The sequence below is a fragment of the Myxocyprinus asiaticus genome, chromosome 14 (genome assembly GCF_019703515.2).
Source record: "Myxocyprinus asiaticus isolate MX2 ecotype Aquarium Trade chromosome 14, UBuf_Myxa_2, whole genome shotgun sequence".
NCBI classification, from domain to species: Eukaryota; Metazoa; Chordata; class Actinopteri; order Cypriniformes; family Catostomidae; genus Myxocyprinus; species Myxocyprinus asiaticus.
The window spans coordinates 30,720,173-30,864,351 of NC_059357.1; the positions used below are offsets into that span (position 1 = coordinate 30,720,173).

The 144,179-nt window shown below is 38.3% G+C and overlaps 2 protein-coding genes and 1 pseudogene across 3 annotated transcripts; 1 reads left to right on the forward strand and 2 right to left on the reverse strand.

Annotated features, from left to right (window-relative positions):
* Positions 1–6,598: 6,598 nt before the first annotated feature.
* Positions 6,599–85,042, reverse strand: LOC127452342 (protein tweety homolog 3-like). The gene is made up of 14 exons (XM_051717758.1): positions 84,152–85,042; positions 67,820–67,989; positions 52,141–52,252; positions 51,212–51,432; positions 48,617–48,712; positions 46,734–46,806; positions 45,568–45,643; positions 39,504–39,559; positions 32,156–32,248; positions 31,507–31,599; positions 27,738–27,874; positions 20,323–20,496; positions 17,204–17,279; positions 6,599–12,795 (listed from the first exon to the last, which is right to left on the reverse strand). The coding sequence occupies exons 1-14, from the start codon at positions 84,275–84,277 to the stop codon at positions 12,721–12,723; spliced, it is 1,578 nt and encodes a 525-aa protein (XP_051573718.1). The 5' UTR covers positions 84,278–85,042; the 3' UTR covers positions 6,599–12,720.
* Positions 85,043–107,405: 22,363 nt separating this feature from the next.
* LOC127452343 (sorting nexin-8-like) lies at positions 107,406–125,673 on the forward strand. 2 transcript variants are annotated; one of them, XM_051717759.1, is made up of 13 exons: positions 107,406–107,525; positions 109,923–110,050; positions 110,263–110,392; positions 111,903–112,093; positions 114,300–114,420; positions 114,743–114,879; positions 115,552–115,632; positions 115,839–115,999; positions 116,348–116,477; positions 116,556–116,624; positions 118,547–118,696; positions 120,701–120,850; positions 121,466–125,673. In XM_051717759.1, exons 1-13 carry the CDS (start codon positions 107,504–107,506, stop codon positions 121,556–121,558), a joined length of 1,563 nt encoding a protein of 520 aa, XP_051573719.1. In that variant the 5' UTR covers positions 107,406–107,503; the 3' UTR covers positions 121,559–125,673. The 2 variants fall into 2 exon arrangements, with proteins under 2 accessions (XP_051573719.1, XP_051573720.1); XM_051717760.1 differs by lacking the exon at positions 115,552–115,632.
* Positions 123,525–129,020, reverse strand: LOC127452349 (oxidized purine nucleoside triphosphate hydrolase-like; annotated as a pseudogene).
* Between the last annotated feature and the right edge of the window lie 15,159 nt (positions 129,021–144,179).

A 144,179-nucleotide genomic window follows, 5' to 3' on the forward strand; every position in this document is an offset into this window, starting at 1 on the left:
ATTTCAAATAACTGTTTTACATAAGAAATAAAATCCAGGGGCAATCATGTTCTGTTGATAGTGAGGATAAGCTTTATGTGTCATTATGTCATTTTCCAGCAGTATTTCCTTGCTAAATATAAGCAGTTCTTTCCGACTGCTTGTTCTGGAAAGTATGCTCATTCTTTGGGCCTTTTAAAGTACTTTCATCAATGCCTGGAATATGTCTGCATAAATTCACATTTTAACTGCTGTTAGATTGTAATGCATTTGAAGGATCACATGTGATGTTAAGGGTTTCAACCTTTTATGTTCTGTGTACACATTAGAATCCAAAAACAAATGTTGGGATTTACCTTTCATTTAAATATTTGCACATAATGTTCCGAGAGAGTTTCCTTTTGTTAGCTCTGGATCATTATAGTGTTGATGGTTTTGCTGAACGGTGGATCCACACTTCATTACTGGCAAAGCTTGAACTAAATGAAAATGAATTTTGATATTTTAATTTTGAACATTATTCTTTTAAAGATAAACAAAAAAGAAATGTGGATTAGCAACATAAATCTGATAATGCTGGAACTATTGTTGCATTTTTACCCAATCATTTCTTTATTTAAATAATATACAGTATGGCAATACAAACTTCTAAACAACAGGTTTAGACTCATCGAATTATTTTTTACCAAAATCATGTCAGTTGTCTAATGGCATGAAGTGTATGGTTGTGACTGGAAAATCTGGCTCTCCTGAGGCTGGGTTGACTTTGCATGTATGAATCAGTCCTAAGGGAAAGTGATCTGTTGGTGATTCCCTTCAATGCGAAGCAGGATGCAAATAAGAAGTAAATCAGTTAAACTTACAGATTACTCTCAGGGATCAGACAGTCATGGGGCCACCCTGACCTAATACATGTCTGTTCACATTTACTAGACTAACGGCACTCTGAATTTTGTTTTTATTTGGCCCTTATTACATTGTATGTTTCCAAATGTTTCTATTTATTTTAATTATGTTTTTCATTTTACTCAACAATAATAATATGTTGTTTTTAAATGTTTTATCCAAGTTTTGAACAGACTTATTTGAATTATTTAAAGTTATTTAAAAATATATATATAGTTTTAGCTGGATAGTTTCAGCTGAGCTGTGTTTGGGGGAGTGGCCATAGGCTCTTGCACCTGAATTTTGTTAGCTTGGGTAAGGTATGGGGACTTATGTGGAGCGTAACTAGTTGGTGGTAATTAATAAGAGTTGTATTTGTGTTTACAGTTCTGTTTAGTGTTACCCATGCTGTTTTTAGTTCAATTATAGTGAATTATTTGAAGTCACTATCATGGAGATTAGTGTTCATTTTAACTAAGGTAAACTTTGTACTCACTTGTAGTGTATGTAGAAGATCAGATACTATAGCTCCTACTAATTATTCTTCATGTTTAGTTACAGCTGGACTTTACACTAATGATGAAGAAAACTGGTTTAAACTGAAAATATAGAATGAAGCCTCATGGACATATTAAGTAGAATAAACATTATTAGATTTAGTTGGATTTACTCAATATAATTGAGCTGATATAACTACAAAAGAATGAGTATTTTAAACTCATAATAAATATCTTAAATGTTGATAAATACATTTCATGCAAATTAAATTAAATTCAAAAGCCTTTTTTCAGTGCATATATACTGTAGAAATAATTTTAATGGAAAAAGAATTTAAAAATTGTATATTAAAAGCCTGTACATTCATTAACTGTATATTCATTTATGTGATGTGATTGAAAATGAAATTAGACTTCATAAGACAATACATGTATTTTTTTTTGGAAGTATGAAATTACCTTATATTATAACAAGACATACATGCACTTTTCCAGTTAATTATTGTTCAAATTATGTTGTTATACAAGTACAAAAGTAACTTTATAAATTACCACAGTTGCATTTTTTTATTTTTTATTTCTTTTACAATAAATTCAATAGGATTATTTCTAACAGTTTATTTGCCAGTTTCTTGTCCACCAATACTCTAAAATCTTCTGCTGAGCAATTCAGTCACCTCATGCAAATACTCACTATTAACAGCCAACTGTAAAATAACAACTTAACTGCTTCTCTCCCCAAAGTTTCAGTTTACACATTTCATTTTCAATGAGCACAAATAGACTGAGCCTCCTTTTAAGGATATTACTCATTTTAACTTTGAACCCAACCGTCTTGCCCTTTAGCACAATGCTGTTTTCATGTAGAGGTGGTTTTCTTGCTGTTATTTTTTTCTTGAGGAATTCTGGAGTATTAAGGGGCAGTGTAGTGTACTAATGTGGGCTTACACCTTGTTAACTCTCCATTGTCTCTGTGCTGTGGTGGGAAAGAGGACTGAGGTATATAAATAGCAACAATGGGGGAGAAAAAACCTGACAAAATGGGTAAGAAAAGGGCGTAAGGCTCAGAATAAGCAGCTTTCGATGTTTTTGAAAGGTGGGGGCATTAGAGAAGAGCAGAGGGTGGAGTTTAAGAAGTTAACTACCAGTCAAAGACAGCAGTGGAGGAATGGCCGGTTCTCCACAGTGCTCTTCAATAAAGGGTTGGGGACAACAGGATTGAGCCATTCAAAAGTTGCCTGCTCCATCCTGCTGGTGGAGAATTGGGTTAAAAAGAGCCACAGGGGTGTAAGGAATGGGTATACAGCTGCCTCTGTGAATGGCTCTTAGCAGCTTGCCCTGTCACCATGACTCAAAATCTTGCCCATGAGGATAGTGTTAATGTGCTTACACACTTAAGGAAAAAGCTCTGAAGAAGCATTTGAGGGGTAGGAATGTTTAAGACATGTTTTGAGGGTGTGGAAAGAACTGAATTGGATTTTTCAAAAGCACAACTGGAACTGCCTCTCTGAAATTCTCATTGCTCAACGGATGCCAACATTAGAGTGCATTGCAGCTAAAATTTGGTCAGCTTCTGGATGCAAGTGTCGCTTTTGTAAACTCTTGCATTTTTCCTCAATGTCCTTCCTCCCTTCCTTAATGGATTTGCAGTGTTCTCTGATGCAATATAACCTCAACTCAATAAATAATAGTGTATAGGGGCGCTTATTAGACCTGAAACATACTCTATCCAAGTGCGTGACCACAGATAATTCTGGTTTGATTTCAATGTTGTTATTTTCAGAAATGTGTCACAGTGCATTGCATTTTCTGCTTTACCACAAGGGGCTCTTTTCTCTTTCAGTTTAAATACTATCATAGAAGAGAAACTAAAAGGATGGCATGAAGAGAATCTTGCTAAGCTAGCTACCTGAACTAACAGTAAATGCCAAAACATACTCTACACAAGTACTTGATTGCATATACTTCTAGCTATACAAACTTGATTTTGTGCAGCTGTTTTTTTTTTTTTTTTTTTTGAAAATGTGTCAGACCACAATGCAAGTACGTATTGCTTTCTCAACATGCCAACAAAGGTCGCAATAGTGAACATTTATGTGTACTGTCCACTCTTAAAGTGAGTTTTCACTTTCAAGCCAACTACTTGTCATGGCAGAGCAACAGATTAAAGAGAATATTTCTGCCAAATTGGCCCAGTTGCTAGGGAGGGTAGAGGCACATGGGGTGACCTCCTCATGGTTGTGATTAGTGGTTCTCGCTCTCAATGGGGCGCGTGGTAAGCTGTGCATGGATCGCGGAGAGTAGCATGAGCCTCCACATGCGGAGCCTCCGCAGAGTCATGCACAACGAGCCACGTGATAAGATGCGCAGATTTACTGTCTCAGAAGCGGAGGCAACTGAGACTTGTCCTCCGCCACCCAGATTGAGGTGAGTAACTGCACCACAATTAGGACCTACTAGGTAGTGGGAATTGGGCATTCCAAATGTGTAATTCCAAAAATTATATGTAAAAAAAAAAAGAATATTTCTGAGCAAGTAAGGTAAAGTCAATATCTTTATAGCAACTTAATAATATCCAGTTTAATGGCACAAATTCTTTGAAGGTACCTCTATAGCCCCCTTGGGTACTGAGGTTTATTACTGCCACAGTAACGCAAGAACATGTTCAACTGGACTGGCCAAGTTCTCGTATCTTGCGTAAAGTATGTTTCTGGCCCAACGCAAGAACGTGCATTATGTGTTTACAATGTGTTGCTGTCTGTGTACTTGTGTTGAGTATGTTTCTTGCCTAGTTCTGACTGAGCTGAGGGGAGTCTCCCTGTTTACTCAAAGGTAGACAGCACCACAGCAGTGACATCTGCTGAAAATGCACCCAAAAGTTTCATTTGTTACGCACATCATTTTTACGCAGATGGTTGCTAATAAAAACAGTAAGGAAATCTCACCTACGCCTATGATAAAAAAATAAATAAAAAAAACGTTGATATTTCCCTAAATAAGAAGTCATTTTAAGATGGCCCTGATAGCAGAAAAGGTTCAACCACAAAGCGAGAGAAAGACCAGCTAAATTAGCTGGCATCAAGCTTGGTCTGATAAAAGAAAATCTACTGGAGGTCACTGGAGCCTTCCATTCACTTAACCATTTTACTGCATTCACAAGGCATTCCTGCAGTCCAATTTCCAAGAACATTAGGATGAACCGAATTTCATCAGCGATCCCTATTATGGAATAAGCCTGTGCCATTTTCTTTTAGAGGGTAAATGAGTCTTGTAACAAATGCACACAGACTTTTCATTTGTGGATATCTAAGCTAATTTGCTAGTTTGATGTGTGTTCTCATTTTTGAGCGTTTGACTGTATACTTCTCAAAACAATAATTGCTTTACATTTCCATGGACAATTGAACAAGACAAGCAGGGTGTGCTCTGTGTAGAGATCCCTCCATTTGTGCTTGTGGGATGTGCTTGTTGCTCGCTTTGTTTTCCCAGAAGCCCACTCTCTTCCCCTATACACAAACAAACACACCCACATACAGAACGCAGGCCTCAGTAAAGCGGCAGCTGCCTGGCGGCTGACAGGAAACGCAGTATGGTGGGTCTCTGTCCTGTTTGTGACACTGACCCCTGACTGCTGTCACACACTGAGGTCACAAATACAACAGTGATTTCTATTTTTCTGTCTCTCTCTCTCTGTCACAGTTCCCAGACAGTGTTCAGTGCATCTGACTGAATACAAAAATTATAAATTAAACAATTAATTGTATGCAGAGTTTTCAAAGAACAACTATTACATTAGCGATTTTGATAAGTATGGGTGAAAAACAGATCAATATTTAAGTTGTTTACTATAAATCTCCACATTTCACATTCTTTCACATATTGAAAGTGAAAGTGGAGATTTATAGTAAAAAAGTAATTCAATATTGATATGTTTCTAACCCATACTTATCACATTGCTTCAGAAGACATGGATTAAACCAATGTAGTATGGATTACTTTTATGCTATCTAAATATGACTTCACTTGACTTGACTTGAACTGCAGGGGGTTTCTGATATAGAAAATGCAATATGAAATTAAATAAAAAAAATATGTATTTATACAAATAAAATGTTTACAGTTAGAATGATCACTCTATAAAACATTATTCTGATTATCTAAGCTGGGTATCGATACAGATTTCCTATTGTGATTTGACTAGAATTTAATTCATTTGGGCATATTTTACATAATGTTGATCAAGGGCGGATTTAGGCATGGGCGACATGGGCAGCATCTTTCCGAGGGCGCACGGGGTGCCTGCACACCCCCCTCGCTATATACAATATATACAGTGATGAGACAAAACATTATGACCACTCACAGGTGACATGTGGAAGTCAATTTGACACGTGCCACCTACCAGCTACCTAAACATAGTTGAAGACCAGGTACACCCCTTCATGGCAATGGTATTCCCTGATGGCAGTGGCCTCTTTCAGCAGCATAATGTGCCCTGACACACACTGTTTGAGGAACATGATGAAGAGTTCAAAGTGTTGCCCTGGCCTCCAAATTCCCCAGATCTCAATCCGATTGAGCATCTGTGGGATGTGCTGGACCAACAAGTCTGATCCCCGGCGGCTCCACCTCGAACTTACAGGACTTGAAGGATCTGCTGCTAATGTCTCGGTGCCAGATACCACAGGACACCTTTAGGGGTCTTGTAGAGTCCATGCCTCGGCAGGTCGGTGCTGTTTTGGCAGCAAACGGAGGACCAACAGCATATTAGGCCATATGCTAATTAGGTCATAATGTTTTGGCTCATCGGTGTATATATATAAATTATTTAGAAAAGTAAATAATGAATGTCAAGAGTTCAGCTGACAAAACAGTTTAGCAACCTCTGGTCTGAGTGTTTTTCTGTTTTATAACTTCTCTTGAATTACACAATGGTGCCCTCTAGTGTCTATGCACTGGAAATTATGAAAGAGCCATTAGGAGAGTAAATTAATGTACAGTAACCTAAACATTTTTTGCTACCAAAGTTATTTACCTTACATAATGTACTGCCACAAACAGATTTCATATTCTTATCTGCTTTGACTAAATGCTGTATATGTAACAATTACAGCTTTAAAATAAGTGAATAACCACAAAAAATGGTGTTCAAACAGAAAATCAGAATGACAGATAATAATATTATATGAACAATCATATATCTGTGAGACAGTTCTGCAAACAGAGGACTAAGATAATTAAGCACAAATTGCACATTTATCAGTTAATGTTAAATTTAATCTGAAAACACTGAGTTCAAGCTCAATAAAACCACAGGTTTTACATATACAATATTTTAGTAATTTCAAAAAAAGAAAGAATAAAAAAAGATCATCCTACACTGAAGTCATATCAAAACATCTTGATAAAAGACCAAAATCATGTATTCACATGAAAGAGACAAAATGTTTTTGTGCTTGCTAAAAATGACTAAAAATATGCCACATGGACTATGAAATCCAAGTAAAAATTAAGTTAAAAATGAAAAACTGACTTGTGCTATGATATTACAAATCCATGTCCTCGACACAGGCCATTTTCTTGCAAACATTTGTTTTATATAGCCTACTGTTTCTACATCAGTGTAGCAGTATGGCATTACCCAAGAGTGAATGTCCACATAAAAACAGAGACTGCATCGTCACCAACGTGATCATTTACATGGAAAATAACAATGACACCCACAACATCAGGCTCATGTTCACAGGTATCTAATCTGGTTGCTCATGCCACACAGAGCTCATGAGGAAAAATGTCCACATTTTGAAGGTTGTGAAACATTTAGAGGATACAAGGAAGGTACAAAGTTTTTGGTTATTGGCACAGTTGAGGAAGCAGACCTCATTATTACCCACAAAAGCATCAATCAAGAAACCAATGCAAGCATCAGTAGCACACAATATGGCTTGACTCAACATTGAATGGATGACCATGCTTTGAGAAGCAAACTGAAAAAAGAAAAAAGCTCACACTTTCAAATAAGTGACAGATTTTTCAGGTATGAGCTAAATCACACACAATCCAAGGCTCTTTTTGCTTATAGCTGCAATACATCCCTTTATGTCCCTAGTGGCTGCTTGTTTTCATAAAAGTCTTACAGTCTTTGAGACTTTGGCCCTGTCACAAATGTTGCTAGTGCGCAACTGTGATTGGAGAGTGTCATATTTGTCAGTTATTATGATTCCGAAGGGCGCTCACAAAGTCTAGGTGGCATTACGTCACCAAAGTTTGGACTCGGCGAACAGCCCTAAGGGATTATGGCGGCACTTAGGAAAGGGCCATAAATGTCACATTGGAAATGTATTATTAGTCTGTCTGCATTTACACAACAGCATCCATTCCACCTTGTAAACTGAATGATTTAGATCATATAGCTTTTTTGAGATGGAAAATGTTGTGGTAAGGACATGAGCCGTGCTAGGTGTCCTCAAATTGAGACATTACCAGTAAGATGGAGCATGTCATAACAACCCCTGAGGTGTTGAGGAAGGTTATTATCACACTGCCTATAACAAGCTCATACTAGATTTAATTTGTAATGTCTGAGAGAGGTCTTTTGAGGAGATGTGTAGGAGAAAAAACTCCTTATTCCAGTTGCAACCCTGATCAGATGCCAGTTGTTGGCCTGGTCTCTAACAAACCTGTGCTGTCATCAATGGAAAAATATTCAGTGTTACAGCACATCATATTTTCAGTCTTCTTCAAAGATGGTAAGTTCTCCCTAACTTTGAGAATAAAGCAATTTGTGGCAGAGAAGCAAGGAGTCCAGGAAATTGTGGGCTTTTGAAAGTCACACTGAATTGCAGCATGAGTTACTGAGGTTTTAACTGCAGCCTCTCTTTTGTTTGATGAGGAGAAAACAAGATGCCACTAATGACTTCATTTCCTGGGTCTCCCCTCGGAGAAGTCAACTAAGCGGCAAACTTAATGTCCACATGTCCAGTTTACATTTTGTACAGTACAATGAACTCTTCAGGAAATCTTCATATTTCATTTAGCACGAGAGTGGCAAGAGAGCTCTATGGTAGCTCAGCAGTCATATGGTATGCATGGAAGATTAATGGAAAAGATAAGTTTTGACAAATTGTCAGAGCTGGTCCCTGTGGCTCCATTTTTGGACATTATTAAGACAAATGTAAAGTTCGAATAAGGTCTCAGCATAAGACAAAGTGATCTCTGATGGTTCAGTTTGATTGGAGAGTTCAGAATAATGAAGAGGAAAAATAGGTTGAAGTCAATTTGAAGCCAATCCCTGTTAAAGGTTGTGAAGAAAATTGGGATTTGGTCAAAACTAGTTGCAATGAAAGTCCAGATGTTGATTACTTGACCCCTTTTTGTGTTAGGCTGGTTTATCCAGCCCTGTATCTTCAAGTTTTCCAATATTGGCAGTGGATATAGCCCGGTTAAATGTGAGGCATACTGTGGTCTTTGAGTGGTTTGTTTAATGCAGTCCATGTGTATTATATACAGGAAAGAGGATTGCAATAGCTACACAGCAATTATCAACCATTACTTCCCATTCCTAAAATGCAATCCTGTAAATGAGATGATAGAATTCAGACCATTCGTGTCCTTAAAACCAGCTTATACTACAGTTTTACACCCAAAATATTCACTACACAAATATGTGAATGCAAATGCGTCTAGCGTCGCAAGCTTGATTTCATGTGTCATTCTGGAATGTGTCAGACCATAATTCACAATTTAAGTATGCATTGCATTCTCACCGCTGCCACAAGGGGTGTTATAACAGGTATTAACATAAACTGCCTGCTTCTATACAGGTGCATCTCAATAAATTAGAATGTCGTGGAAAAGTTCATTTATTTCAGTAATTCAACTCAAATTGTGAAACTCGTGTATTAAATAAATTCAATGCACACAGACTGAAGTAGTTTAAGTCTTTGGTTCTTTTAACTGTGATGATTTTGGCTCACATTTAACAAAAACCCACCAATTCACTATCTCAAAAAATTAGAATATGGTGACATGCCAATCAGCTAATCAACTCAAAACACCTGCAAAGGTTTCCTGAGCCTTCAAAATGGTCTCTCAGTTTGGTTCACTAGGCTACACAATCATGGGGAAGACTGCTGATCTGACAGTTGTCCAGAAGACAATCATTGACACCCTTCACAAGGAGGGTAAGCCACAGACATTCATTGCCAAAGAAGCTGGCTGTTCACAGAGTGCTGTATCCAAGCATGTTAACAGAAAGTTGAGTGGAAGGAAAAAGTGTGGAAGAAAAAGATGCACAACCAACCGAGAGAACCGCAGCCTTATGATTGTCAAGCAAAATCGATCAAGAATTTGGGTGAACTTCACAAGGAATGGACTGAGGCTGGGGTCAAGGCATCAAGAGCCACCACACACAGATGTGTCAAGGAATTTGGCTACAGTTGTCGTATTCCTCTTGTTAAGCCACTCCTGAGCCAGAGACAACATCAGAGGCGTCTTACCTGGGCTAAGGAGAAGAAGAACTGGACTGTTGCCCAGTGGTCCAAAGTCCTCTTTTCAGATGAGAGCAAGTTTTGTATTTCATTTGGAAACCAAGGTCCTAGAGTCTGGAGGAAGGGTGAAGAAGCTCATAGCCCAAGTTGCTTGAAGTCCAGTATTAAGTTTCCACAGTCTGTGATGATTTGGGGTGCAATGTCATCTGCTGGTGTTGGTCCATTATGTTTTTTGAAAACCAAAGTCACTGCACCCGTTTACCAAGAAATTTTGGAGCACTTCATGCTTCCTTCTGCTGACCAGCTTTTTAAAGATGCTGATTTCATTTTCCAGCAGGATTTGGCACCTGCCAACACTGCCAAAAGCACCAAAAGTTGGTTAAATGACCATGGTGTTGGTGTGCTTGACTGACCAGCAAACTCACCAGATCTGAACCCCATAGAGAATCTATGGGGTATTGTCAAGAGGAAAATAAGAAACAAGAGACCAAAAAATGCAGATGAGCTTAAGGCCACTGTCAAAGAAACCTGGGCTTCCATACCACCTCAGCAGTGCCACAAACTGATCACCTCCATGCCACGCCGAATTGAGGCAGTAATTAAAGCAAAAGGAGCCCCTGCCAAGTATTGAGTACATATACAGTAAATGAACATACTTTCCAGAAGGCCAACAATTCACTAAAAATGTTTTTTTTATTGGTCTTATGATGTATTCTAATTTTTTGAGATAGTGAATTGGTGGGTTTTTGTTAAATGTGAGCCAAAATCATCACAATTAAAAGAACCAAAGACTTAAACTACTTCAGTCTGTGTGCACTGAATTTATTTAATACACGAGTTTCACAATTTGAGTTGAATTACTGAATTAAATGAACTTTTCCACGACATTCTAATTTATTGAGATGCACCTGTAGTTTTGTGCATTGTCTTTATCAGGTCAACATTTTGAAGAGCATCAGCAAGTTACTAAATGTAATTGTTCTTCCAAAAATGAACATTCGATCATTTAGTCACTCTCATGTAATCAAAAACGCATATGACTTTCTTCTGTGGAAGACAAAAGTAGTATTTATGAATATTGTAATTGCTGAATTCCATGCAATAGCAGTTGATAATGAGTGCATTTACATGCACGTTCTTATACTGATTATGCTTAATAAGATGACATGTGTGGTCTTGTAAACACATTAAATGTCTTTCCTTTATCAGTGTAAGGTCATAAACGGCTTAAGAATAAACCTATCGACACAGGTAGATTTTTTGCTCATTACCCCAATATCGTGTTGCATGTTCTTATCAGCTTATCCAATGTGCACATGGCTCTTCACATATTGACATCAAAAGCAGATAACATTATTATTTTAAATCTCATGTAAAAACGTGTTCTTTTCTTTGTCAGATTTCTTTAAACAAGCTGATTTTTTTGGGAGCGCATTGGTGTGCATGTAAATGGCTCAATGACTCACTTTAAAGCTTAAAAGAGCACTCAAACATTTCATAAATGTTGTCCAGTGACTCATTCTTGTGTCATGATATCAGGATGTTTGGTTATGAGATGCATTAAACCAATATTGTTACTGACGTGTCACCATATTTGATTTAGGTTGTTTACATGAATTGAAAAATTATTTGATTTGAGAGTCAATAACAACTTCAATTTCCATCTGTTCATCATATAAAGTGATTGTATACCCTTGGAAGACTTGGAATATGATGTAAGAGTCGCATGGACTACTTTTATGACACGGTTGTTTGCTTTTTGTGCTTTGAATTGAATCACTATCAACTGCTATATGCAAATCATCAATTGCAACATTCTTTAAAATATCTCCTTTTGTGTTATGATGAACAATAAAGGCATATGGGTTCGGAATGACAGAATTTTCATTTTTGGGTGAACTATTCCTTTAAAGTTGACATGTTTAAAGCTAGCTACCTGAATAATAACCCATTTGGTTTAACGGCAAATTTGAAGGTAACTCTATCGCCCCCTTGGGTACTGAAGTTTGTTATAATCAAAGGAAGAAAGCAAGTTAAGTATGTACAAATCCTGTGTATCTGCAATGCATTGGCCAAAGTATTCGCATCTGCGTTTTGCGTAAATATGTTTCTGGCCTTAAACTCACACAACATTGGTCCATCTCACACCAATGGTGGCAGTTATATCTTTAGAATAGCTACTTCCAAACATCAATGCTTTTAAATTCATACCTTCAACACAAACCAGAGGAACCCAATTTTTTTTCATTCTGTGGAAAGCATTGCTGAGGTTTGCATGCTATTCAAATTAGATAGATTTTTCTATGGTGTTCAGTCATATTACAGTAGATGCCACAGATGTAAAGTCTCCCAATGATAGGCCTGGTGTGGCAGTAAATCACTACAGCACAGAGTTCATGCAGGAATGTAGAGTTGAGGGCATCAAACCCCTTCCAGTTCTTTAATTCTGGACCTTTTGAACCTCTGGCAAGAGCACCACAAAAAAGCAAGGGCAACACACACACATCACTCAGCATCTCTCTAAGATATGGGAGTTCATACTCATTAAAGATACTCATACGCGAACACACAAAGCTATAAGTGAACTATCTTCTGCCGCCCTGCTGAACTTGTGGCCTAAACTCTGTCCAAAACCAGCCATCTGGAACTTTCCGGTGACAGCAGTATTTACATGATGCAAGGACGTCCTTTATCAGCTGGGTTAGAGAGTGCACATCAAAGATCAACATGGCTCTTTGTTTGAAATGGCTGGATGGGTGGGCCTGGGGTGAAACTTGTCTGAGGCTGTGGGAAAAGGCAAAAGTATGTATGTGTGTGAGTGCGTGAACTGTAGACTGGACTGGGCTGAAGGAAGGGGATACAGCGTCCATTTAGTTTGCCGAGGAGCTGGAGTTAGGGTCAGGCCGGGCGTTGGCGAGGTATTTGGCCCTCATGCTGGATGTGTACTGTAGGGAGACAAACATTGAGAAAAATACTTGTAATGACAAAATAATTGAGACATTAGTTTTAATTTGGCTTTGACTCAAATGTAATAATGAACTATATTAGATATGCAAGAGAGTGTGACATGAATTGTACTGCTTACAACAATGACATGGCACTAAAAGTCTTATTTACACCTGAAATTAACATCCGTTTTGGGGGATCTAATCACAAGTGTCAGCCGAGTTGGAGTGCCATAAACACCTGCTAATAACACCTGTATTTTATTAAAGGGTCTCTAATTTCGCGACAACAAACATTACCGTGTGTCACTGTATGTTGATGTCAAGCATGCTTCCACATATATAAACATGGGCTTTTCCCAAATTTTTTTATCAGTCATTTCCTTTTAAAGCCGCACATAATTAGTAAAGTTAAAAACCTTTGTTTTTACGCTAATTATGTGTTATGTAAATAGGCGGTCTTTCAATGACGTTGGGGATGCGTCCAGGATGCATCAGCACGCATTTCTGTTAAAGCCATTACAAAAAATCCAATGTGCAAACATGCATCCCTGACCACCTGTGAATGTGATTTGACTGACTGGATCACAAGACACATTGAACCATGTTTATAGCACAGTCAACTTCGGATTGGATTGCCTGAGATGGATGTTAATAGCAGGTGCATTGTAGGTGAAAAGATAATAGATCGTATAATCAAATTGACTCTGGCTTAGCACATCTAGAATCATTTAGACAGCCTTGAAGATGCAATATAATGGTTTTATTCACAGTGCACCAGTCCAGTTAGTTCACAGAACATTTTTGTTGTAGATCACAAAAACTTTTGCCAGAATTCTATAATTACAGAGGCGGGAGCAGATTTGAACTTTAACTGTCTGTTCAAACAACCAGTGGGCAGCACAGAACTGCACTACTTATATTCTACATTTATTAAACACAACATACCACTAATGTAACTTGAAATTAAAAAGTTTTAAGGGACACGTAGTGTTACACTTTCACTTAGTCCTAAACTGACCCACTACTGAAGTAAAAGCATACCAGGACACAAGGGGCTAGTTTGGTTATAGGAACATTCTATAACTATATTATAGATTGTTGTTATAAGTTACTTAATATTTAGGGACAGATTGTCTTTAATCTGTATATTCAAAGCCAGTGTACACTAAACATCATCAACCATGTTCGATAAGCACATACAGCACATGTCGTGAACGAGAGTTGATATCTCATAGTTTCCCACACACACTGTCCTGAAATGTAGATAACATGTGGATCATCATAACTGCTCAACATACAAGAACAGGCCTGTATTATGATGATGTAATCATTGTTGGTTAGATTTAGAATCCTGAAAAAATTATAACGTTTATAAAAACCAAAAACTTATAAATTAAACTTTATAAACTAGTATGTAAAAGCTGAATTAATACTGAATACTTAAGTATGAACTAAAACAAAATACTCAAAACACTATATGCATATTCTTGGAATCTAACTACGGGAAGTTGCTTTCTTTCACAAGACTTAGGATGCTAATCATAAGATAAACTAAATTTAAAGGAATTAAACATTAGTTAACATGAATTAACAATGAACAATCCTTTTACAGCATTTATTAATCTTGGTTAAATGTTAATTTCAACATAGTAATACATTTTTAAAATCAAAAGTGGCATATGTTAACATTAGATAATGCACTATGAACTAACATGAACAAACAACGAACAATTGTATTTTTATTAACTAACATTAACAAAGAATAATTAATGATGTAAAAAAGATATTGTTCATTGTTAGGATACCTAATGCATATACTAATGTTAAAGAATGGAACCTTATTGTAAAGCTATGCTCAATTGACAGCATTTATGGCATTATGTTGATTACCATGAAAAAAAATAAAAATAATAATAATAATAATAATTTATATATATATATATATATATATATATATATATATATATATATATATATATATATTTTTATATTTTTTATATATATTTAAAAAAATAAATAAATAAATAAATAAATAAAAAATAAAAAAAGAACTGGTTACAGTAAGGCCATTACAACTCAAGTGAATGGGGCAAGTCCATAAACATTAAAATACACGTTAACATGATTTTAGTATGATAAAAATCGCTTACTAACATTATCTGTGTAAAGTTTTGTAATATACAATATTACAACTCATGACAATGTAATGCCTGTAAGCCCTGTAATCTGCTGGTAAATCACTCATTTTATCATGTTAACAAAAAATTTTTACATCTTGTGTCTACACCTTTAAAACTGTGTGTATTTTAAAGTTAATGGATCAGCCCCATTCTCTCCATTATGTCATAAATGCTGTCAATTGAGCTTAACCAGACACCGTTTAGCTGAGACTTACCACTTGTATTAAAATGAGCAGGAGAAATTGGAATGCCCAATATGGCGGGTGTAGAAAAGAAAGTCTCGCCCTACAGGTAAAAGTGCCAAACACCTTTTAGATAGATATATCGCCTGTCAGTTAACTTGAGAATGCACATGGTCAAGACTACGATTTGATTTCAAATAAGCTAATGTTTTGAAGATTTTGGTCTTTCCCCATTCAAGTAGATAGGAGCTGTACTTGTATGCTGGCTGTATCCAGAAAGTAGCTACCCGGGAGCATTCCCAAGATAGACTGACTTTGGCTTAATTTATATTAAACCTGGAACATTCCTTCAAAAGTAGTTCTCTCCCTCAATATCTATCTTTATTAATGTATTTATTCCTCTCTCTGTTTGGTTAAAGGTTTTTGAAATATGGATTCTGGGTCAGATTTGTGAAGACTCAGGGCTGGTGGAAGAAGAGCATGCTGCCTACAATTAACAAGACCAGGGAACCACACAGAGAACCACCAGGGACAAGGGCAGCTTGCCTGGGTCAGAGTGAGGGTGATTTGGGTCATAGTGAGGTTCTTCACTGTATAGGGAGGGGCGGACTAATAACTGGGAGTTGGGCATTGGAGTACCTGTTGAAATGGCAGAGGCTGTTACCAAAACGAACGGGAACTCTCCGATGGCTTTAACTGCCAGCTGTGATGGCTGTTACTGTCCATGGATGTCAAATACAACTGTGTGGGTTTGCAGAAAAGAAAACGACAAGAAAGTGTAGAGCAGACAGACACCACTGGCTCCATCTTCAGCTAACAAATACACATGGACACATGCATCAAACCAACACAGGAGGTCTAGAGGAAACAATACGACAGGTGAAAGTGTGTGTGTGTGGGGGGGGGGGGGGGGGGGTTGCCACACAACTCTGCAATCACAGTGTGAGTGGGGTCCACTTACATCAGCAAACCCGTTTAATCTTTACCTTATTAAACCACCTCAATTTCTCTCTGATTCTAATTCCACATCAACCTATGTCTTTAAATCAGCTGAATTGTCTGTCAGTAAAGTTTAAGGAAACAAGCCCTTCCTACTTAGACACTTAGTGGTTTAATACTCTCTTTGCTTATCACAGCTTGAGCTTAAAACAATCTACAGTCTCAATTACATAACCATTCACATAGATACTCAACTGAACAAAGCACAGAGCTCTTTACAATGACTTGCTGTGTACAGTGATCAATACGGTGGGGAGAGACCAATTATTTACACAAGCAAACTAAAATGACGTGCTACTTGAGGTGAATCTTTCATTCAGGCTGTAAAAATGACTCTGACTTATGTGTTAGCATGTTTGTGATGATTGTGCACAAAAGTGAGTGTATATGTGTATGTGTTGTCATTCATTGAGGAGGTACATTTAAGTGCATAAGTTTGCATTCCCCTTGCAGAATCTGCAAGTTGTTTGTCATATATATATATATATATATATATATATATATATATATATATATATATATATATATATATAAAGAGAAAATTGCATTTTCTTTTTTATTTAGTACTGCCCTACCCTGAGTCCCTGCTTTGTCCTGAGCAGTGAAGCTGCCCACTGTTAAGAAAAATCCTCCAGGTACTGCACGTTCTTTGGTTTCCAGCATCTTTTACACATTTGACTCATTCCCAACAGTGACTATATGATGTTGAGAGATCCAGCTATTTACACTTGGGACAATTAAGGGACTCATACACAACTACTGCAAAAGGTGCAAACATTCATTGATGCTTAAGGCAATAAACTATATTCAGATCCAAGGGGATGTAAACTTTTGAACAGAATGATTTGTGTAATTATTTATTTTATTTTTTGTCTTGTGGGATATATGTAAATACTTATGTAGCTTCTGAAGGGCAGTACTAAAGTACTAAAAAAAATCAGATCTTTTAACTCTTCTATTCGTATAAATTCCGAAAGGGGTGTGTAAACTTAGGAGACAAAAGGGGGATGCAAATTATGCACTCAACAGTATATAAATACTTACGGAGGGGGGAGGAGATTCTCTGCCAATGAGAGGAGTGTTCTCACAGCGAGGATTCTGAAAGTTTGCATTCTGAGTCCTGTAAATGACACGGGCACCCCAAACACAGATATAAACACTTAACAAATATGCAAAATCCTGCAGCATTAATGTTATTAATCTATTTAAAATGTATTGCCCTTTGTTGTTTATTTGTCATTATCAGTGTTGTGGAATGTTACTTTTGATAGTAAATTGCTACATTATTGCACTACTAAAAAGTAACTAATTGCATCTCATGCCTTGGCTTGCAGGGGGGTTTTATATTCTAAGTGTTTGCCCTCCTGACATAACATAGGTTTTTAATTTGTCAGTAAATAAACAGAGAAGTAATTATTACTTATCAAAAGTAACTCAGGTATTATGGTGTAAATTCCCATCATGTTTGACCAATGAATTCCCATGCCGTTTCAATGACTTTTCCCTTTTTTTGTGACTACTGGATATGGAATTGTATAAATAGTTTGTAAACTGTTTTGACCAATTCACTGAAAAGAACCAAACTATTCGCTCACAAACTGGACATCACTATGGCTTGCAAGCAAGTTTTACTCTACACAAGCTGTACACAAGAACATTAAGTGATGAAATATTTTAGAGCACAACAAAACTAGAAATATATATTCACTATAGACATTTCCCTGACTTTTCCCGATTTTAACATTTCCAGATATATCCAGGTTTTCCATGGGGTTTACAGTGGGAACCCTGATATAACTTTTTATCTTATTACATAATGTATGATGCCTTTCCCACAACACTGGTCATTATTACCACTGTGCCCAAACTATAATAATGCCAATACGCCATTAATACTATGTATAAACTGGATCACATATCATAATGTTTTTACTCCTGTAACTGCAACCTAATTTACTAATGTGGCCATTTACACATACAGTATTAAGGAAGCTTAAAATACTGTGGGAAGTAATATTTTCAGAATATTATTCTAATATTCTGAACATTTCCCAATTCCTTCTAAACATGCTTGCGACACATGATTCCTCCATCACTACGTCTCTCAGCAGGCTGTTTCCTGTGTGCACTCCGAACAGTCTCCCAGAGAGCCACAGCTGGAGAGAAGCAGCTGTTTTACTCCAGAAGGGTTTGACTCCTCTCAGGAGTCCTCCTCCATCATACACAATGCACATATGGTGCAGTCTATGTTAGAGCCCAGGGGCCGGTTGCACCAGCTGTGCGCAAGTTCAAACTTAGCCTAGTTGTGGTGTAAATGGGCACTAAGTCACAATTTATGCACTACTAAATATTTGAGCGTAGTACCATTAAACTTAGGTAGGAACGTAACCCTACGTATAAACTAAATATTTACGGAAGCCTCCGACCAGGAGTAACAGATGGACTAATAAGCAGACTGATATTTTATGACATCAATGAGCTCATGTTTTGCATGACAGGCATCAATCATTTCAACATACATTATGATACTGACATTTACGAGAGAGAGAAAAAAAAAACGTAATTTTAAGCAGCTCTTCAGCATGAAACTGATCTAACGGTGCAGTTTTCAGGGTGTCACCTGGTGTCAGGTTTCAACACATTCAAAATATATATAGGATATTAAATGAATAAATATCAATTTTTCCATCCTGTTGTATTAGTATTTATTTATCACCCCTTAATTATTTTAGATACAGTTCCTATAATATTGTTATTTACACAGGGCAAATATACTATTTATCAAATCTACTTTTATTACGTATCGTATTTTAATGGGGATATAATTTATTATAGCTGACAGTTATGTGAGCAAACAAGGTTTGAACATCAACCGTAACAAGATCAAACTGAAATTGATGGCTTTTTAACACTCCTGTGTATAAATTTGAAGGCTGCTTATTGGACAAATACAGGTAAACGTCATAATATGCGACTACGCATTACTTTACGGAGAGCTTACAACCTACTAGTTAAGTCTTGCCTTAAGAACAGGTGGTGCAACCAAATTAAGCACTGACTTAGTTACAAACTAACTAGTAGTTACTAAGCCCTTAGTGTGAACTTTACATCCTAACTTATGTGAAAACTTATGCACAGCTGGTGCAACCCTACCCAGCTGCTGAAAACATCCACCAGACCTCTAACACACTGACAATATTCAGTGCAGCTCATGTTCAGCAGATGTGGTGTGAGAGAGAGACAGGCAGGAAAGTGATCAGCTTGTGTGGGGAGGTTTTAAGTTAAAAAATACTAAAGATCAACTGAACTCATTTTTCACAACCAATAAAGGTGACAATATTTGTCAATATAGTTCACCCAAAAATTAAATTCTCTCATCATTTACTCACCCTCATGCCATCCAAGATGTGCAAGACTCTTTCTTCTGCAGAACACAAAGTAAGATTTTTAGAAGAATATCTCAGCTCTGTAGGGCCATACAATACAAGTGAATGGTGGCCAGAGCTTTGAAGGTCCAAAAAGCATTTAAAGGCAGCATAAAAGTAATCCACAAGACTCCAGTGGTTAAATCTGTGTCTTCAGAAGCGATATAATAGCTGTGGGTGAGAAAAAGATTTTAAGATATTTAAGTCCTTTTTTTTTCACAATAAATTCTCCTCCCTGCCCACAAGGCGGTGACATGCACAGAGAATAGGCATCGCCAAAAATAAAAGAATGTGAAAGTGAAAGTGGAGACTTACAGTAAAAAAAGACTTAAATATTGATCTGTTTCTCACCCACACCTATCATATCACTTCTGAACACTTTGATTAACAGACAGGAGTCATATGCATTACTTTCATGCTGCCTTGATCAGCTTTTTGGACCTTCCGGTCACCATTCACTTGCATTGTATGGCCCTACAGAGCTGAGATATCTAAAAATCTTTGTTTATGTTCAGCAGAAGAAAGTAAGTCATACACATCTGGGATGGCATTAGGGTGTGTAAAATCATTTTTGGGTGAACTATCCCTTTAAGTAGAAAAGTGTGAATATCGGTAAAGATATTGGTCAAATCGATTATTGTCTATCTCTACGAAATACAACATGGATCATCCTGCATAGATGCTGTGGATACTAACTTGTGTATTGGTTGTTGATGGTGTGGTGAGTGTAGAACTCACATGTACTCAGTAACTGGAGCGTTGCTGACAGTGTGTGCTCCCGCAGGGATGCTGGTCTCACTGCCGTAGCTGCTGCCACAGCTGTAGAGACTGGGCATGTGCACTCGGTACAGGTTATCATGATTCTGTCTTCCTCCATGAGCCAGAGACTCTTCCTCACTGTCCTCTTCAGGCCTGCAGGACACACACACACAAAACAACGACACATTGTACATAAAGGTCCGTTCACACCGTGAGTGACTAAACAGCTGGAGGTCGCCAGTCGCTGTACTGTTCACATATTCACCTTTAAGAGCACCTATTATGGTTTTTCAAATATTACCTTTCATGTAGTGTGTTATATAGCTGTTTGTGAATGTAAAAAAGTCTGCAGAGTGCACGACAAATGGAGTTATTGACTCCCAAATGAAAGACCCGATTCTGAATACCTGAAACGAGTCGTTAGTAATTCCAGACTTACTTCCTGTACTAACCTACGTAATTTGGTAACAAAAAAACCTGCCTCTGGTCTTCATTGGCTGCTCGCGAACAGCTTTGACCCGCCCTAAGCGGTAGACCAATCACAACAGACTGGGACATCTGACCAATCAGAGCAGAGTAGGCTCTCTGAAAGGAGGAGTTTAGAATGAATCCTTTAGAACGGATCATTTAACGGAGTCGTTTTTGACACTGGGAAAAAAAGGCAATGCTGCAATTTAAATTATAAGCAAATTAGTGTTTTTTGACCTTGGATGCATGTAAATCTATTGTATGAGACCTTTAAAACAAAATTAGGCACGTTTAAAAACCATAATAGGTGCCCTTTAACTGATGATTTTATCCTAAAGCAACATATGGTAAACATATTACAGGGACACTGAAGTCCCATTGAATAAAAATAAGTTGAAGTTAATTGCTGAAGGGCACAACGGTGAGAGTTCATGGACGGATCTGAACCTACCTAATTTCCTACATAGGTTGTAAAATGCTGGGAATATCCCAGGCATTTAATTTTTCAGACATCGCAATGCCATGCAACTTGTGAATTGCTGTGGAATCGCCTCACTGAATGTGTGAATTGTGATCCCTGTGGGAATTGATGTGCAAGTGTGAACTGGAGCAAAACTGCCAGTTAGCAATGTTAGAACACCACCATAAATAGCTAACAAGAAATATCCAAACTCAGAGGGGACCAAACAAGTGATTAGAGAAAGATATCAACCTTTTGTAACACTTGGTGCAGACAAAATACCCAGTTTGACAAATGTTGAGTCAAGATAAAACAGAGAAGGGAATACTTTCTGAGAATTGACCTTCAATGACTTTGTTGCTGTGAATCACTGTCAGTATAAACACCCCTTCAATTATTTAAAAGGAATGGAACCTGAACCCCAAAGTGTAGTTATAGTGTAGGTATAAAACCTTTTAAGTGTCTGGATTCAGTCAGATTTACTGAATAGAAAGTGCTGTTTGTGTGTATATCACTACATGTGGAACTTGCATCAAGCCTGAAAGACGTCTGTTTTAAATGGGTGAGTAGCCTATTTTGCAAAAGATCATGTAAATTAATAGGTTTACAGTGTATAACAGTATTTTTGACTTCTCACGGCAAAATATGTTCGGGGTTCTTATGCACACCACATGAATGCTGTAACCCAGTGTTTCCCAACCTTTTTTCTGCCACGGCACACTTTTTATGAATAAAAAATACCATGGCACACCACTATCAAGTCAAGCATTCTGTGCAAGGAGGTCACAGGTGCAAGAGCGCTAATTTAATGAAAAAACAACAAATTTCATTCTTTTCTAATTTGTAGATTTGTTCTTGAACATTAATTCTTGCAATGCCACAGCAAATTACAGGAATGCACACTCTTGAGGGGCGAAAAAGGTGAGAGAATCACTGGTCCACCAAAAATGTTTCCGGGGATTTTTTTTTTTTTTTAAGAATAAGCTAAAAGCACCAATTCCAGCGATTTTAATGATTCAAATATAGTAAATTAACTGCATAATTGTGCAGAATTAGTTGCAAAAATAGAGAGTATTTTGGTGTGGCTTGCTTCTGTTTCACACATTTGTTCAATTTTATTAACTGATTAGTTCAGTGACCCCTTCTGGAAATGTCACTAGGTGGCGAAAAATGAGCGTCTTATGTGCTATGAGTGAGTCATTGAATCATTTTGAGTCGTTCATGACTAAAATCTACCAAGAGACTTTATAGTGTTTAAGCATTAAAAGAACAAAGCAGATCTACAGTCTTCCTTCAGTCTGAGCATTATTTTTCATCCAAAAAGACAACAATAATAGTCTAATAATAGGGAGTTTCAATAATGTCCTTACCTTCTCCTTTATTAAAACTTGAATGGCTACAAATCTACTGACTTCAGTATAAGAATTATAAACACAAAGCAGATCTACGGTATCATTTTCCTACAGTAACCTATTTAAACTACTGAGCATGGCTTTTATCAGAAAAGACCACAATAATAGACAAATAATAATAATTTTGAGTTTCAATAATGTTCTTTCGTCATTGTAAAGCGCATTTCACATGAGTTGAGTCGAGGCGTCAACGCTCCGTTCAACGCCAGCGTCAAGCGCCACATTGCCCTCCACATGACAAGAGTTACAGAAAGCGTCACGGAGGGGTGATTTTATGATTTGCCATGCAAAAAAGTGGGAGATGTGAACAATAAACATTGAAAACATGTATTTGCAAGAGAGAGAAAAAACTGGCAGCTGCTTTGATAGCAGAAAGTAATCAAATGACTTGTTTATGTTTAGGTCTAAGCGTTTTCTTAGTGAATTTAAATTAGTTCAGTAACTGGGTTCACTGATACTCTAAAACGATATGGTAATATTTATTTAAAAATAAATTATGAGACATTCATTATCTCTTCACAAATTTGGCCAGTTTTTAAATATTTCTTGTTGCTTTGTATTCTCAAAGACATCATTTGCGAAGCAAAAACGTGTGTGAAAAACACTTTGGTGTAAAGTGCCGTCACTTCATAGAAGTCAATGTATTTGGCAGCGCTGACACGAGTCATTTGAACGTTTATAAACATCACTCACTTTTACAAATTAATCATAGGTCTTCTGCCCTTTCATCTCCTTGATGAACAAAGACGAAAGATGCCGAAGTGAACGAACATCATGCTCCTCTCATTCAGACGGTCGGAACATGTACCGGGTCATTCAGCTTGCTTACAAATGAGAAGTTTCACGAGTGCCTCTTCTTCAGAGTTAAAGCTCTATTCCTGTCAGACACAGATTCACTGTGCACTCACTCCTGTAGCCAAGCGCGCAATTGACTACCGCTGTAATCAAGCGGAAGTCCGACCCACGATTTTTTTATTTTTTATTTGATCATTTTCCAAGGCACACCTGACAATATTTCACGGCCAACTAGTGGCTGGGAAACACTGCTGTAACCTGTAAATATGGGAAACCAAAATAAATATGCCAGTTATGAGCATCAGAGGACGTTCTCTGCTATGTTACTGATGAGAACCAGGCAAACACATTAGGTCACATGGAGGCACGTGTTTGCCATTCTTCCCAAGTTGTTTCAGCCACAGGAGCAGAGAGAGCAGTTTATTCTGCGTTTACTCCATCTCCTCTTTAGAAGCAGGAAATATTACCATTTGAGGGGAGCTTGGAACCAAACAAAGGCTTGCATCAGTGACTGTGCTATTGATATAGCATTTGAACAGACCACTAAAACCATACATCCAGCTGCGATGGCATACTGATCTATGATTAAGCAAGAAATGTATGCAGATGGGGAAAAAATAGGCTATATGTGAAGAGCTTTAGCTTTTAAGGGTATGAATGAAAAGCTAGCAGAAACCGGGAGATGCAGAAATAAACACACTTCTCATCAAGGCTGTGAGAGAGTGTGGGGCTATATTTACTGATCTGAGTTGCACCCTGCTGCTCACTGATGGCACATTTGAAGTGTTGAGCTTCATGAACTCTTTGTAAACAATCCTAATTCATGGATAAAAGGGACTCTATTTTGGCACTATTTAGTGTAGTCATCTGTTAGGGGAGTGATTAGTGGAATTCAACAATGACAAATGTTGCAAAAACATGTGGTCACGTTATGGGCAACACAACATAAATGACCAAAAATAATCCAGTCACCAACATACAGACCGAAAGACCTGATCATCCCAAATCCACATTTTCAGTACTAAGTTTTGCATGACCAAATACTTATAGAAACATCTCTATGAACACTTTCACATTGAGTACAAAATATCAAACTAGAATATTCCATAATTGTTTTTTTTGTTTCTATTAGGGGTGTAAATTGCAAGTTTCATCACGATGCGATCTTATATAGATTATTTTCAGGCGCTGTCACACATACTTCACACGCAAAATGTCAAGCAACCTCTTAAATGCTACACTTTATACTCTGCGAGAGTGAAGTTAAAAAGAAATTCACCTATAAAATTATATCCTTGTCCATTGTGAATTTTCAGTGTAGCTGTGTATGAAGCACCGCCCACACAGAGGTCACTGCCAAACCAAGTAACTTCCCTGATCAACACGGCGTATTCGCCTGTCAAAGTTCACCAAACTTGAACTTCACGTGAAATTCGCGAGGGGAAATTCTTCACCACTAGATGTCCATCATAGAAAGTCACATACAGTACATTTGGTCATCAATCGTTTGATGACAGCTCTTTGCCTTGTGGAATGAGGTAAACACTACAGTGACATTTTGTCATCTCTACAACAGTCAAGCAAGTCTTTCGATCCAAAATACTTACATACCCACCAGTACATACCCACTAGTTTCCGAGATGCGAGTATGTGCTAACTGTGTTTTTTCTTTCTACAACTTCCACATTTGTATTGAAAAATGCGGTTTCAGTTTACTGTAATAAACGTTAGTAAGGGTGTTGATGTGAAGATGTGAAAAAGTCTTGTAATTGATGCTGGGGCAGGGCAGGTTTTTTCTATTTCCCTCATCAGTGCTGTTCAGAATGTCGAGATGTTTAGCCATTTGCCATGGTTGAATTGCACCATAGCGCTTTAAAATAGAACATTCTCATACAGAATTCAAATGGGTCGCATTCACCACGACATCAAGGGAAGCCCGATTTATTTGCGCATGTGAGCTGCTCTGCGCTCCTGTCACTGGAGCTTGAATTTCGAGGGAAGCTCATTTGACACGCGTGCACGTATAGAGCAGAGGGAACTTCAGGCTTCAATCACTCCACGCACATCTGTGTCCTGCATGAGAAGCATATTTTGTGCTTATAATGCGAGATGAATATCATAAGTTTGCTGCATCGGCTGATGGAAATGCATACAGACGTGGCTGGCATTAGAGTGTCAAAATAAAGGTGCATCTTAAACGAATATACATCGATGTTTATGCATTGCAACAATGACATCATATCGTTGGTTATTTGATCGATCCATCAGAATTGACTGGACAGTGAAAAGTGGTCTCTTTTACATGACTTTTATTTGTGATTTCTAGAAACTAATTTTTAAAAATCATTTGTATTCAGGCTGGTTCGCTAATGAATTATTCAGATCGTTTTGTAAACCATTTCGACCAAATAACTGCAAAGTACTGACTCAAAATAAGGATTCCTTCACAATGTAGGTTGCAAGCAAGTTATAAGTTCTACTCTAATAACCAAGAGCAATTTTTAGGGGAAGAAATATTTTAGAGCACAGCGTTAATCAAAAAATGCATATTTACTAGAAATGTCCATGATATTTCCATGACTTTTAAGAAGTTATTCATTTCATGACTTTTCTAGGCCTGGAATACACAATTTTTTTAAATTCACTGATAGTTCCAGGTTTTCCATGACCATGAGAACCCTGTAAAGATTACAAAGAATTTATTTCTTTGGAATAACATACACAGATGAATTATTCACAATAAAAACTAAATCATTTATTAAGGCTAAAGTATGTAATTTCTGCAACACTAGCGCCACCCAATGGAATTGCAAAAATAAACATTGTTTTCAAAACAGTTTTCTGAATACGCCCCCCTCCTGCCATTGGTCAAACAAAGAAATAGTCCCGCCCCCAACTCAAGCCATGAGTAATATTGTTGGGGCGTGTCTAAACGGGTCTCTCAAAACAAAAAGGAATTTTCATAGTGCCACAGAGAGTGTTTCTCTGTGGCACTCAGCTTAATCTCTGCATATTAAGCTGAGATGGAACAAAAGTATTTTAATACAGACCAAGTTACATACTTTCGGTCGATTCTGATTTCATTTTGACTTTATCACCTAAATATAACAGCAACAAAATTGGCTTCCATGCACTGAAATATCACAAAATTATTTCCCAACACTCCAAACAGTTAACACTATCAGTGTCTACCTCCACCCTGCACTGCCTGCCACAGCTTGCCTAAACTCATATTCAGGAGCTGCTAATTATCTATAATGAAGAGGTAGTGTGAATCGCTGTGTATCATCAGATGCAGACGGATAAAAACACTGTCACTTATAAGTGTGTTAATTATATAATATGCTTAAGTTAGTGGCACAGCAAGGCATCTTTGTCCGCTGTCTCCCTCCAGCCTAATCCTGTTTGCCTGATACGAGCCCGGCCTGGGAAAGCGGTTGCATGGGTTTGGGCTGAGAAATTATTAGTTTATGTAATTATTGCGAAAGATATGATTCCCACACAGAAAGCCTGAAAGGAAGGAACAAGCGGGAGGAAGAGGAAAGAGAGCGGCAGCTGTTTCCATATGCCGTTTGACCGATGAGTGCGATGGGATCGTTTACTATGGACAAGGTGACCAACCTTAGCATCCACAACTATGTTCACATCCACACACACAGACCTTGTAAAAGTGAAACCTTTTCCACTATTGTTTTAGTTTAATCCTCCTGGGTGTACTAACTACAAAAATTAGGATGTTTCATTGAATGAATGCATCATACATATGAACACCAACTTGAACAGAAAAAGAACAATGAGATTTATTACATTAACAAGAATGTCCGATTAACTTTAATACAATATACAAGCCATCTGTGTGAATTTTCAGTGTAAATGATTCATAGGAATGCATTGTTTTCGATGTAAAGTTGTGTTTACCAAGAATATTCACTCTCGCTGTGAATAACCCTTAAGACATTATCTAACCCATTTTGAAGTGTGTTTTATTCATTACTAGTGAAGACAGTCAGTTTTAAAGGATAGTTCTTTCATTATTTACTCACCTTCATGTCGTTCCAAACCTGTATGCTTTTCTCCCCATTGAACACAACAGCAGCTCTTTTCAAAACAGCCCTTTTGTGTTCCATGGAAAAAATAACAGGATACAGGTTTGAAATGGCATGAGGGTGAGTAAATGATGATTCATTTAAGATGTTTTATTATATTTGTGGGGATATTTTCAGACATTTGGCCCTCACTAGCATAAACTCAGCACTCACTTTTTGCTGTGCCATGTGTGTGGCACACTGCAGACCACAGAGGTGAACATGAGGGCTGTGATGAAGGAGAACAGTAACAGGTAGATCAGCCCCTCCAGACCATCATAACACACACCAGTCAATGCTTGAATATAATCCTGTAGAGAAACAGAGAGACACAGCATTAAACACACAATCATTGCACAGCATGCATAGAGACTTAAACAAGGACATAAATGCAGCCCACTATCAAATACACCGCATCAAAGAACACACACATGCAGAAACCGTTCCATCACTGCTGGATACACAATTAATACTGAAACTAATGGGGGAATTCTAAGAACGCATCTCGCCTGCTGATATTGTCATTAATTTGCACACACGTCTGCAAAATTTACATAGAAAGGAGGCATGTTTGTGCTAAAAAAAGTTTAATGACTTAAATTATATTTCAACGCATTTAGCACCTCCTAAAAGGAATATTTCAGGTTCAATACAAGTTAAGCTCAATCGACAGAATCTGTGGCATAATGTTGATTGCCACAAAAAATTATTTCTCTTTATTATTAAAAATAATTAATTTTCTGTAAAAAACAAAACAAAAATCAAGGTTACAATGAGACACTAACAATGGAAGTGAATAGGGCCAATTTTTGGAGGGTTTAAAAGGCAGAAATTTGAAGCTTTTCATTTTATAAAAGCACTGACATTAATTCTTCCGTTAAAAATGTGTATTATTAGAGCTGTAAAGTTGTTTAAATAGTCATCCTTATGGTCATTTTAGGGTATACAGCGGTATGTCACCATGGCAACAAAGTTGTAAAATCGTATATAATTTTACACAGAGAAGGTTAGTAAGTAAACAAACATTATGTAAAACTGTTTGCGTCCTGTGGCTATACTTCTGAAACGGTGATTATTTTAACATTTATGGATTGACCCCATTCACTTCTATTTTAAGTGCCTCACTGCAACACTGCTTATTTTTTAAAGAAAAGAAGGGACAAGTCTAAATTAATTTTTGTTGTAATCAATATTAAAGGTCAACTGATAGTGGATTTTGCCGATACCAACAACTAAGGTGGAAAAGGCTAATAACCGATTAATCGGCCAATAGTTTCACAAATTGATTTATAGAATGCCTCAACTTTCTTAGTGTTTCCTTACTATTGACAGGCACAGACATAGTGGCAACAAGAGTCCAAAATGAATAAAATCCCAGATGCAGTTTATTGTGCAACCAAAATCCCAATAATAACCAGAAAAAAAATAAAGATTTGAAGCATAACAAGCCTGAAACACACACACTTATTTGAGGACTCTGTTACAATGCTCTATATTTAAGTATTTAAAAATGTTAGCTTCTTAAAGCCTATATATTCACCAGATTAAGGATTTACACACACACACACTGGTGGCCAAAAGTTTGGAATAATGTACAGAATTTGTTGTTTCGGAAGGAAATTGGTACTTGAATTCACCAAAGTGGCATTCAACTGATCATAAAGTATAGTCAGGACATTACTGATGCAAAAAGCAGCACCATCACTATTTGAAAAAAGTCATTTTTGATCAAATCTAGACAGGCCCCATTTCCAGCAGCCATCGCTCCAACACCTTATCCTTGAGTAATCATGCTAAATTGCTAATTTGGAACTAGAAAATCACTTGAAATTACATCAAACACAGTTGAAAGCTATTTGGTTTGTTAAATGAAGCTTAACATTGTCTTTGTGTTTGTTTTTGAGTTGCCACAGTATGCAATAGACTGGCATGTCTTAAGGTCAATATTAGGTCAAAAATGGCAAAAAAGAAACAGCTTTCTCTAGAAACTCGTCAGTCAATCATTGTATTGAGGAATGAAGGCTATACAATGCTTGAAATTGCCAAAAAACTGAAGATTTCATACAAAGGTGTACACTACATTCTTCAAGACAAAGGACAACTGGCTCTAACAAGGACAGAAAGAGATGTGGAAGGCCAGATGTACAACTAAACAAGAGGATAAGTACATCAGAGTCTCTAGTTTGAGAAATAGACGCCTCACATGTCCTCAGCTGACAGCTTCATTGAATTCTACCCGCTCAACACCAGTTTCATGTACAACAGTAAAGAGAAGACTCAGGAGTGCAGGCCTTATGGGAAGAATTGCAAAGAAAAAGCCACTTTTGAAACAGAAAAACCAAAAGAAAATGTTAGAGATGGCAAAGAAACACGGACATTGGACAACAGATAATTGGAAAAGAGTGTTATGGATCTTAACCCCATTGAGCATTTGTGGGATCAGCTAGACTGTAAGGTGCGTGAGAAGTGCCCGACAAGATGGGGTGAAATGTCACAAGAGTATCTGGACAAACTGACAGCTAGAATGCCAAGGATCTGCAAAGCTGTCATTGATGCACATGGAGGATTTTTTGATGAGAACTCTTTGAAGTAGTTTAAGAAGTTCTGATTGTAATAGTAATTTTTCACATTATTAATGTCCTGACTATACATTGTGATCAGTTGAATGCCGCTTTGGTGAATAAAAGTACCAATTTCTTTCCATAAGAGCAAAATCTGTACATTATTCCAAACTTTTGGCCGCCAGTTTATGTATATATGTATATATTTGAATATTGAAGTGAGTCTAAAAATATGGATTAATATTGTCAGTCAGTGATTGTTTTTATTTCACCTCTAGAGGCTGCTGTTATACTGTAGAACCAAGTTATTCAAACTGTAGACACCTTCAGCACCAGCCACAGAGGAACACAGAGGAATAATAATAATAAAATAAACTATAGGGAACTATCGGCATAGATTTTTGCAGATAACCGATAGTTGAAAAAGCAACTATCGACACAGATAAATTGGTAGAACTGATATATCAGTCTACCTCTAATGAACATTATGCCACACGTGCTGTTGACTGAGCTTTACTTGTATTGAACCTGGAATATTACTTATAAATTGGGTATTAAAAAAGACTCAAGTTTTTGCACTGAAATACTTTATGGAAAAGTGGTGCAACTTTTTAGTGAATTCACCCCAGACATTATTTCCAGCACTCGCCTGTCTAACTGAGAACTTTCCTGCAGCAGACAGCACCATATGCTCAAGAGAGATACAGGGCTTTTTAATAATACATGTCGAGTGAACTATGATCAGCCCTACACATGCTGCTCTCTCAGAAACATGGAAGCATCTCCCTTCCTGCAAATTACCATCATTATTAACTGCAAAATTGCTCCATTTGTAATTACAACCGGCGCTGTTCTGTTTCTCCAGTACAGATGTACGACTCTGACAAACATGGGCTTGGACCATGAAGTGTGTTATTGCTTTTCCAGTATGAAAACACCATTAATAATTTATAATAAAATTTGAAAAGCCCATATTTTCTCCATTCCTTTTGCGTTCCCATGAGAATGAGATGCACATTTTGGACCACCCACTGAGCAAGTCTGTTTCTCTCAGCCTTCAGGAGATATTTTAATGTCTTGGTATTGCTGAATCCTGAAATATCAGACATATCTATCATCCAGAAGAAGAGGACAGGCTCCAGACTGCAGGAGTACATCATACATGGGCGTCTCCATTTATACCACAGAGAAAAAAATATGGAACTGTAGTGCTGAGTGCTTGTTTTAAGTAGATAGAAACTTCAACTGGTGGCGATATGTGTGTTTGGGCTGTGGGCTGCAGGAGATCAAATATGTTGCAAAACGCACTCATGACCACTTTGCACATGCAGGTCTCTTTGCACATGTGGTCATGCAAACTCATCCAACACAGTATTTCTTACCATGTGCAAACTGCGGCAGTCCACAAGCGCAGTGAGTTGGTGCAGTCCAATTTCTGTGGTGTTTAAAGCTCCCTGAATTTGCTCAAGGTTACCCTAAAAAGCACACACACAAACAAACAAAGTTAATAAAACACGGTCAGGCTATCCAGTCTTGTGCAAGACCACGAATTTGAGACAAATGTATTGACATATTAAAAATATAAGGCAGTATAATCGATATCCACATTTAATTGTTTTCAAGTCTTTTTGTGTCTAAGACAGAATGGCATGGCAAAAACACGTACCACTGACAAAGATGTGCATTCACATTCACACAGAAGGATTTATGAGAGGTATTTTCTTTTTTTTAAAGGTTCAGTGTTCTGTTTAAGGTGTAAGTTGTATAAAGCTGCAGTGGTAAACAGATTTTGGCTGGTCTAAGAGTGAAAATTTCCATTGATTCAGCATTTTCTCTCAATGCCTGTGTTCCAGTGACTCTTATTTTTTTTTACATGTACAGAATGTCAGCCATCCCTTTTCCCAAAACACGCACACAATCTTCACAATGACATAGAGGCCCAGGGGGAGAACACACACACACTACAAAAGGACCTGCAAGCTTTCGTAGGCCTGCACGTCTACACAAACATGCCTACATACAAATGTTCACCTTTGTTTTGGGGTATTCTCGGACAGCAGAGCGCAGTAGTTCTGACACGTCGTCCTGCATCTCCACCAGTGCTTTGTGACCTCCAGACAGCTTCTACAGTAAGATGTAAGAGACCAGTTACATGCTGAATGTAAACGTACTCTTATACAAATGCTTTAATGGATTAGATAACTCAAAATTAAAAATTTTCATCATTAACACCCTCATGTCATTCCAAACCCATATGACTTACTTTCTTACATGGAACACATGAGATGTGACTCTGCCTAACATCTTTTTGTGTTCCACAGAAGTTTGGAACAACATAAAAGTAAATGATGACAGAATTTTCAATTTTGGGTAAACTATCCCTTTAACATTTCTCCTGAGAAAATCTTGATATTTAAAATGATACTGTATTTTTTTCAATCACAACACACAAATTCCATGTAACATGCCATTTTTTGGGGAGCCCTATGCCATTTTTTTTATAGCGAAAGTGAGTGGAAAGGAAATGATGGGGAGAAGTGGGGGAATGAGATTGGGACACAAGCAAGCAGTACTCAATCTTCCGCATAGGCACACATATGCACATGCACCAATTTTTTTTTTGAGGAGGCACCAGTGGCTGCCCTGGTTTATTTCCTGTGATTTGTTTATTTCCGAGATAAGTCTAAAGAAGAAAAAAACATTTTTAACATTAAATTAATTTAAGTTTTGGTTTAGCATGCAAGCAGACCAGGGTTCAATTCATGACCAAATTATTAATAAACCAATCAAAATTGCTACTGAACTTTACTGTCAGAGATTACCATGCATTAACAATATAACATGGGCATGACACTTCTGTATGTAACAATGTGTATAACCGCTAGGCCATACGACTGACAACATGCAATGTGTCATTAGCTTAGCAAAATGCTAACAACAAACAATTGTAATCAACTGCACATTAGTTTATTCCCTTGTACGCTTTTGCGTTGTGTCTTTAGCTTATAACAATAAACACATTTGTAAACAACTGCATATTAGTAGATTCTCTGTACATTTTTGAGTTGTGTCATTAGCTTAGCAACATGCTAACAACAAACACAACTGGAATCAACTGCACATTAGTTGATTCTCGTATACTTTTGCGTAAGTGACCATGAAGAGTTAATGCCCATGTAGGATTTGTAGTTAATGCATTTGTTGCATTGTGTCATTAGCTTAGCAATATGCTAACAACAAAAACAACTGGAATCAACTGCACATTCATTGATTCTCTCATACTCTTTGCTTGAGTGAACATTAAGAGATTTGATGTCAATTGTAGGGCATTCCAAAGCAGAATAAAACACAAAAAGCGATTATTTAACAATTTAACTATTTCCCCTTTTTACATTCACCACTGCACACTCTCTCCTCTTCCACAATCACTAAACTGATTGTATGTCACAGAGTTGCTTGCATAATGCAACAGTGCATTTTCACCCAGCAGCAAAAGCCAGTACAGGCTTCTCTTTAGGAAAGTTTAAAGTGAAGGAAGACAAAGTGTTCAGTCCATTACAGTCACGCAGCATTTCAAGAAATGAGGTCTTAAAAACATGAATATTTGAGACGCCAGATGGCCTCCATGTCAGCTTTGACTGTCGACGGCTCTACATTTAAAAGTTCAATAATAGGCTGGAAAGTTGCAAAACATGTTCAAAGCATACAGGAGAAAGTTGCTGACATTCATTGTGAAAGTACAACATATTCCTTTTTGCAAAGCGTATAGGAGACTTGAGTTGATATTAGCAGCCTTGTGAATGTTACTCTCGTGCAATGGTGCTAGAAACAAACTGTGTGATTTCTGTAGAAAACAGACAGCAGAAATTACATGCTAAATGCTCCCAGTGGCAGTTGTGTTATGATGAAAACCCTTACACAATAAGTTCCTATTACATTATAGGGATAGTTCACCCAAAATGTAAAATTCTGACATTATTTACACCCTCTCATGTTATTCCAAACCTGTATAACTTTCGTTCTTTCTCCCATGCAATGCAAAAGGAGCACATTGCCCAGACGTGGAAGATGTATTTTTTTACATTGTTTGCTCATCTGCAACACGTCTATAAGACGTACACTACCGGTCAAAACTTTTTGAAACACTTGACTGTAATGTTTCTCATGATCTTAAAAATCTTTTGATCTGAAGGCGTATGCTTAAATGTTTGAAATTAGTTTTGTAGACAAAATATATATTTGTGCCACCATATTAATTTATTTCATTATAAAACTAAAATTTTATTTAAAAAAATAAATTTTGAAATTGATGACTTGGACCAAATAATAAAGAAAAGCAGCCAATAAGTGCTCAACATAGATGGGAACTCCTTCAATACTGTTTAAAAAGCATCCCAGGTTGATACCTCAAGAAGTTGGTTGAGAAAATGTCAAGAGTACATATCTTCAAATTCTAGGCAAAGGGTGACTACTTTGAAGATGCTAAAATATAACACAGTTTTGATTTATTTTGGATTTTGTTTAGTCACTACATAATTCCCATAGTTTCATTTATGTTATTCCATAGTTTTGATGACTTTAATTATTCTAAAATGTGAAGAAAAAAATTATAATAAAAAAATGTGTTTCAAAACTTTTGACCGGTAGTGTGTCAACAAGTCTCTGATGTCAATAAGACATTCAGCAGATGTCTTTGAGACGTTTATGATTTAGAATGTTTGCAAATCTGGTGATGGATTTAAGATGACAGAAAACAGACATCTCAGAGATTTACGTTTGCTATCTGGGAGGTAGAAAGTCACCATTCACTTTATTGTATGGAAAAAAGATGGAACTATCATACCCTGAATTATTTTTTAACTTACATAAATCATGTGGTAACATCTAAATTAACTGGTTTAATTAAAGTCAAAAATATTATGTAAAATGTCTGTATCAACCTGAACACATTAGGTTACACCAATACAATTTAGAGTTAGATCAAGTAGAAATAGCTCTTTAAGGTAACAATTGCAGGTTACCACTTTTTACAGTATACTGCATCTCCTTTTGTGTTCCATGAAGACAGAAAGTCATACAGGTTTGATACAACATCAGTGAATTATCATTTTTGGGTGACTAATTGAATTTATTCATTTAGTTGACACTTATCCAGTGACTTACAAAAAACACCACCACCACAAGCAATTCACCCTAAGAAGGCAGTACCAAGAGAAGTGCCTCCATTCCAAAACCTACTGTGCTGCCTACACAGACAGCATTTAAATGCATTACAGGCGTGCTCCTAACACAGTAGGCAGCAAAATGATGCTTCCTTAGGGGCATGTGCTAAAAAACGTGTTCTTGTGCTAAAAAAGCAAAATGCAGGGCAACAGAACACAGATGCTTTGTGACGCACTTTTAAAAGTTGCCATTCTTTCTTCATCTGAATATATATATATATATATATATATAAAAAACAGCTATATTTGAAAACATAGTGAGCTGCATTGCTATCTATTGCCTATGTATGTTATTAGTTTCTAAGACAACATCCTAACCATCTTTTGGCCAAATTCTAAGGTAGCATCACATGCATCTTTCACAAATGTGCTTGGTGAAAAAATAAATAAATAAATCAAGATGGTAATATATATTTGTATTTTATTCAATACTGCAAAACTCTGATCTCCTATTAGGGGTGTAAATCGGACATTTCATCACGATACGATCTTATGTAGATTCTCTTGGCCTGCGATCCGATATTTGCCGATACTTCATAGTCTGCCATGATACAATTTCGATTTGATCCAATTCAGGGCCCTCTGAACGATATTCCGATATTATGCGTCTATTTTACACAATCAATTATAATTTTTTTATTTATTTTTTTGCCCTCAAATGCAATATTTTATTGAGCTCTCTGAAAAGTGCAAATTTAGTATCCACACTGTGACATCCACAACAAAATAAGGTACTTCAGATGTTGAAAAAAATTATACAGATAATAATATAAAAAATAATGTCACACACAAGTGATCATCAATCGTTTGATAACAGCTTATTTTTCAGTTTAATCCAATTCAAAATTCTTACATACCCATGACTTGTTTCCAACTATCCGTGCTATCTGCGGTTTTCTTGGCTACAACTTCCACAGTTGTAATGAACAATTATGTTACAGTTGAAGGATAAATGTTAGTAAGGGTGTTGATGTGTAGATGTGTAAAATCTTATAACTGATGCTGGAGCTGAGCAGGTGATTTCTCTTTTCCTTGTTAGTGCTGTTCAGAATGTCATTGTTGCCAAGATGTTTCACAAGGTTGAACTTCTCCATGGTACTTTAAAATAAAAATTCTCATGTAAAATTCAAATGGGTCACATGTGCAACGATATCGATGGAAGCCCGAATTAATCGCACAAGTAAGCTGCTCTGTGTTTGTCACGAGAGCTTGCATTATAAGGAGAGCCCGGTTGATGAGCTTGCACGGATCCTGTCAATGGAGCTTGCGTTTCACGGGAAGACCTGTTGACGCGTGCGCACGGCGCATTGATAGCAGAGCCCAATTTGGCTTCAAAGACACCGCGCACATCCGTGACCCACATGAAAAGCATATTTAGCGCTCATAAAGTGAAATGAATGTAATAAGGTTGCTTCATCGCCTGATGGAAATGCGTATGGACGTATCTGATATGAGAGCATTAAAATGAAGGTACATCTTAAAAAAATGCCTATATCGATATTAACACGTTGTATCGATAACGTTGGTTATTGGATCGATGCATCAATCCAGATCGATGAATCGTTACACCCCTATCTCCTATCCAATTAAAATTGGACTATTCCACCCAAAATTAGCATGTTATGTATTTTAAAGCAATTCACAGCACGGTTGTTATCTTTGCAACATGCTAACAACAAATTCTATTCAAGTCAGCAGAGTTAGTTGATTCTCATGTACTCGTTACAACAGTTACCACTAACAGAGTTAATGCTTAAGTAGGGCATTGGCATTTTAAAGCAGTCACTTTAGAGGTTCCATGACGGTTAGGATGTTGTCTTAAGCTAATAACCTATAGGAGGGCATACAAATTTGAACTGGAACACATCCTAAAAGCAATATCCACATGTGGAGGTGAGGGCATGGTCGAGCGCCCGTCTGGGGAATGAGAAAGTGGTAAGGACATCCACCTGAGATGAATTGTGACTAATAACCGTTTCTATGTTCACAGTGAGAGTCGGGGGAGATAAAAGACGGCCAGTCCACAGAAAGAGAGGAATAACACACCAGAGACTGTGTATTTATGATCAGAGACGTTCACGATTATTGCTAAAAAGCTGGACCTTGTTTCAATTTATGCTGAAAAGCAGTCTTTTGTTTGATATACGCTGGAAAGCAATTTCTGTTTTATTTTAATTAAAGCTGACTCACTTGGAACGTGGAAACTGGCTCCTGCTTCCTCCTTTATCTGCCCAACAATGAAGCTTTGTTACACTGGTGCCGAAATCTGGGATAAGGAGGAAGGGTACGCTGCTATGGAGTCGTCTTCGCCACTGGAGGAAGTGTTCCGATCCCTTGCCAGCATCCACCAGGCTCAACACCAGGCCCTCATGGATCTGCAGGTGGAGCAGCAACAGCACTTTTGAGGTGCTCCTTCAAGTTCAAGAAGAGGACCGACAGGCACTGCGGAGCTTAGTACCCTGGGGGGGGCACACGCCGCGACCCCAGCAGCAGTGAACCCCCATGTGATGCTGGTGAAGATGGGGGCGCAAGATGACCCGGAGGGCTTTCTGGAGCTCTTCGAGCACACGGCCCAAGCTCTGGAATGGCCGCGGGTGCAATAGGCAGTCCACCTCCTAGCGCTGCTGACCAGGGAGGCCCACCTCACAGCCCAAAAACTCCAGGTCTACAACCTCCTGGGGTACCCCGAGCTGAAGAAAGCCATCCTGTAGCAGGTCGGCCGCAGTCCCGAAGAGCATTGCCAGCGGTTCCGATCCCTGACACTGAGCGAAGTCGGCCAGCCGTTTGTCTTCACTCAACAGCTCCGTAAAGCCTGCCGGTGGTGGGTGCTGGCTGAGGAGCCTAGCGATATCGGGGGTGCCATCTATCTCGTGGTACTGGATCAATTAGTCTCCCAACTACCGAAACGAACTGGACAGTGGGTCCAGTCCACCGACCGGTATCGCTGGATGAAGCAGTGCAGTTGGCGGAGGTAGGTATATATTGGGCATGCCTCTCTCTCTCTCTCTCTCTCTCGTCCCTCCCCTGCCCCCTCCCCTTCTTTCCGACCTATCCTGTTCCCCCGGAACTGGTGGAACAATTCCCCTAGACCGGTGCCCCGACTCACTTGGAACATGAAAACCGGCTTCCACTTCCTCCTTTATCTGCCTAACAATGAACCTTTGTTACACCACTTCAACTAATTGCCGTCTCAGTTGTGAAAACGGCTCGATTTCTTCTAAATGCGTAGGAAAAAGAGGAGCCCCATTTAGATGCATCTGCTGACAATGTATACATTTAATCTCCATATGGGCACTGCCCTTCATTTAAATTAAATGATATCTAAACAATGGAGCTGTCACCCACATAATCAATCAATTATGATCAGTTAAAAGCTGTCATTTGCTTGAATTATGCACATTATTCAGACAAAGACTAAAGGAGTCTGACTCCATTAACTAAAGGGAGGGGCATAAAGCCACAGGAACACACAGTTCCATCAAGCAGCTCTGAACAAGGACAGAATGCTAATGTACAGGGACACTCAAAACGGTAATAGACACTTCCTCTGTAGCAGGGACACTTCCTCCGTAATAGAGTGTGGGAAGGATGGAGACTGACCATGCAGTTACAAACACTGCTCCACTGTCTACATAGAAAGTCACATTCTCAGTCACTATCCTAACCAATATGGATATTCAAAAGTGACTAAAATGAAACATTCTTCATGGGCAGGAACTCGGTTAACGCTCACTCATATGCATCCAACAAATAGCCCTCCTCACAAGAATTGCTTGAGTGACTTGACTAACACTCAACTAAATTATGTTACTCAGATAATGACTGTGTACATAGCACACAAAAATATTGGGTGAAGTTGTTCATTTTTAATTAAACAGCTATGGCTGCCCACCATCTTAATAAAAATGTTCACTGAATTTGTTGGAAGGCATTCTGGAATTGTTTCTCAGCAAAGGACATATGCTATGCTACCTTAGATTTAGTATAAGACAAGACAAAAAACAAACAAAACAAAAAAAAATAAAATAAAATGAAAATAAACAAAACAAAAACAAAACAAAAACAAAAACAAAACAAGTATATTATTGCGATGTATTTAGTACATTTTCCAGCCAGATTCTGAATGACAGAGAGAAAGCCAGAAAAGTTATGATTACCTGTTGGAAGGGGTTGACCTGACCCACGTTGCATGTAAGGTAATACTGCAGTATATCTGTGAAGAGAATGGAAGATGGTTAATCAAGAGCCATGACATGACATGACAGGAGTCATGTCGGGAAATTCAGAAAGCATTTGAAATATACATGAATACATCTTTTTTTTTTTTTTTACTCACTTTTCCACTCTACAAGCAATCTCATTTTCCATATGGTCTACATGTACTTGCAGTCATAACAAACCTCCAAAATGATTCAAATATTTTCTGCCTTTCTCTCTAGTTCACATCTACCCTGATCAGAAAGAACAGGATGAACTCTTATACTAGCTTATACTGTTTGTTGAATTCAAGACCACAGCAGGTGAACAACTACATTTCCAGCCATGAGTCTGTCTACATTCAGTTCAAAACTGTCTCGCTCACCCAACCAAAGCCTAATGTCTCATTTCTCTTTGCAAATTAATCACCCATAGTCAATGCTGTCTGCAACTAATAACTAAAGGGTTCCCTATCCAGTTGACCAACACATTTCCATGATCTCTCCATGAATTTTTCAATCATTTGTCATTTCTGATAAAGAGTTTTAAAAATAATTTTAATTTAGACAGATGCGCTGATGATTCATTCATTCACTGATTTGTGAAGTGATTCAACTTATTGAAAGTATTCAACTCAAAAGAGCGATTTACTTGCAAATGAAAGATTACTATGATTTGCGAGCAAGTTTACAATATCTAACTGATGAAATACTTTAGAGCAGAGTATAAATAATAATAATAAAAAAAAATTCACTACATACTAGAAATGTTCACAACTTTTCCATTACTTTTAAACTTATTAAATTAAATGACTTTTCCAGGCTTCAAAAGGCACAATGACGACCACAAATTCCCAGGTAATTGCAGGTTTTCCATGATGGGAACCCTTTAACTAGTAAGCTTTTTTGGTGTAGATGACGATCATTGATTGTCCAAAATTAGTCTTAAACAGCGTTGGGTAAGTTATTTTAAAATAGTGATCCACTATTTACTAATTACACACAAATTACTAATTATTTCTATACATCTGTAATCAGATTACTTTACTAATTACTTAATTGGGAAAGTAATCACATTACAAGTTACTTTATTTTTAAGTTACTTTCTAAAACACTGTTCCGCTCAACAAATTCAAAAATGTCTATATTTCTTGTTTATTGTTACACACAAGTCATACACTCAGCACCTTACATTTCTCCTTCACAATGACTCATTACTGGGCCAGAATGTATGTATTCTTCATAAATAATATATAAGAAATAAGCATTATTCTATAATGTACTTAAAGTAATTAAATTAATTCAAAGTCAGTCATCTGATTACAAACATTTAAAATGTAAACATTACACTACTTTTTGACTAAAAGTAATTAGATTACAGTAACTAATTATTTTATAATTGGATTACACCCAACACTGGTCTTAAAGGTGAAATGTGTCATTTCTGCACCGCTAGCATCACCAAATGAAATCACAGAAACAATGACAAACAGGTTTATTTTTTCAAACAGATAATCCCACCCCAAACTCACACCATTAGTTGCGCCAGTATTGTTGGGCTGGTTGGGATGCACAAAAAAGAGCAATATTTTTAAAGTGTACCGAGTCACTGTTACACTTTTAAGATAAATCAACCTGCGAATGGCTTGCTTATAGTTGTTTCTGCACATTAAGTTGGTATAGGAGAAATAATTTAAAGGAAACTCTGAACAATTACATCACCTTTAAATGTAGTATAGGCTAAACTCCTATGTGTGAAAATAAAGATGTAGGCATGCAGAGCCAGACTACAGTATTAAAAAAATCACTTTCTATTTCTGCAAAGGAAATGGTACTAACTCACACAGCCCACTCACAAACCTCCACACGCCAACGCAGATGGCATCTTGGCCACATTCACGCGCAGCTTGTGGTGGGTTGCGTAGACATGAGTCAAAAACAGACACATGCGTCAGAGTGGTGGGCATTGACTGAGGAGGATTTATGCTTTCATTACCATCATTACACAAACACACATGTACACACATGGCACTGGTCACAGGGAGAAGCTGGCAGCACTGGTGCCTGTAAAACCTGATTATGAGTGAGCCAATTCTGTATTCCCATACAACTGGCCTCCCAAATTGCCCTATAAATGGAGTAATTATGGAACTGATGAGAGAAATAGACATCTCTCAATTATATGCATGAATGACTGTATACAAAAGACTGAACCAAGCAGCATTCATTTATCGTATGGTAGAACAGTTCATTGCTGTATTTATAACATGTAAATGTATTAAATCTCAGGCTCCAGTAATTGGATGTAATTTTAGGTGACTAGAGATGCCCCTATGAAACAGTACAAAGACAATGGGGAAGTTTCCAAAACACGATCTGTGAGGAGGTAGATCTTTATATCACACTCACACCGTGGGTGACTACAGACTGTAAACTACCCTGATTCATGAGAGGAAGAGAACCATTCATTTAGAAACATAATTTGAGAAGTATTTCACGCAATGTGGCTAGCATGACCAAATGAAATCGCAAAAACAACAATCAACCTATAAATGGCTTGCTTATAGTTAATCAGAGGGGAATTGGCTCCCCCAGTTGAGCCTCGTTTCTCAAGGTTTTTTTTTCCTCCATTAACTAAAATGTTTTGGAGTTTTGGGTTCCTTGTCACAGTTGCCTTTGGCTTGCTCATTGAGGGCCAGAAGACAAATAATTTTAAGGCATGATTTTCAATTACGTTTTTCAATTAAACTGCTCAATGAGGACTCGAAGACATTTGAGACATTACAGCAGAACTTTCTGTAAAGCTACTTTGAAACGATGTGTATTGTGAAAATCGCTATCCAAAAAAAAAAAAAAAAACATTACCTGACTTGACTTGGGTTTTCCTGAATGATTATAGTAAAATGTAAGCTTGAAAAAGGCAACTTGCTCAGGTAAAAGACAGTGGAAGGAGTGTCACGATAAAAATAAATGTTACTTTTACAAAAGTGTCTCAAGACAACTGTGTTGTGTTATATTTGTTACTCTGCATTCAGCTTTTTTTAGCACAAGAATGCATTCGGCCTGAAATGCCCCTAAGAGAGGAGGCAGAGGCGTAAAAGGTCTTGAAAACTATATTAAAACGTTTTTGGTGCAAGAGACCTTGACAAACATTAAAGGGGTCATGACGTATGGAATCAAATTATTCTTGATCTTTTGACATTCATTTTACTATTAAAATCATACTGTAATTTTCAGAACTCAAAACTTCCTCTTCACTGCAAAAAGAGCATTTGTAGTAGCTGCCAAAACGACTCGTTCTCTACTTCCTCCAGAATGTGATGTCACACTGTGGTAGACATTTGCATCTGACCACCTATACAAAACAAATTAACGCCTACAACATCAGTTTGTATCCCGCCCAGCAGGGGTGAGAGTGAGATGGCAAGGAAAGAGCACATCAGTCAAGAGCAGATACCCAATCATAACAGTGGGCGTTTACTGTCAAGTCTTAAAGGAGAAGCAGCACCAAAATTGAGCGTTTCTGACAGAGGGTCAGAATGAGGGTGGAAAATTATTATGTTTTACAAATATATGACTGTTTTGTGCAAAAAAACAAATGACTGATATTATAAGTAAACCTCAAGGAACAAGTTAAAATTATAAAACAAGGCATGTCATGGCCCCTTTAAGTGGACTTCAGAGAAAAAAAAGAATTCTACAAAAGAGTACAATACGGCCCCCTAGTTGATTTCATTCTAAACGGCACAGCACACAATACATGATGGAATACAGATTTAATGTAGATTTTTTCTTATAAAAGCCACATGATAGTCTAAGGAGCATGTGTGCTATTTGTAAGTACATAAATGTCTTGTTTCTCTTCTGAGGCTATGCAGTGGGCTGACTCATGAGTGTAGGACAGTGATAGCAGTGGTGAGGAACACTGATGAGCTTTTTTTATCTGTTGTTTCCATCAACATCCCTCAGGCTGAATTATCGCTCTTAGTCTTATTCTGTACTAAAGAACGTAAATGTAAAAAAAAAGTGTGAACTATGGTTTAAAACATACAAATACATGTTGGTTCAGGGAAACAGAGAAAACTTCAGTTTCAAACTACGTGCCATTTATGGGCTGAGTCTCCTAATAGGACTATTTTGCCTTGTGTGTATGATAACTTCTTAAGAGCAAGACTACTGTTTTAACATTTCATCATTGCAAGTGATGAAGACTCGTTTTATTCCTCAATTCTACAAATATGAATGTGTGTAAAAATCAAGGAATAAAAATGTAGCAATATTTTATCAAAACAATTTAGCATTGGTTCCGTAATCCATGACCGTGACAGTTTTTTCAAGATATTTAAACAGTGATTTAAAGCACACAAGAGGGATAAATATAGGGAGTCTAGACAAGAATAGAGCACAGAGGACACAAAATTACATGGCTGATAGTCACATGTTTTGTCATCCTAAATCTTCAGCAGTTTTTTTTCCCCAACTACTCTTATCTTTCTCCTGTATTCTGTTCTCCAGCAGTTCTCTGCAGTACTGTCTCTGTTCAAATTGGGCTAGCAAATTGGTTAATAAAACCAAGCCAAAACTGACAGATTTAACCTGTGCACAAGCATACATTGACAGTCCTATAATACATTTTTTAATCAAATTCATAAAATTATGTGCCGATTAATGAACCAAATTAATCACAATTAATAACATCTATCAATATTTACGAGAAAGGCCCTCAAATAAAGATAATTAAATATATTAATATAAATAATTATGAATATGTTAAATTCAGATAATTTAAATGCATTAAATCATATACACATATTGTGGCAGCAGACAAGTTAAGCATTTCTACAATACAAAAAGTGGATTAAAAGTCAAGACAGACCGCACGAGAGAGACCCAGCATGCACACTATAGAGAATGAACTGCAGCCAGAGTAAATAATAGTTATGAAATTTTAAACTTCAGCAAATTAAACTTCCCAATTTTTACAGCATGTCTGCTGATTTTATGCCATGAATACATATACTTATATCAAAGATTTATACCTGTAAAAATGTGTCTAATTAACTCTTTTAACTAACATGTATGTATTTAAATAAAATAAACGATGACTAACAAATTTATTGCAAGTTCTTTAAGACGAAACAAAGTAAATATATTTATTATTATATTTTAATGTTTGCTTTAATGTACCAAGATTAATCCCAGTTAATCACAGAAAACTGTGCGAATAATTAGTTGAACATTTTAATTGATTCCCAGCCCTCTTATTTTATTTTGCCACTTAGACTGATAGTTAGCATACTGAAGAAGAGTAAGGAAATTATTGGGGGCGAGGGGAAGAATAGGATCAGGACATGCTACAGGCCAGACTCAAACCTGTGCCAACTACATGAGCACCACAGCTTAATGTGTCTGTAGCACATGGGCTAACCACTGCACCACAGGTCCGGGATAATAAAACATTTTAATATTTTGAATGGAATTTACAGATTGCCAGGGAACAGAGTGTACGATGACCACTTGGGCCATACCCTCAGTGCCCCTAGAAAAGACATGTCTGGAATGTGTGAGCGTTTTCCTCATATCAACCTTCCATCATCATTTCCCTCTCAGTCACTCTGGCCACCCAAAATGGGATGCTCGGATACACAAAACAAACACAGGCTGTGGAAAAACACCCACACATGTCTCTTCTCACTGATTTACTGAAATCATCCAAACCTCCTGTGGATAATAAGGTCACAATATAAAGGAACTGCTGTGTTAAGGCTGATAAACTGAGGAAGAGAAATTCAGAGGAAGCGGTTCTTCTGCAATCCAACAGAAAATGAAAGCATGCGTGACTGCTGATTCCACAGAGAACACATTGCTTCGTCATGAGTCATCAGACAGATAACACCTACTAGATAAAGCATCTTACTCACAAACCAGCAGGTAGTAAAACAAAAAAACAAAAATGTAATATCTGTACGACTTCAAAGATGTCATCACTGGATTGTCATAAACGTGAAAGCAGAAAACAACTTACCTTTCTTGATAAGTGTGTACTGCTCCGTCACCTTGGAAATGTACATGTCAGGTGCTGCACAGAAGTCACTGAAGCCCTAAAAAAAAAAAGAAAACGAGAGAAAACAGCAAACTTATGATAATTAAAGGGGCCATTTTCTACTTTTGCAGCATTTTTTCCCCAATTTGCACTACTTTATTAATTGTTGGTCTACATATGCATGCACCAGACTGACATTTTTGTGCATTGCACTGCATCTCACTGTTTTTTTGTGTCTCGCATCATGAGTGCTGCATTTCAAGATACATGAGGGTGGGATAAGCATCTTGAGTGTATTAAGCATTTCAAACAGAATGTTTATGGGAGTTAATGCACATTGTTTTCAATTCCACTGCACTCCGTCTAGATGTTTAACACAAGGACGCATCTTGTGGGAACAGCCCCTAACAGGACACGTTCTTGATGGAGCGTAACATAATGGAGCATAACACAGGGGTCTTGAGATTTCTTGAGCATTTTTCTAAGTTGATCTACTGTTAACTTGACACTGTGTTTTAAAATGCAGTGCTTATGGCACAAGCCACTGAAGCAAACAGCAAGACAGGTCACAACGGGCAAAGATGTCTGTCTAGAACATGTTTAAATAGACCAACATTTAGAAAATAGTGCAGACGGCTTTGTTTGTATAACTTCAAGAATTATATATGGAAAATTACCTTTTAGGATTGGCTAACCTGTCAAATGAGTAACACCCAACCAAGTTGCTCAATACTGAAAAGGTGTTCATATGAAAACATGGATGGTCACATGTTAATATGCTCATGGTTGTGAAATCAATATTGGTGAATGGTTCAGAGTTTTCTTTCTGGTTTTGCAGATTAGTTTCAATACATGGCCTTGGTTGACTGGGAAGGGAGCTTTGCATTGTGAAAGTTAAAGTTTGCTTTTTTTTTTTAAGCAAGGAATGACACAATATGGCCCCTTTAAAGCAGTTGTATTGTTTAATTGTACTAAATAGGCTGCCAATCAAAGAGGTAAGCTGTTATGGGCTGATTCAGATAATACTACAGGTAAAAGCTGAGCATGTGTTGGAGAGATCGGAGAGGAAGAGGGTCTGTAAACACAGAAGCATCATCACGATACTGTCCTGCATCAGTATGGAGTAGCGTTGCCATGGAGACACTCACCGAGGAGACAGACAGTTCTAGACCCAGAGAGCCCCAGCTGATTACCAGCGCCAACACACCCAGAATACACACCCTGCACAGAGTGAACGAAGATAATGATTATTTGAACCATCATTAAGACCACATATTATCTTCTAAAAGGTTTGGAATCCTTCGCTGGGTGTTTCAGTTGGGGTAAAACCCTTCAAGACACAACAACTATAATCTATAATATGAATTTAATGGAGATAAAACCTTTTCATCTTCCAGAAGAAAACACAGACATTGAATAAATATCTCTACGACGTATATGTGCTCAGGGATATGATGTCTCTATGTATACCTTTAAATAAAGGCTAAGTGACATAGTAGGACTTATAATATCATAGATGGTATCATGAAATTGCCTCGAGTCAGGAATGAACTATGACAACATAACAATTTCATGTTTTTAGCAAGTAGACAATATTATTACTGAGCAAATCAATAACCTGACATTTACCTTTTAAAATGACCTGACAAATCATAGTGGATTTTTCGCAATATGATGTGAATTTGAAATGCTAAATGTCTAAACCTACAAGATACACTGGAGGAAACCGGTGAGCCAGCTACAGCATAGAGGCTGGATAGACACCAGCCTTTAATGTAAGCTCAAGCCTGAGGGAAACAATGCACTGCAACCTCGGTTGGTTAACGACTGCCAAAGAGGTACAATGGCTATCCATCCCATTGTGTCTTTTGCCAGTATAAAGGAAGAGTTGTGTTCTTCAGTAACTGACAGTATGTGAATGGTCTTAAACCATGCACCTTAAGAACTCCCACTCAAAAACAAACGATAACCCCATTTGGCTATTTTTGGGAACCAATTCTAAACATTCTGGAAACGTTCTTTTCAGGGTACATTGTTCATAACCATAAACTAATGCCCCCAGAACATTCTGGGAACCAAAAACATGCTAGTCGTGGAAAGAGTCTCACGTACACACATAGTTCCAAAACTCTCAGTTGCTCTGTTCCAAAACCTAGTGAGCTGCATACAGAGACAGCATTTTAAGGCATCAAATGCACGTTTCTGATGCAGAGGCTGTTCAAAAAGGTAGGCAACTACATAATGCTGCTTGAGTGAAAAAACAAACAGACATCATGCTGACTTCTAAGGTACCACCTTTTGGCCAATTTCTCAGACAGCATCGCTACTTTGTGGAGAAAAAAAATTCATCCAAATTCATGATGGCGAATGAGTGAAGAGAAATGTTACTGTACAGAAATTCTTACTGTACAAAAAAAATCTAATAAAAATCCCACTAATCAATCCAATTACAAATATTTTACCCTATGTAATATGTCTATGCTAGACATTTTTCTGCTTCTTAGATTATTGTTTTTCAAGTCTCCTATGCACTTCACGTGAGGAGCACTATTTTTGTGGCTTCCTACGTAAAGCATCCCAAATCAGTCATATATGAAGATCCATTTAAGTTAGGGTGTTGCCTTAAAAGACAGTTTTGAAACAGAGCTAATGTGTCACAGTTTACAAGCGGTGTTGTTCAGGCACTTCTGAGAGCTTGTCACTCTGTTGAGAGAGAATCTGATAACAGGTTTTTATGCGGCACTGCTGAATTAAACTTCCCAAAGGTGGAAATCAAAGAGAAAGAGAGATCAGAATTCCTCTCTCTGAGCTAAAAACAGAAGAGGACAATTGATGCTTCAGAAAGTCTAAATCCAGCTGGCGTAACCGAAAGAATCACTTTTCTCTTCCACTGCAATCTTTTGCTTTTGTGAGTCAATAACAGGAGTAAATAAAATATTGTAGGCCATTTGGTAGTTTATGAAGCACTGAAGCCCTCATTTTTTGATGTACACCACATGAGCCAAAGACACGGCCATATGATCCAGATTACCCAATCAGAGTTCCTTTGGAGTTCCGGATGAGACCGAAGAGCACCAGCAAGCAAATGTGCACGTCAAACAGCAGCAGACCCAGGTAGCCCAGCCACCTAAAGACAAAAACACATTAATATTATTGCAGCAAATTCAAAAGAGGCAGTGATGTAACAACATATAACAATGCCTTGCACACACAAAGACAATAATCATTTCATACAAAAACACTTCATAATAATTTTATAAATAAGTGATAAACAAGCATTCTATAATAGCTGTCTATTCAAATATGAAGTTTCACACCATTTAATGTACACTCACCAGCCACTTTATTAGATACACCTGTACATCTACTTATTCATGAGATTTTCTAATCAGCCAATCATGTGGCAGCAGTGTAATGTATAAAATCATGCAGATATGGGTCAGGAGCTTCAGTTTATGTTCAGAGCCATCAGAATGGAGAAAAATATTATCTCAATGATTTCAACCGTGGCATGATTGTTGGTGCCGGATGGGCTGGTTTGAGTATTTCTTTAACTGCTGATCTACTGGGATTTTCACGCACAACAGTCTCTAGTGTATAGAGAATGGAGCGAGAAACAAAAAACAACCAGTGAGCAGCAGTTCTGCGGACAGAAATGCCTTATTGATGAGAGAGGTCAACGGAGAATGGCCAGACTGATTCGAGCTGACAGAAAGGTTACGGTAACTCAGATAACCCCTCTGTACAATTGTAGTGAGCAGAATAGCATCTCAGAATGCACAGCATGTCGACCCTTGAGGAGAAGAAGCCGCCTTTATTTTTTCTTACACATTATACATTTGCACATATACAATATACTTTTTTTCACATATCCCAGCTAAGCTGGGGTCAGAGCGCAGGGTCAGTCATGATATGGCGCCCCTGGAGCAGACAGGGTCAAGGGCCTTGCTCAAGGGCCCAACAGTGGCATCTTGGCGGTGCTGGGGCTTGAGCCCCCGATCTTCTGGTCAGTAACCCAGAGCCTTAACCGCTGAGCCACCACTGCCACCGCTGCAGTGGGCCTACCATTTGTATACCTCAGCAGAAATCCAAATTTGTCAGACCAGGCGATGTTTTTCCAATCATCTGCTATCCAGTTTTGGTGAGCCTGTGCCCACTGCAGGCTCAGTTTCCTGTTCTAAGCTGACAGCAGTGGTACCCAGAGGGGTCTTCTGCTGCTGCAGGCCATCCGCCTCAATGTTTGATGTGTTGCATGTTCAGAAATGCTTTTCTGCATAGAACTGTTGTAACGCGTATTTATTTGGGTTACTGTTACCTTCCTGTAAGCTTGGACCTGTCTGGCCATTCTCCTCTGACCTCTGTCATCAACAAGGCATTTTCGCCCACAGAACTGCCACTCACTGGATATTTTTTGTTTTTGGCACCATTCTGAGTAAACTCTAGAGATTGTTGTGTGTGAAAATCCCAGGAGATCAGCAGTTACAGAAATATTCAAACCAGCCCGTCTGGCACCAACAATCATGCTACGGTCTAAATCACTGAGATCACGTTTTTTTTCCTCGTTCTGATGGTTGATGTGAACATTAACTGAAGCTCCTGACCCATATCTGCATGATTTTATACACTACACTGCTGCCACACGATTGGCTGATTAGATAATCACATGAATATGTAGATGTACAGGTGTACCTAATAATGTGGCCGGTGAGTGTATATGACCACAAAGTAACCATCACAAAACATCCTAGCAACACCCTAGCATTGAGGCAGCAACTTTTGCACGAGGGGCAAAAATCTTTGCACAAAAATTTTTGGTCATTTAGCAATTTTAACAAAGTTCCTTTCAAGGCAAGTCAGTCCACTCAGTCATCTTGGGAAAGCTCCCAAGAAGCTATTTTCAATGGATTCAAGTGGGATTAAAGTACAGCTCCTATATACTTGGATATGGAAAGACCGAAAGCTCCAAAACAGTTGGTCAAGATTACAATCTAAGTAAATAATTCAAATTAGCAATAAAATCTGTCAACAACTGTATCATAAATTGTGCTTCTTCAGCTTAGATCAGGCTAGAAAAAAACAAATTATTCGGGCTGGTTCAACTAATGCACATGAATGTTCTCGAGTTAACTGACAGGTGATATCAGTAGCTAAAAGGTGATTAGCTCTTTTACCTGTAAGGCAGGACTTCCTTTTCTACACTGCCATATTGGGTGTTTGAATTTCTCTCATTCATTTTAATACAAGTGGTCTGTCTCTGGCTAAACATTCTCTGATTTTATTCTGTTTTAGAACATACACAAAGACTTGGAATGGAAGCTCTTGGGGAATCTAACAGATCCCACAGCAATCTCAGTCAGCAGGAAATGAAAATGGTTGATGAGAGTGAGAGTAAACAAAATGTTAATTTCTATTCTCACTATGAGAAAACTATTCTCGCCACGCCTAACCTGACAGACAAACCTGAACTCTTTTTACTCCGGTGATTTTTTGATTGTAAGAAAAATTTAGACCTCCAAATGACCATCATAAAGTGTGTCAGATAAATATTTCTTTCACCTTTTTCACTTCCTGTGATGGACATCAAAGCCTACTTTGATTCTATGGTTGTCAATGCTCCATGATGTACCTGTACCAGTCATATAATTCAATCGTGGTTGCCAGATCCTCCAGAGAAATGCTGAGTTCATTCCAAAAGGGGATGTCGGTTATCTGATTGACCAGCTCACCCCGCTGATCCTGCAGTTTCTGTATGATGGACAGATAGTCTGTATGTTTTGCATACTGGTCCCTCAGTAGCCGAAGGTTCTCATCCACAGTCTGGCTCTGATCTGATGTACTGTCTGTTACCTACACACACAAATTTGCTTTGTAAGCTTTTTACTCATGAGTTATGATCATAGAATAACACCTGTGAGTGTTTGAGCATTTCTGTAAACTGCACATTTAGACCAGTGGTCCTCAAGTGGAGGGTTGCGACCCAAAACTGGACTGCAGGTTTGTTCTGATAGGGTCGCTGTCTCGTGGACAACAGGGCAAAACAATCTGCAAACTAAGCTACTAAGCTTATAATCATGCATAGTTAGAATAGGAGAGCAAAATAAATAGCCTTTTAAAAAGTAATAAACTTTTTAAGGGAGAAGAAAACACTTCGAAGACTGTGCACCCAATCAAATTCCACAGATTTTGACAACTTCATCTGTCACTTGGTAAAGCTATCCAAATTACTGTAGGTAAACAAAACAATGCAATAAAATAAAATAAATTAATATTAAATAAATGAATAATATATTTTCATTAAATATGGGTTCAGTTTCAGCAAGGATAAACAAGGTTTGTGCTGACCACGATGTGTTTTGTGTGGTAAATTGCTAAATAAATATACTAAACAATGATAATACATTTCTGTTGGCATATCTTTTGTACCAATTATGGTTCTGGGGTCGCCACTTGATGTCCAATGTAAAATCTGGGCCCTGAAGCGAAACCAGTTGAGGATCACTAAATCTAGACAGTTGAAAGTATGGAAGGATGCCAGTGTAAAAATGAGTGTCTCACCAGTCTGTGCACTCCTGCCACTGTGTGGTTGGCATGACGGAGGGCGTATGTGAGCCGATTCACCCCATCGCAGGTCTCGCCATTCCCGTAGAAACCAACAGCAATGCCGGCGCTGTGAAGAGACAAAGAGAGAGCGGGCGTGAGGAGGAGGAGAGAGGGAGAGCGGGATAGAGGACTTTGGTAGAGCAGTGGTAACCCTGTGGTATAGGTCAGTAATTGGCAGAGGAAACAGCGGAGCCTCCAAGCAAATTCGTGAATATAAACAGACTCTTGACAATATGAACTAAACACAAATGAATAACATTTTAAAATATAGCTGCAATCAGCAATAATTGGGGTTCAAGCAGTTTGGAAAAGTAAATAAAATGACCAAAAATGATCTGTTGTTGACGTCAAAGGCTGTGTTCAAACTGCATATGTGGAGCAAATTCATCTTTTAGCCTATTTTGTAGAAGCTAGCCAAATTAGGCAGATGCCAACATGGACAGAGTGCATCAAATGCTCTCATCCTCAAAAACTACAAACAAAACTTAGGTTGGGAACTGAGAACTTATCCATAACCAGTTACATTTTTTGAAAAATATGGTTACCAAATGTTTTTGATAACTTTTGGTTCCATTAACAGTTCATAAATGTGCATTCCTCCACCAATGCGGACAGAAGTTAAAGGCCAATTCACACTGCCACAACAAACGCAAACATACGCCAGCAAACACCAACATCCAAGGCTTGTTGGGTTTTGTCAGATGTGATCCCCCTGTTGGTGTTTGTTGGCGTCTGCTTTCACCGATTCAACATGTTCAACAGGCGTTTGTCAGGTCTTGAAATATTTGAGCAGTCTGGTATGATTTTCCAACAAACTCTGATGTAAACTGACTTCTCCAAGAACCATTGCCATGAAATTGAGGTAACTATGTCTGTCAGCAGAAACTATGTTTGTCAACTCACAGAAAATGAACGCACGTCCACACCTGCATTGATTTGTAAAGAATTTTTGTTAAGAACTTGTTAAAGGTGCTATATGCAAGATTGACAACAAGCGTTTGAAATGGGTACTGCAGTCCAAATTCAAAATACTGGAGAGTTGTCTGCCCCGCCCCAGACTTGACGCTCATGCAGGTTGCCAGAATGTTGACATGCAAATTTGCCAACTCAGCATCCATTTTAAAGGATTTCTGGGCTTTAAGCTATTTCCATCTTCCAAAGGCATCTTCAGTATTTATCCTTGTTTTACTACGCCTCTGGTGATGGTGGTTTTAGACGGATGGTGAGGCTTTTTAGGTCAGGTGGAATCTGTTATCTCTGATCCAGTTCGTTAGCTGGCTTCCATGGCTGCAGCACGTAGTGTTGTTTGCCTGCAAACTTGTTCAAATCTGGCAACCCAGCGTTGTCAAAATACTATTGGTGAGTGGGCAGTGGGCGGGATCACACAGGCCAAAACATAAACAGAAATTCCAGAAAGTAGAATATACTGGCTGTATCATTTCTATTGGAGAAGCCAATATTTCAACTTAGCATGTGTCCTAATTCTCTAATGACATATTATGGTCATTTTATGATTTAGTACAGTAAAAATATTGCATATAGCACCTTTAAAGCGTTCCGATCCTTTCTAAAGAAAACAAAATTATATGTTAGCGTTGGGTTCAGCAGCTTGTATAGATGACACGTGTGAGGGAATATGTACAAACAGGCAAGACACAAACAGAGATTAATTTGTGCTGAAGCACTCTTTTCACTCGCATGAAAAACACAGATCCTTTGTTTCTCAAACGGCATCAAATCACACAGAAAATGCAAAGACTGAACTAAATGCAGATCTGAAATAAATAAAATATTAAATTTTCCCACATTTTATGGACATGACCTCATGTGTAAAATGTGATTTTAATTATTATTATATATATACAGGTGCATCTCAATAAATTAGAATGTTGTGGAAAAGTTCATTTATTTCATTAATTCAACTCAAATTGTGAAACTCGTGTATTAAATAAATTCAATGCACACAGACTGAAGTAGTTTAAGTCTTTGGTTCTTTTAATTGTGATGATTTTGGCTCACATTTAACAAAAACCCACCAATTCACTATCTCAAAAAATTAGAATATTTTGACATGCCATCAGCTAATCAACTCAAAACACCTGCAAAGGTTTCCTGAGCCTTCAAAATTGTCTCTCAGTTTGGTTCACTAGGCTACACAATCATGGGGAAGACTGCTGATCTGACAGTTGTCCAGAAGACAATCATTGACACCCTTCACAAGGAGGGTAAGCCACAAACATTCATTGCCAAAGAAGCTGGCTGTTCACAGAGTGCTGTATCCAAGCATGTTAACAGAAAGTTGAGTGGAAAGAAAAAGTGTGGAAGAAAAAGATGCACAACCAACCGAGAGAACCGCAGCCTTATGATTGTCAAGCAAAAACGATTCAAGAATTTGGGTGAACTTCACAAGGAATGGACTGAGGCTGGGGTCAAGCCATCAAGAGCCACCACACACAGACATGTCAAGGAATTTGGCTACAGTTGTCGTATTCCTCTTGTTAAGCCACTCCTGAACCACAGACAACGTCAGAGGCGTCTTACCTGGGCTAAGGAGAAGAACTGGACTGTTGCCCAGTGTTCCAAAGTCCTCTTTTCAGATGAGAGCAAGTTTTGTATTTCATTTGGAAATCAAGGTCCTAGAGTCTGGAGGAAGGGTGGAGAAGCTCATAGCTCAAGTTGCTTGAAGTCCAGTGTTAAGTTTCCACAGTCTGTGATGATTTGGGGTGCAATGTCATCTGCTGGTGTTGGTCCATTGTGTTTTTTGAAAACCAAAGTCACTGCACCCGTTTACCAAGGAATTTTGGAGCACTTCATGCTTCCTTCTGCTGACCAGCTTTTTAAAGATGCTGATTTCATTTTCCAGCAGGATTTGGCACCTGCCCACACTGCCAAAAGCACCAAAAGTTGGTTAAATGACCATGGTGTTGGTGTGCTTGACTGGCCAGCAAACTCACCAGATCTGAGCCCCATAGAGAATCTATGGGGTACTGTCAAGAGGAAAATGAGAAACAAGAGACCAAAAAATGCAGATGAGCTGAAGGCCACTGTCAAAGAAACCTGGGCTTCCATACCACCTCAGCAGTGCCACAAACTGATCACCTCCATGCCACGCCGAATTGAGGCAGTAATTAAAGCAAAAGGAGCCCCTACCAAGTATTGAGTACATATACAGTAAATGAACATACTTTCCAGAAGGCCAACAATTCACTAAAAATGTTTTTTTTATTGGTCTTATGATGTATTCTAATTTTTTGAGATAGTGAATTGGTGGGTTTTTGTTAAATGTGAGCCAAAATCATCACAATTAAAAGAACCAAAGACTTAAACTACTTCAGTCTGTGTGCACTGAATTTATTTAATACACGAGTTTCACAATTTGAGTTGAATTACTGAAATAAATGAACTTTTCCATGACATTCTAATTTATTGAGATGCACCTGTATATATATATATATATATATATATATATATATATATATATATATATGCCGCTGGATTGCTGTCCTCCGACGGAACTCTCGGAATGAATGAATGAATGAAGTTCCCAGCAACACAAAATGTTTTAAAACGTTTTATGTTTAATACGTTATAGCCTAATGTTTGGCTTCATCCTCTTCCTTGTCTGTCATCTTTAAAAGCAAACAGTGACATGCAAAGACACAAGTTTGTGGTGTTTGTTGGATCAGTGTGAGCATGACAGTTTTGTTTCTCAACATTCTAAATACAACAGCCAACTTTATAAAGTTTGAAGTGTTAGTGTCTGTTGGCGTTTGTTGGGGCAGTGTGAACTGGCCTTAAGATCCTCCGACAATATTTAGTGCAACTCAAAATGAACCAAGAATTGTTACTGTGTTAAGCCCCGGGTATAATTCATTTGTATGCATTCTGGATTAAATCAAGCCCGTTTGACTGCATTGCCTTTCCAAGTACACTCTTTTGACCACGAATGAATATGAATGCGTTCAACGCATGCGCACTATGACTGCTTTGTGATACTCTTTTAGTACAGTCAATGGCTGTTGCATGCATCGAGAAAATCTGGGCCGCGCAGACTGTGCTAATGACTAAATTTGCGTCATGCATACTGTGCGAGGAGCGATCAGCAACGTAGACAGCCGAAGTATACTTTGGGCTTTAGCCTATGTGTACTTAAGGCTAATGAGACTTAAATCAGAGTACTGGATGATTATGTAGTTAAAGACTTAGTGGTATTTTATAACAATGAATGAAAAAAAATAGCTTAATTAAAAAGTCTGTGTAAACCCTTTTGGCAAGAATCTGTTCTCAAATGATTTCATCACTTGGTAACAGGCTGCTGAAGGCAATAAGAATTGCATTTCTTATTTCCAAATATTTATGTCTTTAAAAGTACTAAAAGAATCATTAATGGAAACATTCAGGAACCAGAATCGTTAAGAGGAATCAGAACCGGAATTGTTTAATTCCTAACGATTCCTATCCCTAAGACAAGGCTACATTAAATACATGAGAGCATAGCACTGAAATTCATATTTAGAACATTTAGAAATCAACACTTAATATTTTTGCATATTGTTCGGCCTATGCAGTTCATGGTAATGAACTGGATACATTTCAATGTTTCATTTGCTTGCATAATAATCTTGACACCGTGCTGGTTCGCCACTTGGGTCCATCGTAAAATGACTAACGACTAGTCACTTACTCATTTGTCTAGCTACTAATCAAAATGCTTTCTGTGACCCCAAAGAGGCTCTAGTCCATTTCCACAAGTGTGTGTGCACATCAATGTGTGAGAACCACAAAAAAAAAACATAGTGGTCAGATGATCGATAGCACAGTTAAACCCAGCACACAATCTCTGTCTTTTTGGCAACTAAAACAGCGCTGAGAGAAGAGGGATGAAAACAAGTTGATTGTGCTAACAGCTTTGACTGACCTGCCTCAAATTAGGTCACAACACATTCTGCCCAACAAACCCACTGAGGGAATTCACAGCAATGTACTCCCAACAGTGGACCTCCCATCATTTCTGTACCAGAGATTTAAAGACCACCACACAGACACAACTTGTTGCCTCACCACCAGGTGGCACAATAGCACATCATGTCAATGGGGCTTTCTGTCCCATTCATTCCCATTCCCCACCCTCTCTTCTCTCTCTCTCTCTCTCTCTCTCAAGTATCTTACCCAATTTCATTGAAAGAATTCAATAGTGGCTACAAGCTTACAGGGATTCTGCAGCTAAACAAAGAGCTATTCACTGCAGGACAGACCCCACAGCTCTCAGCTAGAATACATGTATTTAAGAAATATTCCATGTGCTGATAAGCCCGATCATTTGCATTGCAAATCCCACAGCTCAGTTCAGAGGCTAGATATTATGATTTCCCAATTTTGTGTGGATGTCTATAGGACCCATTGTCACTGGTTCGCTTGAAGTCCTAAACAGGAAGGAGTCACTTGATTAGAAGTGACAGTCTCAAACTAACTCTAAACCAAGTCTAACATTTTGTTAACAAACTGTTAGTAGTGTTAATCTGATGCATGGCGCGTTCATTCTATGCAAGTTCCATGTGTAGTAGTGTGTGGCTGGGGCGTGCTGCGGCATGACCGTGCAGATCAGGAAGCAGATGTCACCTCGCAGGCCCGAGGCCGCGGTCATGTGACCCATTATGTGGTCTCAAAGGAGTTCCCAGCATTCCAGCTAAACTGCAAATCTGGTGGACAATCTGTAGGAACACAGTTAAATAAGGGCTTCTATCACATGAATACACTAATCTCTCACAGCAGGAATGGCATGACTAGAGATTGATGTGAACGGCATTTCATTTCTCATATTGTTTGTACTAAAAGAAAATATGATGCTACTTGTCTGTTTACACTAAAACAGAACTATACAATGCCTCATTTTGAAATTGTTTGTTCTTAAGAAGCAGAGTTTCTAACAAAACAAAGAATCATATTTCCCAAGAGGCCAGTTTGCCGAGCAAATTAGTAGCACAAGAACTATAATATTAATTTCAAGGTGTTGTTCTGTATTAAGTTTTGCTTTCAATGCAAATTTAATTTTGAAGCACCATTTCCATGGCAGCCAAATTTCCTTTCCTGCTGAAAAAAAAGTAACAACAACAAAGCATATTAGGTGATACAGAAATGCTGATTCATAACTGCTTAGGCTTAATAAGCACGTCCTTACAAAAAAGTACTGTGGGAGTACCATGGTACAGTGATGGTATCAGTTGGTACGATGGTTATTTGAGATATACCATGATACTGTTTGTTTACCATATTCATATACAATGGTATTTTAATGTATGATACTTCAAAGAATTCCATGGTATTAGCATCATAACAGTGTCCAAAAAAGCCACATTCTACAAAACTATGATGATACCATGGTACTCAAAATAGAAAGACACCTTGTGGGTAAATGTCTATTAAAGAAAACTAAAGGCAGCAGATTTTTATTGGGTCAGATATGTACATTTGTAAAGAGACACCTCAGACAACAGTCTGAGATGTAGAAATGGGAGTTGGTCATAAGCTCTTAGGCAACATGTGACCTAAAATAAAGATCAATGGCCCTGCAGCTGTGGGCTGTTATCGCTGCCATCTTTCTGAATCAAAGCTCCATCTGTTAGCCTGTCTTTCTAAGCCTCTGATGTCTAATACATCCAGCATATTGATACAGGTCTATACAGGCACATGTGAACCAAAAATATACTGTGGATGAATGAAAGACACAAATATAACACGATTCATGGAAATCAATGCCATAGTCCCTGAAGTTGAGAGGCAGAATTTAGTTGCATAACATACAGAAGTAATGACCTGCGATTGTTGATCAATCTGAATGGGGTTAAATGCTCCTTGGAGTATAACACTCCATTGACAGATCATACTGAGCACTTAAGCAGAGCCATCTAATTACTCATGCGGGTCTGCCCATCCCCCTAACGCACAGCATCCTGACCGTAGTGTCCACTGCCTTGGCGTGAGCTTAGATGACCAGGAGAGATGATTCTCTTTGGGTGCTGAGTGACAAGCTCATGTAGAAATTATGGAATTGACAGTGGAGCGAGCAGTGAGGTGAGAGCATCAAAAAGTTCAGATAATTTCATCTTTATGCAAATAAAGGGAGAAAAATGCTTGCCGGCAGCCAATCGCTGTAGATGGCCGCTTTGAAGCATTCTTCAAACTGTTCAAAGACAACACTATTTTTTGCTTTGATTCTTGTAATAAATTTGCAACTGAATTCCGTAGCATAGTGGTAAAAGATCTGGGCTGGTAACTAAAAGGTTGCAGGTTCAAACTCTACAAGGGAAAATCCCTGACTGATCACAACTGTGACCAGGTCCCATTAGCCGCGTTTCCACTATCGGGCCAAATAATGGTACAGGTTGGGGGGAAAAAATTAAATAAAATAAAAAACGTGGACACAGTACAAATCCGTTAAAATGCACAATGGACAAAGCGGTGCCCAAAGAAATGACTTTCCATGGTTCGGTGAACTTTCATAGACTGTGTGCTGGGACATCGTCCCACTGTTAGTGGAAAGACCACTCAGGACATCATGGCAGTTACAGTCGGTGAGTTGTTATCGCTAATTTATCTTGCTAGCTAATTTTTACATTTGATATAAACTCGATATTCTAGATAACATGATACCCCAAGGCTGTGTGACGTTGGCACCAGGGCGGCTTATTAAGGGCGGGTTTTAGGGCAACACTGCGGGGCTATTGGACAGATAGTGGGAACACAGATTGATTTTGGTCTTGTGGCTCAAGGCTATTGGCCCTGGCTGGCCAGTTGATAGCCCTGTCTCGCACTGGCCTGATAGTGGAAAAGCGGTCACTGAAGGCATTTAACCCCAGGTTGCACCAAAGGGACTTTCGTTGTAACTTAACATGGTAGCATTATGTCACAAAAGCAATTTTCACCAGCCCTGGTCATGAGGCATTAAGTAAAGACCTATTCCAATCAGTGTCCAACCCAATTAGGCTTTTTCATGGCCAATGTCGATACAGATATCTAGAGATTTGAGTGGCTGATGGCTGATAAAATGAAATACAATACAATTTAATGACAGAAAAAAAAAAAGTAAAAACATAAAACGCCATTTGAAACTCAAGTGGCTGGATTACCACTCTTGATAAGCCAATGCCGATAATCTAAAAATGACCAAATATTGGCGATATATCCGTGTCATTAAATTTTTTGGGAGCAAGAGTGTGCTGACTTTCCTTGAGTTTTTGTGGACGTACGTTTTAGGTCATGCACCTGTATTCATTATATTTTTTGGATGTGCATGTTTCTAAGATTTTTGATATATCCCTGTATCACTCATTGTAATGTAGGTTCTATTTTTCTACTGATCTTTTGTGGTTCAGTCAAAAGAATAAGTTATGTTCTTTAAGGATAGAATCAAATTTAAATTTATATATTTTATACTGGGGGTATATCTGGACAGATCCATCAAATTGATGATGAATATGTTTGATGGATAGTAGCTCTCATTCTAAATTCCCCATTAACTGCAGAGCAGCTTCTATGTGAGTCTTTGAAGTGGCTTCAATATCAAGCCATGAGCTCATTACCATAAACACTGTAAAGGTTTCAGAGTCTTGCATACTGTAAGTTTCAGAACTCAAAACATATTCCTCACTGCAAAAAGAGCATTTGTTAAAACCAATCTGCCAAAATGACTTGTTCTCTACTTCCTCAACATTGTGATGTCACACTGTGGTAGATATTTACATCCGACCGCCTCCACAACAACACATCAATGCCTTCATTACATTATCCCTTCTGTAGCCAGCCCAGTAGCGGTGAGCAGTGAGAAGGCAAGTAGAGAGTGCAAGTCAGTCAAGAGCAGAGAGCCAATCATAACAGTGTGCATTTCGTGTCAAGTCTTAAAGGAGAAGCAGCACCAAAACAGATAGTTTCTGACAGAGGGTCAAAATGAAGGTGGAAAATCATGTTTTAAAAATATACTATTAAGAAAACTATTTTTTTATGCAAAAAATAAATAAATAAAAAACTACAGATATTATAAGTGAACAACATGGAACATATTAAAATAATAAAAAGTTATGTCATGACCCCTTTAATACTATCTGACAGAGGTGTAGATCAATTCTGAATAAATGAAAACAGAGCAAAAGCTTTTGTCATCACTTGAATCTCCACTATATCAGTTTGGATTGGTCTCAATATCTACAGTACAGTATGGGTTTGAAGTGATTCCATTTGCACTACATATTGCACATGGTTAGACAGAACTCAAAGCAACACTTGTATTAGCAGGGGATAGGGGTTAGTAACAACACACACCTTCAATGTTATTCACAACCATTCAGGTTACTAAAGAATTTAGTGTAGGTGTTAAAGTGAACGTGACTTCAAAACTAACCCCATTTAATTTCTTAACTTACGATTCTAGTTTTATTGTGAATAATTCATTGATGGACGCTATTTAAAAACAAAGTCTTAATATTAAACCAAAATGTAATATAAATTAAGTCTCGCAGGCAGACTCATGGATAATGTTAACCAATAGCCAAATAGAAATTTGGGAATTGTTGTAGCAAACCCATATTAGGGTCTGGCATTCTGTTCCCACTATTCACAATCCAGGCAATTCCTGATTGATAAAATCAAGTTCTGCACTATATTTTTTCACACTGAATATGCTGTTTCACAGAGATATAAATCATATCACAGAAGTAAAATGGGTTGCCGACAGAGATTCATGTTGACTTTAATATCTGTGATTTATTGGACGGTAGAGGAATCTGCAGTGACGTGACTTAGATTCTGTTGTTTACAAATCACTCGTTGGCCTTTTCATGAATGATTGATGCAGAACAGAAGACTGCTTGTCTTAACCATACTCTACTTTGTGAAACATTCTTGTACTTTCTGGTTTCTATTAGTGTACTCGTGAGTTCCTTCAAAAGCATCCACTGAGACTTCTTGTTAAGCTCTCAAAAATACTTGCCTTCATCAGCAGTACTCAGGAGATTACACCACATAATCTGCTTCCAAGAAAGAACAAAGATTGTGCAACCTTACATTTCTATTTCAATGGAATGGAATATTTTAAAGCATGACGTAGAGGTGGGCGTGATATCTCTCTGTTATAGACATGACCGTGCTAAAAGTGGCACTTACATGATGGGGGGGAAACCATCCAAAACGCTCTGAAACCTGCAGACTTTGACCTCATCATTTTATGAGTGGAGATGAAAACACAAGAGTTTGGGGGCACTTTGCTGTATATAAATTATGGGAAGTGTGAATAGTGAAGACAATAGAACAGTTTGCAACTCTGCAAAAAGACTTTGATGTTTTGTTCAAATTTTTGAGAATGAAGTGAGAACAGAACTACCATCAGACATTACCATCAAAACCAGCACTGCATTAAGACTTTAAATTAATTAATAGATATTTATTCTTACAAGGAGTGTTTTGGGTTTAATACAAGTTGTGGTATAATGTTGATTAGTACAGAAAATATTTGACATCCTTTTTCTAAAAGAAAAATTTTTTGCATTCAGTAAGGCACATACAATGCAAGTAAATGGGTCCAAAACATAAAACATTAAATATACACCGTTGTTAAATGGTATAGCCACAATAAAACGTGTTAACATGACTCTAGTGCAGTAGCGGTTCTAGATTTTATGGTGCCCCGGGCGAAACCCGTTTCAGCACGCCCCCAAAGTTGTTGACCAGGGGGCGCAAAATGGCCATGCCCATGTCACCCATGCCTAAATCCGTCACTGCTCTAGTGTAATAAAATCTCTTGCTAATGTTGTCTGTGTAAAGTTATCTAGTATTTCAATCAATTCAATAGTCATGATGATAAAACACAGGTAAACCATGCAGGGTTTGGCATTAACTTTTTGGCTCACCAGCCACTGTGGTTAGTGGTATTCCAAAGTCACTAGCCCCCCGCATTTTCACATGCCAAAATCCCCTGCCCCACAAAAAGTGATAAAACTAACTGGAGACTGTAACAGAATGCATTTGTTTTGGACATTTTATTTGAACAAGAATTATATGAGTTCAGCAGGACACAAGCCTAATGATTTAAGTCATCTCTTAGAATATCTGAAACCAAACAAGACCAGTTAGAACAGGAGGAAAACTGTGTCAATAATTTGTCCATGGAAGTCCAGATTTTAACCCCTTTAATCCATTCTATATTGTACTTGCCTATATAAAAGTTTACCATTGTTTTTCCATATTTTTCTTTCTTTTTTTTTAACAGTGGCATTTTAAATAAAAAGGTCTTAAACACGGTTCAGACAATGGATGGCTCCATGCTACTGTGGTTAGGTTAAAATTATGACAAAAATTATTATAAATAAATAATAAGCCTTGCAGATTCGGCCCTAAACGATTTAATATGCATCTATACCAGTTACCAGTTCGTTACCATCAAAGGTGTATTTTAAAAACCTTGTAATTGATGTTGATGCATTGCACACTGTTGTCTCTTTACCTTGTCAGTTTGAGAGGTTAGACTTCCTCAAGAAGATTCTCGGTAAAATTCAAATGAATCACATAAGTTTCACTCTGCACTGTCTATGAGCTCTCGCTCTGTCTCTGGAGAACTCTGATGTGTGCTCTGGCAGTTTCGCGCGAAAGCACCCTTCGCCTGCCCGGCACAGATGCGCGCGTAATTTATGGGTATACTTACTGCTTATAAGGCGCTGAATGCGTGATGAATGCAATTAAATTTACTTCAGCAGTGGCCACCCACCAAAGTGGAAGGGTGACAGAGTTACCTGCCACTGCCCATTTCTATCCACATTTGGTGGGTGTTAATGTCAAGCCCTGAAACCATGTAGGCCTATATCCCCAGAAACTTTTGCACAATGCTGCACAAGCTGCTTCATGTTTGGAGTGCTAGTAGCAGAACTGCGGCCGACTGAACATGCTCGCTTCGGTGCAGTTATGGACTGTGGTCCATTCTGACGAATGATTCCGATCTCACCATGATAGAACGAAAAGCTACAATAAAAAATAAAAAACCTTTCCCCTAAACAATAAACATGAGTGCTATCATTGTTTCCAATGATGTGCAACCTGTACATATCTCTTAACATCTTTAAAAAAAAAATTGGGGGGTGGGGATATGTAGACTAACATGAATGACGTCTTGTTCTGGCAGATTCCACAAGCTGCAAACAAGAGGCAAGTCTGAATTCCAATCAATCAAGTTTCAGCTTGTACTTCTATTCTATCAGCCTGTCCCATGACAACTTTTACTATGTAACAACTGTATGACCATGTAAACATAACTACACATTTATATAATTTAAGGTTCCTTCCCACATTTAAAGTGTACAATTTACCATTTAAATAAAAAGAACAAAGCCAATATGACTTGCTGAATGAAGAAGTATATTATGAGAATATTAATAACACATTATGAGAGATCCTGAGTCATGTTTCTTGCAGGTGTGATAATTATAAATGGTGTTCGTGTTGAAAATGGGTTCATCTTCCTCCCCGTGGGGAGAATCAGTAGGGAGTCTGTGAGCATGGTGCAGAAAGTGTTCTCTGTATCTTCCCTTCTCTACAGGACCAGATGTGTATTGATAGACTTTCACAGAGGGAAAGATGCTTGCTCAAAGTGCAAATTACAGCAGAATGAGTGAGAGTGAGAGAGAGAGAGAGAGAGAGAGAGAGAGAGAGGACTAGAGTAAAAGTCATATAGACAGAGACAGAGTGTGAGAGAGAAAGACAAAACGACTGTGTGCGAGACAGACTGATAGAAAAAATGAGAGGATGTGTGATACAAACTCTTTAGCTTATATTCATGACAATTTTGCCCACATGGAATCTACACAGCGTTTTTACATTTTTTGCCTTGACTGTGGGGTAAAATCTGTAGTTCTGCAGAATGGATTTTTGTTATGACAAAATATTTGTAGCTGAAACCATTATCATTTTAGCCTAAATCTGTAGCAAACAAACAAGCAATGGGTGGGGAAAGTGTAGAACATCATGGCCATTTAAATTCTGTGCACACCTGTGGAGCTAAGCAATTGTGCAGGTTGATAGCGGACATTGGAAAGTTGACATGTTCTGTGCTATGACATGCTATAATCCATGTAAAACCATTTTAAAAATCACAAATTCTTTTATAATTATTATGCATGTAGATTTTAAGGCCTCACATGAATTGAGAGACTATATGGACCACTTAAACCAAAAAATGTGATTAAAATGGTCAAAAACTCACCTAAAAAGGCACCAATTTCCCTTATACATTTTAACCAAAAATCTTTGCAGGTGCAGGTTTGTGCAGGTCAACATATAAGATGTAGGCTACTAAAAAGTGCTGCTATTCACACACAATAAAGCAAAATAAAGCAGTCAATAAAGCAAAGCATAGTGCTCATCTCACAACAAAGTCAAGGCTGACAACAACACCATCGTGCCTCCCTGTCATCCAATATACTCACCAACAGCAATAAACAACTTGATGTACTCCAGTTTCTTTTTTGCATTCAGCATGAGTTAGGGCTTCTGAGCTCGTTTATAATGAAAATTATTTTTAAAGACATTAAAAAGATAGCACTCCTTTGTTTGCTTTAACATGGTCTTAACTCTTTTACAACTTTCTCTGTGCTGCAAGAACAGACCATGTACTGAAGAGTAAGACAGAATTTACTGGCTAAAGTGTAACTCAAGGTGACTATCATCTTCTCCTGTCTATCTGTTAGACAGTTCATGCATGAACATCTTAAGAGAGCAAGAGGCCCATAAAAAGACATAGCAGGCTCTCTCTTACCACCAACAAGCTCCCTGAAGAGTTAGCGCAAGTTAACATGGACAAAAACAAGAGGACCGGTCAAGAGATGTAGGGGGTGTCAGTGGAAAAGGGAGGTGGTCTTTTTGTAAATCTCTGTTGATGGTTATAATGCCAAAAACCTCAATTTATGCACTGCCGGGAAAGGCGCTGTCATAGCAACAGGTTTTTTTTGCGACAGGATGTTGGGCTGGACAATAGCTTGGCCCCAACTTTCCCACCAAATGTTTTTATTTCTCATTGTCCTACCACTTTGCTCTGAAAATCATCTTAACAAAAGCCAGCATTGCCAATTCCGTTTGATTATGAATCCTTCCAATGGTTTGCTTTCATGCAACTTGAAAAATCTTGAATTAATTTTAGTGCACTTAAAAGAAAGCCGAACAATGTTCGATTCAGAAGAAGAATTAAAATAAGAGTGAACTACAGCAGAAACACACTAGTGTTTTAGTCTTGAGTAATGTCTTTCTCATTCACGAACCCACTTTACTCTGCAGTTTAGCATGTTTTCAACTGACACACACTGTTTAGGAATATAGTCAATGACACAATGTTTTACCTGAGCACATTTCACTAACCAATCAATAGATCTCACTTTTGTGATTAATCAGCAATAAAACACGCGACTGTGGAGTGACCCAGACGAAATTATCAAGGAGTCGAATACTCATTTTTCTCAATTTGCTTTTAAAATTCCAGTTGTTATCATTGACAAAAGCTTCATACTAATGCAGTACAGATGAGACATCTAAATGATCTGGACATAAATCATGAAGTCACCTAGAAATAATCAAAATCAAAATTAATCATGACTGATTACATTGGTAATATGTTTTGACTTCAGCAATTCAAGCATTACGGACATGATATTTGCATTGAAAGCGTGAAATGTAACTTGTAACAGAGGAAGTACTCATAACCAGCACATCAAACCATTTGTTTGTATAATCATAAACCCCTGCAGATAGTACAAATATGAGAAAAATGTCAGTCTAGACAAGTTTTTTTTTCAAGGGAAATCAACTCGAATCATGGATGTGACAAAAATGGACATGAGTTTTTGGGAGACAATACACTTTGCAGAAACTGAACTGAATTTCACAATTCACAAACATCAATAGCAACAGACTGCAGAAGGGTTGGCTGTCAGTTTTTTTCATTGTCATTTCCATATTAATGAGGAAAGAACAGCGTTACAGACATGACATCTCTCCATTACGAAAGTGACAGTTCTAAAAGTGGCACTTGCATTATAATCGGGGACTATTCTAAAATGCAATGCACTGGGTAAACATTCACATCTACGTTTGTGCACTGGCCTAAGACAATTTCATAAGCATACATTTTTATTTCTTTATTCTGGGATAATCCTTACATTTGCCTTTGCCACCTATTATGAATTAAAATAGCCTCACCTGGGGTTACAAGGGGAATGAAACCCCTGCCTGCAGCCAGCAGTGGCAAAGGTGTTAACTCAACTCACCATAACCTAGGGACATCTCTAAATGAACTACCAAGAGATTAGTGCAGAAAATAACTCCCTTCCAGAAATTAAACCCTGCAGCCCTTCCTACAATGCACCACTACTTCCATTACACTCCAATAAGCAGGATGGGATTTGCTAGCTGGGGATGGGGATGGAAAGCAAAGTATATAAGCAGTTAGAAAGAGTAAAGATGAACAGGTCTAAAACAAGTGACTACATGTGTCACTGATATACTGTCAGACTGATATACTGTTAAGCCGTTGCCAGGAATAATGTGATGATGTCAAACAAAAGACCACACCCACTAGCAGGGGACTGAAGGACATGTCTAGACTCACCTGCAGATGAGGGTGGCGATGATGACACACCAGGCCGTGCAGCAGCAGTCTGCGTTGGGCTGCTCGTCATTTTTCTTGCGGCGGCAGCACAGCCAGCAAGAGTAGAAGAGGAGGAAGATGAGGTCCAGAGCCAAGCATGCCAAAGCTATGCCACCCAGCAGCAGGATGGACTGCAAGAAAGGAGATGAGAAGAGACCAGGTCAATGAGCACATTAACATGTATCAAAAATCATCTTATTCAAGAAAACCCAACAACGCAAGAAAACCCAGTTTAAATTAGATTTGAAATAATCGTGACTATTCCCTGGTTTTGATGTCAAAACGTAAACAGTCATGCACACAACACCTGCGCACATTGGATAAGCTGGTAAGAATGCATGTAAAAGTGTTCACATGCAAAGCAAAATCGGGATAATGGGTAAATATGTACATGTGCCAATCGTTTTATGCTTAAACCATTTATTTCCCCAATAAAGGAAAACCATTTAACATGACCATACACATTGTTGGGTTATTAAGCATAATCGGTTCATGAAAGTGCTGGTAAACACGCTCAATGTGAGCTTCTGCAAATGGATGTTCTGATCAGCATGACGTCTTGTCAGTTCTTCAGTAAAATAAGAAGTTCTTTGGTCCCTGAGACAGTTTTGATGGGCTTTTCCAGGTGCTAGAACTATTAACAAGAAGACGCAAATGTGCGCTCCATCTCTCACCTACTGGCAGACAATAAATGTAAATTAAGCTCACACCTGAAAATCGCTGGAAAAAAAATCAGCTAGTGTGACGACGGCTTTAGTTGTTCGACATAAACAGAACAATAACCATATGACAGCGCATTTAATTATTTAATAAGACTAAGATTATCCTCATAACAGACACCTCATAACTGTGTTTGGAGTGGGCTGTTCTAAGCTGAATAACCCACTGCAGCTTGCATGTCAACTAACCTGCAGGGGAAGTTTGATGTACATTGAGGTCAGAGCTATTCTCGGTAAAGACACACTTCACTCTGACAATCTTGTTGTGACAACCTCACAGGGATTAAGTACTTTGAGATTGTCTGGATTCAAATTCCTCAAAACAGACCCAGTTCTGGTGCTCCTGATTACCAGGGGATGAGTTCAAATACAGAGACCCCTGATGGCCTGCTATTCTAACAGTTAATCTCCATGGGCCCGCTGAACGTTTATGCAAGCATTTAAAATCTCCAAAATCGCACAGTTTCCATACAGCTTTCAACCTGTGCCAAGTTGTCTGTCAAGCTCAGTGTGTGATTGCAGGATAGCTGGGAAAAGCACGGTGTGGATTCAAAAGGTCCAGAGTAGATGTTTTTGCCCAGCGAGTCAGACTGGAAGAGAAGGCAAGTCTTAAAGGCACATTCAGTAATGCTAAAAGGGCATTAGCTGTAAAATAAAAAAAATAAACATTTCATTAACAGCCACATTGCTCAGTTATTTTAGTTCTGCTTGTTTTTTTTAGTCTCAGGGTAATTCCTTGAGTTCAGTTGGCTTTGAGTCATTCATCTCAGACTGTTCTTTAAATCTGAGGTGTGTAACCTCTGCACTGCTAGCAGCAACAAGCAGACTTGCAAAAATAATGACCGTTTTCAAAAGGGTTTCCCAAACACTCTCTGTGCATACTGCTCACAAAAATTGTGATTCTCAAGTTCTAATCTGACTATACATCTTCAGTGTGTCAAAGTGCATTTTTTATCAGTACATTTGGAAACAAAGTTGTGTTTAGAACGATAGTTGGTCATTTTACATGTAGGTCAGGGTTTTTATGATGTTATTCAAAAATCTGTCACTCTGAGACTACAACACCATTAGCTCAAATAAATCAACACTTCACTAATTAAAACTGCACTGACTCCAATAAGAGATAATGCAACCAAACAACTCATTTAGACCATTAGTGGAGCTTACTTATTAGGGTGATGTCAAAGGCAGGTCAGGTGTGTCACACAGTAACGCACTTTAAAATGGTCAATCCGCACTTGAAACTGATCTGCAGTTATTTTCCTGTGGTGACATTCCACAACATTTTGTGAAGATGTCTTATTTAATTTCCGATTAACAATTCTGTGTGATAGGAAAATAGGAAATCAAATACAAAAGCAAGACAATCCAATCCGTGCGGGTGAATCCTAAACAGTGATCTAATATTAGAAACGTAATAAAGCAGTCTGCTGTATGGACTGTGCAAAAAATTGAACAAATCACAATGTCCACTATTCACAGTGGCATATATTAAAAAAAAATTTGATCTTTTGAGAGTTCTTCTGAAACTTTGTCTGTGTTCACATCTTCTAATCAACAAAATGACATCACACAAAAATGGCAGAATCAGGCAGACAGTGAGGGTAGTGTGTTGACTGGTAAGGATGCAGAATAGTGATATTCTTTTGAGGCTGACATCTCACTAGACAATTTTAAGTCGTATCTAAACTTCATTTACATTGTCTCTGGAGAATCAGAGGGAGTCTGTGCATATGGATGCATCTCGCATGCAGCTGAGATATATGTATTCTTTGTATTGAGCCAAGGTCAGCATGTGACATTTTGATATTCTACTGGTCACATGTCTTCTCATCATCCAGATTCACAGGTAAGAGTTCACCAAACGTGATATTTTGTCCACAGCAAAATTTCTCAGTATGAGCTTGTGCTTACGGTCTCCTACGTTTGGATTTGTTTTAATGGGAGTGAATGGAGTGTAAAGTCTAGTGTGACTAAACTTTTAAGATGATGGCAGGTGAGCAAACCAACAGACATGTATTAGGGATACAACAATAACATTTTGACTTTACCTACTTTATCTTAACAGAAAACCTCTCGTCACAGATGCCAAGAGAATATTGTTTTAGTGAGTTTTACGAAAGTAGTCAATGAATTGTTCTCTTGAAACAGTTGTTCTCAATTGATCATTTCAGCAAACTCACAAAGCTGAAACAGTAGAACCATCTAAAATGGGCGAATCACTCATCATCATGTTCAGTCATGTCTGACCCAAAATCCCAAGCCAATACTAAGAACACTTCAATTCCCAATGCATCCAATACAACAATAAAACCGTGAAACACAGGATCTACTCTGAGACAAAAGAGGTGTGAATGATGATGATGATAATGACGATGATGGGTAAAAATAAAGATGGATGATGAGGTAATCTGTGACTTGGTGCCAAGCCCATCTGGGAAATTGGCCAGCAAGCACTCTTGATGCGATTAGTCAGTGTTTAAATATCCTCATTTACAAAAAATAACAGCTCTTGCCAGAACCACATAGTTGACAACCTTTGATAATGTGTTTATAGAATGAGATTAACAAAGTCTTTGCAAAACCCATTAGATCATTCCAGTGTACCGGGCAAAATGCTGTGCCCTTCAACGAAACCTCCTTCTTGAATATAATGTAACTGAAACATTTGCACTTTTAAAAGACAGTAAAAGTAATGAGAGGGTTAGAGGGTAATTTAGTGTCATTTCAGTGAAGAAATTTGGACAGCACAGCAAATGTGAGGCTGGGAGGAATGTTCTGACATTAGTTCCCAAAGATATGGCATTACACTGAGACAAAGACATTTTTCAAACAAGAAAAACATTACATTAGACTTCTCCATGGGCAGTATTGGAATGTCACTGCCAGAAAAGCTTAGAATCCATTTTAATGTTGCATTTAACATGCCTTTTCTAATGCATTTGGCAAGTCAAAGCCCCCATGTTTCATGCTTCCTCTGAGAACTCGTGCCAAGCAGGTCACTGTAATTACAGAGATTTCAATCCTGCCACGTTTCTCCTTTTGCTCCTAACAGATCTGAGGCAGGAAAAGACCCAGACTCAGCTTTTCTAAACAGACTGTAATCTTCAGCAGTTTATCTTAATGGATCTCCCTCTTTCCATATGCTGAATTGGGCCTTACATAGAAAAACCACTGAGGGCAATACCACTACCCAAGAACAACAGCAGAATTTCAAACACAAGGTCAATGTGCTGACATGCCCCTGGCTGTAGGCCATCGTGCTGATATTTGCAAAATATGCACCACCCTTTATCCGGTAACATTACAGTGTAAGGAAGCATTCTACATGCATGAAATCTCAATGTGCTCCACCCAGCAGAGGAAACAAAAGCAATGTAATTTTATGTAGTCAAACAGTAAGGCTGGTTTTACACTTGGTTGGATTGCTTGGTTTAAACCGGAGTTTGATTCCATCCTCCACATTGTATTATTTGGGACAAAACCGCTGTATGTTTGCATCATCAATGCGAGTAGTACTGGCATCTGTTTACCACTTCAGCAAGGTAATGACTAAGGAGGAGTTTCATTGTGTTATTGAAGTATTTATCCATTTTGATTTAATACAAAACCTTTAAATGCAAAGACACATGCATCTGTCTGCAGCGGATGTATTGTGAGATGCAAAGAATGCTCATCAAAGGCTATATATTCGGAGACATGCAGCTACTAGAAATGCATTCTACTGCAAAAAGTTTGCCAGACCAATGAAAAAAATACAAATTATTAGGCCAGAATCATACTTTACGCTAGTGCCCAAACGCAGACCCAATCCCTTGGCCAACGCATTGCCAAAACATTATTTTGTTACTGTGGCAGTGAAAAACCTCAGTCCTCAAGGGGCCAATAGGGCTATCTTCAAAGATTTATGCTATTAAACTGGATGTGTTATTATTCAGAAAAGTTGCTATAAATATATTTACTTTAACCAGAGACTATTTAGCAGAGACGGGCCACTTCTATTAAAATGAATGAGAGAAATTGGTCAGCGGATGTAGAAAGGAAGTCCCACCTTACAGGTAAAAGAGCCAATCATCTTTTAGATGTGCATGCGCATTAGCTATACAAGCCGAGAAAATTTAATTTTTTTGCGTAATCTGTGGTTAAGTATCACAATTTATGGTTAGTGTTGTCAGATTTTACTGCTGATTTGAAATATGTTCTTTGACCTTGCCTTGGACTGACTTAGTTATATTCCCTTCAAACTGTTACTCTGTCATGACAGTAGTTGACTTGAAAAAGAAAACTCACTGTAGAAGTGGACAGTTCACACTAATTTCCATTATACCACCCCTTGCAGCAACATTGAGAATGCAATGCGTAATTGTGTTGTGTTAACAATTGCATTCTTACACTTATTGGAACACCACAAACAACACACGAAATTGAGCTAGAAGAATCTTCATCCATGTACTTACTTAGAGTACGTTTTTGGGCTTTATCAATAGCAGCTTTTTTTTTTAAGTGACTCCGAATCCTTCGTCTGACTATGCTTCATTTCAGAGCTGTCTGTGAAAGTGCTTGATTCTCCTGTATGAGACTGTGGCTTTCTGTGATTAAGGTTCTTTCAATTGCAGTGGCATAGCAGTCAAACAGAAAGACTGTTTCATTCAGTCTGGCAGTATCTGGCAAGGACTGCAGCACAAGAGAACTCTCTTGTAGAAATAGACTACTGAGCAACATGCAGTACAATAGCAGTCTAAGATAGAGCACCCAGAAACTGTTGGATGAATGTCATTTGAATTAGGAAATGACATTGGAACTGACAATGACAGAAAATGCCATGTTTTTGTATTATAAAACTGTTACTTTTCACATCAAACAGGAACATGATTTTGTTGATTTGTGATATACTTGGTAACTCTCATTGTTTACAAATGATGGTTACGGGCATTCACAATTACAGCAATTAACTTGCTATAGAGCCCAAAATCGCTGTTCTATTGGTTGCTAGTAGGCATTCCTACTCAAATGCAGTATTTAACCGTATCAGCAGGAGTATCTTCAAAGCTTCACTGTCTGCACTCCAAATGGTAGTTGACACCTTGCCGCACCTCTGTGCATTTGCATAAAGTAGACTGTTTAAAATTGTTCACATCGCCAACTGTCTCTGTTGCTCAGGTCACCTCAATTTGCCAACATTTACTGAAAATGAATGATTTCTGGTTGCTCTGTTGCAACAAATTGCTGTCAGTATTAATAGTAACAAATCTGGGCTGATTACTAGGTTCAAATTGATCCCTGAATGCAAAGCTAACTAGGTTATTCAATTGTCAAACTAATATTTGAACTTAAAAAGGGTCTTAACTTTTAACTTAAAATCTTGTTATGCTTAAAGCCCAAACTGTACATTTTGATACTCTATCCCAGCGCATCCCTTTCCGTTAATTTTTTCCCCCCCTCAGAGAGCCATTTATTCCACATTGTCATGAAAATAAGTTTGGCTCTTTTCATTTGTGGTTGGAACAGCAAGGGGACAAATCTAGGTCAAAGATTTCTTTGGGAAACCAGCAGTATTCTGAGGAGCCCTTACACTTTCAGAGAGGATGTTATAAGCATTTCAGCCTTTGAAGGCACATTGGATGGCTATAACTCCCCCAAACACACAGGAAGTCAGTCGTTAACACCTAACTGTAAATATAAACTATACAAGAAATGGATCAGCAGATCAAAAGAAACAGGTCAAATGAAAACAGAGACATTAATATTTCATAAAGGGTTGCATTTACATTGTTCCACGAATGGCTCCATCACAAATCCTTCATAAACCAGACCATCACGTGATTAATTTATTGGCAGCGTGCCATGGTGAGAGACAGCTTGTGTTTCCTGCCTGGCTTGATGATAGGACAGCCTTGTCAGTCTGTGTTGCACCGTGCAAACATACTGACTAAACAGATTAGCAGCATTACCTGCTCTTGCTTCCAGTGCTCCAAACGACGTCCCTGTGAATGACATGCAGAAAGTACTCAAATAATTCATACACCATGGCTAGAATAAAAACCAAACAAAATGGAAACGTTTTCAGCACTCCCTCCACAACATGAAGTGGCCAGTGATGAATTTCTCCAATCTCCCCCACAGTCCGCCTGTGGAGTGGGCATGGGAGTGGAAACGCATGTAGGGGTTTTGTTTTTCAAATTTTCACTTCAAGCAGAGCTCAACCCCACATTCCCACAACTAGCAGACAGTAACTTTAGCCAATGAGGCACGAGAATATCGCAAGTCTGAGGTTTTTAATAAGAGAGTGGTTAAAGACCCCAATAAATTGAAGGTTCCAGTCTGTTTGTGCAGTCTGTCTGTTAGCTTTGAGGCCATCTACATGTTAGTTAACTCTTAAACGTTAAAATCACAGATATAGGCATGCAAAGTTTACAGTCTTCCGACTACTCTTGCACATATTGGCTTCTACAAATATCTGTCAGAGAGAACGTCTTCTCAACCTAAATTATAAATACTTCTGCCTCCAACAAGCAATTTCAAGCTGCAAATTATGGGTTGTCAGTGTTCAGTTGCTTGTCAAAGTCCTAATTTACATGGATGAAGTAGGAATGTTTAGATCTGGATGGATCTGGTGTTTAAAGAATGTCTGTCAGGTCCAGCTGTCATGACATCCTCCATTGGGTCAAGGTCAGTGATTCTCAACTACTTTTGCTTCAGGACCCAGATTTTACATTGGACATCAAGTGGTGACCCAACAAGTGGTGACCCAACACAGTAAAAAAAAAAAAAAAGTCACCTGTATTGTAGCTTGGGTCAAATCTTCTTTTATCTTGCATAGTTTTGTTCAATGTTTTCAAGTGTAAAGGCATGTATCAAGTGGCACTGTTTTTGTTGTTGATGTCAACAACAAAAGATACAGGAAGTTTTTACTCCCCCTATGAAAGTAAATGAGCCCATAATATTTATTATCCAATTTATATTATATTTTTCAAACAGAACACATACTGTATTAACTTTGTCCATAATTTGTCCATAAGTCAAGGAGGTCCAGACTTTAAAACCTGTTTTGTACTTATATTTACAGTGCAATACCATAAACATAGTAAAGACCATGGATAGCTCATCATTACTGTGGTTAGGTCAATGCAGCTAGTCACTGTAATAAAAATGAGGTCAGACTTCACCTAATAGATTATTAACTAACATATTTGTCCAAATACCAATTACTGTTACCATTGTAAAATCGTGATAATTTTAGTAAGGAGGATGATGTATGAAAAACCATTATTTTGGCACATGCACAGTATTGTCTCTTCTGGTCAGGGCATCCTAGCTGTCTGACTTCATCCATAGAGCTTTAAATTAAATGGGTTGCATCATTGATGTGGTCTGTGGCACGGTACCGAGGGAAGCCTGGTTGATGTGCGAGTGCTCCAGAGGTACGGTTGGTTAGAGCAGAGCAGATCATTGGTGCAAGTCATTCTGTAACGGCTTGTGCCACACTTGTCAATTGCATTGCGTTTTCAGATTAGAAGTATATTGAGCACGTATAAAGCCCCGAACGCGAGATTAATATCTTTATATTTGTCTTGGTGGCCCAAAATGTATACATTTATATTGAAATAAATTCAATGGAGGAACAACCCTGCAATTGCTCTTTCCCTGCTGTTCACGATCTGATTGCAATCAGAACAAGACCTGCCACCCACCAGTTGAGAAACTCTGGTCTAGATAAATCCAAAATTGATGTAACTGAGTAAAAATGTGGGTGGTAGATGCTGATTTTGAAAAAAAAAAAAAAATAGCTTACCACAAACTACTTACTAATAGTCCATCCTTCAAATAGAGCTAGTGTAATAAGACCTTTTCTTACAGAACTAGAGGATTACTTTTACAAATGTTTCAATGTTGGTGTTTTCAACTGAAATACACTTAAGACTCCACCAAAATCTGTTTAGACAGAACTTTGGTTTTTGCAACCAGAAAAATAAACACATGGTTTGGCATGATTTAGTAAAGCAGCTTTTCCTATTGCCTTAGACTAAATATGAGAATGCAACCACGTGTTTCATGTCATAAACACTTATAGTAAACACCAAGTCTATTCTGTTATAACATGTTTGCTTATGGTTTATATATTCCCAACTTGCCTTGCTGACTCAATGTGCGACCTATAACTAAAATATAAATGCAACATGTTAAGTGTTGGTCCCATTTTTCATGAGCTGAAATAAAAGATCCCAGAAATTTTCCATTTGCATTGATTAGATTAGATTAGGGCCTAAATAATTTATTTAAATTGACTGATTTCCTTAAATGAACTGCAACTCAGTAAAAACTTTGAAATTGTTGCATGTTGCATTTATATTTTTGTTCAGTATACATAGGCTTATCAGCTTGTGGCAGTCTACCCAATAACAATGCTCAACTTGGCCGTGTGTGTCCTCCACGCTCGCTTGCAGGGCTGTCCTCACCCAAACAAACCCAGAATTCCAGTCTCATCCATCATCCTGCTGACTGCACCTCCTTTCAATGCTTGGCTTTCATCCACAACGTCTTTGTGCAAAACACTGCTCAAACACCCACAGCCCTGGCTTTAGTTAAACATGAGACATCCTTTTCTGAACACAATACCCATTAATAGTCTATGACAAGGGTTTGGATATGTGAAAAGGTGAGGTTAAAAATATAATATTAGGCAATAATATTGTATACTTGTGTGGAGTTCACAGACTTGATGGTGGCCCCCCAAGTTTAATGAGCTGTCTGTCACGTTATGATAACCAATCAGAAAACAGGCAGACGTCTTTTAGCCAATGGTGACACTAAACAGAATGGCAAATATAATTACTGTTTTTAAAGAAGTTTCCAACACTTATATTTATTTTTTTGGACAAACCTGTTCGCCATTGTTCGCCAACTCCAGTCATTGGTTGTGCTAATGTTATGTTGTGCCTACTTGTGTCACTCAAACAAACAGATTGCAATTCTATTTGGTGCTGCTATTGGCACAGAAATTACACGTTATTATTAACAAAATATTACTAAAACATGGATATGTTAAATGATCATTTAATTATGTTCAAGAGCTCAGTGATCATGATAGTCAGTACACGCAACATTGTAACACCAACTGTGCCAGTAAACTCTTGTGCAAAAGATGTCTTGAACTAATTTCCCAAAGTCACTTGAGTACATGCATTAGCTTTTGCAGCTTCACATTTTTGACACTCTACTGAGCAACATTAATAACCAGTCGTCACAGCCCTCACTACTAGCTCAGCAGTCACAGACAACTGAATCTTTAAGCAGCAGTATCAATAAATAATAGTCCTGTGCAAAACATACGGCTGCCTTTGTTTTTTTTAATGGAAATAATGGAAATTTGAGCTGAAATTAAAAGTAGCACAAAGTTCACAGATAAGTGCATCAAGGAAACCCCCCAACTGGGACATCAAGAGTGAGCTTAACCGCTAAACGACATGGCATCTCTAGTTAATTCCAATCCTGTGAACAAGCACTATTCAATGGAGAGCAGGTGTCCTCTTCCCCCCATCCTCAGCTGTGCTGTCTGTTATCATACACTGTGTGCGGTCTGACTGCAAGACAAATGCTACGGAGAACAGACTGTTCGTGCAAGCTGCTTGTGTATCATGATCCTTGTTTTCCCTGTCATTTTCAAAAGGCGTATAAATGGCTAGGTTCTTTATCAGTCAATGACGTTAACGGTTGGCCAGGTCGCTAGAAAGTGTGATACCATTTACACAATCTGAAATGGAGGCTTAAAGCTGCTGTGTAATTTTTCCAGTATTAAAATACATTTTCTCCCACAGCTTAAAGGCCTTTGCACACCAAACACGAATGGTTGGTGCGATTTCTCACGCAATCAACATTTTGAACCGAAACAATAGATTTCTAACGAGCCATTCTCACCTGGAGCGAACATTCACAGCGAATCGTGCAGTGACAAAGCAAACCTTTTTATTTATTTATTTTTTTTTAACAGCGTGTCGTTTTTTTTTCTTCGCCAAATGAAGAAATGCCCTGACCAATAATAAAAAAGCTTTAGATCATGTCGCAGAAGCCGCTGCATTTACCAAAACCAGTGGCACTAAAGCACAGAAAGCTGTTTTGAACACCGACATGAAACTGTAGTAACTTGAGAAGGAAAACCTGAACCAGCAGTGAGGATGTTTATTTGCATCAAATGCATAAAAAAAAAAAAAAAAAAAAAAAAAAGGGTCTCTTAACATGTCCAAATGATGCTGCATCACTGCCTTGCATACCCCTTAAAAATGATCTCCTCTCATGTGGATTGTCTTCATAATTTATTCCATATTTCTGCATTGTTTGGTCTTTGCATTTAATCTTATGCGAGTTCTCTTATATCTTTAATATATATTGCGACATATTTGCCTTTGTATCAATTTTTTAATAAACACCTGAGGATCTTAAGTGTTTTTCTTTGTCAAATATTAATTATAATGATACTATTGCTGTGACTCTGTGTGACTTTGAATACCAAAAACAAAAACATTATTGCTGTGCTATTTTTTTTAACAATCGTTAACAGCCTTGTCTGTTGGTATCAGTATTAAAGCATCTAATAATGGGTCAGACTGAAGATGGTTTTTGTTGGGTGAGATCACTAGCTTGCTCACTGGGGGTCTAAATACACATATTATTTACTTATTCTAAGGAACAATTTACCAAAAAAAAAAACTATCAAATCGCACAATTATGACTCTTAGACATTACAGATTTTTCTGTTAAAGCATAATTTTCTGTAAAGCTGCTTTGAAATGATGTGTGTTGTGAAAAACGCTATACAAATAAAAATGATCTGCCTGCACTTTGAGCATTTAAATTTCATCATGTTTAATTAGTAACAGGATTTTGAGCAAATATAACATAAGTAGATGTACATGGCAATAAGATACAGTCAAACATTTGTTTTTAATTTGTTTGAACCTTCATTATGAGTGTGCATTACGCAGTGATTTTAAACAAACGCACTTAACACAAGTATATACAGTATGCGTAACAGTTGCATATTATTAATATTGTTCCAAATGATAACAACATATGTCTTAACCGTTAAACCATTGTTTACACTCGATTCTTTCTAATCACCCCTCAGACAGTGTATACATGATAATACTCAGTCTACTTGTCCAGCACGTGAACTAAAATAGTTTGTGAAATGTATCGAAAGTTCTTTCTCTTTGAGCAAATCAACAACAAACTTATCACTGTTTCAGCTGGTAGAGAGATGCGTTTTATTTTTTCTATCTGCTCGCTAAAGAATCATTTGCTTTTCTTTCTTGTTTTAATTTGAAACTTGTCAAGTGGTTAGTTGTTCTTCTCACCCGATGATGGGCGGAGGGCGGACCAGCCTAATGGTGTGTTGAGCCACCTACCGTACCAGGGTAAAATTGCTTGTCGATTAGCGGTACCTATTGTAAAGACGTGAATGTGCTAATGGCGAACATTCGTTTAGCTTTATATGGGAAAGGGCCATTTGTCTGTGATTCACCTCTCATAATCGTGTCGCGTTTGGTGTGAAAAGGCCTTAATATGCTGACTATTCATATGTTGATTTCACAAAAACGTATCAACACTTTGGCTCAACCAATGAAATTAGTTTTGTGCAGGACTTTCTGTTTTTCATGTGGAGTTGTTGAGAGACCTTACATCTAAAAACAGTACTTTTGTAATATTGTTTGGGCCACAAGTGGTGCAAAAGCTGCACTCCAGCTTTACTTACTTCCAAGTTTTTCAAAATGTTTATGCATTTACACATTGTTTTAGCAGCATGATAAATAAATATGCCAAACAAGCTGGCTGTTCCAGCTTATGGCTGAACTATTGAAGAAAGCAGAATCATATGGATTTTCCTATACATTAACATAAATAAGTCATTTAAATTAGTTGATTAGTAAAAGTGAAGAATGTATGACTACTCTGAGCTGCAAAGGGCAATGTTCATAATTTTGAAGTAATATCTAGAGCAGTGGTTCTTAAGCCAACTGACACACCCAAATCAGGCCTTGCAGTCTCCACTTACGAGCTGATGAGTTGAATCAGGTGTGTTTGATTACGGAGATATCCAAATTTTGTAGTGTTGGGGGCTCCAGAAACAGGGTTGAGAGCCAGGGTAGAGGTTAAGAGCCTGAACTTCCACACGATTCATGAATATAAGCTTTAGACAGCATAAAAAATAAAAAAAACTTCACATGGACTATCTGTCTGACAATGTGTTAGCTAATTCCAGTGTCTAGACAACTGATGTAAAGGGAATTTGACAGAATAGACCCCTTAGCACAACTGTAAAACAGAACATCTTTTTTTTTTCATCATGTAATTTAAGTCATAAATTTAAGACATTCAGGTGCTGGTTTAAAAGTCAGCAGTGAAATTTTTTTCAGACAGTTGAAAATCTGTCTTGAGCTTTATGACCAAGAAAAACAGAATTGTCACGATTTACCTCTGTTCTCAGTCTCAGCTGCTTTCCTGAGCACTTTTAGCATCCCTTTGCTTGAGTTTTTATTTAAACTAGCAATACCACCCAGGTTAACACTGCATAAATGTCCTTTCTTCCATGTGGTTATCACAATGAGGAAGTTATTAATAAGACTTTAAGAGGAACTTTGATCTGGAACACAAGCAGGAGCTGAGCATTAAGTTTATGCACTCATTCTTGCCTTGATCTAGTTTCTCTACACTTCTAATTGAAATGGGAAGTGATTATTGCCATTATGTGAACATCAAAAGGCTGACACACACACACACGTCTGCAATGACTAAGCAGGACAGTTGAACACCCAAATATTACTCTATTTTTCTGTGGGCATGTGGAGTCATTAAACCCATAGTAAAGGAATAGTTCACCCAATAATGAAAATTCTCTCATGATTTACTCACCTACATTTCAGCTCTTTTTGTCCATATAATGCAAGTATACAGGTGCCATCAGTCTGCTGGCTATTTGACAGTCCAAAAGGCATATTTAAGCAGCATAAAAGCAATCTACACGACTCCAGTCAAACAATTAATGTCTTCTGAAGCAAATCGATAGGTTGGTGTAAGAAACAAATTGATAATTAAAACATTTTTAACTTTAAATCATTACTTTCGGTTGCCGTTTGAAATGAACTAACTCTCATGTGACGTTCATTCCTCTGTTGTATACAAAGCGCGCTTCCAACTTCTCGCGTGAATGCGCCATTGCGCTTATGTCACTGATGCGTCGACTGCTGGCAGGAAGCAAATTTCAATTTTTAAAGTTAATATTTAAGTTTTATTTATCGATTTATTTCTTACACAAACTTATCAATTTGCTTCAGAAGGCATTAACTGATTGACTGGAGTCATGTGGATTACTTTTATGCTGCCTAAATATGACTTTTGGACTGTCAAATAGCCAGCAGTCCCATGGCACCCATTATCTTGCATTGTATGGACATACAGAGCTGAAATGTGCTTACAAAAATCTTCACTTCGGTTCTGCTGAAGAAGGAAAGTCATACACATCTGGGATGGCTTAAAGGGAAGTAAATCATGAAAGGATTTTCATTTTTGGGTGAACTAACCCTTTAAGTCGGTCAGGCAGAAACTAGACATACCACACAAATTAGCAATGTTTCTGAATAATTTAAATGGTATATCCAAGGTCCAAATAAGACTTTATAGTCAGAACAAACAAAATGAGTTTAAAAATAGCCAGTAATCTGTATCAACAGCAGGTCCAAAAACTACATTACATATACAAGTCAGGTCCTGTTACTGTGATCCCATACTGCACAACTAGGTTAACTATTCTTAATTAATGTGCGGGCAGAACTTTACAAAAACTTCATCAGCAAAATTATAGTCATTGGGACCAACCTAACTAATTGTCACTTGTTCGAATGCATAAGGAAACAAGTAATCACCTCCTGCGATAAAGAAATGACACAGCAAGCACCTTATAACATGAAACCAACCATTTACAGGAAATCAATTCACCACTGTACAAAGACCACAGTGAAAACACTTTGAAATTATCACCTTATTGCTGAAGAAAAAAAAAAAAAGAAAAAAAAGATTACGTGCCTAGTTCTGTATTGTAGGGTACAACCGTGCTAAAGGCCCCATTTGCCTAAATTGATACATTTTGTTCTACAACTATGAACCTAGATCTACATGATATCAAAACGATATCAAGATATCTTGCCACCTTTTTCAAAAAATAATAATTTTAACCAAACTAACCTTCCGTTATTTCTTTTCAAACCTGTGCTGCTCCATCATTAATTAAGAAAAATAAATGTGTGACTTTTTAGTTTCAATCTGATGACAAAATTTGTCATTCAAAACATGCAGGCTGCTTTGCTTGGGTTGATGTTAATGGACAGGAACAATGAAGTCCTGTCTTCATGACCACTCTATACAAAGTTCCTACTAGTTTAACCCAACACTGCATAAAGTCAGTAACATGTAAGGCCTCCAGTGAAAGCGATTTAAGGTGCTTTGATTAGATGTATTGTCACCAGGCTAATTATGGCACTCTGTGGGCCATCTGTTTTCTCTCTCTGATGAAAGACTGCAGCCAAGTAGTTCAAAGGGTGCTCAGAAACCTACCTTCACCAGCCACGCCAGTGTGTGTTCAACACAGTGGAGATGTAAGGTTTGACAATAGCAATTATGAACTAAAGGTTGATTGATCCTTTATTGTCCCATGAAAAGACTGGGACATTTTTATGACACGAAAAATGTGCATTGAAATGTTTAAGAACAAGAGGTGTGTAATCTCTTTAAGAGATACCCTTCCTAAACACAGGGCAGTTCTGAAATGTAATGCAACAACCATGCAACAAAGTATTGCATTTCAAAACTGTCCTGTACTTAGGTAGTATAAGGTACTTATCCTTGGATTTATAAATAACAGAAAATGTATGTACAGAAGTGGGTTTTATGCCAAAACTGTACCACATTGGTAGATAGAATAGAAAAGATTTGGGGTGATTTTCACAAAAATTTCCATTTTGCATGCCCTCTTTTTTTTTTTTTTTAAACAACGGCATTTTTTAGGCTACAGTAATACAGTAAAAAAACAACTGTGTTACGATAATGAGAAACATAATTGAAAACAATGGGAATAGTAAAAGTAAAACGGAAAAGCAAAGAGTATTCCCTTGGTACAGCCTTTCATTTTTGCTGATTTTAATAATAATGATAATAATAAAATCAATGTACCATCTTTTTTAAGCAACAATAATACAGTAAACATATTGTGTTATGGTATTGAGACATCACTAGGAATAGTAAAATTAAAATTAAAAAGTACTCCCTTGGTACGATTTTTCATTTTTGCTAATTTAATAAAAATAAATGTTTACACCAGCATCTTTTTTAGGCTACTGTAATACAGTAAACATGACTAAACATGACAAAAAAAAAAAACACAAATGCAGGCTTCATTTTCTATATGCAAAATATAATCTATATCCTGCACCTTTTCAACATAAATCCAGCACAATTTTGCATAAGACTGAACAGTATTACGTCAACATGCTACTGTACCGAGTGTTACTGTAATGCATAAACTTACCTGCTGGTATGAGGTGTCCTCTGGGCGAAAATCACTACTGGTTTGTTCAAATTGCAGATTAAAGTGTGGCAGTCTATGTAGCAGGTTAACCCACCACGGTGGAGAGTAATTCACAACTGCTGCCATAATCTTTAACAATAACACACCCGAATGCCCGAGAGAAACCAAATCAGGAAGTTCAAAACTTGTGTCAGGTTTTAATCAATGTCATTAGATTACAAACTGGCACCCAGGACTGCTTTTCCGTGCTTTCGTAAAACAAAAATATTTAGCGTCCTTCGTCCATCGTTTTAAAAGCTAATGTATGTTTAAAACGACTGCAGTCCCTAGAGGAAAACCGGGTTTAATCGAAATGGGTCGGTAAAGACCTAATTATTTGGAGCATGCGCCATTTAAATATCTCAGATAAGTGTAATAGTATAAAACAGTACTTTATCTTTCCTATGCACTGCTGTAAACCCAAGAGAGAAGCGTGTATTTAAGACCAGATATCTACTTCCCCTCTCCAAACTGCCTTTTGTTTGGATACATTAAAACTACTAAAACGGACATTACAATCCTAAAAATCCGTCAGAGCTCCGAGTCTCAGTCGACAGGCTGCTCTCAATGCCAGTCAGTTTTCAAATGTATTTCCCCCGTTTGATATCAGTCATTGACCGAGATGACTGCCAATCATTGGCTCTACGGTTCCGTCATTCCCACGGTGGAAATCCTCCGTTTCTTTGTCCTTATTAGTCCTAAATAACCGGGGAAGGGATTTATGTCCGCGCGTGGGTTAGTGCACGCCACGCCACTCCTTCATGCCGACAAAACTCGGCGCGACCAGCCGTAATCCAGTGTGAGTGAAAAATAACCGAGCAACGCGATCGATGCCCACCGTAACAAACCCACGTTGAGACAGTGGAAGCATATTACGACTTCAGCCAACTGTTGAGAATGCTGACCTCTAGTGGCTAGACAGCATACAACACACACTACTAAATGTAATCAAGGCAAGCCTAAATGAAAGCTGAGTTTTTTGGTTCCACTGTTTAAACTGAATGGAAAATAAAATTGAACGAATACGATATAGTATACATACAGATATATGTCTGATTTAAAGGATGGACAAACTGAATTCATAGTACTCCAGAGCTGTGTTTACTAAATTAAGATTAGTTAATAATCATCGAGGTAATTTTTTATTTATAGTCTTAGTAATATGAGAGAATTAGAAAAAAATAATGTTTAAACCATTTTAGGGACTTTATGACTAGGCAAATATTGAATGAAAACCAAAGAAAACTGCTGCTTAAATGTTTTTAATTTGGCCTACAAACAAATGCAACTGAGGCAGGAGAAAGTATTTATATTATTGAGTGCTGGACAATCTATCCAGTTTTGTAAATCAATACACATTTTTTTTTCTGTCATTACTTACTGAGGGACTTTATTATTTAACACTGCCACAACCAAATACCACTGTTACTGGCTGGATTTGAAGTTTCAAAAATGCACACTAAATTCGTATAGCAACAGTTCAAAACACTCTCATAAAGCCTAAATGATTGTGCCTTAAAATTTTCGTTTCATGGTAACACTGGGGATGTTTATGAATGATCTTGTACTAAGTGCTAACTTAACTTTTTTGTGTGTGTTTCTTATGAAAGATTTATGTTTTGTTTTTGTTGTTGTTTCTTCAATAAAAAATATAAGAATTGTATTGTGATGTGATGATTATTAATCAACAATTATTAATCAGCAATATGGAGAGCAGTTTGCTTCTTATTGACTGGGCCAACTTAATTTACAAGCTTTTGTTGTATTAAACTTAGTGTTAATGATGTAGGGGAGAGTGGGGTAAGATGAGCTGTTTTTTACTTAAGTTGACCTATTGCCAAGGGAATATGAGACAGGAATAAAACTTTTGCATACACCACAATTTCAGGATGTGTGCCATCAATTGAAACCTTAGCGGTGTGCCTAACTCAAATTGACAACAAAATCTGGGGTCCCAAAAAACTGGTCTTGTGGCTCATGTTAGGGATAAGTTGATCTAGCTGACAGGGTAAGTTGAGCCATCTGAGAAAACAGTTAGGCCTACTAACTATTACTAACTATTTTATTTACCAGATTTTAAAGTATAACTCTAAATATAATTATTAATAATTAAATCCCCCATTCTGCTGATATTATTGGTGTTCATGAAAGAAATATTGCAACTAATTTGTCTACAGTTCTGAAACAATCTCGACCTACAGTAAAAGAGCTTAGAGTCACTCAATTTAACTTTGTAGACTTCATTTTTTATGTTGCACTCACTAAGCCTTGCCTGTCCTATACATTCAGACTAACCTGCCAAACAGTTCTGAAACCTGAAGATGGTTTGCTAAGTCTCTAGGATTAAGAAATAGACATGGAAGTCTATTCTCTGTCCAGTTGCTGGGGACTGGAATGTTGTTCCTTTTTGCCAGTTCAAATGCCAGTTCACGGTATTTCTTCAGATTAAATTTTGTTTATTGATTCATATATTAACAAATCAAAGCAAGAACATTTACAAACAGAATCAATATTTAACCCCCTCTATTAGGCCTAGCCTACCCTTATCAATCGGCCTATGTAACTTATTGAAATGTAAACTGGGACGTTTTCCATTCCAAATAAAGGACTTCGCTATGCTGTCAAATTGTTTGAAATAAGAGAGGGGGACATCTACAGGGAGAGACTGTAGCAGATAGTTGAATTTTGGAATACAATTCATTTTAATAACATTAACTTTCCAGATCATAGATAAATGTAATGAAGCCCACCTGCCCACATCGCTTGAAAACCTTTTAATTAAAGGGTCAAAATTAACTCTAACTAAATCACATAAATTTGCTGGGAATAAAATGCCCAAATACTTAATGCCCTGTTTGGACCAATAAAAGGTGCCCGGTTGAAAAGCCGTTACTGGGCAGTACGCTGTCAGCGCCAAAGCTTCGGATTTAGACCAATTGACTTTGTATCCTGAGAAATTGGAAAAGGAATTAATAATTCTGTGGAGGCAAGGCATAGATCTAGTAGGTTCAGAGACAAATAATAAAATATCATCTGCGTAAAGCAGAAGCTTATGTGCCACACCTCCCGCTGTCACCCCTGGAAAATCATCCTCCTTTCTTATCGTGGCTGCTAATGGTTATAGGGCAAGACAAAACAATAATGGGGAAAGTGGGCAACCCTGTCGAGTGCCCCTGTCCAGAGTAAAATAATCTGAAATTAATCCATTTGTTTGTACCGCTGCTACAGGGTGTCTATAAAATAACTTAATCCAACCAATAAAAGTATTCCCGAACCCATATATTTCCAAAATCTTAAAAAGATAATCCCATTCTACCATATCAAACGCCTTTTTGGCATCAAGTGAGATGGCAGCAACTGGAGATTGTTAATTCGCCACTGACCACATGATATTGATGAGACGCCTGATGTTATCAGAACAGCTGCGGCCCTGAATAAACCCCACCTGATCTATATGTATAAGAGATGTCATAACTTTACTTAATCGATTAGCCAAAATTTTTGACAATATTTTTACATCTAGTTGGATCAGGGAGATTGGACAGTAACTTTTACACTCGCTTGGATCTTTGTCCTTTTTTAGAATCAGACTGATCCGGGCTTGTGTCATGGTTGGAAGAAGCTTTCCATTCTTTAATGATTCAGTATAAACTTCTAACAAAAGTGGAGCCAGTTCTGTAGCATAGGATCTAAAAAATTCTGCGGCAAAACCATCTGTCCCCAGAGGCTTACCAGTAGGTAGGAACTTAATTACCTCATCAAGCTCCTCCAAGGTTATCTCAGAATCAAGACAGTTTTTTTGCTCAATTGTCAGTTTAGGAAGATCGGATGGTAAAAAAAGACTCTCTCTGCTTTATATATCTAGCCAAAAGCTTCCCTGCTTTGTCACCCGACTCAAAGTATGACTATCTTGCCCTGAATAACCAAAACTCCACTTTCCGTGACAAAATAGTATTATATCTATATTTCAATCCGGTCAATTCTCTGAGGCCATCAGCTGACATACGGCGCTTCAGCTCTGCCTCGGCACTTTTAATATTTCCTTCCAACTCCACAAGTTCTCGTGCTTTGGATTTTTTGATGAATGAGGCATACTGTATGATCCGGCCCCTAAGAACAGCTTTAAGTGCCTCCCAAGCCACGCCCACAGAGGATACTGAGGACCAGTTGGTCTCCATATAGACATTGATTTCATTCTTTAACATTTGTTGAAAATCAGGATTTTGCAAAAGGGATACATTAAAGTGGCAACTATATGATTTCTTTTTCTCCGTATGTGGCAACACCTCTAAACTCACCAGGGCATGATCTGAGACTAAGATATTTCCAATTGAGCAATCAACAACAGATGAAATGTGGGATTTAGATATTTAAAAAAATCTATTCTAGAATAAATCTTATGGACTGATGAAAAAAATGTATAGTCCCTACCAGATGGGTTCAAATGTCTCCAAATATCTGTAAGACCAAGATTTTTACACATTCTGTGAAGTGTCAATGTTGCTCTAGGGAGCTTGCACACTTTTGCTTCAGTATGATCAAGGACTGAGTCCATCAAAAGATTAAAGTCTCCTCCCAATATTATATCATGAGGGGTGCCAGCGGTTTGCAGCATCCCTTCAAGATCTATAAAAAAGCCCTGATCATCAGCATTAGGTGCGTAAATATTAGCCAAAATCAAACTTTGCCCCTGAATTTCTGCTAAAACAATAATGACTCTTCCTGATTTATCTTTAATCTGTTTGAGAAATTTGAATTGTAGATGTTTACTTATCAATATAATGACCCCCCTGCTCTTACTTAAGCCAGCACTAAAGAAAACATGTCCACCCCATATCTTCTCAAATTTTTCAGCTTCCTGCGGGGAAAGATGCATTTCTTGAAGAAACACTATATCATATTTCTTACGTTTAAGAAAAGAAATAACCTTCCTTCTTTTTATGGGGTGCCCCAACCCATTCACATTCCATGTGGAGAGAGACAATCCACTCATATTAACATTTGACATTTTAAAATAATAGAAAAAATAAATCGTGTGTCAAAAACAAGATTATACAGACCACATTCCAACATTATTACAACAATCAAACCCCGAACTTCCCCCCAAACAAAACAAACAGAAAAAAGAAAAACGTGCGCATTAACCCAGCGCATGACAGCTCCAACTGGCGTCAATCCCTTTAAACTCAAAGAGTCCATGTACGCCTATGAGAGCCCCTGTGACAACTTTGCCATCAGATTGCTCAAGTCCGGTGCTTCTGCACAAATTTTGTGAGGCAAAATTACATAACAGAAAATATTTTGTAAAACAGACTCCAGCCAATAGGCAGAATAAACACAAAGAACATGTAGATTCATTCACAGAACTGTCTCAAAGGTGTGTTCCTCCACAAAACAAATTCCAGCTGATATAAAGCCGTTCCGTTTCCTTGGACAGATAAACAATTGTTCAGTGAGCCAGCCGTTATGAGTGCAGCAGATGATGAAATCATTCTAATGTCCCTTAAAAATACTCCACAAAAATAAACTCCAGCCAACAGGAGGCATAAGCACAAAGAACGAACAGATTCATCCACAACACTGACCCGAAAGAGTGTTATTCCACAAAACAAGCTCCAGCCGCCAAGCGGAACTAACACAAAAAAACCCCACAAAAAACAAAACAGACGCCCCGGTTTCTCGAATGGTCAAATGTGTATTGAGCGAGTCAAATTCACTCGGAGGCTGCATAAAAATAAATAAATAAATAAAATACCATGGCTTACTCAGTCCGTCAACTTATAAAAGACATTCTTTGTGTAGGCATGAAGATATTTTGCAGTCATTCTTAGTGTCCATTCTCAATCTGGCCGAGAAATTCAGTGTAAAAGCGATCATCCGTCCATGCAAAAGTTTCTTGAAGGAGTCATTCCACAAAACAAACTCCAGCCGTTAGACGGAGCCAGCACAAAAAGAAACAAAAGCTTCCTCAGACAGCCAGAGTAAGTACAGCGAGTTAACCCACTCTGGAGCTACAAGAAAAATCCCAAATGGCTTACTCACCCATTGTTTTAATAAAAGACAGTGCTTACTTTGGACATGTAAATACCCTGCGACCATCCTTCATTTCTATTCTTAGTTTGGCCGGAAACATCAGTGCAAAAGCGATCTTCCATTGATGTAAGAGTTTCTTACATTCCTTGAATTGATCGCGTTTCTCTCTTGTCAAATTCGCAAAGTCCGGGAACAAGAAAATATTGTGATTCTTCCAAGAAAGCTTTCCTTTGCTCCTCGCCTGGTGCAACACGAGATGTTTATCAGATGATCTCAGAAATTTGGCCAGAATTGATCGGGGCCTGTCTCACTCAGCCGATCTCCGAGCCGGGACTGTGTGAGCTCGCTCGATTTCCATCTTATGGCCTGTTATGTCGAGCAGACTCAGGAAGAGCTCATCCAGGAATTTCACCATATCTCTGCCTTCTTCATGCTCAGGAATTCCAAGAATTCGTATGTTATTCCTTTGGCTCCTATTTTCCAAATCTTCAAGTTTTTCCGAAAATTTTTCCACTACAATTTTGGAAGCTGATCATCGATTAGTTTCTCAACTTCTGTCACTCTTGTGACCAACACAGAGAATTTTGTTTCCATCGCCGTAATCGACCGACGTATAACAGCAAGATCCTCCAAGTCAGCAACAACCTTCTTCAGCATCACTGAGATGTTAGACAGTTGATGTTGGATTTCATCTCCCGACGTGCCACCCAAATCAAGTCCCTGGTCTGCAGGCCCAGAGGTTTCATCTTGAGCATGTAAGTGTCTTTTAATGTCTCCAGAGCCCGAGGATTTTGACTTCTTTGCCATGTTTACCTCAAAGAACAAATATGTACTGGGTGTATCGAATCTCACCAGATTATAACATGAAAATAATTTTAAAAGAAGAGCAAAGTGCACAGAGCTCGTGATTCACACGATTGCTTCTCGCATGGCGTCACCAGTTCACGGCATTTATTTGTAGTGAGGCCATAGAACCTGTCAAAATGTTTTTTTATGTGGTCTGCAAGCTCTTCTCTATGTCTTCCCTAAATATCTTCTTCACCTCAGAGGTTCATTTGTGTCCAGCTGTTAATGTCTTCCCATCCTCCACCTTTTGTAGATATCTGAGAAGGGTTGACCTACCAATCTTTCTTTCTTTTGACACTTTTCTGATGGATTTTCCTCCCTTGACTCCAGCGACTGCACTCTTTAACTCTTTAGGGTGTAGAGCCCCTATCTGCTTTTCTTCTGTAATTGCACAGCATGACAGTTAACATGAAATATAATGTCAGTTATTCATTGTTAGGATGCAACACTAATTTAAACACCAAATATTTGAATTTAACTTCATGTAAACATGAGGGGGTAAGATGAATCACTGGTTGAACTTACCCCTAAGGCTCTGGCTCATTTTGCCCCACAGCCACCATTTTGTGAAAAGTGCTTAGACTAGCAACCCAGAGCTACACTTATGTAAATTCACTCACATGTTTTTACACACTGCCAGTTCATCAACATATCTGATATAACTTTTTAAACTTCAATAAATTATTTTTGATGTGAGACTGATTATACATGATATGCCAAAAAAATAAATAATAATAATAATAAATAAATAATTGACTGGCAAAAAACTGTTTTTTTGTGAAAAAATATGCTTACCACTTCATCCACATGGTTCTTCCTTCCAAAGCAAGATGAAAATGTAACTAAATTTAGGGTCACATGGCAATAATTGTGTATGGTTGCCCAGATGCAGGTGGTGGGTCAACTTACCCACTGGCTCATCTTACTCCACTCTCCCCTACATCAATTTAGCTTATACATGGCATGTTTGAATTATTTATCTTTCTGTCAACACAACAAAATAAGACTCCAGTAGTTAAATCTATATCTTCAGAAGTGATATTATAGGTGTAGCTGAGAAACAGATCAATATGGTCATGTCTAGAAGGGATCCCACGTGTTTGAAGTCGCACAGCAAAAATTAGTGTTAGTAAAAGATTATTTTAAATGGTCTGTTTTGATAAATAGTCATTCTTGATGATCAATTCAAGCTCTAAAATAAATATTTAACATAATACATTTGATAACTTCATCTCTATGTGTGTTACTGCCAGTCATGAGATATTGTAAGTCAGTGGAGAAGTATATCAATCAGTGCTAGTAGTAGGAGTCTGACTGGGTGGGCCAGTAGAAACTACTTTGCCCCATACATAAGAGGTTTAGGGTTCTAATCTGCCAATATGTAACTTTATATTTTAATTAACAAAGATTGCTTTCATGCTGCAGTGGATGTATATCTTGAGTGGTGGCACATTTGTTTGCATTTTTCTATAGGATTCAACTGGAAAAGAGCGCAAGCTGTGGAACTCGCAGCAACGAGGAGCGCTCGCCGACCATTCTCGATTCCTTAAGTACATCACTGCGGCACATATGTTGCTATCTTCTTAATACTGTATAATTACACTTATGTTGTTTAAAATTAAAAGCAAATCATGAGCATACCGTTATTATTTTGCTAGCCATCTTAAACTGATATTTAACTTTATATGTTGTTATTTTGATAAACATAGTTAACTGATGAACATAGTTACACAGACTATACATAACAGACTGTGCATGTGTGAGAAGTTGACAAAAGAGGGATCCCTTCTAGACATGACCGATCAATATTAATATAAATTCTACTCCGTGCCCAGTAGGTGGCGATATGCACCAAGAATGCAAATGGCTAAAAACAAAAGAAGAAGAATGTGAAAGTGGAGATTTATAGTAAAAATTGACTTAAATATTGATCTGTTTCTCACCTACACCTATCACATCACTTCTGAAGATAGAGATTTAACCACTGGAGTCGTAAGGATTACTGTCAAGCGAACTTCAAAATTTTGGTACCCATTCACTTGCATTATATGGACCTACAGAGCTGAGATATTATTCTAAAAATCTTTTTTTGTGTTTTGCAGAACAAAGAAAGTCATACACATCTGGGTTGGCATGAGGGGGAGTAAATTATAAGAGAATTTACTGTATGAACTATTCCTCTAAGATTTCATTTGAACTTTTTAGAGCCATTTTCTCTTTCAAAATAATATAATTTACCATATGTTAAAAATGAGACATGTGTTGTCAATACAATCATTGAAATAAAACAAATATCATTATCTTATTTTGTATTTTTTTTTTGTTTTTTTTTTTTTACTTGGACTGTGCAAATATCTAAAAATCTTTACAGTAAATATTACTTAAATTATGCTTTGGCAGTTATCAGATAAAGGATTAAACTGAAATAGCTGGCAGAGTCTCCTCTGTAGTTGCCACTAAAGAAATTAATTCAGCTTAGAAGGGGAAGATTTATAAATAACCCAAAAAGTAATCCAGTCATAACATTAAACCTTGACCTACATTTCTCCTTTTGATCTTACCCCAGCTCTGTCAAAAACGGCTTTCATTTATTCACTCATACTGGTTGTATGTTAATATTAAAAATCTAATATTATTATTAAAAACATATGATTGCAGCTCAGTAATTTAAAGCTTTATTATTATTACTCTCAATTTACTAATTAAAGTTGGATTTAGAACAGGAGGTGTTGTTTTGTCTTCATAAAAGCAGAGTATTTTGGGAAAGAGCAGAGGTAATCAGGCTAAAAACCTTGGCAAAAGCATAATTGCTTATAATCATTAAAGAATTCAGAGATTCCATCATGAGCTATCCCTGGATTAGAGATTATTGGGTAGCAGATGATTACAAACAATAGTCTAACATTAAAATAAACAAGTGAGGAACACTGGTAAATATCCATTCCTATTCTTTGCATTCCTTTTTCAGTTTGAATTGTAACAGTTCAATGGAACGAGGAAGCGGGAGATGGCGAATCCAATTCAAAGGGGTTATTTATTTTACAAAAACTCAAACTACGCTTTCCAGCGGAAAACACTCAAGCACGCTTTCCAGCTGCAAACACTCAAACACAATGTTCATTCGAACAGCATTCTCTCGGGGTATGTGAAGCATTCTCTCTCTCTCTCTCCACACTCTGAGGACTGGCCCTTTTATCTCACTGCAAACACAGAAACAAGCAATTACCAGCAATTCATCCAATGTGAGAATCTTTACTGCTTACTCTCTTTCCAGACAAACGCTCGACCATGCCCTCACCTCCACATGAATAACTTGTTGACAAACACTGTCTTTCAACAATGTGTTTTAAAGTCTCACATATCACCTACTGTATATCTATTAGCTGAGTGTTACCATCATTAAAATAATTGTTTAACATAAACAAGCTCATATATTCTGAAATTCACATTCAGCATTTTGCAATCTGCAATGAGCAACAATTGGGGTGGGGGTCTTAAGGGTGGTTTGTGAGCAAGGGGGGGTCACCCACTTGACCCACAGTCAAAATCAAAAGTAACAGTCAGTATCTGGTGTGGCCACCAGCTGCATTAAGTACTAAATGAGCCTGCAGGAAGGGTACCACGTGAGGGAGGAGGATGTCTTCCCTGTAACGCACAGCGTTGAGATTGCCTGTAATGACAACAAGCTCAGTCCAATGATGCTGTGACACACCGCCCCAGACCATGACAGACCCTCCACCTCCAAATTGATCCCACTCCAGTGTACAGGCCTCGGTGTAACGCTCATTCCTTCGACGATAAACACGAGTCCAACCATCAACCCTGGTGAGACAAAACAGCGACTCGTCAGTGAAGAGCACTTTTTGCCAGTCCTGTCTGGTCCAGTGAAGGTGGGTTTGTGCCCATAGACAACGTTGTTGCCGGTGATGTCTGGTAAGGACCTGCCATACAACAGGCCTACAAGCCCTCAGTCCAGCCTCTCTCAGCCTATTGCAGACAGTCTGAGCACTGATGGAGGGATTGTGCATTCCTGGTGTAACTCGGGCAGTTGTTGTTGCCATCCTGTACCTGTCCTGCAGGTGTGATATTCGGATGTTCTGATCCTGTGCAGGTGTTGTTACACGTGGTCTGCCACTGCGAGGACGATCAGCTGTCCTTCCTGTCTCCATGTAGTGCTGTCTTAGGCGTCTCACAGTACGGACATTGCAATTTATTGCCCTGGCCACATCTGCAGTCCTCATGCCTCCATGCAGCATGCCTAAGGCAAGTTCACGCAGATGAGCAGAGACCCAGGGCATCTTTCTTTTGGTGTTTTTCAGAGTCAGTAGAAAGGTCTCTTTAGTGTCCTAAGTTTTTATAACTTTGACCTTAATTGCCTACCGTCTGTAAGCTGTTAGTGTCTTAATGACCGTTCCACAGGTGCATGTTCATTAATTGTTTATGGTTTATTGAACAAGCATGGAAAACATTGTTTAAACCATTTACAATAAAGATCTGTAAAGTTGCTTGGATTTTTACAAAATTATCTTTAAAATACAGTGTCCTGAAAGGGGCCGTTTCTTTTATTGCTGAGTTTATATTCCTAATATTAGGGCTGCACGATTATAGCAAAAATCATAATTGTCGATTATTGCCCTTGATTGTTAGATCATTTATGGTCTCAGTGGTGCACTTTGAATATTTGCTATGGGAGTTTGTGCGATTCGTGAAAATGTTAAAACTGTTAATACCAGCTGCATGGTATATGAGTCTTATTACAGCAAATGTGATAACAATGACGGTGATTCCTGAAATATGCTAATCATGCCATATTCTTTATGTTGGCTACACCTCCAAACCACACTTAGAACGGTTAAGCTGAATTACTTTATTGCTATTTTGTACTAATCAAATTCACATTGGCCTACTTATTAACATGACAAAACAAAACTGTTAATACATTTTTAATAAACTGTACACAGAAATCGAGCAACGCGACAAACTCTCCCATTACAATGACTGCTGTCACTCATTGCAGGTTTACACTGTTTGAGATCTGCATTTTGACGCGAGCTCAATGACGCTCTGCACAAAGGTCTGCACTCTCGCGAATGCTCTCATTAAAAACAAAGCTGTCTAATCAGCATAATAAATCTATTATTTACACCGCGTCTGTGCCTTGATTAGAACCGAAGTGTTTTAGTTTTGTCGTTTTACTCATTTGTAGTGTATTTAACAGTTTGTTCAAAGCGAGCGGTGCAATATGCCATGAATCCAAAATAATTCTAAAGTGCTTTTCGCTCTTGTTCTACATCTTTTTTTAAAGTGTCAGGTGATGTTTCTTCAGTATTAGGGGCTGTTTACACGACAACGTTTTCAACTAAAAACGGAAAACTTTTTATGCGTTTTGGCTTTTCGTTTACACGACAACGGCGTTTTGGGGCCTGAAAACGCAAACTTTTGAAAACGGGTTTCAAAGTGCAAGTTTTTTTTTTTTTAAAAAACGATGCCCTTATCGTCTCCGTGTAAACATACAGAAACGCGAATTTGTGAAAACGATGACATCATGCGCACGCGTATTATGTGTTATATAAAGGATTATGGATCGATAGGCATCAATTTGAGATGTATAATTATCAATATGAATACTGGTGTCTGTGCAAATAACAATAAACAACAGTTTATTCATTTGGAGTGTTTTGTATGGAGTGTGAACATTGTACAGTAGGCAGAACCTGCAATTTGAAAATCTTGAAATTAAAGTATGTGAAACAAAGGCTGCTGGCAACGGCAATGACGAAGACGATGATGTGAAGATGAGAGAACCCAAGTGCAGTTTATTTAAAAAGTGAATCCAAAACACAAACTATAAACGTGATACATGAAACATAAACATGAACTTGACTATGGCTTGACATAACTAAATGTCAGGAACTAAACATTTCAAAATAAAAGACATGAATCAACAAAATACACATGACATATCCCCAACACCCCAACGCATAAACAAAACATGTAAAACATGACATAAATTCAAAGTTCAGTATGGAGCTGGGGGGGTGTCTTGGGGCGTGGTGAGAAAGGTCGAGGGGCATGGGACCAGGGCAGAGTCCGTGGGAGGGTGGAGCCATGAGAGGCTCGAGGGGCGGAGCCATGGAAGGCAGAGCCGTGAGAGGCTCGAGGGGCAGAGCCATGGAACTTGATGCCCGGTGAGTAGCCGAAGACTCGAAGGGCCAGGGTGGAGCCGATGGCAGGGAGGACCAAGGCGGCGCTGGAGGCTCGGAGGGGCAAGACGGAGCTGGGGGATTGGAAGACTGAGGTGGAGTCGATGGGACTGAGGACCAAGTTGGAGTCATAGGGAAGGAGGTCCCCGGTGGAGCTGACAGATCGGAGGGACGAGGCGCAGCCAGAGAATCGGAGAGCCAAGGTGGAGCCAGGTGACCAACAGACCAAGGAGGAGCCGGAGGGACCCCGGCAAAGCCGACAGGCTGAAGGACCGCAGTGGAGCCAGGGGAACGCCGAGCTGAGGCAATGTCGAGGGACCGACAGGCCAAGGTGAATTCCAGGGCTCGGAGGGTCCAGGCGGGGATGGAGGGCCGAAAGTTCCCCTTGCCTGCTCAGGAGAACTAAGGGTGGGTATAAGGGTGGGAACCATCTCCAGGTCCAACTGCTCAGGTGTGGCTATGACGTGGCATGGAGCAGGCTGAGGCGTTACTGTGACGTGGCATGGAGCAGGCTGAGGCGTTGCTGTGATGTGGCATGTAGCAGGCTGAGGCATTGCTGTGACGTGGCATGGAGCAAAAGATGGCGCTAGCTCAGTGACCATGATGAGGAATTCTGGTTTGGCGGCCATGATGTGAAACTCTGGCTTGGCGGCGGCCATGTCGTGGAACTCTGGCTCAGCGGCGGCCATGTCGTGGAACTCTGGCTCGAAGGCGGCCATGTCGTGGAACTCTGGCTCGAAGGCGGCCATGTCGTGGAACTCTGGCTCAGCGGCGGCCACGACGTGGACCTCTGGCTCGGCATCCGCCTCCCCCACAGTGAACTTGGAACCAATGATCTGTAGGGCGAGGCCGATATATTGTGCCAGGCTGAGGGAACTGTGACCACCAGGCATCAAGGAGGAGATCGGCACACTTAACCCCACCCTAAAAATGTCCTTGAGGGCGACCACATTCAAATCCACCTGGCTGGCCAGAGTGCAAAAGTCCTCTACGTACTCCTCCAGGGGACGATTCCCCTGACGTAGCCGTATGAGTCTAACTGCTGGGTTCATAGTTGGTCAAGTATACTGTAACGTTGCTGGCACTGCTGGCAATGGCAATGATGAAGACGAAGATGATGATGTGAAGATGAGAGAACCCAAGTGCAGTTTATTTACATTGATTTCTGCCCCATCACCCAAAATACAGAGTCTGGGGCAAAACGAAATCTGAGTGCCCAAGACATCACATACAAAATTCTGAATTCTCAACCAAAACCCTTGGATCTTAACGCACCCCCAAAAAACATGGGTTATATCTCCTTCCTCCGATTGGCATTGCCAGCAGGTAGGTGTGTTTTTAAGACCAAGCCTATACAGTCTAGAGGGGGTCCAATAGAATCTATGTAAAATCTTGAACTGAATAAGGTGAACCCTTGCATCTCTAGATACAGACTTGACATTTTTCAGAATCTTAGTCCACACTCCATCCTCCAATACCAAATTCAAATCTTTCTCCCATAATCGCTTAATAGAAGTTAAAGCTCCATCCCCCATAATCTGAATTAACAGGGAGTAGTACACTGATGCCTCATGACCTTTTCCAAAAGCCGCAATCACCTCTCCCAAAGCATCTTCCTCCTTAGGGGGGTGTGTGCTACTCCATAAAATAGTACAAAGCAGGTGGCGCGATTTTAAATATCTATAAAACTGAGGTCTGGGGATCCCAAAATGATGGACCAAATTTTCAAACGATCTCAACACTCCACTTTCATATAGGTCATGAGTGTAGCAACCCCCCTCACAATCCACTCTGGCCAGCAGAAAGGGGACTTGTCAATACATAATCTTGGGTTCTGCCATATGCTCGAGGGAACATTTAAATAAGTGTCCAATTTAAACAATCTGGACACTTTAGTCCACACGAGTGTAAATGCGAAATAACGGGGTGTAACTTAACTTTTCCGATTAGTTTGATAGAGATGCTCTGTAATGGCGAAATTGGGGCAAGAACTGCCTGTTCAATAACAAACCAAGGAGGGGCTCTCTCAGGTGGAAGTGACCAATGAGCCAAATGTCTGAGACTGAACGCATAGTAATAAAACTAAATCTTGGGTAGGCCTAGCCCTCCTTTGTCAATCGGCCTATGTAACTTATTAAAATGCAATATGGGACGTTTACCATTCCAAATGAAGGACTTCGCTATGCTATCAAATTGCTTGAAATAAGAGAGGGGGACATCTACAGGGAGAGATTGTAGCAGGTAGTTAAATTTTGGAGTACAATTCATTTTAATAACATTAACCTTCCCAATCATCGATAAACGTAATGAAGCCCACCTGCCACATCGCTTGAAAACCTTTTTATTAAAGGGTCAAAATTTACACTAACTAAATCAGACAAATTTGCTGGGAATAAAATCCCCAAATACTTAATGCCCTGTTTGGGCCATTGGAAGGTGCCCGGCTGGAAAGCCGTAACTGGGCAGTACGCTGTCAGAGCCAAAGCTTCGGATTTAGACCAATTATGTTTGTATCCTGAGAACTTGGAAAAGGAATTAATAATTCTGTGGAGGCAAGGCATAGATCTAGCAGGTTCAGAGACAAATAATAAAATATCATCTGCGTAAAGCAGAAGCTTATGCGCCACACCTCCTGCCACCACCCCTGGAAAATAATCCTCCCCCCTTATCCCGGCTGCTAATGGTTCCAGGGCAAGACAGAACAATAAAGGGGAAAGAGGGCAGCCCTGCCGAGTGCCCCTATCCAGAGTAAAATAATCCTAAATTAATCCATTTGTTTGTACCGCTGTTACAGGGTGTCAATAAAGTAACTTAATCCAACTAATAAATGTACTCCTGAACCCATACATTTCCAAAATCTTAAAAAGATAATCCCATTCTACCATATCAAAAGTCTTTTCGGCATCAAGAGAGATGGCAGCGATAGGAGATTGATCATTCACTACTAACCACATGATATTGATGAGAAGCCTGATGTTATCAGAAGAGCTATGGCCCCGAATAAATCCCACCTGATCTATATGTATAAGAGAAATCTTTGACAATATTTTTACATCTAGTTGGATCAGGGAGATTGGACGGTAATTTTTACACTCGCTTGGATCTTTGTCCTTTTTAAGAATCAGACTGATCCGGGCTTGTGTCATGGTTGGAGGAAGCTTTCCATTCTTTAATGATTCAGTATAAACTTCTAACAAAAGTGGAGCCAGTTCTGTAGCATAGGATCTAAAAAATTCTGTGGCAAAACCATCTGTGCCCCAGAGGCTTACCAGTAGGTAGGGACTTAATTACCTCATCAAGCTCCTCCAAGGTTATCTCAGAATCAAGAGAGTTTTTTTGCTCAATCGTCAGTTTAGGAAGATCTAATGGTTCCACAAAGTTTCTAATATCTTCATCAGTAGATGAAGACGTGGAACTATAAAATCAAGATAGAACTCTTTAAAGGCATTATTAATATCAATGGCTGAGGAAAAAATTCACCACCAGCAGATTTCACTGAGGGAATGATAGAAAAAGACTCTCTCTGCTTTATATATCTAGCCAAAAGCTTCCCTGCTTCATCACCCAACTCAAAGTATGACTGTCTTGCCCTGAATAACCAAAACTCTACTTTCTGTGACAAAATAGTATTATATCTATATTTCAATCCGGATCAATTCTCTGAGGCCATCAGCTGACATACGCCGCTTCAGCTCTGCCTCTGCACTTTTAATATTCTCTTCCAACTCCACGAGTTCTCGTGCTTTGGATTTTTTGATGAATGAGGCATACTGTATGATCCGACCCCTAAGAACTGCCTTAAGTGCCTCCCAAGCCACGCCCACAGAGGATACTGAGGACCAGTTGGTCTCCATATAAACACTGATTTCAGACTTTAACATTTGTTGGAAATCAGGATTTTGCAAAAGGGACACATTAAGGCCCCAACTATATGATTTATTTTTCTCTGTATATGGCAACACCTCTAAACTCACCAGGGCATGATCTGAGACTAAGATATTTCCAATTGAGCAATCAACAACAGATGAAATGAGGGATTTGGATATAAAAAAAAAATATCTATTCTAGAATAAATCTTATGGACTGATGAAAAAATGTATAGTCCCTACCAGATGGCTTCAAAAGTCTCCAAATATCTGTAAGACCAAGATTTGTACACATCCTGTGAAGCGTCAGTGTTGCTCTAGGGGGTTTACACACTTTTGCTTCACTGTGATCAAGGACTGAGTCCATCAAAAGTTTAAAGTCTCCTCCAATATTATATCATGAGGGGTGCCAGTGGTTTGCAGCATCCCTTCAAGATCTATAAAAAAGCCCTGATCATCAGCGTTCGGTGCGTAAATATTAGCCAAAATCAACATTTGCCCCTGAATTTCAGCTAAAACAATAATGACTCTCCCTAATTTATCTTGAGTCTGTTTGAGACATTTGAATTGTAGATGTTTATTAAGCAATATAATGACTCCCTTGCTCTTAATTGAGCTAGCACTAAAAAAAAATGTCCACCCCATATCTTCCCAAATTTTTCAGCTTCCTGTGGGGAGAGATGTGTTTCTTGAAGAAACACTATATCATATTTCTTACATTTAAGAAAAGTAATAACCTTCCTTCTTTTTATGGGGTGCCCCAACCCATTTACATTCCATGTGGAGATAGTACACTCATGTTAACATTTGACATTTTGATATAGTAGAAAAAATAAATCGTGTGTCAAAAACAAATTTATACAGACCACATTCCCCATTAGTGAAACAATCAAACCCCGAACTTCCCCCCGAAAAAAACAAACAGAAAAAAGAAAAACATGCGTGTTAACCCCACGCACAAAATAAAATTTGTGCGGCAAAATTACATAACAGAAAATAATTTGTAAAATAAACTCCAGCTAATAGGAAAAATGAACACAAAGAACGTGCAAATTCATTCACAGAACTGTCTCAAAGGTGTGATCTTCCACAAAACAAATTCCAGCTGATATAAAACCATTCAGATTCCTCGGACAGACAAACAAATGTTCAGTGGGCCAGCTGTTATGAGTTCAGTGGATGACGTAATAATTCCAATGTCCCGTAAAAGTACTCAACAAAACAAACTCCAGCCAGCAGGAGGAATAAGCACGAAGAATGTACAGATTAATCCACTGCTGTTCCAAAGGAGTGTTATTCAATAGAACAAGCTCCAGCCACTAGGCGGAACCAATACAAAAATAAACAAAACCGGCAACCTGGTTCCCCGGATGGTCGAGTAAATTCACTCGGAGGCCACATAAAAGTATATACCATGACTTACACAATCCGTCAACTTTATAAAAGACATCCTTTGTGTGAGCATGTAGATATTTTGCGGTCATCCGTAGTGTCCACTCTCAAACTGGCCGGGAACTTCAACGCAAATGTAATCTTTCATCAATGCAAAAGTTTCTTTAAGGAAAAGTGTTATTCACAAAACAAACTCCAGCCGCTCGTCTGAGCCAACGCAAAAAGCAAAAAGAAACCAAAATGATGCCCAGCTTCCTCAAAAGCCATAAAGTACAGCGAGTCGACCCACTCACATGAGAAATACCCAATGGTTTACTCACCCATTGTTTCAATAAAAGACATTGCCTGATTGGGACATGTAAATACTTTGCAACTGTCCTTTGTTTCTATTCTCAGTTTGGCCGGAAACATCAGAGCAAAAGTGATCTTTCGCTGATGTAAGAGTTTCTTACATTCCTTGAACCGATCGCGTTTCTCTCTTGTCGAACTCGCAAAGTCTGGGAACAAGAAAATATTATGGTTCTTCCAAGAAAGCTTCCCTTTGCTCCTCGCCTGGCGCAACACAGATATTTATCGAATGATCTCAGAAATCTGGCCAGAATCGATCGGGGCCTGTCTCCCTCAGCAAATCTGTGAGCTGGGATTTCCAGCTTGTGGCCTGTTATGTCAATGTAACGTAGGCTGGAACTGCTGACAATGATGACGATGATGAGGACGTGAAGATGAAGAACCCAAGTGCAGTTTATTTAGAGACCGTGAAAACCATTAACCCTGACTACAAACATGAAGCAATCATAACATGAAACTTGACTATAACCAGACTAGGCTTGACTTGACTTGGCTTGACTTGACCATGGCTTGACAAACACATACGATAACATTCAATACTCGACCCATAGACAATGCAAACATGAGGGCTTAAATACAAGACATGGGAGAACATAAACCAATGAACAAACAGAACTGATAACAAGATAATTAAACAATAAACCAATGAAAACATGACACATGAACATGGAGGGAATCACATGACTAGGGAAACAGGAACACATGACATGAAACAGGAACTGGAATTTCAAAATAAAAGACATGAATCAACAGAATACACCTGACATATCCCCCCCCACTAAGGGGTGGCTCCTGACACCCCAACACATAAACAAAACACGTAATACATGACATAATTCAAAGTTCTGTAGGGAGTTGGGGGGGGGGTTGTCTTGAGGCGTGGGGCGTGGTGTGGCGAGAAAGGGCGAGGGGCATGGGACCAGGGCAAAGTCCGTGGGAGGTAAAGCCATGAGAGGCTCGAGGGGCAGAGCCTTGGAACGTGGTGCCCGGAGAGTAGCCGAAGACTCGAAGGGCCAGGGTGGAGCCGATGGCAGGGAGGACCAAGGTGATGCTAGAGGCTCGAAGAGCCAAAGCGGAGCCAGGTGACCGACAGACCAAGGAGGAGCCAGAGGGACGAGGGACCCCGGCACAGCCAACAGGCTGAAGGACCGTAGTGGAGCCGAGGGAATGGCGAGCTGAGGCAATGTCGAGGGACCGACAGGCCAAAGAGAAGTCCAGGGCTCAGAGGGTCCAGGCGGGATCGGAGGGCCGAAAGTTCCCCTTGCCTGCTCAGGAGAACTAAAGGTGGGTATAAGGGTGGGAACCATCTCCAGGTCCCACTGCTCAGGTGTGGCTGTGACATGGCATGGAGCAGGCTGAGGCGTCTCTGTGACGTGGCATGGAGCAGGCTGAAGCGTCGCTGTGACGTGGCATGGAGCAGGCTGAGACGTCACTGTGACGGGGCATGGAGCAGGCTGAGGCGTCGCTGTGACGTGGCATGGAGCAGGCTGAGACTTCGCTGTGACGTGGCATGGAGCAGGCTGAGGCGTCGCTGTGACGAGGCATGGAGCAGGCTGAGGCATCGCTGTGACGTGGCATGGAGCAGGCTGAGGCGTCGCTGTGACGAGGCATGGAGCAGGCTGAGGCGTCGCTGTGACGTGGCATGGAGCAGGCTGAGGCGTCGCTGTGACGAGGCATGGAGCAGGCTGAGGCATCGCTGTGACGAGGCATGGAGCAGGCTGAGGCATCGCTGTGACGTGGCATGGAGCAGGCTGAGGCGTCGCTGTGACGAGGCATGGAGCAGGCTGAGGCGTCGCTGTGACGTGGCATGGAGCAGGCTGAGGCGTCGCTGTGACGTGGCATGGATCTAGGGAATCACATGACTAGGGAAACAGGAACACATGACATGAAACAGGAACTAGAATTTCAAAATAAAAGACATGAATCAACAGAATACACCTGACAGTCAAGCAGACTCGGGAAAAGCTCATCTAGGAATTTCACCATATCTCTGCCCTCCTCATGCTCAGGAATTCCAACAATTCGTATGCTATTCCTGTGGCTTCTATTCTCAATATCTTCAAGCTTTTCAAGGAGATGTTCCAAATCAACTTTGGTCGTGGGCGGATTAGTGGTTAATTCCCTCTCCGAAGATTCCAGACAATCGATTCGTCTCTCTCAACATCAGTCACTCTTGTAACTAACTCAGAGAATTTTATTTCCATCGCCGTAATCGATCGACGTATTACAGCGAGATCCTCCAAGTAAGCAAGAACCTTCATCAACATCACCGACATGTTGGACAACTGATGCTGGATCACCTCTCCCGCCGCACCATCCAAATCAAGTCCCCGGTCTGTAGGCCTGTCGGGGCTTTCATCCTGAACACGTAAGTGTCTTTTAATGTCTCCAGAGCCTGAGGATTTTGACTTCTTTGCCATGTTTTGCCTCAGAGAGCAAATGTGTATCTGGGTGTATCAAATTTCACCAGATTATAACATGAAAATAATTAAAAATTTAGCAAAGTGCGCAGAGCTCGTCGCTCACACGTCTGCTTCTTGCATGGCGTCACATGACCTCCAGGTGCATGTTCATTAATTGTTTATGGTTCATTAAACAAGCATGGAAAACATTGTTTAAACCCTTTTCAATAAAGATAAGTTATTTGGATTTTTACAATATTATCTTTAAAATACAGTGTCCTGAAAAAGGGACGTTTCTTTTTTTGCTGAGTTTATATATATATATATATATATATATATATATATTATATATATATATATATATATATATATATATATATGTATGTATGTATATATACATTTAGCAGGGAAATACATTTACAGTACAAATTATGGTTACTCCAGGGATGCTTGTGCATTGGATGCTGGAAATGTCCCGCCCCTTACTGAAATGGAAAATATGATTGGTTAGCAAATATCCAGTCATGTCTGAAATGAATGTTCTGATTGGTGGATCAGCTTCATTGGACTGTCTGTCTTGCCTGTACCTTCAGTTGCCTTCCCGCCTCCCGCATCTCTGTGCGTGTTTAGAGAGAATATCTGTACACTTGAAAAAACAAAAACAAAAAACACACACAGTTCACTTACCGGTGCTGCGGCATTGCGTTAAACATTGAGTAAACAGATAAAGTTCCAGGTCAACAGCCTACTCATTGGTCTGGCGGCCATACGCATCATCACTTATTTTAGGTGGGCATACACAAAATCCTAGACTACACTACTGGTCCAGCACACCCTAGAGATGCTCAGTCAGATTGAGATCTGGGGAATTTGGAGGCCAGGGAAACACCTTGAATTCTTCATCATGTTCCTCTAACCATTTTCAAACAATGTGTGCAGTGTGGCAGGGCGCATTATCCTGCTGAAGAGGGCATTGCAATCAGGGAATACCACTGCCATGAAGGGGTTTACCTGGTTTGCATCAATGTTTAGATAGGTGGCACGTGTCAAATTGACATCCACATGAATAGCCAGACCCAGGGTTTCCCAACAGAACATTGCCCAGAGCATCACACTCTCTCCACCAGCTTGTCATCTTCCCACAGTGCATCCTGGTGCCATCATTCCCCAGGTAAATGGCACACATGTACACAGCTGTCTACGTGATGTAAAAAAAAACTGGACTCATCGGACCAGGCGACCTTCTTTTACTGCTCCAAGATGAAGTACTGACACTCTGCGGCTACACAGCCCCATATACAGCAGTGTGTTGTGAAATATTCCTCCCATAACCATCATTAAAATTTTCTGTGACTTGTGCCACAGTAGACCTTCTGTTGGTTTGGACCAGACGAGAGCCTTTTTTGCAGTCGCGCATCGATGAGCCTTGGGCACCCAACACCCTGCCGCCTGTGTGTGGTTTGTCCCTCCTCGGACCACTGTCGGTAGGTACTCAGCACTGCTGACTGGGAGCACCCCACCAGCCTTGCCGTTTCAGAGATGCTCTGACTTAGTCGTCTGGCCATAACAATTTGGCCCTTGTCAAAGTCTCTCAGGTCTTTACTCCTGACCATTTCTCCTGCATTCAAAAAGTTGACTACGAGAACTGACTGTTCTCTTACCTTCTAATCTACCCTGACCTTGACATTCGCTTCACCTGTGAGTGGTCACAATGTTTTGGCTCATCGATGTATATATATCCAGTGGCTTTCTAAGACACTTTCAAGAAGGGGAAAAGGGAGAAAATTCCCTAAGGGAAAAAAGATAAACCTAAGGAAAGAAATTTCCTTTACATACGCCTATAACTTTGGTGAGACAAGAACAGTTGTCAAACCAAAGTATTATCTCTTAGATCTCCAGTGGTTTAGTGAAGTGTAATAACAGTTGAGAATTCTGTAGATACTAAAAACATTTTCAAGGGAAAAATATTGACCCTTTGAATGTTGTTTTATGCAAAAGAGATGACACGTCCCTATACAAAAACAGGCTGTAATATCATATAAAGATGTACTTGTGCTCAAAGTGCATCCTGAACAGGAGACTCCACCCACACGCTCTGTCACATATTGTACCATGTGTTTTCACATTCACTTCAACTTGAAGGAGAAGGATATTCCTTTTTTTCTTCTTCTTCTGCAGGAAATCACATGGAGGTGCCATCGCACTCACATGACAATCTGAACTATGGAAGGGGACATCAATGAAGGTAAGCAAAAATAAATAACATTTACTTAAGCTAAATATTGGAGTTTTAGATTTGGTCTGCGTTTGTTGTTATTGCTCTTGCAGTGGTCTGCGATTATTATTTCTAGGTTTGAAAAGATTGTGCTGACGCTTTTTTTTATTTTATTTATTATTATTTTATTTTTAATTACGCGTCTTTTGTCTCTTTATAATGAAAACGCGCATGAGATATGTAATTACAGTATATGTACTTGTTCCTTTTTATTTGTTGTTTCACTGGTTTCACCTGTTGAGTGAGCACGTTACCGTATAATAATTTAAGACGTGACGATTAACGACTCAACTAAATGAAAACTGAATTGCGTAAAGCTAGAGCGATAACATTGCATTTTCGTTCAGGAATTGCGCTAACCCAGCAGCATAGTGTATTATTCCTACTGATTATGCAAGCAGGGAATACACATCCCTTACTATTGCCACTGTTTCCATAGAGACTGCCAGAGCTGGCACGAGGATTAAACCAATCAAATAATGTTCTAAAGAAAAGTTACATTTTGTCCCAATGCAATTCTTTCGAATGGGAATGCCGCGAAATACATTGCGTAACCATAATCCATGTCCCGTGTGTTCTTTAAGTCAGCACATTCAATTGGGGAAAATGCTTATTTCAGTATATTAAGATAACACAATTTGCTCTGTTTTATAGCTGGGTCATAATACACAGTCTTGTTCAGGGTTTCATTAACAAAATGTATCGTGTTATATGGGCATGTTATACTACCTTGGAAGGGTACAATGGGGCTAAATGCACACCATAAGGACATTTTATTTATTTATTTATTTATTTTTTTTTTTTTTTTTTGCCACAGTGTCAAGATTGACATTTTTATTGAATATTGATGGAGCAACATAATTTGTGTGAAAAGAAATAATAACGGAAGATTGTTTTGTTTAAAAGTATTTTTTAAAAGGTTTCGAGGGAGACTTTGACCCCACATTTGGGATAAAAGGCCCCCAGGGGGTTAAAGTGATATTGTGTAAATATATAGGGACAGTTATAGGGCAAAATGTTTCTACTTAGGCAAATAATTTTGAGACAGCAAGATGCTTTTTTAAGTAACAAATTATGATAATACTTATTCAAAATAACTACTTCAGAAAAGGGTTAAACATTTTCTGTTAATATCAACCACATTTGGCATTTCATGAAATCTATAAATTAATTAATCTCCATTGTGATTGGATCAGTCAATGTGAGCCCAATTTGACAAGTTTTCAGAACAAATCTATTTGCCCCACTTAAGAAAAACAGTGTGTTTTATGGGGGCCTTTAGCTCCTGCAACAGGGGGACTTTTTACTCCAAATACCACTTATTGGACAGTTATTTAAAAACTTATAATCACCTTGAACAAAACTGAAAATTAGTATTTTGTCTCAAAATAAATGTGATAATTTCAGGAATTTTTATTAGCTACATAAATTTGCAACATTTTTAAAATGGTTAAATATTAGATAAAATGTCCTCCAAATCAAACTTTAGACATTGCACGCAATGATCTCGTGGATCAGGAATATTTTGCCATGTATAGTGACAAAAAGGTGTTAAGGAAAGTATTGTGGCAGTTTTTGTTGTTTAGTGTTTTGGGAGAAAATCAAATCAAAAATGCCTTTTACTCCAGGGGGACTTTAGCCACATTGTACTGTACTCTTTAAAGTAGCCTACTGTGAAGTAAAAATACATGGATGGTAGTTGTTCAGTATCATATTTTACACTGTGCTTAAAAGTACTATGGTATTAACTTAGCAAATGTATACATTAGCTGAACAACTTACAGTGTAATGCTCATCGCTTGCCATTGTCAGTTTGCTTGTTCCTGTTGCGTGTCCTCAACCTGGCAACCCGCGTGAACTTCAAGTCTGGAGAGGAGGGGCCAGGGGAGACAACTCTCTCCAGTATTTTGAATTTAGACTGCAGTACCCATTTTAAACGCTTGATGTCAATGTTACATATTTCTCCTTTAAGCTGTAGAAACATGATGTAGCTATACTCTATCAAGCTCCCAAGGAAAAGTTCCTCAATGATGTCATATCCACCTTTTCACTCACTTTTCACATAACACTGTGAAAGCGTTCGTATGAGTGAAACAAATCATAAGTGTTTCACCGCTGTTCAAAAGCTCCTCAGATCGCATAATTTATACGAACAGACTAAATATTAAATTACAATAAAAGGCCAAGCAATCGCTTCAGTAATCAAAATACTTTTTGAATGTAACTGTATGCTGATTATCAACAATTTAAATTGTAACTGTAGTGGAATACATTTACTTATATTTAGCATTTTACATACGTAATCCTGTTACATGTATTCCGTTACTTCTCAACCGTGCTTAAGCTCTGATGGTTTTCCAACTTTAGGATCAGTCCCATCATACTATCGAGAAGTACATCAAGCCATCTGCTGCAGAAATGATGAACGAGTGCAGATCAATGTATTCCAGAGGCTTCTCAGCAGAACCGCTCTCTCTGTCACAGTTCAGAACCAGGTGGGCTTCAGTAACCTGATTTGTGTGGATTTGGAAAATGATAGCAAACATTGCAGTTAGTTGAAGTACATACCACATGCTTTATTTAGTGACCTACTTTATACAAGGCTTAAGGATCAATTTCATGTTTTTTTTGTTTTGTTTTTTTGGATACTCTTGTGCAATCATGACTTTTTCTTTACAGAATGACAGATGTCTCATTTTTATGCTAGATAACTGAACATGTAAACAGTGGCGATGGGTTCCTAAGCAAAGTATTGCTGTATAAAGGCTTGGCTCTCATTGCCTTTGCCCAGCAAGGAAAGCCACCAAGTCCCAAACTGTTAGAGAATTTCATACAAGGTATGTAAAAGTAGATTTTTTCCTCAGCTGACATCAGTAAATGTGTAACTTAAAGTCAGTAACCCCAGTTACTCTCCATAAAAATTGTCCTCTGTATAACGTGTCATGTGTTACTATATTGCCTCTTCTATAAAGTCCCAAACTGATTTACATGCAGGGCACATTTAAGAGTCACCATCTGTTTGCAGGGATGTGTGCAAGAACAAAGCGTAGTGAGTTTTAACATTCCCTTGTGTATGTATGTGTGTGTGTGTGTGTGTGTGTGTGTGTTTGGGGTGGGGGGTGGGTCACATGTTTGGACTGTCTGTTTTTTTTGTGCTTACCAGGAGGCCTTAAAGGAATAGTTCAATCAAAAATGAAAGTTCTGTCATCATTTATTCACCCTCATGCCATTCCAAACTCATATGACTTTCTTCTGTGGGAGGAGAAATATTGAATAATGTTCATGATATTTTTTTTTTCAATGTAATGAATGCGAATGGTGACTGAGACAATCTACAATGGTTCCTAACATTCTGCCTTACCTGTCTACACCGGACGCGTCCGTTAAAGTGACGTGATGTAACGGGACAGCTTGAGGCTATTAGACTGAAAGCATCAAAGTGAACATTCTTAATGACACTCAGACAGCATGGACCAATCAGTGTTGAGCTTGAGTAATAAAGTGGCTGGAGTAGCTCTGCATCACGTAAGCAATAGAACTAGGTATCCGTTTACTGTTAGCGCAACACGGCGCACCACAACGGACGCATGCAGTGTAGACAGCATGTTGGAACAACACAAGAGTGAGTAAATGATGATAGAATTTTAAATTTTGGGTGAACTGTCCCTTTAAGATTTTGAGATTTGTTTGTTTTAGTGTTTCTTCATAACATATTATTCAATTTAGAGCAAAAAAACAGTTAAAGATTCTATTCAGTACTTCTATACAGTATGACATTTGACTGTGCACTTTAATTGTGATGTTTCCTGTTTTCTCCCCTAATCATGAGCAAGTTTCCCGAAACGCACGCCATTTACAACTGCAACTGCATATTTCTCTGTGGAATTGCCAAGAATTTTTTTTTTGCATTCCACCAAACAAAAGGGATAGATCCAAGTTGGACTCTGCTAAGACAGCTTTTTTATGTTTTGCTGAATCATGCTATTCTGCAGTTTTCCAGATTTTCATTTCTAAATTTGACACACAAACCACAGTAATCTTGTCCAACCAGATGCAGACAGGGCTTTTTTAAAATAAACATTGTGTGCTCTAAATTGGTCTTTACTCATACCTTGTCACATTATTAGATGACATTTCCGTAATGCCATTAACAGTTGTTATTTATGTGCTGTCACAAAACTGTCAAGGAACAGAGTCAGGAAGAACACCATTGTTGTTATCTTTTTAATGTAATTAAACTTGATACTAAATGTATCACACCATGGGTGGTCACAGTAATTCACATGTCTCTTTATTGCATATCCTCTCTTAATACATTCTTTGTTGTGTGTCACATTTTTTTTAAAGAGTTCCCCAAGCCTCAGCTAGGAGAGCCGAAGGAGCTGCAGAGTCTGAAGTTGCAGTTGGCTCAAGAAAATCCTTTAATGTTGTCTTTGACTCTGGCGGATCTGTTGAGTAAGGACACCATCAAGGTTGAACTCATCCCTGAGAAAAAGGGATTGTTTCTTAAACATGTGGAATATCAAGTCACTAGTGAGGTGAGATGTGGAATATCCTGTTGAAACCCAGACAACATCGAATGACTGTGTGCTCCTGTAACATGTAATCATTGTGACAAAACAAGCATTTTAAACTCTCAGCTAGGTATGGCTTTAAAAGAAAACAACAATTTGAACGAAACATTTGGAAAAGTCCATCAATATAGTGGGATTCAAAAATCAGTGTGGCTCAAGAGTCCACATTTGTTGAAAATCTATCTGTGATTCAAAATGTAATTTTAACCTGGAAATGAGAAGTGTTTAAGGATTTTGAAAAATTTAAAACAAAGAAACAATATGACATAAAATGAAGCAGAAATATTTATTATTTCTAGGTTACTAAGTTGGGTAAATTACTCAAAGTAATCCACAACAATTCACTAATTACTTCTCTAAAACTGTAATTAGCTTACTTTACTGATTACTTCATCGAAAAAAAAATCTTAAGTTACCTTCTAAAACAAATTTTCACTGAATTGTTTTGTGAAAGAATTCAAATTAGGTATATATCTCCTCCTTTTTCGTTGTTGCACACCCTTCAGCTGTCAGAAAAACACAAAAAGAATGTACATATGAACATATTAATTCATAATTTAAATGTATTATACATAAAGAAATATATGTAACTCAAGTAATGTACTAACCTGTAGGCTTGGGACTGATGCCTTTTTCACACATCAATAATCTGAAGATTTTCCCGATGAGTGATTTGATATACTGTATATCAGGATTTTTTTTCAGATATAAATTGGACTGCTTGTTGCACAGTAGTCTTTGTCTTTTCAAACATAACATAACACAACTTTGGTAAAGTATGATCAGCAGGGTAAATGAAATGGGGTCGCACACTGGACGCATCTGTCAGAAAACATGCCGCATTCTAAAATTCAAAACAATTATTTTCTACAAATGTACGCACACACTGCCAACACTCAGCATCAAAATTCTGCAGTGCAACTCATAGCGCATAGTTTTCCATTAAATTCTACCCGAATCATTATCAAATGACAAAAATTATTTACTCTAGCCATCACTGGATGATATATTGTGTATATGTATCTGTAATAGTGCCTACACAATGTATCTTCAGTTACTAGTATGTCCTTTTGTGGTTTGTCAGCTTGAATGAAAACCCTATTCAAGGCTACATACAGAGAAATTGCATAATAAACATTGCCATTTCTAATCTTTCAGTATGCATAGTTACACCAGTTTCATACACTAACCTGCAAACTCATCAACATCACTTTGTTCATTCTTGAAGTACAAAAACCTTTGAAACTTTAGACTGCCATCAGCTCGTAATGTGTGTGTGATTTCTGTGCCTCGTACATGCTACAACCGGCTTTAGTAAATGTTATATCACCCTCTTGTGGTCTCCCAACGCTATCACGCCAGAGTGTTAAACAGAGGCCAACTGAGTGAGTTGGAAAGCATGCAAATTAGGCTTATTTAAATGTCACCTAATTTTTATATATCAGAGATTAAAAATTATATAGATAAAATAACATGCCGATCAATAATCGATATGTCAGAATTTTTTGATGTCCCTACTTACCAGTAATTACATTAATTGAAAGTTAGTAACTGTAATCTGATTACAAGTATTGAAAACTTAATGTGTCTACTACTTTTTACTTTAAAAATAATTATAACACTGCTAATCAAATTAGCTAATTTGTGACACTGACCACGTTAACCTCTTGTACAAAAGGTCCAATTTACTTGCTTCCATTTAAGCACACAAGATGCTCTTTGAAACATTCTCAAATCATTGTGGGATAACATGGAACATCATATTTTGTACAAACTTGTGGAGTCCATGACGCTCAAGTACATGCTGTCATGAAAGCAATAGGGTGACAAACCAAATACTTAGATGTATGCAATTTTTTCGATGGAACTTTTCATTCAAATTGCTAGGTTGATGATATAATTTGGGGGAAAAATCTTGAGACATTCTAGTTAGATTGTCTCTTCAACAAACACAAGTGAACACAAGTGGGCACTTGGAGATGTTTCTGAGATGAGATAGATAAATACCAGATAGAAGCAGGGTCAAAAAGACATTCAGTTAACATAACATCATCTTAAACCTGTTCCTTAAAACAACAAAGTCCTATTTCAGCATGCTGTCTCACAACAGTTACCATTGTAATATTCAAATGCATGACTAATTGTTCATGTGCTATGTTCTTTTTTCCAGCGTTTTAAAGTGTCAGTCTATCGACGATACAGTGATTTTTATGTCTTCCATGAGCTCCTACTCCAGAGATATGCTTACAGAGTCGTGCCTGCACTGCCTCCCAAAAGAGTGCTGAAAGGAGGTAAGGCATTATTTTACACACCATAAAATCTCAGGCTTTGAAAGGCTTGTAATCAAACCTGTATAGTAGTGTTTTCGTTCCCATATAGACTGTGGTGTGACATTCAGTGCTTTCTGGAAATGGACCAGAAAAACAATCACAGTTCTGCCATGGTTAAAAAGCAAAAAAAGTAAACTATGTTTTTCACTGATCTCAGCAAGTTGTACTTCCATAGTAACTTGAGTACCAAAACGTTCCTCGCTGTGTTTTATTAATGTAAGGAGTATGCTTTGTTGTTTCTGGGAAAGTTTAATCTTTTCTCTGCTCTTTGGCCCTGCTGCAGTCCTGACCTCCATGTCAGAACAAGAGTTCATCGAAGGGCGGAGACGTGCTCTGGGCAGGTTCCTGAATCTTGTGGCAAGACACCCTTTCTTTTCCGAGGATGAACTGGTGAAGACATTCCTCATCTTTAACGGCTCGGTGTGGTTCTTTTTTCTACTTCATCCCCAAATGCAAACACTATTCAAAACATGTTTTCTAGATAAACAAGATTTTTTTTTTCTTTCTCCCCTTTTCTCCCCAATTTGGAATTCCCAGTGTGCTCTATGTCCTTGTGACTCACCTCTATCCGGGTGGTGGAGGACAAATCTCAGTTGCCTCCACATCTAAGACAGTCAATCCATGCATCTTATCACGTGGCTTGTTGAATGCGTTACCGCGGAGACATAGTGCTTGTGGAGGCTTCACGCTATTCTCCGTGGCATCCATGCACAACTCACCACGCGCCCCACCGAGAGTGAGAACCACATTATAGTGACCACGAGGAGTTTACCCCATGTGACTCTACCCTCCCTAGCAACTGGGCCAATTTGTTTGCTTAGTAGACCTGGCTGGAGTCACTCAGCACGCCCTGGATTCAAACTCGTGACTCCAGGCGTGGTAGTCAGTGTCTTTACTTGCTGAGCTACCCAGGCCCCCCTAGATAAACAAGATTAAATGTTTGTGAGATTTTATGAAATTTTATACTGCAGGAAAGAATGCATTTACAAGCACATTGTGCATGCGATTTGTTACTTGAGAAGAAAAGTTATTAGTTGACGTTTTTTGCTGTGTGAGGTTGTGACTTTCCTAAGTTTTCAATATGTTCTACAGGATGTGCAAACTAAGCTTCGAGATGCTTGCAAAAAATTGGGCGATGAGTTTATGACATGCAAACATGCAATGCAGGTCAAGGTGAATTAGCTCAGTTTTACTTTTATTTCATGGAAGATTTATGTCCACCATCATATGTTATAATTTCACATATAATGTCACATTATGAAATGTATAATTGTATTTGACTGTTTTTGTCCACTCATAGTTTTTCTTTGTGTATTATATTATTAGATTTCACTGTAATATAGTAATATAATACTGTGTTTGCTTGTCTTTTTCTCCAGGATTACCTTCCTGCTGATATCCAGGTTCAGTTTTCGTCCAGCAGGGAGCTGATCAGAAATATCCATAACGGTTTTCAGAAGTTACGGGACAGGGCAGAGAGAATGGCCGAGCGCTCGATGGAGAACGCCATAGATCTGCAAATGTTTGGGAAGGAGCTCAGGTACTAGCCCGTCCTGAGTGCTATGTCTGAAAACATCCATTGCTTCTTGACAAATGTGATAATTTAAGGATCAACCATTGAAAACCCTTATCCCTTCATATATATGATGTTCATCATAGAAAAATTATCCCCTTCAGTGTGATTTTTATTGTGACTAAAGTCTAATGATCAATGTCACTGTTTGTTTTATGATGATGTCTGGCTGATTGTACATTTTCCCTTAGGTATAAATGGGACATGCATGCAGCATCAATCCTGTTAGAACATTTTTGATTGTAGTGGCTTGAAAGAGCTTGTCAGTGTTTATCATGAGCCATAGATTTCAGCCTCAGTCTCTCTCCATTCCAGTTCTTTGGGATCCAATGAGTCACCTGTGCCTGTCCTGACCTCCTGCAAGAGTCCATGGAGTGCTCTCAGACACTCTGTCAAAGGCCTCTCAATTGAGTTCTCACTTCTGTCTGAAAAAGCTGTACAACAGGTACTGTGGTGCCCACACATACCACGTGTACTTCTTGTGTGCTGCTACAGAGATATTTAATGTGTTCATTTAACACAGGGCAGAAGAGAGGTGGATGATGTGGTGGAAAAATTAAATCTGTTCCTGGACTTGTTGCAGTCATACCGGGTGAGTGTTCTGTAAAATTAAGCCACAACTGTAAATGTTTTTTCTTTACATTTAGTGCCCATTTAGAAGGAGAAATAAACAGTAATTGGGCAAAATGATCGCAGAGATGACTGCTATTCATACAGCAATAGTTACAATGAACAGTTAACCCAAAAATGGAAATAAAAAAACAAAAAAACAAAATGAAAGTAGCCTTAAAGTGGTCAAAAAGTCTTCTGAAGCCATACAATAGCTCATTTGAGTTGTTATTTGCTGATAATTTTCTCTTCTGTCACAGCGCTCAAATATAATTAGTGTTTGCATGTCATAATTGGTCATGAGACACACAAGAATCAATGATGTTTGATGTTAAACTCGGTGCACCATGATAGAATGTACAACATAGTTTCACTTAAACTCATAATAATTAGTTTGAGATGATGGAATCGTATGATATTGTGCGATTTGGACTTTTATTCCCATTTAGACCAACCAATCATCAAACAGAATTTCAAATCGATATAATAAAGAAATCAAATTTTACTCCATCTTAAATGGATAGTTCACCCAAAAATGAAAATTCTCTCATTATTTACTCACCCTCATGCCATGTGAATGACTTTCTTTCTTCTACTGAACACAAATGAGGAGTTTTAGAAGGATATTTCAGCTCTGTAGGTCCGTACAATGCAAGTGAATGGTGGCCAGAATTTTGACAGTCCAAAAAACCCATAAAGGCAGCATAAAAGTCATCTAAGACTCCAGTGGTTTTCAGAAGCGATATGATATGTGTGGGTGAGAACAGTTCAATATTTAAGTCCTTTTTTACTATAAATTCTCCTCCCTGCCCAGTAGGTGGTGATGTGCAGAACTAATGTGAATCGCCAAAAACAAAAGAAGATGAAAGTGAAAGTGGAGATTTATAGTAATAAAGGACTTAAATATTGATCTGTTTGTCACCCACACCTATCATATCACTTTTGAAGATATGGATTTAACCACTGGAGTCTTATGGATTACTTTTACTCTGCCTTTATGTGATTTTTGGAGCTTGAAAGTTCTGGCCACCATTCACTTGCATTTTATGGACCTACAGAGCTGAGATTTTCTTCTAAAAATCTTCGTTTGTTTTCAGCAGAAGTAAGAAAGTCTGAGATGGCATGAGGGTGAGTAAATGATGAGATTGTTTTCATTTTTGGGTGAACTATCCTTTTAAGATAGGAAACATCTGTAAACAAATTTGGTTACTCATTCCATATTTATTTATGCACTACAAACGACTGATGTTTAACCTGTAATATGATTTCCTGGTCTCATTCCAAACCATAATGTTTTCTTTCTTCTGTGGTACACAGTGATTTTCCTGTTAAATTCATGATTAGGTTTAGGGTTTGGGTAAGGGGTTACACTTTATGGTTAGGTTTAGGTTTGGGTTAGGGGTTAGGTTTCTTGCAGTTAGGTTAATTTTAATAACATTTTTCATTGGATTGTTTATTTTTCTCTATAGGAGTAAAAGTCGTGTGTTTTGTATGAGCCAACTTGTACAACCTCTTATGATTTGCTATCTTGTACTGTTATTGCGACTTGTCATGAGACTGGGATTTTGACGTGAAAAACAAGAATCTGATTTGTGGATGGCAAGATTATAAGCAAATAACGACTTCAATTTCAATCTTTTCCACTCACAAACCAATCATGTGGCTTCAAAACATTGCACATAAATAGTCTGGATCACTTTAATGTTGCTTTTTTGCAAGCAATGTTGTGTCATTTTCTGCCAATTATTCCTTTAAATTGGATGTGATAGAAACAGGATTGGTAAATGTTGCGAATGTATCATCTGCATGAGCACCTCATCTCAGTGCCCATGAGCTCTAACCACTAAGCCACGGCTCTGACACAGCAAATTCTCATTTAACAAGTGTGTTTGTTGTGTCATGCAGGACTTGTGTGAGCGGCATGAGAAGGGGGTCTTGCAAGAGCACCAGCGAGCACTACAGAAGTACGGCATGATGAAGAGACAAATGCTGAGTGCCACAGTACAGCCTAAAGAACAGCTTTCTGTTGAACAGCTGGAGTCCCGCATCGTGCAGGTGAGCCCACTCACACTAGAAAGAGCTACAACATTCTGAGAGGTAATATTACCAAAGGGAAAAATTGGATACCAGTGGCTTGAGGGAGTCTGATTCATCCTTCTCATTTAGTAGGGGAATTTGAGTTTACAGGCAAAATTCATACACTCAACATCCCTCAGGAAGATAGCCAGTGTCCTCTGTTTTCCTGTTCTAACACCAGGCGTGCCGCGATGAAGTGAAAAGTGATAAAAGCTACAGGTATAACAAAACAGCACAGTGGCCCCAAAATCATTTGGATACTTAAGCCACACTGTTAAAAGTGGTAAACTGCATTTGTTTTTTTAAGGAGCTATTTCTGCTTGATCTAACACTTAAAATTTGTTTTTAAAATTTGTTTAAAAATTTAAAAATGTTGCATACAATTTTTTACTTAAATCAAACCAGTTAATTTAGATGTTACCACATGAAGCACATTTTTAAGTTTTTTTTCAGTACACACTTAAAATAGAATTTAGAATTTCATCGCATTACTGTAGATAAGAAAATGTCAAACCAAGTGGCACCTCAAACAAATGATGCAATATCTTTTTGTTAGAACTAACTTCATTTTTCTGAAACCAGTTTTGCAATGACTTTGAACCATCTGGTCTCAAGCATACTTTTTGTGGATTTATGAAGTGAAGTCAGTTCTCCTCAAGTTCACACTAGTGTCCTAGCAGAGTAAATGCAGGTGTAGTTAATCACATTATATAAACATGTTCCACTAATGTTTGAGAATGTTTCAGAAAGTGTCCAAATACTTTGATTTAAATTTGAACAGTATATGTATTTTTTATCATTGTGAACCCAACAAACTTTTTTTTTAACAAATGATTTCCTCAAAAAATTTCATTCATGAGGCTTAAAGGGCAAGTTTAACCAAAAATGAAGGTTCTCTCATCATTTACTCACCCTCATGCCATCCCAGTTGTGTATGACTTTCTTTCTTCATCAGAACACATTTAAAGAAAAATAGAAGAATATCTCAACTCAGCAGGTCTTTAAAATGCAAGTGGATGGTGATCTGACCTTTGAAGCTCCAAAAATCACAGACAGTCAGCATAAACGCCATCCATCTGACTCCAGCGGTTAAATTAATGTTTCCTAAAGCGAAACGATCTATAGTTAAAAGTACTTAAATATTCATCTTTTTTGCACCAAAAGTGATCGTTTAGCTTTAGAAAACATTCATTTAACCACTGGTGTTGTATGGATGACATTATGCTGACTGTGATTTTTGGAGATGTTCTGCTGAAGAAAGAAAGTCACATACACCTGTGATGACATGACGGTGAGTAAATGATGAGAGAATTTTCATTTTTGTTTGAACTAACCCTTTAAGTGTCCAAATACTTTTTGGGGCCACTGTATATTAAACATTCAGGATTGGCTTTGATTGTGATGCTTCACACTTCATTGAGACAAAATGTATTAGGACATGCTGTCAGGCTGTAATGACAAAGTTCTATAAACAAACTTAAAGCACTTATATGCTATATTTAGCCATTTGTCAAATAATGAAATTACAACACCACCACTGAGAATATTGGATAAGCCATCATCCTAGCCAATCATTTCATTTTATTCACCCTGATAATATAAAACCATTTATTATGTGACAAGTAAGTAATCGTTTTTTGTTTTTAAGGCCATACATCAACAAAACCAGTTGCTTCTTTCATCTTTGGCAAAGACCTTCTTTTGTCTTTAGGGTAAAAGCCCAGCCAGCTGGAATAAATGAGGGGAAGAGAACTACTCTTGATTGATATCTTGATCCATTGCAAAAACATTTAAGACACATTAACATTTAACCTTCACGAAGTGTGCTACGATCCACTCTGTGGTTTTTAACTGCTGGGTGGCTCATCAAGCTCTCTCTCTTTACATGCAGCAGTCATTGCTTACTACAGGGATAATGATAGAGAATAGGGAGGAATAATGTGACCACACTGTAACCACATTTTGATCTTTGACTCACCGCAGCAAGAGAATGCTATTCAAGCGATGGAGCTGCGCAACTACTTTTCCCTGTTTTGCCTGCACCAGGAGAGCCAGATTATCTTCACATATCTGCCCATCACGTCTCACATCCTGGGGGCATTTGTCGACTCCCAAGTGCAGGGACATAAAGAGGTAAGCTTATCTTTTATCTAGTTTCTGTGTTAATATTAAGTTGGGGTTTAAAGGAATATTCCAGGTTCAATACAGTTTAAGCTCAATCGACAGCATTTTTGGCATAATGTTGAATAAATAAATTTCGACTTGTCCCTCCTTTTCTTTAAAAAAAGCAAAAATCGAGGTTACAGTGAGGACTTACAATGGAAGTGAATGGGGCCAATTTTTGGAGGGTTTAATGGCAGAAATGTGAAGCCTATAATTTAATCAAATTAAATTGTCATTTTTACAGTCATTTTAGGGATTTAGTGTTTCCAGCGTTACGTCATGATGGCAATGAAGTTGTCAAATTGGATATAACTTTACACAGAAAAGGTTAGCAAGCGATTTTATCACACTAAAATCATGCATATTGTTTTCATTTTGTGGCAATAATTTTAAAACATTTACTGATTGGCCCCATTCACTTCCATTGTAAGTGCCTCACTGTAACCCTGAAGAAAAAGAGGGGCATGTCAAAATTAAGGAGTGAGATAGTCTTTTTAAGTGTGCCAAAACGGTTTTCTTTAGTTTTAGTTATTACTGTGATCATAAACAAATCTCCTAACTTTTGTTGATCTCGCATTTCTGTAGATGGGTGAGGTGTGGCAAGACCTTCATTCCAAGCTTAAAAGTGTTTTTAGGGACAGTAACAGACTTCAGTCTCCACCTCTCAGCCCAGAATAGCCCCACACTACTGTGCCTACAGAATAAAATGAAGATTTGAACTGCACTACACACAGTTGAACAATGTTTAACACACTACAATGCCATGCAAAGAATTATGAGAAAACTGCTTCTTGCTGAATGTTTATGTGGCAGACCTGAATGTCATTACAATTTGAAGAGTTCCCTTAATTTCCTTCATTTTGAGCAAACTGACAAATGATGAAATGGTCTGCTTATATAGTGCTTTTTTAACCTTAGCAGTTTTCAAAGTGCTTTACACTGTGACTCATTCACACACACTCACCAATGAAGGCAGAGTTGCCATGCAAGGTGCTAGCCTGCCATTGGGAGCAACTTGGGGTTCAGTGTCTTGCCCAAGGACACTTCAGCATGTGGAGTCATGTGGGCTGGGAATTGAACCACCAACCCTGCAATTAGTGGCCAACCCGCTCTACCACCTGAGCCACAGCCACCCCATATACCATATACACTGATGAGACAAAACACTGTGACCACTCACAGGTAAGGTGAATAATGTTGATCAGCTCCTAACAAGGCCACATGTCAAGGTCTGGGTAGATTAGATGGTAAGTCAACAATCAGTTCTCGTAGTCAACGTGTTGAATGCAGGAGAAATGGGCAGGAGTAAAGACCTGAGCGACTCTGACAAGGGCCAAATTGTTATAGCCTGACGACTAAGTCAAAGCATCACTGAAACGGCAAGGCTTGTGGGGTGCTCCTGGTCAGCAGTGGCGAGTACCTACTGACAGTGGTCCGAGGAGGGAAAAATCACAAACCAGTGACTGGGTGCTGGGCCCCCAAGGCTCATCAATGTGCGAAGGCTATCCCGTCTGGTCTGAACTGACAGAAGGTCTACTGTGGCACAAGTCACAGAAAAGGAATATGTCACAACACACAGTGCATCGCACCCTGCTGCGTATGGGGCTGCATAGCTGCAGACCGGTCAGAGTGCCCATGATGATCCCTGTACACCGTCGAAAGCCTCTACAATGGGCACATTAGCATCGGAACTGGACCTTGGAGCAATGGAAGAAGGTTGTCTGGTCTGATAAGTTCTGTTTTCTTTTACATCACGTTGACGGCCATGTACATGTGAGCTGTTTACCTGGGGAAGTGATGGCACCAGGATGCACTATGGGTAGATGACAAGATGGTGGAGGGAGTGTGATGCTCTGGGCAATGTTCTGCTGGGAAACCCTGGGTCCGGCCATTCATTTGGACCTCAATTTGACACGTGCCACCTACCTAAACATCGTTGCAGACCAGGTACACCCCTTCATGGCAATGATATTCCATGATGGCAATGGCGTCTTTCAGCAGGATAATGCGCCCTGCCACACTGCACACATGGTTCGGGAATGGTTTAAGGAACATGATGAAGAGTTCAAGGTGTTGCCCTGGCCTCCAAATTCCCCAGGTCCCAATCTGATTGAGCATCTGTGGGATGTGCTGGACCAACAAGTCTGATCCATGGCGGCTCCACCTCGCAACTTACAGGACTTGAAGGATCTGCTGCTAATGTCTTGGTGCCAGATACCACAGGACAACTTCAAGGGTCTTGTAGAGTACATGCCTCGGCGGGTCAGTGCTGTTTTGGTGGCACTCAGAGGACCAACAGCGTGTTAGGCAGGTGATCATAATGTTTTGGCTCATCTGTGTATTTTTTAACATGTACTATGGTATTCTTTGAAGTGCCTAGGATGAGCTTATAAATACCATGGCACATAAATATGGTAATCATTCAGTACCATGGTATAAATCAAAGTATCGGATTCCATTAGTGTACCATGGTTACCCCCACATGTAAGGGTTATGGATAAACACTGTATTTTGTGACAGTGTTTTACTGTATGCAAACGTTCAATGTAGTATAATGTGACAAAGCTAAAGCTGCTGTTTTGAAATGCAATCTAATCTGGAAGAGAAGGAATTGCACACTATAGACAGCATTACACATGAAAAATTACTGGTAACACTTTAAAATAATGTTCCATTCGTTAACATTAGGTATAATGAACAAACAATGAACAATGTATTATTTACAGCATTTATTAATCTTTTTAAATGTTAGTTAATAAAAAATACAATTGTTCCGTGTTAGTTCATGTTAGTTTATAGTGAATTAAGTAATGTTAACATATACAACTTTTGATTTTAAAAATGTATTTGTATATGTTGAAATTAACATTAATTATGATTAATAAATGCTGTGAAAGTATTGTTAGTTCATGTTAACTAGTGTTACCAATTGGAACCTTATTGTAAAGTGTTACCAAATTACCTATAAAGATATGCTATCTTAATTGAAACATCAAAATTGTCCTCAGGATATATCAATAGCCTCCTAACCTGTGGTTAGGAAACAAAAAAATAAAGAGAGATTATATTATTAGTTAAACTGACATTGAGATATTTATGCCATTATAAGATGATCTATTGTCATTTTTTTTTCTTTTAATAATGTCAAACTTGCACTCCATTAAATCATATTCTTTTGAAGTTTGATGATCTCATTAGGTCATATCACGATTCCTGTCTTTCCACCTGCAAATTTAAGACCTCTTTAAACTATAATTAAGACTTTTGTTGTATCATCTAAGATACTTAAGACTTTTTATGACTTAAAATTTTGGAAAACTGAATTTCAGACATTTTAAGGATCTGCAGGAACCATGTACATCATTTATTTCAAGATTCAACTCTGCCACCTGCTGGCAGTTCATGCTAATGCACGTTTGAGTACCTGTTGAGTGTTCTTGATTTAGGGTTTTAGATTTTCATTTATAACATTTTCTGTTAGCCTGTGTACTACCAGATGTATTTATTATAATGTATATTTTATACAATATAATTGATTCATATTATGCTGTCAGATTTTCCCCCAGTTATGAATATACTGATGCACAAAATGTATTTGTTAATCATTTAATTTTAAAAGTATAAATGCACACAAAAGTCAGAATATTTAATGAAACGATTTGACTTTCTTCAAATATGTTATTTAGAATACATTTAAGTTGTAAGAAAGGTATATTCTTGATGTGCAGTAATGTTGGTAAACACACACACACACATATTGGAAACACTTTACAACAAGGTTACATTTGTTAATATGAACTAACAATAAACAATAATTTTACAGCATTTATTAATCTTTGTTGATGGTAGTTTCAACATACAGTAATACATTTTTAAATCAAAAGATGTATATGTTAACACTAGTTAATGCACATGAGCTAACATTAACTAACAATGAACAATTTATTAACTAACATTAACATAGATGAATAAATTCTGTAAAAATGTAAAAAAAATTCTGTAACTAATGTTAACAAATTAAACCTTATTGTAAAATGTTAGCCATATATTGCATATTAATTTGTAAGCATATTGTTGATCCCCTGTACCAATATATGGACATACGTAGACATAATGTCATCAAAATAGAGATGATATCATGTTTGATCAGTAGGATATCACCATACTTTGAATAAAATTATGAATGGCACATCCAAAAATATGGACAACATGTGAAGGAACTTTTCTCATAAAATAGTAATTTACACAAAAACTGCATATTTATGCATGTGTCATAAAGCACTGGATATTTTAGCAGATCTCACATATCATGGCATATCCATGCAGCACATTTCCCCAGTAGTGTGACAACCAGCCCATGCCAGATCAGTTCGACTGATACAGTGACACTGTCCATCAGTGATTTTAAAAATCCTCAAAGGTCGTCCACCTCCTCCAGTTTATGCTCCACTGTCACATCATGACCCTGGAATTTAAAATATCCTAAGAATTTCTTTTTCTGAAGCATCAGAGGAACCACAGAACATCATCTACCCACATCTGGCTGAAAGGTATTTTATCTGTGTCAAACCACTTTGGTATCATCTCTGAAAAAGAAAACAAATTGTCTCAGTGGTACATTATTAGTTATTATTACCTTTTGTTACGGTATATGTCTCAAACTGGATAAAAAAAGTGAAGTGGAGCTGCGTTACCATCTGATTCTGTTGGTTCTCTTTTATAAGTGTCAGCTCTGAAAATGTGAACATCCAGCAACTATGTTTCCCCAATAAACTCAAATTTGATATGTCCAATCTTGTAAAGGGTGTCAATGGTGAGGCCACTTTCCTCTAGCAGTTCCCTGACAAATAAAATGGAATTCTGTTTCAGATGGGAACCAATAAAAGCAGGGAAGATTGAACATGACAAATTGCTGACACCATCATGAAGTTCAATAGACAGGTGAATAACATCAAACGTTCCCGACATTTCCCGACAATCTTAAAATTGTTTAAACGTGATCTTCGGCATAACATTTAGTTTCATGGGTGCAAATAAATACTGGGAAACAGTAATATACAAAGAACAACATGGTACTGCTATGCAAATAAAAACCATTAATCTCTGCTATTGACCGCAAAAAGAAGACTGATCTTCAAGCTTTTCCAACTGAAAACAATTGATCTAAAGCAGCTGTTTTTAACAGTCTTTATCTTTCTGAATTCATTTTTGGGATTCTTGCAAAATAACAAATTTGTGATCCAATTTGTGATGAAACTCACTGTCATGCAGCTTGCTGTATGGTCTCTCCTGTCTGGATTTTACCCCCAAAACCGTTTCATTTACCAGCTCCAACTCCTCTTTTCTTCATGCCCAGTAACACCTGGCCAGGCTGCAATACCAGCACCAAGGTCAGCAGCTTAGATGTAAACATCCCCCTATACATGAATACAATCTTTTGAAATACTGTCAAGACAGTCAAATCTAACCTTAGCTTTCCTGCATCACTGATCCTCATCCAGATTTACTGATTGTAATTCTTTCTTTCCTACAGTATAGAATATATATATATACAGCTGAAGTCAGAAGTTTACATACACTTAGGTTGAAGTTATTAAAACTCATTTTTTAACCACTCCACAGATTTCATATTAGCAAACTATAGTTTTGGCAAGTCATTTAGGACATCTACTTTGTTCATGACACGAGTAATATTTCCAACAATTGTTTACAGACAGATTGTTTCACTTTTAATTGACTATATCACAATTCCAGTGGGTCAGAAGTTTACATACACTAAGTTAACTGCCTTTAAGCAGCTTGGAAAATTCCAGAAAATGATGTCAAGCCTTTAAACAATTAGCCAATTAGGTTCTGATTGGAGGTGTACCTGTTGATGTATTTTAAGGCCTGTCATCAAAGTCAGTGCCTCTTTGCTTGACATCATGGGAAAATCAAAAGAAATAAGACAAGATCTCAGAAAAAAATATTTTTGGACCTCCACAAGTCTGGTTCATCCTTGGGAGCAATTTCCAAACGCCTGAAGTTACCACGTACATCTGTACAAACAATAGTACTTAAGTATAAACACCATGAGACCACGAAGCCATCATACCGCTCAGGAAGGAGATGCACTCTGTCTCCTAGAAATGAACGTAGTTTGGTGCGAAAAGTGCAAATCAATCCCAGAACAACAGCAAAGGACCTTGTGAAGATGCTGGAGGAAACAGGTAGGCAAGTATGTATATCTACAGTAAAATGAGTCCTATATCGACATAACCTGAAAGGCTGCTCAGCAAAGAAGAAGCCAATGCTCCAAAACTGCCATAAAATAACCAGACTACAGTTTGCATGTGCACATGGGGACGAAGATCTTATTTTTTGGAGAAATGTCCTCTGGCCTGACGAAACATAAATTGAACTGTTTGGCCATAATGACCATCAATATGTTTGGAGGAAAAAGGTTGAGGCTTGCCAGCTGAAGAACACTATCCCAACCGTGAAGAATGTGGGTGGCAGCATCATGTTGTGGGGGTGCTTTGCTGCAGGAGGGACTGGTGCACATCACAAAATAGATGGCATAATGATTTGACCGATTGAAATTATGTGGATATGTTGAAGCAACATCTCAAGACATCAGCCAGGAAGTTAAAAGCTCGTTCGCAAATGGGTTTTCCAAATGGACAATGACCCTAAGCATACCTCCAAAGTTGTGGCAAAATGGCTTAAGGAAAACAAAGTCAAGGTGTTGGAGTGGCCATCACAAAGCCCTGACCTTAATCCGATAAAACATTTGTGGGCAGAACTGAAAAAGTGTGTGCGAGCAAGGAGGCCTACAAACCTGACTCAGTTACACCAGTTCTGTCTGGAGGAATGGGCCAACATTCCAACAACTTATTGTGAGAAGCTTGTGGAAGGCTACCCAAAAAGTTTGACCTAAGTTAAACAATTTAAAGGCAATGCTACCAAATACTAACAAAGTGTATGTAAACTTCTGACCCACTGGGAATGTGATGAAAGAAATAAAAGCTGAAATAAATCATTCTCTCTACTATTACTCTGACATTTCACATTCTTAAAATAAAGTAGTGATCTGACCTAAGACAGGGAATGTTTTCTACGATTAAATGTCAGGAATTGTGTATGTAAACGTCTGATTTCAAATATATATATATATATATATATATATATATATATATATATATATATATATATATATATATATATATATAATCTTCTTTTCTATAGGAAAGATATACAAAGTCAAGTCTCCCTTTTATTCGCACTACCACTGCTACTTGTTATTTAACATTTAAGATTTGATGGAACATTCCTGAAAACTGAAAACAGAATTCCCGTTTTTTAAAACAGCACTTCAACCTCAGCACATACGCATTCACATGTGAGAAGGCTGTGTCCTCCGGATGTCGCATTTGTCGGCTACATCCGTCATCGAGGCTGTCTTGTTTCAGAAAAGCGAGTAGGACACTTTGAATGCGACCTTCTTTCACTGGAATTCGGAGGATGCATGAGGGGTATCCTTCGTGGGTATTCACAACCTACAATTCTTTGCTTCAACGCAAATGTCTAAAAAAAAAAAAAAACAATGACGCCAATGTGTCCATAAATGTGATGTTCGCAAGTAATGTTAATTCCCAAGTTGAAGTACCTCAGTAGATGGGTGCAGAGTATATAATATGTTTAGTTATATTAATATATAATTAAAATAAAGTATTAGACTAAAAGTGCACCTGTAAAATCTTTTTTCTTTCCTCTTTACATCTTTATAACTCTCCTAAAATGTACCTCATACATTCCCTTCCAGAAGGACTTTGTTCCCTTCTCACTCAAAGCGCTCGCGCTTGTTAAAGAGTGGCGTGCTGTCATAGCAACCATGTTACATTCCGTTTCTGTTTGTCCTACGAAGGCCGTCTCGTTTAAACGAGGCTTGTTTAAAGCAGGACGCTCAGTATACTGCAGCCTTCAGAGGACGCTTCCTACCTAGCACGCAGCCTTCGAAACGAGACACAACCATTGTTATCCAAACGATTGCTTACTTTGTTTAAAGGCACCGGTACAGACAAAAATGTAAGCAGACCTAATGGAATTTTTGCACGTATAAATTTTGAATCAGACAGTTTTGTTTCCTCGTGTCACTCGCACTAGGTTTCCGTATGACAATAGTAAAATTTCTCAACATATTGATTGACATACATATGCGATATATTGCCAACACATGATATACAGATCTGCAAAAACAAATAAGCCCCACCCACTTGAGTCTATCAGCGCGTGCGCAACAGTCAAATGTTCTCGACTTCAATCGAAAGGACGAGACTATTCTTTATAATGAAACGACCACAAGCAGATATGAAAACGATATAAATGTGTACTATAAATTATTAATAATACATTCTACAATTCAATTGTAACTGAAAGACTTGTATTCCAGGAGACTGCGCAAAATACGTGCATCTTTGACATATTAAAGGACACAACAGTCATTCTAGCCCATGTGTTGCCTTGTCAGATACTTGTTTGAGTTTATTTACATGCTTAAATCCCAAGTTTGATCACCTCCATAAAGTACTTAATTGTAAATTATGTGGAAATGTGTACCAAAAGCTTATCTTCACGTCTCAGCGGTCACACTAAAGAAGACACCTCTGCATTTGAAAGGCAAAAGTCTTGCTGATGAACTCTGGCTAATGCGGCAGCTCAGTGACCCTTTCATGAAACCTGCGAATGGGGCCAATCAGTAAACGTTAAAATACTCAGTTTCAAAAGTATAGCCAAAAGATAAAAACAATATGCATGTTAACATGATTTTAGTGTGATAAAATTGCTTAATAACCTTTCTGTGTAAAGTTATATTCAATTTTACAGCTTTGTTGTAATGCCGTAAACCCTAACCTGACTGTAAAAACTAAGATTTAAACAACTTAACAGCTCAAATAATCCATAAATTTTTAAAGAATAATTAATGCAAGTGCTTTTATACAATTATAAGCTTCACATTTCTGTCTTTTAATCCTCCAAATATTGGCCCCATTCACTTTAAGCAGCCAGTGCAAGCCAGGACTATCAACTGGCCAACCAGGGCCAGTAGCCTTGGACCTCAAGCCGCAAGACCAAAATAGGTCTGCGTTCCCAGCATCGGGCCAATAACTCTGCAGCGTTGTCCTAAAACCCACATTTAATATGCCGCTGCTGTGCCAATGTCACCCCCCCCATTTCACAAGCAAGAGGGAAGCTCAAGCTGAGGTATCATGTTATCTAGAATATCGAGTTTATATCGAATGTAAACAAGATAAGTTAGCATTGACAACTCACCGACTGTAACTGCCATGGTGTCCCGAGTGGTCTGGTTGGTGGAAACGCAGCTATTGTAAGTGCCTCACTGTAACCTTGACTATTGCTTTTTTTAAAGAAAAGAGTGACGAGTTGAAATTAGTTTTTGTGGTAATCAACATTGTGCCACAAATTCTGTCGATTGAGCTCAACTTGTATTGGACCTGGAATATTCTTTTAAGGCAACAATTAAACATCATATAATTCCAGGTTTGGATCTTCCTAAAGGATGTGTAATAGGAATAGACCTATTACACATTGCCCCTCTGGATGGAGCCCACTTCCTGTCCAATCATGACATCACTAATCTTTCAACTCACATGGAGTTGGAGAGACTCCTCCCTGAATCCCAAACAGATGTCATTCTCAGTGACATGGCCCCCAATGCCAGCGGGCTCAGAGAACTGGATCATGAAAATCTGGTAACCATGTGTCTTTCAGTGCTGGACTTAGCTGAGAAGGTTTTGCGCCCGAGGGGCTCTTTGGTTTGTAAATACTGGGATGGCGCTTTGGCATGTAAGCTCCATCAGAAACTTTCTTCTATGTTTCAAGATGTAAGAACTGTAAAACCAAAAGCAAGTAGGAAGGAATCAGCAGAACTGTTTTTCCTGGCGAGGATGTTCCAAATGAGATGAAGTCTTTTCCATGCAAATGGAAACAAAAAGATATATAATAAAATAAATGATTAGAATGGTTTGTTTCGAATACTCACCTGGGGAAAAAACCTGTCTGCAACCAGATTCACTGCATTAGAAATTGGAAAGCATTTATATCTTGGATATAAATGCAAAAGCAGTATAAGTAGATTCAGGTTTTGAACTTCTCAAATTTACGTTTAGAGGCTCTAAAGTCAGAAATGCATATGATGGATATTCTCATTATGTCCAAATATGATTAAAAAAGAGGTGGTTGATGTGCATCTAAATTGCGTTTTAGTGAGTGATTCTATATTTAGAGTGTGCTTTAGTTTCCTCCTAGTAATAATTAATTTCTTCCAAAAAGCAGGGGGGAATAGTCAAAAAAGGAGAAATATTTACTAATTTATTTGATGGATTAGTTTCATTTTAACAGAAATCTTCAGTAGGGCTGCTTTATAAATTGTGTTAAAAGAAATTCAGCTTGCCAGAGGATGGAGCTCTTGAGTTGTCTGTCATAGGAAAGGATTAGAGTAGTTAAACTCCCAGAACATCATGTGAACATACCACAACAGCGTAAACCCCCCCACCCCCAACTATTAAGAGCTGGGTGCTTAGGAGTTAAAAATCCTGTATTGTCATTTGCATTTTAGCAAACTCTTGAAGTATTGCTTATTTGACAACACATTAATTTTGCGTTCCCCTAACCGGAAAGCTAAATTGTTTGTGGGATGCAATACTGAAAATCTGTTTTTCCAGCCGTGTAGAAAGATGCAATCATTCTCTCATTATAAGTAGAGGAGCAGGAAGAGAGAATGGATAAGTGTCTTATAGACAGTATGACTAATGAGAATCCTTTGTCCCTAAAGCAGTGCAGTCTCACAGATATTAGACAGACACATTATTATCATCTCAGACACTTGGTTTCAGCTGTCCAGCTGGGAATGACAACCAGCATGTGCTACATGTAGAAATTACATTGAGTTTAGACCTAGTAACCTTTTTTTAATAAGTGGAATATAAATGTTTCATTAAGATTAGGGATCACCTATTAATAAAATACTTGTTAATGATTCATAGAGTTTAGATCAGACAGTATTAATATATTTCTCATAATGCCTCATGAGTTTTATAGATAGAAATTTATTCATACATTTGACAGACACTTATATTTCCAGTGCATTCGAGGTTGATTTTATCAGCTTGTGAGTTCTCTGGGAATCGATCTCATGACATTGGCAATGCTAGTGCCATGCTCTTTGTTGCTGATCCATGCTAGTGTAAACATGATGAAAATTCCACAAACTTTTGAAACCGTATGCTGCAAGCTTAGTTGAGAACCTCTACAAACAGACTGTCAGGTTTAACTCTGGATTGCTCTAATCTCAAACTCAAGGAATCTTCTACCAAGACTAAAATATACCTAAATTAATTCTGCCGGCAGCTCTTGAACTTTCATATTTGACTGAGCTACAACATGTTCCTATACAATATGGAAATTCTTGCAACCGCACTCTTTAAACTGTGTCAGCAATGTTTAATTTGTACTGGCTTTGGTCAATTTTGAAAGCCATGGCTTTTGATCATCACTCTGATGTATTGTTTTAAAAATGTATTCTTGGGGAGCAATCCACTCTTACATCAATGACATGTCAAAGAGTCTTGAGAATTCATTATTGCAGATTAAGGAATTTATTTGAGAGCTTAGTTCTATTCGCTTGTTAACAGTTATGAGTATGTAATGTCTTTAGGGATTCAACCGCATTGAATGAAATGGAAATGCAAGTGATCTTGTTAAATTTAAAATAGCTTTTTGGCAGCGAAGTTAACTCCATGTTCTTTACTTTTAAGTGCTCTTACTATAAAGTTGATCGCTTTTAACTCTATCAATCAGGTAAAAGTGCTTCTGGAAAAAGAACTGGTCAAATCCTCTCCAAGCCCTTGAGTTCACTACAATGATGTGCTGTCTAACATTGTGAATGACTTGAGTTTAGAGTTGATTCAGGAGATCAATAGGAAACTTCTTATACTTAACCTGTTAGTTTGGCAATATTTAGAAGTGTGAAGAACTGTGATGAATTTATTAGACCAGATTCATATATACTCCAAGAGTATATAACAGATTACAGCCTTCACATTGCATTGGGTGTTGCGTCCCAGAAGCGTCCCAGATGCGGCAGTGAGCAGATACTTTCGGGGTTGAGCCTATATTTGCCTTGAATCTCATGCTGGACTCTGGGTGTTGTAGAAAATTATAATAATTGCAAAAGACGCAAATGAAAAATATTTAAATCGAACCTACAATACACTACAATTTACAGGTTGGAATGAATAAATAAACTGCAGGGCTTTTGCCTGTTTATGTAGATATAGTATTGGCTTTACAACATTAACCAATCATGACCAAGTATGCTGATAAATCAAAGTGCACGTGACTACCCGCCGTTGTCGTTGATGCAACAATTTACCTAATTTGGATTTGCAAGGCCACAACAATGGACCCAGCTGATTGCGGAGATTGAGAATTATGAGTAATTTATTTTAAAGTAAATTATTTAACATTGTGAAGTAAATGTGGTCATACTCAGTGCTGGGGCGAATTACTTGTGAATTGTAATCAGGTACTGATTACAAATTACATGACCAAAAATGCAATCAGTAACGTAATCTCATAGATTACTTTTGTATTACTTTCAACTTAGTTCTATTTTATTTTGTCACATGCATTTGAGTAGGATAATAATTTGAACATAAAAGTACAAAGTGGAAGAAAATGTATTCCATTCTTATACTAACAAAAAAGCCTCATAAAAAGAGCTCCTTATGACACTTTAAAAAAGTGCATTAAACATTACATGAATGAAATAAACATTAAATCTAACAGCAATGACAGTGCATAGCCAAAGATTATATTTCAAATGCTGAGATATCAAGTTCATTTTTAGTGCATAAAACAATTGCAGCATTACAGCCATTAATCACCATAAAGTCAAAATAAATTGACCATAAAATGAACGGAAATTAATGACCAAAAAATCAACTGCAGCGAATTTGCCTAGGTCAAAGTTTTCATCCAAAAACACTAAAACACTTTTAACCCTTACTGCTTACTGAGAGTCCATCACCTATTCCAAAGCTGAGGTGCATGATATTATCTTTTGAACAGCAAGAATATTCTAAAAGAGCAGAATATTTAATAAGAGCAAGGAACAATTGTGTCAAGTTTTATGTCAAGTTTCAAGCAGTGGTCTCCACTGCATCAGCAGCGACAGTAGAGCGATGGGCTTTGTTCCATATTGCTGCACATTATGCAGTTGAACTATTGTGTACCCTGTGGGCAGGACCCTTGGAGATGGCATCCACTAGATCGTTTGAAGCAATTAAGTTCAATGTGTGAGCTGCACACCATTGATGAGGTAGTGAGAAATAATATATATTTTAAAAACATGTATAATTCATTTTAAGTGCATAAAACTATAGAAACATTACTTGAACAAACAGTAATGAACCTGAAATCAATAGAAATGGCAATGCTAGGTCAAAGCTAACAGCTCAAAACTCTGACAAACATACTTTTAACCCTTACTACTTAGTAATAGCCTGTCACTTATTTCTTAGCTGAGGTGCATATCTTACTGTTGTAAGTGTCTGCAATAGGCTGAGAGAGGCTGGACTGAGGGCTTGTAGGCCTGTTGTAAGGCAGGTCCTTACCAGACATCAAAGGCAACAACGTCGCCTATGGGCACAAACCCACCTTTGCTGGACCAGACAGGACTGGCAAAGTGCTCTTCACTGACGAGTCATGGTTTTGTCTCACCAGGGGTGATGGTTGGACTCGCGTTTATCATCGAAGGAATGAGCGTTACACCGAGGCCTGTACTCTGGAGCGGGATCGATTTGGAGGTGGAGGGTCCGTCATGGTCTGGGGCAGTGTGTCACAGTATCATCGGACTGAGCTTGTTGTCATTGCAGGCAATCTCAATGCTGTGCATTACAGAGAAGACATCCTCCTCCCTCATGGTGGTACCCTTCCTTCAGGCTCATCCTGACTTGACCCTCCAGCATGACAATGCCACCAACCATACAGCTTGTTCTGTGCGTGATGTCCTGCAAGACAGGAATGTCAGTGTTCTGCCATGGCCATCGAAGAGCCCGGATCTCAATCCCATTGAGCACGTCTGGGACCTGTTGGATCGGAGGGTGAGGGCTAGGGCCATTCCCCCCAGAAATGTCCGAGAACTTGCAAGTGCCTTGGTGCAAGAGTGGGGTAACATCTCACAGCAAGTACTGGCAAATCTGGTGCAGTCCATGAGGAGGAGATGCACTGCAGTACTTAATGCAGCTGGTGGCCACACCAGATACTGACTGTTACTTTTGATTTTGACCCCCCCTTTGTTCAGGGACACATTATTCCATTTCTGTTAGTCACATGTCTGTGAAACTTGGTCTTACTTGTTGAATTTTTTTATGTTCATACAAATATTTACACATGTTAAATTTGCTGAAAATAAAAGCAGTTGAAAGTGAGAGGACGTTTCTTTTTTTTTTTTTTGCTGAGTTTGTATGTATGTATATATATATATATATATATATATATATATATATATATATATATATATATATATATATATATATATATATATATATACACACACTGTATATACACCGATCAGCCACAACATTAAAACCACCTGCCTAATATTGTGTATGTCCTCCTCATGCTGCCAAAACAGCACCAACCAGCATCTCAGAAGAGCATTCTGAGATGATATTCTTCTCACCACATTTGTACAGAGCGGTTATCTGAGTTACTGTAGACTTTGTCAGTTCAAACCAGTCTGGCCATTCTCTGTTGACCTCTCTCATCAACAAGGCATTTCCATATGCAGAACTGCCGCTCACTGGATGTTTTTTGTTTCTGGCACCTTTCTGAGTCAATTCTAGAGATTGTTGTGTGTAAAAATCCCAGGAGATCAGCAGTTACAGAAATACGCAAACCAGCCCATCTGGCACCAACAATCATCCATGCAATTATCTAATCAGCCAATCGTGTGGCAGCAGTGCAGTGCATAAAATCATGTAGATACGGGTTAGGAGCTTCAGTTAATGTTCAACCATCAGAATGGGGAAAAAATGTGATCTCAGTGATTTGGACTGTGGCATGATTGTTGGTACCAGATGGGCTGGTTTGAGTATTTCTGTAACTGCTGATCTCCTGGGATTTTCACGCACAACAGTTTCACACACAAAAGGTAGGCATCTTAAATATAATGTCTCATAAGATATCTTGTTTTGGCTAAATTCCAAGGTATCATCGTATGTGTCCTTACCCAGGTAGGCAATCCCAGAATATACTGAGATAAGCTCAGTGGAAAAATAAATCCAAGATCAGTTCTGAAATGTATAGTTAAAAATTTAATATCATAGAAACTATTTTACCTGAAATGTTTGTGTACTGTGTGTATTTATGCTCAGAGTATTGCTTCATTCATCTTGCATCACCTGTTTTTTCACAGGAGAAATACAGTCATCGCAGTGGGAATCTGTATGATCATTAATTTTGCACGATGGGCTTCCTGTGTCGAAAAATTCTCATGGATTTTGAGTGGAGTTCAAGTTTGGTGAACTTTGACATGCAAATTTGTCGCATTTGTTTGGTTTGGCAATGACCTCTGTATATGAAAAACAGCTACACTGAATATTCACAATTTGCGGATTGCACACGTTCTCAACATCCACCCACGTCGTCTTCACCCGTGGAATTTTGTTGTGCAAAGGTAAGTGTGACCACTCCTTGATTCGCTCTATCCAAATTTCTTTTTTGATTCCCCCTCCCCCCCCTTTCACCCAATTTGGAATAATTCCCTATGCGCTTTTTTAGTCCTCGTGGTTGCGTAGTGATTCGCCTCAGTCCAGTCACGTTGCCATGGAGACATAGCGCGTGTGGAGGCTTCATGCCATCCACCGCGGCATCCACGCTCAACTCGCCACGCGCCCCACCGAGAACGAACCACATTATAGTGACCACGAGGAGGTTACCCCACGTGACTCTACCCTCCCTAGCAACTGGGCCAATTTGGTTGCTTAGGAGACCTGGCTGGATTCACTCAGCATGCCCTGGGATTCAAACTAGCGAACTCCAGGGGTGGTAGCCAGCGTCTTTTACCACTGAGCTACCCAGGCCCCCTGCTCTATCCAAATTTCTTATGGGTTTTTATAGTGGCAGTTTTCAATTTATGAGTAAAATAAGGTCTGTGGTTAATTTACGTGAAGAGACTTTACACGTTTTGTTCTACAAAATTACACACAGTCCTCAAAATGAGTACCTCAAACGTGAATTTTCATAGCTTTCTACAGGTATTATTGACCTCCTTGGAAAAGGCAGACAAAGATTTTTAATCTTTGATCAGTGGGTGGTTTGGCTGATATTTTCCAAACCAAAAATCTTATTTTATTCCTAAATCCTAAACTGCAATTATAAAACCCATTAGAAATCCCAGAGGGAGCCCATGGCTCGAAAATGCAACCTGCTTTATACAATCAGTGGTACAAAGAATTTTCTTCACCCATAAGTGTAGTTGGTGCTTAATGGTACTTCTGAATGCAATTCCTCATGCGTCTAATTATATTCAGTTAACACACTGCCCCGGGTAACTCTAAATGTGTTTTGCATGAATAACTGCCCGTTGAAATAACGCAGTTAATATCCTGGTTGCAATCTGATAAGAACCAAAAATTTGGGTTTTTGAAGTCTGATTAGGGTATGAAATTTAATTTAAAACCTTATTATGTAAGAATTTGCATGCATTTATGAATTTAGAGAATGAGGCAGTTGTCTTAGCATTGGATTATTGTTCTATAGTGACCCAAAGAAAGGTCAACAGAAGATACGGCTGTCTTTCATTTTCTGATGATTGAAATGACTGTAAGCATAATTACTTGAGTTAAATACTTTTCTCCCTCTAATACCCTTCTTTGATGTTTTAATCACATTTGATTCTACTCACATGACAATGAATGCTAATATATATTTGTATTTAATCAAGCAATTGCTTAGCAGTTGTCTTGCTGTTTTGAACAGGTGAGAATTACACATTTCGATATTAAATGAATCTGTTCCAAAAGTATTCCAGTGGGAGGTTGTGCTGTCAGGTTAATTGACTTTTGTTAGGACAGCTGGTGGCTTGTATGTAAATATGAGTCAATTAAGGGAAAGAAATGATATGCAGAGACCATGTATACTTCCAAAAATTTAATTACGAGAAAAGTTAGATCATCTTTTTAATCTTATGGTTTCTGGCGAAGAATGCAAACAAGTCCCGAGGAAATTAAGTTTACTTGCTGAAAACTTTATTTGTTCTCTGATACACAACTAAAGATATGCTTAAAATCATTTGATGGAGAGCAGGCTTAGATATTTTTACCTGCTGTACTGTTCTATATGGAGTTTAAAGCTGCAGAGAGTGACAATGAATCTCTCAGACATTAACAGATACTTGTACCTGCCAGTGCTGAATGAACAAAAATCTTGTTCCTGGGGGCCTGGAGGAAAGAGATTAGAATGTTTTCCTCGCAGGAGTACTTCATATGAGCCTTTTGAATGGGAAAGGGAACCAAAGAGAGCTTATTTTGACAGGATTTGGAATGACATGAAGTTTCAGATGGTTGAGGTAGCTTCAGGACACATAATTGGTCATTCTTTCTGCAAATGCTCAAAACAAACAGAGGAATTTTCATAGCGCCACAGAGACACAGTGTTTTCAAGAAAATTAACCTATGAATGGCACACTTATGTCTCTCCATACTAAGCTGGGATAGGAGAAAGTATTTTAACACCAAAAAAGTTACATTCAGCTTTAAATACCAAGTCTTTTTTTTTTTTTTTTTTTTGAGTAATTTGGGAGTAAATGTAAGTTTTCAGATACAGTGGTGTTTTTGCTGTGCCATGTGTGGCCTGCCAGTTGTACCTGTAAACTATAATAAGTGAGCCTTATTACTAAGACAAAAAAGATGGATATCCCTGTGCTATTTTGATTGATATAGTCTGCTTAAGTATTGATTAAAACCATTTTTAGAGAGAGAGAGAGAGAGAGAAAAGGATGGCTCAGGTAGACAGCTCAAAAAACATTGTTTCTAGAACTACTAAGTGACCATGAGCAAAGATACATATTGCATACTTCAGGGGGTCATGTGCCAGCCAAGGAATTGCCTTTAAGATAAATGGCAATGCTAACGGATAGCCCTATCCAGATATTATAGACAAAAATAAAGAAACTCTTGTTTATCTTGTTTACTTTGGATATTATCCCAACAGGCATCCTTGTATAGAACTACATTACGCTTTCAAATTTACTGACTGTGATTTAATGAGGTGGCCAGTGTGCACAACACTTTTGGTTTGATGTTCAGTGGTGGTGGCATGCAAGCAAAGACCATTCTGCTGTATTTTTTTTTTTTTTATGAACTAAGTATGCGTATAGTGTTTTTTGACAGCAGTGCCACAATCAGGCTCACCAACTGCTTTGAGCCATCTCTCTTTCTCTCTGTAGATGGGATTTTTATGTTTAAACTGTTGTTTTAGGTGAACATAAATGAAAGAGTTGTCTGTTCTGTGCAGATCAGGTGGTTTGGCTGATCTTTGACTCATTATATGGCCAATGAATAGTCAGTAATGAGTGGCTTTGCAAACTCACAGCTACAAGTCTTTCTCCAGCCACAAAGAATGGCAAATGAAGTATGGGCTTGAATATTCATGACACAGACTAGGTTGCTAGGCTGCTATGTGCTGCGTTCAGATAGTACTCTGCCCTTGAAGAGCCTCGAAATTGCAAAAGATTTTCTGCTGAAGCTCCTGACATCCCCAAGATTGCAAATGTGCTGACGACATTTGCTTATCCCTGCAACTGCATATGTCCAAAATAATCAAGTGTGGGTCCAGATCTAATCGCTTTCAGAATGTGAAAACATATGCAGTAACATACACTCAGTGACCTCTATCACAACTCAGTGGCCTCTATGCATATGGACGTGGGAAAACACCTTGAATTAATGTCATGTGTACCACTCCATCCTTCCTTCCTTCCGCATGAGACAAAGCTACTCAATTTTAGAGGAAACTAAGGGAAACATGAGGTTAAATTGCCCAGTATGGACTGTAAAAGTTAACAACACCGTAACATGCAGCAGTATATAACCTTATGATCTAAAGTAGTATTATGTCTTTGGTAACCATGGTTTTGTCAAGTAGGACAAGTGCCCGGACAACATGATCTTGCAGCAAAACGACAAATATGTGGCACCGTTGAGCCAAATTACTAGCAAGCGCTACACATGCGTTGCATGCCAAAGCCCCGAAAATCGGCCCTGCTGTGCCTTTAATGTCACATCCTTTTAGGATTTATGGTAAGCGAGCTACTACAGTTACAATGAACTTGTTTTGACTGCAGGGTTATCAATATATTAATGTAATTACTATTTAAATATTTCATGTTTGATCATGTCCTGTGCATGTACAGTGTGCCGTGCAAAGGTGCACATAAATTCAGCTGTAGTTCCAGCTGGTGAAATTTGGAAAGCAGAGATAGATTTTAACTGACAAAAAAGTCAGCCTCCTATCGCCGATTTTTCTTCGAGATCAGTCTGTCCCGATTAACATCTTGTGCTGGTCGTCTTGGAACAACATTCCAGTCAAACATACATAGTCCTAACCCTATCCCTATCCATTAATTAAGAGGTACATCATATGTTGGTAAAAATGTTTTTCAAGCCCCTAACACTGCCCGTTTCCCTACCCCTGAAATCTGACTGGTTGATAGGAATGTTGTTCAAGTGCTGACAATGATGTTGCTTTACGAGGCAAAATATTGCTAAGATGTGACTTAGCCAAACAGGACATGTTCCTGGAAAAACATCCTTAGTCCTAGAGGTGCTATGGATATCAGAAGGAATTTAACAGTTCAGGTTAACCATGTGCTCCATGTGACCATGTGATTCCACTTGTTACTTAATTCCATTACCTTGACATAATTTTGAGAAAGAAATAATGGAAAATGTTTGGAAAGCAGTTCATATTCCATTTACTACCATCAGCAACCCGTTTTGTTAAATGCTGAGATCATTTCAGATTTCAGACAACAGAACCATAATAACAAAACAGAGGTAAACTGTTAAACATTTATACAATTAAATCTCTCCTAAATATGAACCTAGTATAGGATCACGTCCTACTTTGGTAAATCACATTAAGCCAGATTTGAATTAAGCTCATGTGAAACTCACATTGTCTATTGCTGATTGTAAATCAACATAATAATTGTTTCCCATTCCAGCAAGTAGGACCCATTACATCATTGCTGTCAGTTATAATTTCAACAGCATGAAAGATCTAGTATAAATTGTGATAAAAGTAAACAGATAAATGTTAGAAAAGAGGGCAGAATGACAGGAGACAGACAGTTAAAGTACTAAAGCTAATTCTGGGATGCCTTTATTTAACTTATAACCTGTCAGGCGGAAGAAATAATCCAGACTCATGGTAAAGGTGAGAATGAAACTGGTCTTACCAAACAGTCAAAGAGAACATAATTCATGTATTGTTTGCAAAATGCAGTAAATATTACAACATGGTGAGAAGGTAGTTTATATTTTTTGGAGAAGTGTTTTTAATTGAAGCTTCTGCTGTTTTAGAGAGCACCTATTATGGTTTTTCAAATATTACCTTTCATGTAGTGTGTTATATAGCAGTTTGTGAATGTAAAAAGTCTGCAAAGTTTCAAAAATCAAAGTGCACGAAATATGGAGTTACTGACACCCAAAAGAAAGAACCGATTCTGAACACCTGAAACGAGTTGTTAGTAATTCAAGACTTACTTCCTGTACTAACCTATGTAATTTGGTAACAAAAAACCCACCTCTGGTCTGTTTACATGTACAGCAAGTGCACGCTGTTAGCCTCTGCTAACCTGCTAACTCATGTTATTGTCAAACTACATATAAATTTACCACAGAGAAATGTCCTGTTCTCATCGTGCTTGTGATGGTGGTTCGGGTTGATCTTCCGATGTATACCTAGCAGACTCGGGCTCAAATTGGTAAGGTAAAACAGACATTTTTTCAGACAGAGCTGAAACTCGGATATGGTAGTTTACCAAATGAAGTGCTTTTATACAAAATTCTCACAGCACAATCCAAAACAACACTGGAAATATTTTTGTCAAATTAAATGCTGCACTACAGAACATCACATATGTAAGAAACTGCTTTAATACATTATTATTATTGCTTTTTAATTACATTAAAAATTACATTACTAAACAGTAGTAATATATATATTTTTCCCATTTCACACACCCATTTAAATTAAACTTTTATTTTGGCATTTCTGTGTGCTTTTGACAGTAGCTTCCTACTTTAGGATAAGCATTTCGCATGGCCCAGTGTAATTATTAAACCCCAAAAAGTTCTGATTTGATTTAATAAATAAATAGTCTGTATGTGCTACACACTTAAGAGTGCTCTACTTCACACATTCATTTTGAAGCACGCAGCACATGCAGATTACATAGTTTTTCAATTAAATCGCAGCTTTTTGCAGTTTAATAATCACACTAGGACATATTGCAATTTTAATTTGATTAATTGTACATTCAAACTTTCATTTTCATCCCAAATATGTCAAGCTTCGCGTCATTCCACGTTTTATAGCTAATGCCATTTTTATGACTAGATTCAGTGATTCCGTCCATGCTTGCTGCATCGTGGAAATTATAGGGCCCTACATGTGGTACCTGCAGTATAAGCAGACTCCAATCTTTGAATTATTGAAAATTAATTCACATCCCGTTAAGAACTCGTGATGCAACTAAATTAAGCACTAAGTTACAAACTAACAAGTCCCTAACTAAGCCCTTAGTTTACACTTTACATCCCAGTTTAAGTGAGACCTTATGCACAGCTGGTGTAACCCCACCAAGATGAGCAAGGAATGTACCTGACAGAGCATCGTTCATGACAGTCAACGGTTGATGTTTCACAATGCACAGCCGCCGACAGTGACAAAGCGATACAAATCTGTATTTGACACCTTTTCTGAGTCCCGATCACTACCATGTTTTTGTAACAAAAACCTTGTTAGCAACACAATCAAACAGTTTTAATATACTAAATTATTTTCCAGCACAAATAATTATTTTCCAGGACATTTAGGTATTTTTCTCATTTTCCATGAATTTCCATGGAAAACTGCATTGTAAAATTCCAGGTTTTCCAGATTTTCCAGGACGTGTGGGAACCCTGTAAATTTTAAAATAAAATAAATGAATTCAAATTTTGTCATCATTTACTTATTGCTTTATCATTTCATTTGTATTTTGTTTCCCCTGGGACACAGGGAGTTTTCAGAATGTCCGAGCTGCATTTAGGGTTAGAGTATCTAAAATATATAGTAGTATAATGTAACAAAAATAATATATTTTAAAATATATATAAAAAATCCGCAATTTATTATTTGACTTTTTCGATGTCATGATGCTATTTAAAATTCAGGAATTTGAACGCATTCACATTGTCAGTGTAGTGTAAATAAAACAATAAATAGCTATGTGTTCTATAGAAAACATATATCGTCTATTCATACTCTTGTTTTCCCCTGTGCCACATTCCTTAGGTGCAGGTGAACAAGTATTATTATATTTTAACATTTTACTGAAGCACACCAGAGTGCATCACCTTCATGCTGGCTCTTAATTTCAATAAATGATGCATGAATTGAAACCCCATGGAGTCCAACACATCCACTTAGCGTTTCCAGTTCTGGCTGAATACTCCTATGGGTGGCTTAAAGAGCCCAGATGGAGGCTGGGGAGTCTTTTCTCGAGCACATTGTCATTAATCTTTCTAAAGATGCTGAAGGCGTGGTTTGACACATCGCTGTAGTCAGGTCCATAGGGGTCTTAGAGAGGGGAGAGCTAAGTTTGTCACACATTGAGGCCATGATACCTCCTGCCTGGTGTTTGAAGGGCCTGGCAGTTTATTCAGAAACAGGGGCGGTATTGAGTGGCAGCTTCCACCCTAAGAAAAAGCATTGCCACCTCAGCATTTGGTATTCCAATGTATAAAAAAATAAATGCATGCTTATAATAGTTGTTGCTGAAGAGTTTATTTAAGGGCTGTTGATTCAGTGTGTTAATTCAGTGTGATTAATTATATAAAAAATAATGCGTTCAAAAGTTAGCGCAGTTAATCATGCCCCTGGACTGTAAGAAGGAATATTCCTACCATCGGAGCAATTAAAGCTTGAAGTACCACTTGTTTTCTCCAGGGGGAACATGATCTTG

Bases quoted from the DNA above. Each gene is read 5' to 3' on its own strand.
- LOC127452343 (XM_051717759.1), top strand. From the start codon at position 107,504: ATGGAAGGGGACATCAATGAAG. The intron at 114,421-114,742 runs GTAAGGCATTAT...GCCCTGCTGCAG, and splicing joins CAAAAGAGTGCTGAAAGGAG to TCCTGACCTCCATGTCAGAA. The intron at 116,625-118,546 runs GTGAGTGTTCTG...TGTGTCATGCAG, and splicing joins ACTTGTTGCAGTCATACCGG to GACTTGTGTGAGCGGCATGA.
- LOC127452342 (XM_051717758.1), bottom strand. From the start codon at position 84,277: ATGGCAGCAGTTGTGAATTACTCTCCACCGTGGTGGGTTAACCTGCTA. The intron at 32,249-39,503 runs GTAATCATAACT...ATCTTACTGTAG, and splicing joins AGGTCAACCCCTTCCAACAG to AAGCTGTCTGGAGGTCACAA. The intron at 20,497-27,737 runs GTGAGTGCTGAG...TGTGTCCTGCAG, and splicing joins CACACATGGCACAGCAAAAA to GCCTGAAGAGGACAGTGAGG.